The 121896-nt window shown below is 37.5% G+C and overlaps 4 protein-coding genes across 5 annotated transcripts; 1 reads left to right on the top strand and 3 right to left on the bottom strand.

Annotated features, from left to right (window-relative positions):
• Positions 1 to 2007: 2007 nt before the first annotated feature.
• Positions 2008 to 11335, bottom strand: SPMIP10 (sperm microtubule inner protein 10). Its single transcript, XM_025165038.2, has 3 exons — positions 10200 to 11335; positions 4047 to 4155; positions 2008 to 2214 (listed from the first exon to the last, which is right to left on the bottom strand). The coding sequence occupies exons 1-3, from the start codon at positions 10358 to 10360 to the stop codon at positions 2008 to 2010; spliced, it is 477 nt and encodes a 158-aa protein (XP_025020806.2). The 5' UTR covers positions 10361 to 11335.
• Positions 11336 to 11423: 88 nt separating this feature from the next.
• PHAX (phosphorylated adaptor for RNA export) lies at positions 11424 to 25842 on the bottom strand. Its single transcript, XM_007425631.3, has 5 exons — positions 25686 to 25842; positions 19794 to 20422; positions 19253 to 19373; positions 14545 to 14628; positions 11424 to 12910 (listed from the first exon to the last, which is right to left on the bottom strand). The coding sequence occupies exons 1-5, from the start codon at positions 25788 to 25790 to the stop codon at positions 12641 to 12643; spliced, it is 1209 nt and encodes a 402-aa protein (XP_007425693.1). The 5' UTR covers positions 25791 to 25842; the 3' UTR covers positions 11424 to 12640.
• Positions 25843 to 28301: 2459 nt separating this feature from the next.
• On the top strand, positions 28302 to 59040 carry ALDH7A1 (aldehyde dehydrogenase 7 family member A1). 2 transcript variants are annotated; one of them, XM_007425632.3, is made up of 18 exons: positions 28304 to 28542; positions 29786 to 29839; positions 30572 to 30637; positions 32640 to 32720; positions 33612 to 33735; positions 37701 to 37833; positions 39775 to 39819; positions 40857 to 40934; positions 43921 to 44018; positions 45454 to 45495; positions 47417 to 47511; positions 48114 to 48198; positions 49483 to 49589; positions 51393 to 51509; positions 54942 to 55039; positions 56092 to 56165; positions 56910 to 56985; positions 58602 to 59040. In XM_007425632.3, exons 1-18 carry the CDS (start codon positions 28339 to 28341, stop codon positions 58654 to 58656), a joined length of 1632 nt encoding a protein of 543 aa, XP_007425694.1. In that variant the 5' UTR covers positions 28304 to 28338; the 3' UTR covers positions 58657 to 59040. The 2 variants fall into 2 exon arrangements, with proteins under 2 accessions (XP_025020805.1, XP_007425694.1); XM_025165037.2 differs by lacking the exon at positions 51393 to 51509 and having other exon boundaries at positions 28302 to 28542.
• Positions 59041 to 79107: 20067 nt separating this feature from the next.
• Positions 79108 to 117225, bottom strand: GRAMD2B (GRAM domain containing 2B). Its single transcript, XM_007425633.4, has 14 exons — positions 116909 to 117225; positions 99979 to 100101; positions 97845 to 97932; positions 95544 to 95610; positions 94262 to 94365; positions 93021 to 93116; positions 92422 to 92493; positions 91813 to 91887; positions 89237 to 89348; positions 88912 to 89034; positions 87584 to 87671; positions 86717 to 86821; positions 83107 to 83200; positions 79108 to 81153 (listed from the first exon to the last, which is right to left on the bottom strand). The coding sequence occupies exons 1-14, from the start codon at positions 116995 to 116997 to the stop codon at positions 81112 to 81114; spliced, it is 1278 nt and encodes a 425-aa protein (XP_007425695.1). The 5' UTR covers positions 116998 to 117225; the 3' UTR covers positions 79108 to 81111.
• Positions 117226 to 121896: the final 4671 nt, after the last annotated feature.

Here is a 121896-nt window from a genome sequence, read left to right as displayed (position 1 = left end):
GCTCATGCATTTTTCATTTGGAATCCATTGAGAAATACTATTTTGCAATTTTATTAGGTTGGCCTTTAAAATCATTTAGATTGCATGCCTTATAAATATGCATAGGATTCAAATGAAACAAATGATACATGTAAGGATATGACAATCACATTACATAAAATTAATATTTTATTTTAATTAAGAAAGGATGGGTCTTAATGAGCCACAGAATAAGTGCCAACATTTTAAACCCTTCTCAGAAATGTATAGCCCTTAAAGTGCACTGATTAATAGTGAATTTAATTACAGCTTGTTTACACAGATAAGAAATCACATTAGTTTTAAATATGATTGCATGTCTACCTTTATTTCTTATAGATACAATGTAAAAGGGTGGGTTGTAAAACAAAAATATTCATGTTTGTTAATGGTATTTCAGATTTTTGTATTTTATTTTTAAAAAATATTTTCTCTTTCAGATATTGACAGAACGTAAGGATTTATGGACAGTACCTTCATGCCTTAGAAGGGGACATCTAGCTGTGTAAAACACAGTCTACAGGTATGGCCATGGATCAAAATATGCAAGATAGACCCTGCTTCTTTTGTATGTGCCTGTGATGCCAGCACACATACAAAAAAGGTAGGGCTTGGATGACACTACTGTGCCCACTAGCTTGTAGATTTTGATGTGGCTGCACATCCTGGCTGTATGAGATTAAATAACACTGCTTGAATTCAGTTGGTGAATATACAAGCACAGTATGGGTGTGTATGCTCAAGATGGCAGTCAGGGTAAAGCAATTGTTTTTGTTCATGTATTAACGTTGCAGGCACAAAAAAAGGGGCAAAGCTTCAATTAGGGGATATATTAGTTCTAAATGGGATTTAGCTCAGTTGTTGGAATTTTTGTAAATCCATCCCTTTCTTCTAAAAGAAACTTTGAGAATCATGCTTGGAAGGAATCATGTTCAGTTTTAGACAGCTGCCAAAGAGCCTAAAAATAGGTTTTTGTGCGATTAGAACGAGGTCCATTTGCAAGGAAAAAACCCTCCTTAATGGTTCAGTGGGAAAAATAGAAGGATCAGTGGGGCCCACCAGTGAAACTACATTCTGGTGCAACATGAGCTTCTTGCTGAATCAAATCATATTGTGACTGGGACTTGCAAATTAGACACATCATGATATTCCTCATAATAACAATTTAATTTCATGCCAACTCTAACTTGCTCCCCTTGCACTGTTATGAGGTAAATCCTTCCTCTGAAGTCAAAATTGGCCTTCAAAGGAAACCCTTCTCTAGTACCAAAAGGGAATTCCCTCTCCCCAGGCAATTGCTAATTTTAAAAAGGGAGTAGAAGATACAGTTACATTACTTCTTTCTGCCTGATAAAATCTAGGTAATTATTAATCCCATTCCAAGTTAATGTGATTTGCATTGTTTAAAAAATACATATGTTAAATCAAAGAGGCAATTAATACAACTAATTTGTTACTGAAACAAAATGTTGAGATTATTGGCTTGGCTCAATATATGGTGGGCATTCCACTTTTCAATGATATACCTCTGATAGAATTCTGGTATAACTGTCTATTTTTTTTTCTGTCACAAAACAAAAAGCCCTAAACTTTAGCAATCATGACCAACACTTCTAATTTTCTCAATAATTGAAGTTCTCAGAGTAGATTAAAGAATTTCTTAAAACTTTAAAAACAGAAAGACAAGAACAACTGAAAACAAGAAAATACACTAATAAGTAATATAGGAATTATGTAACACAATCCAGTCTAATGCAGATGCTTAACATTAAAACATTAAAAAGCAAAGTACTGTATATAAATACCTGAAAGAACATCTTAAATTATTTCTAGGTGATCAAACCTTTGCTTACTAGTTTAAGAAGATATTTCACTGACTGAACAAAAAATTATCTTAATTAGAAAAAGAACCAAGCAATCACATGGTTTTCCCCCCTTGTAGCATTGTTTTATGCACAGCTGATGAAATTCCAATGGAATGTAGGAAACTCAGATTTTGATTCTGAAGCCATAAGCTACCATGGACTTGTGGTATCTTGACAGGTGAGAATAAATTGGAATATCCACAACAGTTGCTTGATATGGAACTTTCTGCAGAAGTTTCTTCCGGTCTTCCCCATGGCAATGCCTCTCACTTTTGTCCAGAAACAGGGTATCTTCAAGGGCACCACTATACAGTTCGATCTGGTCAGCATGCTAATAAAGGGAAATCAAACAATTATTTTATATCTATGCAGAAAGGGCCTTCCAATAATGACATGATTAACATTAGTATTTATTTTGCAATAAAATATTTTGGACACAATTGAATGGATAAAAAAATTATGTATGTAAACTCTATTAATGTTACAATCATTTCAGTCAGATGAGTCTCTGGGTAGTGAAGAACAAAGCATGTAAAACAGAAACCAGACCATAAAATATACCACTATTACTATTACTAATCATAATTCAGTATTAGTATTAGAAATCCATGAGTAGAGAAAGATTATAATGGATTAATCTGAGTGGGCTGTATGTGCCCATGAGACCTAATTTGAGAGGGCTTAATTTCAAAAGCTTCCTTGAAGCATGTGATGCCCCCAATTAACCCCCCCCCTTGGTATAGTCAAACTTCAAAGTATCATTCATTGTTAAAAGATTCACTGACGTCCATGGCTGTGTGCTCTTTGAAAAGGAAAGGTGGTATATAAATAAAATGATCATCATAATTAGCTTTGGAAGTAGAGATGCATTCTCTGTGTGTTCTCTTTGGATGGAATCATAGACTTGGAAAGGTCATTGACGCCAACTCCTTGCTTGTATAGGAATTCAAATTAATGTATCCCACATCTCTCTGGATCATTGGTTTCATTATCAAACTGATTTTTCTGAAAGTTTTTTCCTCCTAACATTTAACTGGAATATGTCTTCCTATATCTTCAGTCCTTTATTCTATGTTCTATGGAATGAGAGAGAATGGTCCTGAACTTCTTCTGTACAACATCCTTTCAGGTATTTGAAGAGTGCTATCATAACCCTCTCAACTGCCTTTTCGCAGTCTAATTCTACCCAGCTGTTTAAATCCCTCTTTGTAGGGCCTCTTTTTGTTGTTGTTGTAGCTCAGTGTTGACTCCTGGCAACTGCCTGGTCAAGTTCCTGCAGTTTTCTTGGCAGGATTTTGGAAGTGGTTTGCCATTGCCTGCTTCTTAGGGCTGAGAGAGAGTGACTGGCCAAAGATCACCCAGCTAGCTGGCTTTGCACCTAAGGTGGAACTAGAACTCCTGGTCTCCCAGTTTCTAACCCAGTGCCTTAACCACTACACGAAACTGGCTTTCTTATTCCTCTTCCTCTTCTGTGTTCAGCTCAGCACCACTCTTGCAGGACAGCAGTTTCCAGCAGCACCAATGAGGAGTGGACCTTGCCACCATCCAAACTGGCTGTCTAGTCCTAGGTTAATCACTATTGCCCTTCCCTAAACCTCTTCCAGATTCTCTGAATTCTCCTTAAAATGTGATGCCCAGAACAGGGGACAGTACTCAAAGTAGTATCTCACCAAATCAGAGTATATGTGCATACATATCTGTTTCATGAAAGATGGGCAATCAGATATCAGAGAGACAGCTGGTCTAGTGGTGAAGGCACTAGCCTAGAAAGCAGGAGACTATGAGTTCTAGTCCTGCCTTAGGCATAAAAGCTGGCTGTGTGACTTTGGGCCAGTCACTCTCTCTCAGCCCAATTCACCTCATAGGGTGCTTGTTGTGGGGAAAATAGGAGGAGGAGGGAGTATTAGGTATGTTCACCGCCTTGAGTTATTTATAAAAATAAGAAAGGTGGGATAAAAAAATCTAGAAAAAAAATGGTAAAAAGCCAAATATGTTTGCCTTGGACATGAGGCTGAACATGATTCACTTCCCCTTTAATAGAAGAAAGAATGAGCTATTAAATTTGATAGGATTCAGTAGTTACTTTGTAAGTATTTATTGCATTTTTAAAATGAAGCCCCTGCTGCTCTGCATAAAGAAGTAATTGTTTCCCTGGCTTCCTACCTGCAAATGTAATGTTCGGTACTTCATATCTTGTTTCCAAGGCATCACGTACAGTTTTGGAATCATCCCATGTTTGCATGAAAATTTTGGTAAATGGCAGTGAATAAACCTGGGAATACAATGAGCAAGTAAGGAGGAAAATAAATAAATAAATGAATCAGCATCACTCATGTTTTAAAACTTCTTCAAACGCAGAGAGAAAAATACAACAATCCCCATTCTCTCTCATTCTCCACTACTACTAAGAGTGCAAATTGTGCCTATAAAGTGCCTATTAATTAATTAAGTAATATAAAAGGATTGATACATGGTTTAGTTTTAAAACCAGTATGATGAAGTTAGTAGCGTCAAGACTGGAAGCCATGGTGTCTGCAAGGGAGGTCCAAGCAGCAAATTAACAGTCGTGGCACTGTAATCAAAGCCCTGTCCTTTTACACTTGGGTGCAGTGTCAACACACATACAAAAGGCACAGAACTTGGATTGCAGTGGCACATCTGCCATCCTGTTTCTTTTCAGCTCCCCCCTCCACCCCCCCCCCCCCAGGACGCCCTAAATGAAAGCTCACTTTGGGCTAATCACTTTTTCAGTCAATCTGCCTACTGCAGTTCTTGGGAGGATAAAATTTAGATAGAAAAGGCTATCTGCAATACTGCTTTCAAATCCTTGGAGAAAAAGTGAAATATAACCTTTGTTGTACTCAAGCCAAGCATTTTTTCCTAGCATCCGAGGCCCCAATATCGGTTAGGTTGGAAAGCAAGTCATCATTTCAGTTCAAATAATATGCTACATTAATACTTTCAATCTCTCCAGGGCATTGTGGAAATAATAATGGTGGTGGTCTTAGCTGCTGTCAGAATAATGCCCTAATCAAACACTTTTGCCCCAATCAAACATTTTTGCTGTTGGATGTTTTTCCAATTTAAACCCCAGAAAATTTCATAGAAAATAGCCCAAGCAAAGCAAACAGCATTTTCTGTTTAGTGAAATGTGGTCATCAGAAGGTCATTGAAATGAATAGGACTATGAATCGTGGGTAGCTGATTCATACATTACAATAGGTCATGGTTTGTGTTCAAAATGCTTATACTTGTGGCTATATGCCCAGTGTTAGTACTCTGTCATGGATTTTTCAGGCATGGATTGGCTAAGAAAGGTATCATACAACTCTGAAGGAGAAATCTGCACTTGATTTGTAACAATGGACTGTTCATATGTATTGCCTGACAACATTTAAGTTAGGGATTTGTTTTGTTTTGTTTTTTAAGCAAAGGGACAAAGAACTTTCTAGGAATCTGGTCAAAGCTTTTGGAGTTTCATTAGTACTGTATTTTGCCAGGGACCCATTTTTCTTATTTTATTTTGTCTTCCTTTTTAATAATGATGATGAATTTGAAACTATATTATTTCATTAACCCTGTTGTATGCATACATATTTTCCCTTTAGTAATTGTGTGTTCATGTGTATATGTATGTGTGTCTGTGTGTGTCATGATTTGCCAAGTAGCCTTTGCTGACATAGCACACCAGGCTATTACCATGGGTCAGAAACCACATGACAGGGTTCACAAACATACTGTGCCAAAACCAAAGCAATCACATTATGACATCACATTTTATGTAAACCTATTAATTTCAATAGGACATTACCTTGAGTAATTAACTTCAAAAAACCAGAAGTCTTAACATATGTGTTGTAGATTTGAAACCAATGTGATATGAATGGTATATAATAAATATGTCTGTTGATCTATATACCAAAGTTTTAAGAAAGTACATTTATGTTCATATCTCTTTCAATACCTCCATTTCACCTTCTTTACAGCATAGCAGCCATACAGGGGATTTAATGGAAGATTGAATCATAAACAAAATGTTTTCCATCTACCATTATCAACTAACACATCTTTCCTTTTCTCACTACAGTTTGTTCTCTTCTTTAATGCGATCTGTTAGACTACTAATAAAATGCAGAAAATGAATCCTTTAATTATAAATCTCTTCAGTTTCATCTGGGTATTCAGATCTTATGAAATATGAAAATTATGTGTTGGTTGAACAAATGATGGATATGTGAATAATGAAACTTGGTATCTCAACAAGTCTCCATCCAATCAGTAAGTTTTTAAATCAGCTTCAAAATATCCATCTTTACCTATTGTACAGTTCTATATAGATTTGCTTAGAAGGCCCATTATTCAAAGCTAATCAAGGTATTTTAACATGTGAGGCTAAAGTCCTTAATAAGTCTGTAAGTCTTTGTCCACATCACCAAATGTTACAATTCAGTTACAGAGTTAGCATTCATTTCAGTTGTCCCTAACAGAGTGCCCCAGGGACTATAGGATTTTTCAGAATATCCTTCTTTGAGGTCATTGAGAAAACTGCCCCTCCAAGGTCAGGGAGAAAACTCTGAGCTTAGAGCTGTTTGGATTCTCTCTCCACCCCCACCCACCCCCCAACTCCAGTTTCTACAAAAATAGTTATAGTCTTTATTCTGATCTTGGAAAAGGCTAAATGGAGGAGGCTGCGTGGTACAGATTTATCTGCCCTTTAGTCACACTCCAATGGGTTATGTGAGCTTTTTATCTACCATAAATAGGCAACCCGATAGCCTTTAGATGCTTTGAACCTCAAGTTTCATTCACCCAATAATGAAAGAGAACACACAGACACACACAGACACCCCCCCCCCAACACTTCTCTGAATCTTAGCTTGGACATCTTTCCTCCTAGGATGCAAGAACATGCACGCTGCTTCATTTGGCAACTGAACAGCAAGCTCAACAAAAAAGTAATATAATTTTCTGTATTTACTCTGCAACCTAAAAGCTCACTATCAACAAGAATAGGCAGCATGCATAGTATAGCTCAATAAATAACAAATTTAATTTTTGCATTACAGCTTATAAACTGAATTATTAGTGATTCTCAAGTAGTGGACATAGTACACACACCTTGCACGGTCTGCTCAATGTCCATCCTCTGCAACAAAGTCCAAAATGGTTTCACTCCACCTGAATGTGTGGTCTTATAATTACTGCTTTTCTTCACCCTCCAACCCCTCCTATTCCCATGAGTCTGGCCAATAGCACAGAGATTAAAAATAGATGCTATTTTGTTTGCTAAAACTGGAAAATTAAAATGTCAAGCAGGATGAGAAATTTTTTTTATCATCCCTTTTTCCTGCAAATATGAGCCAGGCAAATCTTTGATATCAGAGACTTTAAAAGAGGCAGGTGGGATTTGCTGCTGCTTCATGACCCCCGAAATCTACCACCTCATTTAGCTCATGGTAAGATTAGCCCCAAGGAGCAATAACCATATGCTACCATATTGGATCTAAAGGACTACAGAAAGCATGAAGATACCAAGAGCATGAAAATCAGCTGGGATCAAATTATGTCAACCCCAGTGTCTTTTGCTCACTGCTACTGCTGATATTCCATGCTCTCCTTCCAGCTCCTGGGTCTTGGTAGATGTGTGATAGTGCCAGTCAAGCACAATCATCAAGCCTGTCTTTATTCATTAGTGTCTGCAACATGCTTTAATTGTTCCTACACTCATTTCAAGTTACCTCTTCAAATTCACAGATGTAATATGAAGAAATCATGTAGAAAAAATGGTAATTCTTAATGATAATCTCTTGGTTAGATTATTGCAATGTGCTCTACATGGGGCTGCCCTTGAAGAGTATCTGGAAGCTACAGCTGGTTCAGAATGCAGCTATGTGGACAATCTTGGGTGCCCCAAGGATGGCACATATAACACCTTTACTGTGGGAGCTGCATTGGGTGCCAGTTTGCTTCCGGGTCCAATTCAACTTATCACCTTTAAAGCCCTACATGGCATGGGTCCAAGTTACCTGAGGGACTATTTCACCCCCATCACATCAACCCATCCCACCCAGTCAGGCAGAGAGGGCATATTGTGGACCCCATCAGTGAGAGAATGTTGGCTGGTGGGTCCCAGGAGGAGAGCCTTCTCTGCCGTTGCCCTGCCCTTTGGAAGATTTTCCCCTAAAGGTGCGGTGGGCCCTACCCTCCCAGCTTTCCAAAAAGGCCTAAAAACCTGGCTGTGCCAGCCGGCATGGGGCAATAAGAGCTCTAATCAATCCTGGGGGTGGCTGATGCCCTGATGATGCTCCCTGAGCTACTCGCCAATTCCATCCATTCTTGGAATTTATTTATTATTTATTTAAGACTCTTTTTCTATTGTATTTTAATTGATTTTATCTTTTTGTAAACTGCCCAGAGTCGCTTTTTAATGAGATGGGTGGTGACAAATTTGTTATATATAAATATAAATAATTTAACATATTCATCTGGATTGGATGTATGCCTATCAAAGATAATTTAATGTCCTAATCTATCATTTCCCCTTTTGCTAAGTACATATACACATCTCTAGATGATTTCTTTGCATTATTGATCATTCACACCAAATTCAGTCCTTAGACAAATTAATCTTTTCCAAACTGAAACATGAGCAAACACCAATATGTATATAAGTGACTTGCCTTAACTCAGATCTGAATCTTTGAAACTCTGATAAAAATGTCGAATCAGCTTTACCTTAACTGAAGAACCCCACCATTTCTTAATTTTGATAGAAAAAGACTGATTGTTCACATTAAGGCAACCTAGGAGGAAGACCTAATGCTTTACAAGCTCCTGTAATAGATAGATATATATTTACACCTTAAGTAAAATATATTTTCCCTTTTCATCATTCACTGTTTCCCTCTCTGACAGTATGGGCTGTTTAAGCTATCTACCTTTTTATTTGTAAAAACTTTAAGAACTTTTTAGAAAAACAACATTTTTTTATTGAGTTTCATTCAGGTTAATAACAATCCCACTAGATGAGACAATGGAAAAGTCACAATCACATTACACACATTTTTAAACACTCAAAAGCAGACACAGCAAGCTCTAATTTATATTCTTTTGTTTTGTTTCAAACATTGGAAATTAAGTTCAAGGAAAATTTTTACCATATTAAAGAGAAAGACATTGAAAGAGTTTGTTACCTATTATTCTTCAAAGATAAAAATGTTCATGGTACATATGAGAACATTTTGGTGTTTTATCTCATTAGTCCTAATTTTCAGTAAAATAGAACAATAATTAAGATAAAAATTCCTCTTATGAATTCTAAAGGTTTAGGGAATAAACTACACCTTACAGTATTTCATAAAGAAAAATAATACTGTATTTTCTATGGTAAAGTGCTCTGGAAAGTGGGCAATTTATGCTGGAAATGTAATAGTGGAAATAAATGTTCTTTCCTAGCTTATAGGCTGCTTTTTACTCTAGAACAATGTTTATTTTGCAAAAATGGGACTGATATAGTCAAATACAGTCAAATAAGGAAATAAAAAAAGCATTGGCACAAGGTTGCTTTTCAATGGAGAAGAACGCATCACAGCTTTTAAATTCCATGCTGCTGTAACTTGATGTTAATGTAGTATACCCTAAAGGCCTCTGTACTGCATTCAGTTGATGATGTGCATGCACAAACAAGCATAGCTGATTCATGAGTTCAGCTAAAACTTCATAATGTTTAGCTGGGAATCAGGTGAAGGATTAACAAATAATTTGCATACATGCATGAAAATAATCTTTGAAAGTCAATGTAACTGTCTTGATGGGTACCAAGGTCCCTGAAGAAATGAATTATAATGATTAATACTGGACAGGATGTTGGGCACTGGGCAGATTGAAATTGAAATCTGTATGTTTATTAAATCATCTTATTAGAACATGAACATGTAATTAATGAGCATTCTCACATTGTTCAGAAAACAAGAAGACACTTTAAAGCATAACCATCAAAAGTGTTTGTTTTGCTTTCAGTATTTCTAAAGTACTTTCCTGTTTACATCCTCCAAGAGGATTAGTGAACAAAGAATTGGCTTTTTTGGCAGGCGCAGTGCATCTTTAATTATTTACTTCAACATCTTTCATTTCTAAATGGTTTGCTGTGCTTGTTTCTTTTATTTGCATAACGCTGCAATTGAAAAGCAAACATAATAACCCACTTGAGGAAAAAATGGACATTAAAGCCCGTCTACTCGATTGATAGCCACTGGAAAAGATACTTTTTTTTTTGTCCCCCCCAAATCTCTCTCCAGACTGAAGTTTCTCTCTTACCCTCTTAGGTCTGTATTGACTCCCTTGGAAATCACATTGGTTTTAGACCCCTCAGGGGGGTCAGTTTTGGGGCTGCTCATGCTACAGGAACTGCTGCACTCTGCTGTTGGTAACCTATCAAGAAAACTGGCAGCTGCATCAAGACAGGGATTATGATGCATCAACCATTGTCAGGTTGATGACACAAATTATAGTGAGAAATGCCCTCTCAATAGACACATGGCTAAAATGTAACAAAATCAAAATAAAGATTTGACTGTTTGAAGTGTTGATGAGGAAGCAGAAGTTTACATACTTTGATACAGGTGGATAATGCAAGCACTATGCTTGATTGCGAGAATATGGGGATGGGATCAAGATCACTGGAATTTTTCAAAACCTAGCTTATCAGAGGAAACAGGTCGAGATAGCAGGCAGTTGTTCTTAGTCTTGGGAGAGATCAAACTGACTCAACAGGACTTTTACTCTAAAGTTATCATACACAATCCTGCTTCCACTTTAGTTTAGGTCTATTGGTGACTTGTAAGGAGTTAATAAGCTTCATTACTAAAGAGGGACTTACTTGGGTCTCTAACATTATGTCTTACTGGTCTCTTTCTGCCACCCCCATTCTTATGAGAGCAACCTAAATTTACTGCAAACTTTTAGGAACATAGGGCTGTAATACATATAATTTTACTCATTATAGAAATTGACTATGCTACATGAGTATTGATGGTAGTGATTATGTATCTAAGGCCATCAGAAACTAGGAGTTTTGGGAGGGCAGGTCTGCTGTATTTTCTCTAGTAGTTGCTAAAATATATACCAACTTATAAGTTATTTCTTCCCCAAAGGCTTCATAAATCAGGAACAAATAGATACATGAAGGGGGAAAATGGATACGGTAATGAAGACTAGAAAAGTTGAGGAAAATATAACTGCTATAGCAGTTCAGTGGTCAAGTGCTATTGATATATAAAAGTGCAGAAACATTTTTGCTCAGGGGCATCTCCTATTTTCACAATAACATTACTGAAATTCACTGTGCAAGTTTGAACTGAGAATTTAACACACACAAATCTATATAACTGAAAGAAGCAGCTGTTCTTCAAGGATTTAACTACACAGTGTTGAAGTTTGACATATTGACAAAATAATCCAAACAACACAGAGTTTATTTTATTCTCCCATCTCTTTCGTTTTCTTAAAGACCAACTGGAAATCCCTAAAAATGTTGGGGAAATTGAATAAACACAACATTTTAAAAGCCAACAATTTTTATTTTTTTTACACATTACAAATGAAAAAATTAAACCAGTTTTGCAAATTCTACTCTAATCTCATGAAACCTTTTACAAATATGATACATAAGTCTACTACAACAATTCAGACAGATGTGTTGCTTGATTTCTTAACTTTTCTGTTCTTTTAAGATTATTGTAATTAATAGGGATGACAATGGAGATTAAATCTTATAGCTAGCTCCCATGTTCAGAATTGTTAACTTCAAAACAAAATGAAACTGAGACAAGTTTTGTACCCATTTATGCTGGCTGGATTCAGACTGAGGTGTTCTTCTGATATCTGATATCAATGAGTCTTAAGTCACAACTAACTTAAGGTTCACTGACTGAAGTGATTTACTCCTAGTACAACTAATTTTATGCAGGATTGTGTTAGCACAAAACTCAGGTATAAGTTGAAAACTGAAAGAACTGTAAAAGAGAAAGGTTTGTCTTAATTATTGCATGCTTATATGATTTTCTCAGAATTAATGGTCAACAAAAGCTGAAATTGAAGTTCTCTAAGCATGCAACATATAGTATTTATCACTTCATATTCATAGGACAAAACCTCAGGTTTAATCATTAAAACAGTAGACAAATTGGACAATTCCATGTCCCCTTTAGAAGCAATCTTTTCAACTGTGAAGAGCATCCTTAATGTTCCATCTAAAATATCTTGCAAGCACACTGAATACCCATCTGGCTTGTGGGTCAAAATGTGTTCCCAGATTTATCATGAAGACAATGATCATGCTAAAAGGCTTCCATACCAGAGTATATGTTAGAGTGATATTTGTTTCATATTACTATTACTTAAATGAAATAGTGTTTCCATGCAGTTATATTCAGTTTCATATATAAGTTTTACTCTGGAATGAGAGCACTCAGGGTTTTTTTAAAATATTAAACTAACCTTGAGATGCAAGAATGTGCATTAGGTGTTAAGGGTCTACTGAAGTTATGAAATAAAGGAAGATGTACAATATTCATGATCTGAAACAAACTGAAAACTCAAGTATCAGCAGTGAGAAATAAAATGGCCCTTTTCAGCATATGACCGATTGACATAATAGGCACTATTGCAACTAATGAAAAGATATAATCATAATATAAAACTGAACATTAATATATATATACATCACAAAGATTTTGATCCCTGAACTATCTAATACATCAAAAGATATCTATATCATGACTGTTATCTACTTCAATAGCATCTTCAGGATCCAGTTTTATTTCCCCATGTCCTTCTTGCAAGTCATCCAGAGAAGCCAGGGCTTCATTTGTGTCACTTGCAAAAGTCTCTCGAGAGGCATCATCATATTCTTGAAGATTAAGTCCTTTAATAGCTTGCTTCATCTTTTTCCCCAGCACTTGAAATCTCCTCTTCTTTGCAGCACATTTATTCTCATACTCCTTTTGATTTTCAATATAGAAGATTTCCTTTGAAGAGAATGTTAATATCCCATGAAGTGATAAAGAATAATAGACAAAGGCAGCTTTTGCAAAACACTAGCTGCCTCAGCCAACTTTTAGACATAAACTGTGACTGCATGACAAAAACCCCTAAAAGTCTTTTTTTTAAAAAGCCACTATTTTTCCAAATATTGTTGCAGAATTATTTGAAAATGTATTATTCTGCTCTCTAGAGTTAAAGGAATGCTTTGTTGTAAAATAATTGCCACCTCACCATTTATAATATTGAGAAAGTTTCTAAAAATTGAGAGGTATGTTTTGGATTGCCAATCTTTTGAAAAGTAGGAGGCAAAAAATCAGGAAAATGAGCCAGTTTATTGTAGATATGAAATATGCTACAAGGATAAATTCTGAATAAATATGCAGAAGCACAAAGATCCTGCTGGACTCAAAGAACTAGTTTTGAGAAAGTACAGGTAGTCCTCGACTTATGACCATTCATTTAATGACCATTCAAAGTTACGACAGCACTGAAAAAAATGATCGATCCTCACAGTTATGACCATTGCAGCATCCCCACAGTCATGTGATCACAATTCAGGTACTTGGCAACTGCCATGTATTTATGACATCTGCAGTATCCTGGGGTCATGCCATCACCATTTTCAACCTTCCCAGGGGGCTTCCAACAAGCAAAGTCAATAGGGGAAGCCGGATTCACTTAATGACCATGTAATTCACTTAACGACCCCACCAAAAAAGGTTATAAAATCAGACATGAATCCCTTAATGACTGCATTGCTTAGCAATGGAAGTTCCGGTCTGAATTGTGGTCGTAAGTCGAGGACTACCTGTAGAAAGCCATCTAGGTTGTTGGTATGCCCATGTTATATTTCCAAAACACATACCTGAATAGAGACTCTATATGAGAGTCCTCCCCTTTATCTTTAGTATTAGAAGAGACAGCCACTAAGCAATAAAGTGGATGAGTCCATATACTCAGCGCTCTCTTCTTTCCACTTTTGGAATTCTATGCATTCTGAAAGCTATATATGCTTTTCTTTGTTATACATTAAAAAATGCACCCTACAAAGCAGCCTTACAAAGGCTGTGAAATAAAGAAAAGCAGTAGGGAGAGTTACCACCATCAATTCTATACTTCTTTCAGATAGAGTTGGACAGGATCCAAATACAGAACACAACAGTGGGGTGGTAGTCCTTTAATTATTTAGCTGACTTACTACAACAGAGGCTCATGCCTTCAATAAGAGAATTATCATTGCTAGTTTGACAGCTTGGATTATTGCATCATTATATTATTGGGAATAATAACTTTATTTGTAGGCAGCTGTCTGCAGACTGAAGAATTTAATGATTAGGGAATGCTAATTTTGCATGTACAGTTTTTTTGTCAGTTCTTTTTTGCATGATTGCAGCTATATGAGAAAGAGTGGAACCTGAAATTTCTTAAGCATAACCACTGCAAAACTAAGAAAATTAATAATGAAAGCTTGGGCTATCAGGATAGAAAACAGCTTATTTCATAAAATGCATAAAGGAAAATAAGAAAGTAAAGCCAGAATATTATATTTAAAAAGCATTTTTTCAAAGTTATGTAAAACTATGCTGTGTATTGGAATGGATAAATTAACATCATATACCTTGATTTGTTCACTGGTTATGCAAGGTGTGCTTTTCAGCAAGTTTATATAAACTCCACCTGGTGTTCTTCTTCTAGAACCATCCTGAATGATGAAAAAATAAACCTTTTAAAAGCAGCAAGGGTAAAACATGTCAAATGTATTGTTACTTGGGATATTATCTGGATATTCATCTGAGATACAGAGAGAAAAGGAAATGAAAATATTAGTTACCTGTAAAAAATACTAACAGGGCTTTATATAATTGTTGAAAGCTTGCCTGTGTAATATAAAAAATATTGTTTGAAGAGTCAAGTGTTTCAAGGCATAAAGCAGCCAGTCAGCTGAGATTATGGTTTCTACCATATTTTGTTTCTTCTGAGGTTTTCTGGCAAGATAGTGATGTGTTACAATGCAATTGATTTTTCTAGCCTTCCACAATTTGTGAAAACAGTACTTGTGAATTATTTTTGAAAAGAGCTGGTGAGCAAAATACAAATTATATTGTTATTTGTTAGTCCTAGTATTTTGGAGAGATAAAAAATAACCTTGGAAATCTAAGAGGCAGTCTCTTTCCCCTTTGGCTTCTTCTCCCACTGTGAAGACTTCCTTCAGACAGCCCTCCCAACTCTGGTTTTTGTAGAAGCCATTATAGCTGGGAGTGAGATTTTGAGTGATAAATTATCCACACATCTCTTGTTAGGGTCTAGCTGAAACCCCAACCCAAAAGAGAAATACTCAAACAGCAATTCTCCTTCCTGAAATTCCATCAGATGTTTCTGTCTGAGATGTGACCAATTTTGAGATTCTGGTAACGTTACAAGCAATAAACTGCCACCTCTCAGAGTATGCTGACAAAGTAGAGCACATGGAGAAAAAAATCTAATGATATTAAGAAATAGTTAAAAGAACAAGAAACAAGGAATGAGGCAAATGAGAAATCAATTCTAACATTAGTCACTCAAGACAAAACAAGATATAAAGAGCTGCTGGCTTGCCAAGCAGCTCTGGAACAGATCCAAGGTCATGCATGTAGAGGAAAAAAATGCCTTATCAACTTTCCTTATTTGGAACATAAACACACTTTAGCAGATGTCGAAGTAAAATGCCTTTAGGAGCTGTTTCAATTAGACTGTGCTGATTGGATTGACACAGTCTCTTGGGTACCTTCAAGATATAAGAATTCACAATCCCCCAATCCTGTTGTTGAATCTTTGCAGGTCTGAATGGGATAGAAAATATTACAAGCAAATGTAATAATCTAAATGTTGGATTATGGGGGAAAGAACTCTCACATTATTTCCAGATTTGCCTCATGCATCATAAAAATTGTAAAGAGTTCCACCAAACACACCCTGCGGCCAGGTAAAAGAGGATAAAAAACTTCTTTTGATATCCTGCAATTTTGGGCTTATCCCTGGATGGAAAGGAAAGAAGGAAATTCAGTGACCTAGTTAATGATCTTAGGGCACTACCCAGAAATGATTTCTTGGTTTGAAGGTTATATTGGTAACATATATACTTAATGTAAAGAGTATGTACTCTTCAATTTTTTTGTTATTTTCTTCCTTCCTTTTTTATTTTTGCAGTTTAGGAGAGAGGAAAAGCAGGGTTTCTCTGTCCTTGGCATGTACCAAGCTAGAGTCCCTTTACTGTTTAATTTTAGTCAGTTTTTAAAAAATATTTCCTCGTTTATTATTTATAGTTCCATGTAGTTCTGTATATAGATTTGACCATGATAGTTACATTAATCAGAATGTTGTGTGCTTCCTTTGTTCTACTTCTAATATCCTTTTTAAAGCTTGCCTATTAAAAAAAGTGTTTTTTTAATTACATTATAGTGTTTAAAATGAAATTATAATTTACTGAATTTTTTGAAAATTTGTATATAGACCAGGGACCTAATTATTTTCCATAATTGTGTATTTTTTAAAATGACAATATTCATGATACGGAATGTTAAAGAGTTGAGAGGCATAGACAAGCAGAGGAAGATTTTTAATAAACTGAACATGATTAGGTCTGAAGGGGGTTTTTTGGTTACAAGAAACTCACGTCCTCTCTGAGGAATTATTTGTTAGAAACTAGATTGACCATGTCTTATGTGTGTGTGGAAACACAAAATTTGCTTGCGATAAGCTAATTGTGAAAATTAAAACATATGAACATTTTGATGGTCAGTTTATCCAGGGATGGTGCATTTTTCATGGTATTTTGGTTAAAAATTATCCACGGATGTGTTTATATGCGAGTATATATGGTATATCATTAAACTGAATCCCCAGATGTCTGCATGAAGTCATTACCACTCTTAAAAGTCACTTTTTTTCCTTGACATTTTATTCTGATTCATTAATGGATCCAAACTTAAATGAAGCCTCCAGCAACACTTTTCTTGATCACCTATAACTTAGGTATGTAAAGTACAAGGTTTATCTTTAGTTGGGCCATAAAACTTTATCCAGGTCCCAATTATTTTTAACCACCATAATTATAAATATCCTTCAGACCCTAAAATCTTTTGTTCAAGAGCAAAATTAGAAAATGATTTAATCAAAATTTTAGGATAGTGCAGCTCCTACAGTGCTAGAGATACATCAAGAATTTTTTGAAAAATAGGTCCATCACAAATGGGTTTCATGAAAGGGCATCAGGTCTCATATAATATTAGACTTTTGGTAGACAAGATAGCTGTTTATGTTGACATAAATGACACATTTGGTTTGGCAACATTAGATGCAAAGAAAGTTTTTACTATGGTACAAATCAAATTTTTGGTGCAAGTGATGAAGAATTTCTCACAGGTTTTATTTTGTGAATAAAAATGCATTATTCCAATTCTTTTGCTCGTGTAAATATGAATTAGCTTATTTTTCCTGGAATCAAAATGCATGTGGAAGGTGTCAAGGATGTCCTTTATCTCCCATTATACTTAATTTGGCGCTGGAACTCCTAATGTGTATAATAAATCAAAGTGGTGATATCCAGGAAATGTGTGGAACCTGAATTGGAATGCAAATTGTTACTATATGCAGATAGTATTTTGGTTTTTTTTTTTAATGATTATCAGTGATCTTTACTTAAATTTATTGAAATTGTACAGTTATACTGGAAATATTCTGGGAATACAGTAACTTGGAATGTCTAATATTACACCATAGGCAATGAAGTACTAAGGATGTAGATAAAGATTTAGAGTTTATTTTCCAGAATCTATCAAATACCAGGGAATTATAATTCCTAAAAAGGTATCCTGCTTTGTGGCTACAATTATTTTAAAATGTATTAACCAAATTAAAGAGATCAATGAAAATGTCCCTAAATTTGTGGGGTAGAATAAATGTGATGAAAATGAATATTGCTTCAAGATTGGTAACTATTTTGAGACAAATATCAGTATTGGTTTCTCTGAAATATTTCAAACATTGACAAATTAATAGTTACATTTTTATGGAAGGAATGAACACCTAGCATTTCTCTTTCAAAGCTACTGCTTTTACTTAATGAAGGTAGTTTAACTTTCCTGACTTTAATTATAATTAAGCATGTGTGTTAACTTCAATAATGTATTCGTATGGAATAGACACTGATTATTCACCACTGTAGGCTCAACTAGAGTGAGATACTTGGTATCTTTAACTCCTGGCAAAGTCTGGGTTCTGATAATAGCAAGAATTTGGTTATTTTTTTCTTCAATACTGAAGATAGTTAAACACATCTGGGTCCCACTGGGAAGAAAATTAAAATAGATTCCTGCTCTCATGAGAAATTGATGCTGTGGACTAATTCCTATTTTAAAACAGCTAGAAAGACTTTGGAGGGGAGGGAGAACTTGGGCTGAAAATGAGATTAATACTCTCAATCAGGTAATAATACCTTAAAAACTTTTGAAGCCTCTTGAAAAGAGTACAATCATCTAATACAGCTGAATACTACAAAGTCTAATCATTTTACCAGGTGTGTGTATTTGAGGAGCTAAAATATTTCATCAACTAATCTGTCAAATCATGGTCAAATATTGTAAATCATTAATCATCTACATTTTACACTTAACTTGTAACAATTATTATTTTAAAATTATAATGAATGATAGCTTAATTTTGTTAAGTAAGTGTTCTGTAAGTTTTAATGATTCATTGAACAGGTCTTCTGTTTGACTTTTCGTAAACTACAATTACATTTAAAAGAAAATAAAATCAAGAATAAAAGAAACTATTAGAAAACCAAAGGCATTTTTCCACTGAGAATTTAAGTATGCAATAAGCTAATTCATTAACCATCATCAGCATCTAGGCTTATTTGACCACAGTAAAAAAAACTGGTCACTAACAATGTTTGATTGACCCAAATGACTAATCTGTAACCCTAACAGGACCTGACAATGCAATGTAATTCAAACAAGATTGATATGAATATAATGTGCTTTTACAGCAAGGTAGAATTGCCAAGAGAAAATATCTGATAGAAATACAGCTAATCTGATAGGGATAATGCTTGTGGATATGAGAGGAGGAACTTGGTAGGTAAAGTGGCTGCTGAAGTGGACCTGCCTGGTTGGTAGCAACAAAGGCTGGTGATGGGTAATGGAATCAGACTGGACAAAAGTGAGAGTAACAATAATAAAAATGACAGCAAGCAGGAAAAATATAGGGAAGGAAATACCCTCTTGTCTCATTTAGTATCAGTTAGGGTGTAATTCTAACAAATTACATGACAAATTATTTCTTACCATGATTAAAAGACCTCCATTTTGCTCCACTTCAGCTGTTTCCATCAGTAGTTCAATAGATTTCTTTTTGCCAATAATTTTCACTATCCTTGCAATTAGTTCCTTCTTTGGTTCATAAAGCCTGAAAGAAAAGTTTATGAAAACTGGAAATTTTGTATTTCCTAACAAATTTGAGTGACAATATTTTCAAAAACAAATCTACTATTACAAGTTCTAGTAATATTTGGCATACTTGGTATCAAGCAGCTTTCCTTCTCCAGCTATAATTACAGTGACATGGATAGGTGTGTATATGCATGTTGTCTATGAAAGAGAAAGATCTGGAGCAGTCACCCATTTAACACTCTGGATAACATAACACGTGAATGGACTTTAAAGTTGTTTATCTAAATAATAGTTTTTCTTTAAGATCAAACAATGCTTTAGTAAGAAACTATTCAAAACCAGAATATGTTGATCTTCCACAAGCTTTGCTGTTATCTTGAAATATGGCTTTCGCTGAAAATCTAGCCATCTCTTAAATAAAAGATCAAAATCTTACCGGTAGGCAATTTCATCTGCCACTTTTTCTTCAGGATCATCTTCCGTAATTTCATACCTCCCTTTATAATTCATTTCTTGCCTTGGACCTAATCTGTCCTTTATGGGCCTTTTCCGTTTCCAGAGACCTTGTCTATTCACCTCTTCCTCCTCCTCTTTTGATAAAGTCTTTTTATCATCCTGCATATATTCATCCAACTCTTTGTCTAATGTCTTAACTACTTCTGATTCAGATTTTTTTATCAGCTGTTTTGCTAACAAGTAGTTGTAGGTCTCTGACGCTCGGCTTTTGTCAAGGCTGCCATCCATCCATAAAATCCCAAGTTCCTTTGCCATATCATCTTGATTCTGTTTCTGCAGAACTTCACCCCATATATTGTTGATCTTTTTAGCCCCCACTGGGATTTGTTTGTGAGGGTTTGGAGCAAACTGGTAAAGCTCTGGTTTGAGGGGAGGAAGGTTTGAACATTTCTGCCGCTTTCGCTTCCATAGACCACTATCTTCATCAGAATCTGAAAAGCTTTCATCAGTTGAATCCACACTTTTCACTGTCCGATAAGGAACACTTGTAGCAGAATGTGAAATGCTACTGGGGAAAGATCTTGCTGGATTACTGCTATCATGGAGCTTCTGAAATATAAATGTACATATTTATATATAAAAACACTTGTCCTATTTTTAACTTTGTCAGGCATCCTAGATAGCACCCTATAGAAAAATTGCTGTTTTAATAGGGATTAATTAGAAATCCATAGTTTGCAGAAATACATATTGGGGGAGAATATTAAGATAACCCCCCCCCCCAAACAATCAAGTAGATAACTTGGGCAGAATGAATAGAACATCAGGTACAAGGGAGAATTTAACAGAGTATCCTGGACCTGGTCATAGATAAACACATCAGTGTATGAGAATATTCCATATTGCATTATCACAATAATAATTTTTTGAAGGTCAAATGCTATTCATTATGTCAACCTTGCTGCTTAATTGGAGTTGTAGTCCAATATATTTGGAGGGTACCATGTTTGGGAGGCTGCTTGATGAGATGGAAGAGTATATAACTCAGTTGATGGGATCAACTGATGAATGTTGAGAGAAAAAGGATACTTGAGTGCCTTTAACTGGATTTAATATGCAATCTGTACATAAATCACAGCAGTCATCTATTATGGTACACTCGGATCTCTCTCTCTCTCACACACACACACACACACACATTTCCCTCATCCCTGAAGAACTCTGTTCTATAAAGACACAAACTCTGAACAATGTTTGCTAGATAGTTAAGATCTTGTTTTAAAAATCATAAAAAATTAGAGTTGCTTGCTTATTTGAATTTAATTTCAGATTTCTTTACAAATGATAATTTTAAAAAGCTATACTGCAATTGTCTCAACAATTATAAAGTTGTTTGTAATATTAAATATATTACTTTTTTATTGTAAAGTTCATTCATGTTTATCCACCACACTGAAAATATATAGACACTTATATGTCTTAGTTACCATAAAGTGATAAAGAATGAATGGTAGAATGGTATTCAGCTTTGTCATATGTGAGTCATCAAAACAGCTGCTTACATATGCCATTAGAAATATTATATTTAAAGATACTATATTTTCACCATACAGTACAGTAAGAGTTTAGGCCAGTATCTCCTAACCATGCATCTGTCACACTGTTCAATTATAATACCTTGCTGGCTGATAATTATAGAAATTGTCTATATTACTGTCCAACACATCTGGAGAGCAGCAAATTGAGAAGACAAGTTTATACAGCTAATTTTATACTAGCCTTTTCCTAGCACCAGAAGACTGTTTTCAGAACATCTTGGCCATATTATTAAATATTTAAGTGCTTTGCAGTTAAAGGATATTTGATAGTGTAAGATGTTCTAAGCACATTATAACAGTTCTTGAATCTGATTACAACTGTAGGTCTCAGCAGTTCCACTCATATTTTATACAAGATGCTGAAAGTCAAACCCTATTTTTTGCCATGCCAATTATCTTTTTCTGTTACTGCATTAAAAAGCAACTCCTAGCACAAGTATATGGAGATTCATACCAATCCTATGAACTTGTTCTCACTTACTTGTAAGAAAGCTCCATTAAACTAAATGGGATTTACCTCTAAGTAGATATTGGAAATCAACCCTGATTGCTCATTGGAAGGATTGATAATGAAGCTCAAGCTCAGATACTTTGGTTACCTAATGCAAAGAGAGGACTCCTTGGAAAAGACCCTGATGCTGGGAAAGATTGAAGGCAAAAGGAGAAGAGGACGGCAGAGAATGAGATGGTTAGATAGCATCACTGAAGCAATGAGCATGAAACTGAGCAAACTCTGGGAGGCAGTGAAGGACAGGAAGGCCTGGCGCGATATGGTTCATGGGGTCACGAAGAGTCAGACGTGACTTAACGACTGAACAACAAGAAGATGATGATATTGGATTGCACTATAAAAAGCTAGTGTAACGTATAAGACCAGCAATATGAACATGTACGATTCAGTCAATTATTTCTGTTTGGGGCATGAAATTTTTCCTAACAGGGCACAAGGAAAAAAAGACCACTAGCTCTTCTCAGTTTACCAAAAAATAAAAAAAAACAACAACTTTTGATCAGCTAATAGCAATTCATACTTGCCACAAGCAATTATCCATGCATTTTTCATATGGATATACAGTATACTGACATACAGGGCATAGTGACCTGACTTTCTATTTAAAACTAGTTCCACTGTAGCTATTATGGCTAATATTTACATTGTTACTAATAGTTCTTAAGTAGACATCAAGCACATTCTGCTTAGATTAGTTCTACCTTCAAAACTGGGGACATTTTATGAGGGGAGAAAATAAAATCACTGAAATTCACAGAAGATTCCAGTGTCTTTCTGGTGTGTTGGGCACAAGTTTCTTTGCTATTATATAAAAAGGTAAATTCTGCCATTGAGAATTGAAATTCTGTGATGCAATCTAGACCTCATACCTTCCACATAAAAAGTTAATTGGCCAAACAAACCTGAATGATCTGGAACAGCTTTCTCTCTGGGAATCATGGAAGTTGTAGTCCCAACTTATTTGGATGCAAATTTTCATGAAACCATGAAATAACAGGCCCAGTGAACCACGGCTTATGAAGGAAAGCTATAGGTCATTGTATGTCCCCTTCAATAGGGAAGTAGCTTCAGAACTTCGCAGAAATCTGAAGCCTAAATTTTGGTGCATGGCAGCGACATCTGTGGAGAGGGTCAAAAAGGCAAGATGACAGAAGTGATACTGGCATCACAATGTAAGCCCCACCCCTTTTATACATATACCAACATAAGACATAGATACAAAACGGGTGGGCTTTGCACTGCAATGCTGCTTCTGTCATCCTGCCTTTTTTGATCCCACCCCTCTACAGATGCTGCTGGTACATGGAGTACTGTAGGCAGATTTTTACTTCTCTTCTGAAGGCCAATTCACCTTTAGAAAATCTGGACAGGTTTATATTCCTACCACCAAATATGAGAAAATATAGGTACTCTTTTATTTCACTCTTCTAGAGTTAATTTATTCTTTTTTCCTTCAAAAAATTATTTGAACATTTTGAAAGGGAAAAAAGCAGAAGCAAGAAAGAAACCAAAAAAGAAAAAAGAAAGAAAAAAAGAAAAGAAATGCACAAGGTAAATAAACAAGATATTTGAAAGCTGTAAGCTTACTGTAAGATTAAGTAAGTTAGGTACAAATTATAACAAAAATACTACATATTTAAACATGTCATTTTAAAACAATGTATCATTAAAATCAAAATGAAGTATGAGTATCAATGATAGTAATCAGCACAACATGAAATAAAAGTTAAACTAAAAAATTATAGTCTTTTCTAGTTAGTAAGAAATATCCTTACTTAACAAATCATCTTCTACTTAAATGTTAAAACTTTATGTTTAGAGAAACTCAAATTTTAGATGCAATATAAGCCCGTAAGTAGAACTACAATCCAAAAAATGGTTGCCGTGTTAAATTGTGTCAGATTTATTTTTCAAATACAGGGCTATTTTAGATATCAAGGCATATTCCCACAAATTAATTTATCATTTATCTACTGAAGGAATTGTACATACTTTCCAGTGCAAAGCATAGAGTATCCTAGCAGCTGTTGGCATGTACAAAGCTAGTTTAGTATATTTCGTAGAACAATGAGGTTAGTAATATTTAATAGAAAGATGGGAGATTGGAAAAGGAATTCAACTTCTAGAATTTGCTTCATTCTATTATAAATAATTTCCCCAAATTGCTGGGCCCATTGCTACCAAATATGGAAGAATGATCCAACCTCACCAAGAGCTTTTAGAAAATGAATTATCTATTTGAATAATCAATAGTGGAGTTACAGATCATCAGTAAAACATTTTATAGTAGTAAATTTATTCTAGAGTTAATTTAGTTTATTTATTCAACAGTTGTTAAAGACTGTCTCAATATGAACAATTCTGGGCAATGTACATATTTTTGTATTTTTGTATAAGCAATTGAAACAATGAGTAAAACATCCTACTAAGGTTGCAAGTGTGCTAGAACTATTGCATGTAGCATGCCCTGTGTATATTTCTGCATTTATTTTATCTGAGCCAGCAGTGTTTTAATCAAGATCAAAAGTTCAAAAAAGAATTATGCTTGAGTGCTATTTCACTTTTATTTTATATAATCTCACTAATAGTCCATCTAAATAATGTCTTTATCCTTAGAAAACTAATTAAGAAGTCCACAAGGTTAGAAAATTAATTTTGCTGATTCTATATAGCTTACATCTGCTGATATAATGGGTCCAAGCTGGACACTTGTGGGAATACTTTTTAAGCGAATGAGTCTGAACTACATATCACATACAGCATGCTATCTATTCTTTTTTCCATATTTAATGGGCTGAAATTAGCAAGCCTTTAAACACAAAGTTCAAATTTGAAGTTACTGTCTCTTTAGAACCATATTTAAACATCTTGATGCACGTTGAGTCACTGTGCTGTTTAAAGTACTCCCCCCCCCCTTTTATACTGTCAGATAAACAGCATAATCGGTAGATAGTTGAATGCGGAATAAAAATAAATGAAATGAAGTCCTATCTCCATAATGAAACAGGCCACACAAAAACAAACGCTGCTCTCACAGACTGTTTTCAGAAAGATATCCAAATACAGTATGCCAGCAAAGATGCTAAGTCTGGAATCACAGCGAAAAAATTTAGAATCCCTTGTAGCAGAAATAAATTCATTTTCCTAGTATGAATATTTAGATGACCCAAACTACAGCAGTTATGTTCAGCTTGAAAGTATCAGCAACCTTGGGGAAAACTAGCTGTGCAGCAGCACAAAACACTTGTAGAAAAGGTGGGAATCGCATCTTCCTCCTCAGAATAGATCCTAAAACAGGGTCTGCTGGCTGCAATCCCTTTGAGAAATACTCTGTGCTATTACTGGCCCCATATATCCAGCCAATCATCCAAATAATTACATCTGAAATCTTATGACTCAGTGTTAGGCTCAGCTCAAATGATAAATTTTGTACGCTGGAGTCGCTTACAAGGCAGGACTTCGGGGCTGCAGCGACAGGAGAAGCCATTGCAGTAAGAAATAGAACATCTTATGCTTGGCGGGTCATCGGATCCTACCCAGGCTCAAGCGGGAAAAAAGCCTAATTCATTCCAATAGGATGGTACCGAAATAAGCACGGGCAGACTTGGATTGCAAGCTTCCTCCCAAGATGCTACCCTCACCATCCCGCGCGTTGGAAAGCTCACCGGTTTTCCTCTGTGGAGGAAAACACCGGCTGACCTCCTGGGCTTTCAGCTCAGCAAGAAGGCAGCCCATAGAAAGACCTGGTAAGGGTGGGCCAGACCTGTTGGGGACTCCTGGAAGCAGCTGAGACCGGCATTTCGCAGTCCGAGTCCGAAATCTCTCCATCTTCCACATCCTGCTCCATTCCTCGAACTTCCGACGCCATCTTTCCTCTCTCAATCAGGCCAGGAGCCGCGAAGGGGCGAGTCGTGGCCTTAGTCCACAAAAACTACTGAGGCCATAATGCCTTGCGCGGAGGAAAAAGGCGGGGCAGAGAGAATTTTTCTCTCCCCCCCTCCTTGAACCATCGTGGGAATTGTAGTCTTTCTTTTAATTTCTTTCCGACCGAGAATTTACATCCGGGTTCTGTATTCAGAGATTTCCCGGGTTGGTCTTTTCAGACCTGAATCTTATGCTGCAAAATATAAAACTCGAAAATCCGAACGCTGGGGATATTTTTTCATGACACAAGAAAGAAAGAGATGGTGATGGTGGAAAAACACCCACTGTATATTAAAGCTGTACTCCTGACAAATAAACCAGTCCATTTTCTTAGATGTCAGTGTACAAACTGGTGGGTGTTGTACTGGTGGACAAAGAGTCATTGATTTGGGGGTGGTAGGAATTTTCAGCTTTTGCCAAGGGGAAGAGTTCCATAGTTTAAATGTGGCCTAACAGTATAAAATACAGCCTTAATTAAATATAATTTAAATGAATGTTTCTGTTTTACTTAATAATTTCCCCTTTCTGCCATATTAAACTTTACAAATATACGTCAGCTTTGAATGGGTCTCTTGAGGCCCCATCCAGAATTGCCAGAAGAAAATTTAGTTTTAAAGGATGTTATGGACTGTGCACCCCCATATATATACACACACACACACACACACACACACATACATACACATACATACTTGCATACATTTGCCCGCCTTCTTTCTGTGTTTTAACAGTGATTATGAACTTCCAAGTTTGAGAATAAAATTAATCTGCTGAACAAATTATAGTCCTTTTTGTCTTGAGTTTCACTTGTTATATGATAGCAAGATCAGTGATTAGTTTTGAGATTTTGAAATACTATTATTTGTTCATGATAATATACTAGTAAATTCCTTTGTTTTTGGATTCTTAAAAGATCCATATGAAAGTTGAATTCTGTGAATTGTGTCCATGATTCTCTTTCATGTTAAACTTTCCCCACATTTATTTACAATAGGATAACCAATGTACGAGCGTTTAGCAAAACAAAATGTTATATGTGTCTCTTTTCCAGATGCATATAATCTTTATTGTCTTTGTGAGATTCACAAATCAGAACTTATGAAAAAGGTCTTTGTGATTTTTTTTGGGGGGGTAGGATCATGTGAGTTTCCAATCCTGATGCCTGGACTGCTTGCCTTTTGTGGGGGTTCATTGATTCAAAGAATATTGTGGCATTAAATGGCACCCTGTGCCATTTGTGGTCAGAAAAACCTCTGAACTGAAATCAAAGGCTGTTCAAGTTGATGCCATTACCTGATCCACATCTAGAGCAGAAGTGGCATCATGTCTGATATTGGAAGGAAGTGAACCTTCAAGAAATAAGACTGGGTCCAAGGGTCAGTGAAGCTAAGCAAGAGAATGGCTCAAGAGGCATGTGTAAATGTTTATTTCACTTAAATTGATTTAAAATCTTAAAATGTATTAAAATCCATGATGTCTGAAGTATATTTTTCCTTACAGGTTTTATGAAAACAATTTAAGATAGCCATCCCTTTCTAGTTAATGTCTGCTGGTAGTTACAACAAAGCAAGGTGTGGCTAATAATAACTAATTTAAATTGTGTAGGAGAATCAGACTGGCGCTGAGGTTATATAATAAAAGAGGGAATAAACTGTCATATTTAGAAATCAGGTTTGGTAGCTTTCTGTGTCTATTTCCAAGCACTGAAAATAGGTTTTAGTCTAGTGCATCCTCTGGTTTATGCTTCCATAATATGCTATACAGTACTAAGAAAAAATGTATGACTAATGATGAGCATTACCATTTTACTGTGAGGGTTTTTATCCAAAGTCTTATCTTTGCCATGTGGTCAGACTGGGCTGTCAGCAAAGAGCATTTTATGTATCTCTTTGCTGCCCTCTAAAGGTCATTTGGAGGCTTGCACTCCAAACTCCCTTCCAAAGCATACCAAGCTATTACAAATGATTTAGTATTTTGCTCTTCCTTTTTCTAATGTTCAATATTTTTGTTGTAAACTGAAAGGGTGTTTTATTATTTGTCGTGATGCAATTGCTGTTAGCTGCCTAGACCTCCTACAGACAAAGATGAGATATGCAAACTTCATAAAAGAATTTCCGACAGGGAAAATGCTGCAGTTCCCATTAAGCACTGACTGTAAACCGCACCTACAAAGCAGGGCCCAGTTTACAGGTGGCTCCTGACAGGTGCGAAAACGCGTTTGACTTCTGCAGGCATTGGGTGGGCGTTAGTTTCTCCGGATCTTTGCCTTTAAGGTGAGGAAGAGGCAGAAGCTCGGAAGGTCCAGATGTGCAGGGGGCGGATGCGCCGAGTCGCAGTCAGTCGACGCTAGGTGGAGGCGTGCCTTATTCCGTCCGCCAGGCAGCGTGGACTGAGTGTTGCCTTCGCCAATCCGGGCTCTGCGTTTGGGGGGTGGGCTGTTGATTGATGCCTCTTGGCGATTGGTGCCTTAAGTGCCACGGCCCCTTCTCGCTATGTTGCTGCAAGTCGGGCTCTCGGTGCTCGCCAGGCGTGCTCTGCTGAGGAAAAGCGTCTCCCTCATCGCTTCTCGCAACACACCGGCCGCCTTCATGTCGACCTTGCTGATCAACCAAGCCCAGTACGCGTGGCTGAAAGAATTGGGGCTTCGAGAAGAAAACGAGGGGGTTTACAATGGCTCCTGGGGAGGAAGAGGAGAGGTAGGCTTGCAGCGCGGGGTGGAGCGGTTTTGACGGACAGCCAAAAACCAGGGCAAAAAGTCCTGCGGGCACTCTTTGAAGTGATTTCTGCAGTTCTTTAAGACAAGCGTCGCGTCTTCGTTTTAGGTCTGCGGTTTTGAATTTCTGATGGTTTTTTTCTTTGCATTTTGAGAACGTAGTCCACGTCTCACAAGTAAGTTTGCAGGCCATATCAGAATTGGCAGAAGGAGACATGTCTCGGTTTAATCATTCATTTATCTCAGCTAAGAAAGAGAATATTTGTCTTTCAGTCCTGCAGCTTCTTTTGACCCTCCCCTCTTTTGTGACTTTCAGCAGCAGACTTAAAACATCGCAGATGGTATACTTTTCCTACTTACCGTCATTATAATATTTTTGGACCACTTGGCTTTATGATGATGATCAGGCTGAGTCACCAGTGCCATCTGTGATACTCTTCCATAGGCTGGTGGTCTACAGGTGTTGGGGCTGCAGCTTCTGGAACCCCTAACCAATGTAACCAAAGTTCTTGTGAAATTTAGCAGTTGTATTTCCAGCACATCTGAGGGATGCCTGCCAGTTTAGGAATGGCCACACAAAGTATTGCCAGTTTGCAGTCAAGCAACTGAGACGTGGCACATGGCTCACTAGTAAGTTCAGAAATGAAGATGACCAAGTAAGAATTGCTATTTACAATCACAGAATCAGTGGAAACCTAGAAGCAATCACATCTTTCTCAGCTACCTGCTCAGTGCAGGATCTGCAGTGTGAGATGTAACGACTGTATCCTGCCTGTTTAGACTTCCAGTGAAGGAGAGCATGCTGTCTCCTGCCATGATCTGTTTCCCTGTCCTAAAGCTCATGCTGTTTCATTTAATCTGCAGCTGAAACCACCTTTCTTGCAATTTCTTTTTTTGGGTCTGGGCTTTCCTGTGGAAGTACAGAGGCAATTCTGCACTTCAGGTCTTTGAAAACCACCAACTTGTCTCGCTTTTATCTCTTCTCTTCCAGTCTTAGCATTCAACTGTTTCTTGTACAGATTGATTTCTGGACTTTTGTGTATACCTGAACTCACTCTAATTTATCAATTCCTATAATGTGATTCAGCATAAAAACTGCCCTCTTGATTTGGACCCTGCTGGATGCCACAAATTGTGCCAGCTTTTGACTTTGCATTGTATTCTGACCATGAGGTTTATGGATATAGAGATGGTTACTAAAAGGGGCTGAAATGTTTTTTCTTTAGGTTGTGACAACATATTGTCCTGCAAATCATCAGCCCATAGCTAGAGTTCGCCAGGTAAGATTCTTTATATATATATGACTCTTTAGTAAAATGCAACATTAGGGGAAAAAATCATGAGCAGATTCCAAGGCTGGAATGTTAAGAAAGTTGGTGAGAGGAATAAGAAATACAGAATAGCTAAAAGCAATGCAAGTAGAAAATGTTATGGTTACTCTCTCCTTTCCCCCCCCCCCCAACTATATGGAGGTTTTGTGTAGAAATCCTAAGGTGCAGTGTGCCCCCGCTCTCATGGCCTTCAGGAAGAGCCTGAAATCCTGGCTATGCCAGATGGCCTGGGGGCTGGATGCAGGCTCGCATCGGTGGAAGTGGCTTGTGTGGTAACTGATTCTGCCCCCCGAATCATCTTGAATTTTTTTAGTTTTTTATGTATAGGGTTTGCTTTATAGCTTGACCTTTTAATTGATGAATCAATTTTAATTAATGTGTATTTATTTTTTTAATTGTTTGTGGGTTTTGTTTTAATTGTGGGCCTCCCAGAGTCACCCGTTGGGGGAGATGGGCGGCATACAAATTTAATAAATAAATAAATATATAAATAGGGCTAATCTGGTGTTTAAATAATGGTGAAGCCTCCAAGCTGAAGTTGGTTCCTGGTGACTTTATGAATACATCTGTGTAGTTTTCTTGGTAACATTGTGGAAATGGTTCTCCATTGACTGATCAGTAGCTCAGTCCTGTGTTATCATTTTGTCTACCATGGTGCTTTTTTTTACTGTTTCCTTTTAGGCAAATTTGGAAGACTATGAAGAAACAATAAAGAAAGCTAAAGAAGCTTGGCAAATATGGGCAGAGGTGAATTAAATCTCTCTATATTTTCTTGAACTATATCTGATTCTGGTGGAAAAATACTAATCAGTGGGTATGACCTTTAAGCCCGTTAGGAGAGATTTATCCTAGAAGGTGCCTTATACAGTTTTGAATTAACAAAATAAAAAGCAACAATTTGAGGTTTTGCCTGAAATTGTATTTAGGAATGCTCTAACTCAGTGTTTTTCAAACTTGGCAACTTTAAGATGTGTGGACTTCAACTCCCAGAATTCTCCAGCCAGCCAAAGTTGCCAAATTTGAAAAACACTGCTCTGACTTTACCCTTAATGGTAACGTACTCTAATTAAATTAAGTAGCAATATCTTGAACTCTATGGATAGTTTTGATAGCGACCCCAGAATCTGTATTTTTTTAGATTTTGTTTGAATTCTATTTGTTGAGATTTTCAACTCATACAAATGACATGAAATCTGTCAACCAACACTAATTTCCATAGGAAGAGAAATAGCTTGAATTTCTTTTGTCTAAGAGTATCGCTTAGTGTTTTTCCTGTATGCTTTTTTAATGCGAGAAAATCTGATCCTATTCATTCAGGTTCATTTGCGAATAAGTTAAATTATATTTCATAGAACTTCCTTTCACTTAAACAGTGCATGATATTTTAACCAAAATATATGTTGAAATACAACCTAATTTTCTTAGCTTCAGTTCTACTGGCTCAACTAACTTGATAGTTGAGTTTTCAAGGCATTTAAAAATAATAATTATTTCAAAAAGTGTAATGATAAAAATGGGGAAATGTGTAAGTAAGTTGGTCAGACAGGATTTTTGAAAGATAGAATGGACTGTGGGGCGAAAAAAAGGGGCAACCAACCCTGGGGGTGGCTAGCACCTTGAAGATGCTCCCATATGGTAACATCTTACTGAACATCAACATCTTGGAAGATATTATTATTTGTGTATGTGTCTGGTTTTATTCTATTCTTACTGTGTTTTATATTGTTTTTATTGTATTTTAATTAATATTTATTGTTGTTTTATTGCGAACCACCCAGAGTCACTTTTTCATGAGATGGGTGGTATCTAAATTTGAAATATAAATAAATATAAATAAATAGAAACAGACTTCAAACTTGATTGATATTCATGAAGAATTTATACAGTTTCAGATTTTCCCTTGAAACAAAGTATACTTGGTCTTGTAAGAATAGCCACTGGTGTAGATTGCTGAAGTCTTTGAATCTTGTAACAACTAGATACTGATTCTTTAGGGCTATATTACAGTCTTACCAGATTTTAGTATCAATATCTATAGTTTGTGACTGTCTGAGATTTCCAGTACTTCTTTTTGTCATGCAAAGATTTTCTGTACTCTGACCCTTTAGCAAGAAACTGTCTGTTTAACCTTGAGCTGTGATTGCCCCTACGATAGTTGAAATATTCTTGGATGATAAAGTCTTTAGTTTAAGATGAGCTTGCTTCTACCTTAGCTTACACTTGATTGGATTCACACAATATGCTAAATCTGTGTTAAATAAATATATAGCACATTTGCATAGCATGCTAAAATCACTGTTGAACATGCAGAATCACAAATTACCTACTCACCAACTACCCATCCCCAAGTTCTGTGCAGATGTTTCACCTAATTTATTTGAAACATGGACTCTTTAATCCCCTCACACAATGTATTATTTTATATCAAATTTCAAATTTGTAAGATAAACTACCTTGACTTTAAAATAATACAGGATGCTCTAACCTTCAAGTCTCTGTAATATATGTTGCTTTCTTGGTTTCTGTTTTAATTACGTGCCATTGAATATTTTAATTTTCATATGCAAGCAACTTCTATACTTTTGCTTGTATTATCATTCCAATGTAGGTCTTGTTGAGTATTCATACTGGTAAAATATCAAGTCATTTTGTTTATCTCCAGAATTATATTTTGTATGATTTTAGGCAAAGTATGCAGGATTCTGAAAGACTGGGCTTAAGCAAATAATGTTTTGCTTTCTTTTTATAGGTTCCAGCACCTAAACGAGGAGAAATAGTGAGACAGATTGGAGATGCCTTGAGAGACAAAATCAAAATTTTGGGAAATTTGGTAAGTTTTGCCATGGAATTGCTAATCACAATATTAGTAAAAAGAAATATTTACAGTGATTCCTGTTGTGTTGCTTCTGGAGTGCAGTGCTAATTTAATCAATTAGATTTCTAAACACTGACAAATGCCATTATATTGATATGACAGCAGACTTGATTTCTTTTAGCAAGCATTGATTAAAGTTGAAGACAGTAAGTACTAGAGACATGCAGAAAGAGGAGGCATGTTTTGAGTTCAGAACAAAACAGTTCCATTTGAAACTTTCCATTGAACTTCCTGAACTGGTTGTTATGACAGAATAAAAAGTGAAAAGTAAGCATTTAATATAATTTAAGCATTTCATTTCTTATGGGCTACAGGTTTTTTTTCCAAAAAAATTAAAAATCATTCCATAATTTTCTTTTGTTGGTTGAGTAGCAGCTAGCAATCAGCCTGCACTACCAACTCACCTATTAACCAATTCAAGCAACAGTTTTTTTTCCCCCAGCCTTCTTGTCTCATAGGGACAAGGTGATAAAAAAGCACTGGGTGCCTGGGTTTTGTTCAGCAAAAAAAGTGATGCTGTTTAATTCTTGCATGAATAATTCTTGCACTTTAGCTTATCCTCAAGTTCAGCATTGCAGGGCGTAAGAACTGGATGTGCATAGATTCTAGAACTCATCAGATGAAGCCAAGCAATCTTATTACATTAGCATTTCCATTTACAGCTTACAATCACAGTAGCATGAGCAGTTGGTTGGTTGCATATATAATATAATTATATAAATAGAATAGAATAGGCAGACATGTTTCTTCCTTTAGGATACTCTGGCAGTGTTCTGTAGAGAGCATCTAATGAAACTGTAAGCATTCTATGTCCCACATCATTAACTTTTTCCTTAATGCTTTTAGGTATCATTAGAGATGGGGAAGATCTTTGTTGAAGGTGTTGGTGAGGTCCAGGAATATGTAGATATCTGTGATTATGCTGTTGGTTTATCTCGAATGTTTGGTGGACCCATGCTGCCTTCAGAAAGTAAGCCTGCATTTTTGCCTGTGTAAGAATGTATTCTGGATATTATTAAAGTAACCTGGTGTAGTAAACCTCAGTAATAGAATATTGAATAATTTTGGACATAGGTAATATTTTAGGTTTATGTTCTTCAGGGCAAACCAAAATGCTTATTTGTCCCAAATGAACATTGTATCAGCCTTGCATAAACTTGGTAAAAATATATAATTTGTGGATTTTCTCCAGTCCTGTAGGACATACAACTGACACAGTAGTTTCTACCTCTGTATAAACATTCACCCCTTCCCCCCCACCCCCAAATCTGCACCAGAGAGAAAAGGAGAACAAGGAAGAAAAACTGCTGTTGTACTGGTGGAAATCTTGAGTGAGATTGTATATACAGTGGGGCAAAAAAGTATTTAGTCAGCCACCAATTGTGCAAGTTCTCCCACTTAAAAAGATGAGAGAGGCCTGTAATTTTCATCATAGGTATACCTGAACTATGAGAGACAACATGGGGAAAAAAATCCAGAAAATCACATTGTCTGATTTTTAAAGAATTTATTTGCAAATCATGGTGGAAAATAAGTATTTGGTCAATATCAAAAGTTCATCTCAATACTTTGTTATATATCCTTTGTTGGCAATGACAGAGGTCAAACGTTTTCTGTAAGTCTTCACAAGGTTTTACACACACTGTTGCTGGTATTTTGGCCCATTCCTCCATGCAGATCTCCTCTAGAGCAGTGATGTTTTGGGGCTGTCACTGGGCAACCTGGACTTTCAACTCCCTCCAAAGGTTTTCCGTGGGGTTGAGATCTGGAGACTAGCTAGGCCACTCCAGGACCTTGAAATGCTTCTTATGAAGCCACTCCTTCGTTGCCCGGGCAGTGTGTTTGGGATCATTGTCATGCTGAAAGACCCAGCCACGTTTCATCTTCAATGCCCTTGCTGATGGAAGGACATGTTCACTCAAAATCTCACGATACATGGCCCCATTCATTCTTTCCTTTACACGGATCAGTCGTCCTGGTCCCTTTGCAGAAAAACAGCCCCAAAGCATGATGTTTCCACCCCCATGCTTCACAGTAGTTATGGTGTTCTTTAGATGCAACTCAGCATTCTCTCTCCTCCAAACACAACAAGTTGAGTTTAGACCAAAACATTCTACTTTGGTTTCATCTGACCATATGACATTCTCCCAATCCTCTTCTGGATCATCCAAACACTCTCTAGCAAACTTCAGACGGGCCCAGACATGTACTGGCTTAAGCAGGGGGACACATCTGGCACTGCAGGATTTGAGTCCCTGGCAGCATAGTGTGTTACTGATGGTAGCCTTTGTTACTTTGGTCCCAGCTCTCTGCAGGTCATTCACTAGGTCCCCCCGTGTGGTTCTGGGATTTTTGCTCACCGTTCTTGTGATCATTTTGACCCCACGGGGTGAGATCTTGCATGGAGCCCCAGATCGAGGGAGATTATCAGTGGTCTTGTATGTCTTCCATTTTCTAATTATTGCTCCCACAGTTGATTTCTTCACACCAAGCTGCTTGCCTATTGCAGATTCAGTCTTCACAGCCTGGTGCAGGTCTACAATTTTGTTTCTGGTGTCCTTCAACAGCTCTTTGGTATTGGCCATAGTGGAGTTTGGAGTATGACTGTTTGAGGTTGCGGACAGGTGTCTTTTATACCAATAACAAGGTCAAACAGGTGCCATTACTACAGGTAACAAGTGGAGGACAGAGGAGCCTCTTAAAGAAGTAGTTACAGGTCTGTGAGAGCCGGACATCTTGCTTGTTTGTAGGTGACCAAATACTTATTTTCCACCATGATTTGCAAATAAATTCTTTAAAAATCAGACAATGTGATTTTCTGGATTTTTTTTCTCATTTTGTCTCTCATAGTTGAGGTATACCTATGATGAAAATTACAGGCCTCTCTCATCTTTTTAAGTGGGAGAACTTGCACAATTGGTAGCTGACTAAATACTTTTTTGCCCCACTGTACCCCTACATATGCTTATTTGGAAAGAAATTTTATTTAAGGTTGAGAATGGATCTGCCATAAAAAGGTGTAGTGACATGTTTGAAAACCATATTTTAAATACAGATGGGTTTGGACTGATTATTGAATTAAGCCCTTAATCGGTATGTTTGATCCTAGGACTACTGTTCTCTGATTATTAACTAAGATAAATGTGCTGCATGATCAAGGGCCAATTTCAGTAACTTACCCTAACAATAGAAGAGTTGTTGTAACAATAAGATTGGATACTTATTACAGGTGAAACTCGAAAAATTAGAATATTGTGCAAATGTTCATTTATGTCAGTAAGGCAACTCAAAAGGTGAAACCAATATATGAGATAGACGCATTACATGCAAAGCGAGATATGTCAAGCCTTACTTTGGTATAATTGGGATGATTATGGCGTACAGCTTATGAAAACCCCAAATTCACAATCTCAGAAAATTAGAATATTACATGACATCAATAACACAAGGATTGGAAATAGAACAATATCGGACCTCTGCAAAGTATAAGCATGCATATGTACTCAGTACTTGGTTTGGGCCCCTTTTGCAGCAATGACTGCCGCAATGCGGCAGGGCATGGATGCTATCAGCCTGTGGCACTGCTGAGGTGTTATGGAAGACCAGGATGCTTCAATAGCGGCCTTCAGCTCCGCTGCATTGTTCGGTCTCATGTCCCTCATCTTTCTCTTGGCAATGCCCCATAGATTCTCTACGGGGTTCAGGTCAGGCGAGTTTGCTGGCCAATCAAGCACAGTAATCCCATGGTCATTGAACCAGGTTTTGGTACTTTTGGCAGTGTGGGCAGGTGCCAAGTCCTGCTGGAAAATGAAGCCAGCATCCCCATAAAGCTCGTCTGCGGAAGGAAGCATGAAGTGCTCCAAAATCTCCTGGTAGACGGCTGCATTGACCCTGGACTTAATGAAGCACAGTGGACCAACACCAGCAGATGACATGGCTCCCCAAATCAACACAGACTGTGGAAACTTCACACTGGACTTCAAGCATAGTGCATTGTGTGCCTCTCCATTCTTCCTCCAGACTCTGGGTCCTTGGTTCCCAAATGAGATGCAAAAGTTGCTCTCATCTGAAAAGAGGACTTTGGACCACTGGGCAACAGACCAGTTCTTTTTTTCTGTAGCCCAGGTAAGACGCTTCTGATGTTGTTTGTTGTTCAGGAGCGGCTTGACAAGAGGAATACAACATTTGAAGCCCATGTCCAGGATCCGTCTGTGTGTGGTGGCTCTTGATGCACTGACTCCAGCCTCAGTCCACTCCTTGTGAAAGTCCCCAACACTTTTGAATGGCCTTTTCCTGACCATCCTCTCCAGGCTGCGGTCATCCCTGCTGCTTGTGCACCTTTTTCTACCACACTTTTCCCTTCCACACAACCTTCTATTGATGTGCTTTGATACAGCACTTTGGGAACATCCAACTTCCTTTGCAATTACCTTTTGGGGCTTTCCCTCCTTATGGAGGGTGTCAATGATGGTTTTCTGCACAACTGCCAGGTCAGCAGTCTTTCCCACGCTTGTGATTCCTACTGAACCAGCCAGAGAGACCATTTAAAGGCTCTGGAACCCTTTGCAGGTGCTATGGATTCATTAGCTGATTAGAGTGGGACACTTTGAGCCTAGAATATTGAACCTTTTCACACTATTCTAATTTTCTGAGATTGTGAATTTGGGGTTTTCATAAGCTGTACGCCATAATCATCCCAATGATACCAAAGTAAGGCTTGACATATCTCGCTGTGCATGTAATGCGTCTATCTCATATCTTGGTTTCACCTTTTGAGTTGCCTTACTGACATAAATGAACATTTGCACGATATTCTAATTTTTCGAGTTTCACCTGTATATACTCTGCCTGATCTCCTTGAACAATGGGATAGATAAGAGAAAAGAAAGAAAGAAAAGCCTGTGCTTGCTAAACAAAAATGCTTTTTGCTTTCAGGACCTGGACATGCCTTAATAGAACAATGGAACCCTTTGGGATTAGTTGGCATCATCACAGCCTTTAATTTTCCTGTTGCAGTTTATGGCTGGAACAATGCAATTGCACTGGTCTGTGGCAATGTCTGCCTCTGGTAAGGTATTTTTTCTGATTTCAGGATGAGTGTTTTCAGTGGCAGCCTCTACACTTTAAACTTTATAAAAATGTTTGTGCACATAGAACATAATAAAACAAATAAAAAGTCAAAATAGTATAAAGCCAGTTCGATAGGCTATCTCCACCTGATGAAGAGTAAGACTACTACATCATTTCTCTGGAATTTGGTTAGTTTTTCAGCACTAAAAGGCAGTTCCTATTGGGAAGAAAATTAAAATTTGATTCCTGTTCTCTTGAGAAATGGATGGAATAATCTCTATTTAAAAATGGCTGGAAAGATTCGTGGGGAGGGGGAGATAATTTGGACTCAAAATGGGATTAATATTCTCAAGCGGGTAATATTTAAGCATCACAAAAAAGTACAACTACCTAACACAGTAGAATGGCAATATACTGTATACAGATGCCACAATCACCTTCAAAGCCCAGTTTTACTTCAAGCATGCTTGCACTACTCTGGGCAAGGCGAGATCTTTAACCTAGGGACCACTGGACAAGTCAACATATTGTTGCCTGTAGCCCACAAACTCAGAGGTACGTAACTGTACTGACACATACTTAGGGTGCCAGTTGCTTCTTTGAAGCAAAGTGCTACATTGCCAAATTAATGCTTAATATACAGCCTGTGATTATGTAGCATTTGTAAATGGTACAGAAACATGGGATGTTGCAGCTGCTAGTCATACAAAGCAACTGTATGTTAACAAGTCCTCTTCAGGAAATTAGCTGGTACTTTAATCTCATTTACAACATTCATATACTAGTTAATATATTGGATACTAATATACATTAGGTAGTATTGCTTTAAAAGGGAGCAGAATCTAAGACAGTGATCACTCACCTACTCAGTGAATACTGCAGTAAATGTGTCCTGTTGTTTCTTTCTTCTATATAAGGAGGTAAGGAACCTGTATCCCTTCCTGTTGGCACAGTGTATCTTTAGTCATTTATGCTGCCAAGATAACTGGCATGCCACATATTACCCATCTTGGCTCTGGATAAATCTTGATCATTAGGCACTTCCCAAGATTTCTAGTTGCTCAGGTTTAAAAATAGCTTCCCATGTTTCCCATATATAAGGTATTGCAGTTTGGGTCATTGTTAATAGAGCAAACCAGCCATTTTCATGCTTTAGTCAGGTTGGTGAATGTACAAAGCCACCCCAATTTATGCTGCTACCAGGCTGTGAAATCTGATAGTTTTAAGTGCTGTTTGTGAACAGTGTCTGTGCCCAAGTAACTGAGTTAAAAAAGTAAATGCTGTAAGAGTGGGAACAAACAAACTGAGTAGCAGCTACACAGTGAATTCTTTTTATTATATGTCAGCCTGGCAGTTCCTGCAAGAGAATACCTAATCAATTTTAGAAACAAATGGCCATATACGCTATTAAAATCACTTCATTCACATGAGGACAGATCCAAAGATAAGAATGAATAACAGGTGGAGTCTTGGGGAACTTTGGTTGAATGTACAAGATAAAAAGAAATATTATTATTATTATTATTATTATTATTATTATTATTATTATTATTATTTGCTATGACTCTAATTAGACTATTATGATGTGTTAATTTTTCTGAAACTGCTTTTCTGCCAAACCCTTTAAGAAGGAATTCTCAGTTGAGTAGCCAGTTGAAGGCTTCTGAGTTGTGTTCTTAGAATGGGAATTGGCTATTTAAAACATGGATAAGGACATGACAGTGACCTGATACTTTAGAACTATAGGCTGTAGAAATCTCTTTATGACTTCAGTATGTGTTTTTTGGAAGAAAAACTTTTTATGGCTATCCTGTACTTCCATAGTTTTCAGTGTTTAATAAATGTAGCAATATGTCTTAAAATACCATATATTATTCATTTTAATATAGATTATTCCTATTTCTAAGAATCTTGACTTTTTTCCTCCTTCCTTCTAAAGGAAAGGTGCACCCACAACATCTCTCACCAGTGTGGCTGTTACGAAGTGAGTTTCTTTCCTTTGTTGATTACAATTTGCATGCAGTTTCAATTTTGTTTGGACTTCCACATTGCTTTAAGAAGCTTGTTGTTAGATCTTTCACTTCCTTGGCTTTTTCTGAGTTGGCTGCCTGGGCACCCAGTGGTATGTGTGCTATTTTTCTGTGAAGGCATTCCAGGCTTAAAACCTCTACAGTTAGGTGATGTAGGAAATAGTAGTGGTCTGCTGCTATGGAAACTGCCTCCATAATTTTTTTTCTCCCTGAGGTATATATAATGTGTAATACTATGTGAAGTGGGTAAATGGATGGGAATTCTGGTGACGGTGGTTCACGTATGATCTCTCTCTCTCATGTGATTTCTTCATTTTGCTTGTTAACAGACCTGTGTGAATTATGACCATAAATATGTGATCTCCCAATCTCCAGAGTGATATATGTATCAAAATGATAGCAAATTTTGTGACTAGTTATGCTCTTCACCAGCAAAAGCAAAGGATCAAGAGAGGATGTTGTGATCCATTCTTGGGAGTATGATGGATTCTTGTAGAAGGGAGATAGTGGCTAGTTTCAACACCATGATAAACCATAATGTGGTTTATTAGTTTTGCATGATGCACAAACTCAGCCACTAATTTGTAAACGGTGGTGTAAGGTTTACTATTATGTGTGAACCCAGTCTTCTGTTGTTTGTATAACAAACTGTGATTTAAGGTGATCTTTAAGCCCAGCCACTCACAGCATTCTTCAAAGGGATTATTTTGAGTTGAATTTATGCTGTGTATTGTCTGGTTTGCTGAGTTAATTAAATTATTTTTTTTCCAGAATTGAAAACCATTTTATACTTTGAATTCCAATCTTGCTCTTAAAGTGGAGTAAACGCACTTGTTTCTTTTGTGAAAAAGGGTTATATTCAAGAATATCTAGATATGCTTGCAAGATGAAATTGTCAAAAGAAAACTCTTATTAGATATCTATCCAAACTTATTTTATTTTCCCGAATGGAAAAATTGTATCACTAATGAATGTCTTATTTGGTTACCAGAATAATTTCACAAGTTCTGGAGAATAACAAGTTGCCTGGTGCTATTTGCTCTCTGGCTTGCGGTGGAACAGATATTGGGTAGGTGCAACTTTTTAAATATTATGTAGATTTTAGACAAGTTCTAGTACTATTGAAATCATATTATTTTTAGTTCATTTCTAAGGGTGTAATCCTGCAGTTCCTGATATAGTAATCCACGGTCCATTGGATTCCTAGTGTTTCTCCCGCCCCCCAAAAGAGGAAATAAATGTCAGATCTTCTCTCTTTCCTTCTTTTCAGCTTCTGCAGGTACATTCTTCAGAAGTTGGGATGTTGAAGAGGGACATGCCTACAGGCCTTCAGTTCTGTCCCCCAATCTTGAAATATGTTAGACCTGGTTTAGAACTGATCTAAACAAGTTCCTCTCATTGGGAAGGATTTTTTTACAGGACAAAAATGCAAACATTTTTCCAGTGTCATTTCTCCATTGTGGGTTTCATCCATTTATCAGAGCCTTCCAGAGTATTGCTCTTGTATTTCTGAAGCTTAAGAGTGCTGCCTACAGTATTGGTGGTGCCATAGCAGTGTTTTTAGAAAAGTTGTTTTCTTGTAGAGCCTGATGAAGAGGGAAGAGAGAGGTGGGGAATGGACAGAATATTAGAAGTCAGACAGTGATTGACTGGTGTCAAGTACCTGGGGCAAATCAAATTCCAGTACATAATTCTTTTTATTACAATTTTCTCCACATAAATCAATTGATTCCTCAGACTCTCAGGAGTAGTTTCTCCTCTTCAACAGCCAGTCCAGTAGCCTATGAGAATCACTGCCTGAATTCCCCCCTCCCCAGTTCACTAATTATCTCTACTCCACTTATTAGGTACTTTTTGTGCTTCTTTCTTCTATAGTCCCGGCTCACCTTTTGCCTTCTGTTTCTGACATAGTACAATTTGTTTGTTTTATTGCCCCGAGTAAATTATTTGTGCTTTTTCATGATTTTGTGCTTGTGTTTATACATGTGTTGGGTTTCTGGCAATCAGTTTTACCCTCTTTAGGAATGCCATCATCATTCTTTAAAAACATCCATTCTCCTTCTCCATACCCTCAGCTTGTGTGTCTGAAATAGTCACAAGTCCATTCACTGCAGAAAGGGTGATGGCTACAGATTCCTTCTGTAGAATAGCTTGTCCAGATCATTCCCTCCCTGTTGAGCAACTGCGGAGTGGTGAAGACGTGGCTCTTGAGGAGAGTGCTGGGGACCATGAAGATTAACCAACCCCACTGGGTGGCACAGTTAGTGGAGGCTACTGTTATATTGTGATGGCTGTTCTTTTTAAACTTGTTATTGATAGAAACTGCTCAGAGCCTTGGAAATTGGACAGCATAGTAGCCATACAAATTAATTCAGCTGAATTCTGTCCTCAAACAATAAAGTTACAGATTTTAAAGTGTAGCTCAACCTCCCTCCCCACCACCTCCAGTGGATTTTGTTCAAGTTCTAGCTTGCCTGGAAATTTTATTCAATTTTGCTGAAAATTAATTCAGCTTTGTTCTGGGTCTGGATAGATAAATGGGTTGGGAGTTTGGTCTGGCCTAAAAGGGGAAATATCTTATGTCTGAAATCTCTCTCTCTCTCTTTTCCATGCTGCTGGCTGAACTTAAGAAAGAGGAATTGTTGTATAGTGTGTCACTTAAATTAGGAGCACTTTTATAAAAGAAAATAGCAATCTCCATGGATATGGATTGGTAGTATAATCATGCAGTTCCAGGTATAGAATTGCAGTTTAAATCTGCTGCCATTGGTAAAATGATTAGCAAAAGTATACCAAAAAGAAGATGAATCTGAATTGACAAACTGTTTTTCCCATCAGTACAATTTTGTAATCGATAGTTACTCTGATTATCCAAGGAAAGAATTTGCTTTTTGCTTTTCAGCAACTTTGGTGGACCATTAATTTATGTGGTGCTGTCTTGAAGCTGAAACATTTTCAGAAATTTTGAGACAACGAGAAAGAAATTAAAACATGACTTTGCATTTGAGAGTTGTACCATATAGCCTGCCTTTTATGTATAGAAACTGATATAGTACATAGACTTACATAAAAGTCTTGCTGTTGCATTGATCTTAAAAATCATTTTGGGAAATAAAGCATGGCTAGTACAATGTGAATATTTTTAATAACAGGTTTTATGAAATTAAAAGTGGGAACCCAGAAAATGACATTCTCAGTTGCAGCCCCTTTCTATGGTGCATTTTACCCACTAAGGTTAGGATAGCCCCCATCCATTATCCTTTCAGAAGCAGTTAGAGAACTTTCTCTTTTATAAGACTTTTGGGGGAATGAATTTAGAAGACAGCAACAGATCTTTTTAAGAATTAACGTTTTAAAGATTTTGGATTTTATGAGTGTTTTTTATGTAGTATTGTAAGCTACCTAGAGTTGCTAGGTATCCAAATAAATGAAATAAGTAAATAAAAATAAGTTGACACATTGAAGCAGTCACATCTTTTCTTTGTTGGGGAAGGCAGCAGTGTGCAACGGAAATTGACACAGCTTTTGCAGCAAGGCACTGGCAGATGTTGCATTTATGGTCCAGGGCACTCTGAAAAACTTTTTGAAACTGAACCCAAGACATTGCACAGCCTTACTGAAAAGGGTTGTGGAGTGGGGAGAATGAATAAAAGAATTCTGTTTTTTTCCTTGCATAGTTGTCTCTCCATTCTGTCTACCAAACATGGGTCCTTCCTATGTGTAACATACATTTGGATCTCTATAGAGCAGAATGCTGAAGCATTTGCCATTCTATCAGTGCTGTGTGTGTGTGTGTGTGTGTGTGTGTGTGTATACATATACATATACACATACATACTTACATACATACACACACACACACATTTTAAAAGAATTTTCTCTTATGATTGAGGAGCAAAATGATACGAAGAGTATAATGGAGTTTGTGCCAGATATTTTGTTGCTAACACAATAAATCTTAATGGTAATTAACAAGAGCTCTTCCCCAGCTGCTTTCTAGCTTTGCTTGTTCTACAACTGACTCTCTTAGAATATTCCTGTATTGTGTTGTATAGCACAGCAATGGCAAGAGATGAGCGAATTGATCTACTCTCCTTCACTGGTAGCACCAAGGTGGGCAAGCAGGTAGCTCTGACAGTACAGGAGAGATTTGGTAAGTGTAATATTACAACAGTTTTCTCCTTTCCCTTTAATGACTCTGGATTTGGTAAGTGTAATATTACAACAGTTTTCTCCTTTCCCTTTAATGACTCTGGATGCATGGAAGAGAAGTGCCCAGGTTAAAGTCAGTTTGCAGATGTATAGTGATTAACAAAGTGTGTCATTGGCTTATTGTTCAAACTCATTGCTTCTATTACCATTGTGTTCCACATTCTTTGCAGAGACGTGGGCTTCCTTATCAAGAAAAGATAGACAATATGTCCACAAATACCTAGTGGGAAGGGAAAGAAAACCTCTTCACTTTTTCCTCTCCCCGAAACTCTCTCATCCCTATTTCCTGCCATATGTTGACCATTTGTGAAATGTGGCAGCCATGTTTCCCGCTGCATCCTATCTAGAAACTCCTGCTCCTTTTTTCCCTGGAGGATGAGGACTAAAGGAGTTAGATTTTTAGAATTCAAGTCACTCTTTCTAGAAGATCAGAAGAAGAAAGATAAGGTAGCTTCCCACAAGCACTGCTTGCCAAGGTACACTTGCACATACTGTAGTGAGAAAGTGTGGATTTACTGAATCTTACACAACTGTGTGTTTATATATGGAAGAATTTACATGTCCAAATGCACATAGCATGTACCATTCTTTTGGTAACTCTGGTGTGCAACATGTTACCACTGAGGCTCAACTAACAAAAGATTGCAAATATATTGCACTTGCTAATGTAGCAAACTGAACAATAAAAAGAAAAGAGTTTTCATAACTCTGGATTAATATAATGAGCCTGAAGGAATATTGGAAGAGTGCAAGCTAGAGTTCTTCCCTGCACAGGCATTAATCTAATTATTCTGAATATTAGTTTCTAAGTGCCTATGCTACAAATAGAATTGCAAAAGAACATTTCTCAGTGGAATTTGGATGTAAAATATACGAAAAAGAAATTATGGGAAAAAATTCACTGTTGTTTTGTCTGTTTTGGCCAGGATAGCCATGTACCTACCTGTCTACCTACCTGCCTACCTGTCTTTAGTTATGAAGGATGAAACCTTTCATACTTGCCATATCTGCCATTATTCTCCCAGTTTTTGGACCAAAGACACTGTCAAGAACCATGTTTAAAACCATCTTCTAAACCATTTAAATTGTAATTTTTACCATTGGTGAGAATTAGAGCAGGATGTAAAACCCTCAACCTAAATGAGATGTTAATATGCACCATTTGTTCATAAATAGCTAGCAAAAATGAGTATTTTTTGGCCATACAAACAAAACAATGGTGGTAGATTTTTGTTAAGTATTTTCATTTCTTGTGATTCACATTTTTTTTTCACTAAAATTGTGATGACATATGATGGAAAGTGAGATGGCATAAATACTAGTTAATGGAAACTACGGCTAGATTCATATGACATACTGTTTGTTTATTTTAATAGGACGATGCCTGTTGGAGCTTGGTGGAAACAATGCTATCATTGGTAATTAATGCTTCCATTAAATGTTGAACCTGGCAGTTGCATTGGCTAATCCTTGGCTCTTTGAATGTGTACAGAAACTAATGCTGTACATTGTCCACATGTAGGCTTTTTGCCTATAATGGTATCCGCTTGATTAGTTGACTGAAATGCAGAAAATGCTTTGGTGATGGACTATTAATGCTTGAGTCTGAGTGCTCAAAGTGCTTTTTGAATTATATCCATACTATTTTTTTCTGACAATTCTCACTGTCTCTACTTTATTTTTATTTTTTTTCGCTTCATCTGTTGGTTGCTTTCTTCCAGTCCACAATTCAATAATCTGCTAATCTCACTACATAAAATGGATAGATAATAATTTGGAAAGTGCCCTTTATTTCTGGTCATCAACTGGTCTTCACTTTGGTTTATACAACAGAAGACAGTTAATGCCTCTAATAACTGCCCCAAACTTGCTAATTTTCCTTAGAAATCAGAGAATTGCTGGCCTGCAAGCCTATTCTGACTCATCAAGTTGATTCCTGCAGGTTCTGGAGTTTTGAGTAAAGCCCAGCCTCCTCATCCTCCCCAGGATTGCTTCCTGCCCCAAGTGTACTTTGTGTTTCTTGTCCTTCCCTCCCTTGCAAGGGTAAAGTGGGATGAAGCTAAAACTGGGACCAGATGATCTTGCTGGCATTCCGTGTCACATTTTTTCTGTGTCATAGGAGAAAGACAGGGCATAAGTGAAGCTGGCTGTATCAGTGGGGATCACGGTATGGCTTTTCTGACTGCCATAATTCATGTCTTCCCCAATGGACCATGCACTGCCTTCTGGAACAGAAGAATGGGTTAAATGGGAGTATGACTTAATGTAAAGTGTTGTGGCTGATATAATTTTTTAAAGCCTCACTCCTGATTGTACTGGCCCTCTGGGTGAGGAAGAAGCCTGAATTTAGCCCCTAGACTGAATAAGTTATGGGAACTAATGGGTAGGATTTTCAGGTATTGGTCTTACTATGAATGGAAGTAAAATTACTGTCCTGAAAACCTTAATGTTCTGAAGGCTATAGGAATTATATGTGGATTTTAAAAATCCCATTCTGCTGCTGGAACTTGAAGTTAATCTTAAGCTCTTTCTGCTTTGTAAACTTCGGTGTATTTTTTCCTTTCATCTAAAGTGTGATGTTCTTTCTAAATTCGGTATGGACCTAGAAGATTTCCTTGATTCAAAACAAAGTTTGGTTGTTTGATAAACTCTACAATCACTGACCTTTGCAGTCTTGTTTTGATATACCGTATTTTTCCGACAATAAGACGCCCCCATGTACAAGACGACCCCCACTTTTCCAACCCAAAATTAAAAAATCAATATTTTAAAGATAGTGCAGAACACATTTTTATTTAGTAATTAGTTAACATTTACCTGATACACTCGGTGGGAGGAGGTCGAAACCGTCTCTCTGCAGCTCTATTTCCAGGCTCTTTTGCATAACTGATTACATTCAAGCACGAGTGAAACTGCAGATAGCTTGTCTCTGCAAACAGCCTTCCTCTAATTGGTTTGTTCAGCATCAGCTGACGTCAGTTACATCAGGCTCGTGATTGGAGGAAGTCTGTTTGGGAGACAAGCTATTTCACTCGTGATTGGAGGCTAGCAATAGAAAGAAGCCTCTCTGCAGAAACAAAGTATGGGCAGTTTTGCAACCGCGCGATTCTTGGCTGACTTCCTTGAATAAGACGCCCTTCAGTTTTTAGGGTAAGCTTTTTAGAAAAAAGTATCGTCTTATAGTCGGAAAAATACGGTAAATGTCTCTGATATATTTAGAATCAAAAATTGTTGATAGTTACTATTTTACCAGTAGTTGTTGCTTAATTCCTTAAACTTCTAATTGGTACTCATTTTGCATTGGTCCATCATTTTCTGCTTCTGTTCAATTTCTTGCAGTATTTGAAGATGCAGATCTCAGCCTGGTCATCCCATCTGCCCTCTTTGCAGCTGTGGGGACAGCAGGCCAGAGGTGCACAACTGCCAGGAGACTGGTAAATAATTCTTGATGTCTTTGTGTATTCTGATATCTAGATAGATAGATAGATAGATAGATAGATAGATAGATAGATAGATAGATAGATTGACCGATCGATCTTTCACTCATGACCTTCATATCTTCTGCATGCTATTGATAGTAAGCATGAGTTTGGGGTTTATGCATACCTCTTGCTTCTTGCCCCTGGCAAATATACTGTAATATTTGCCCATAGAGATACCATGTTCTATTTGTTATTTACTTCCTGTCCTATTTTCTGTGCAGTTTATAACAGAATAAGACATTGTTTGTGTGAACCTAAAACCTAGTTTATAAAGATATAAGGAGTAACTTTGATCTCGTACCTTTTACTGCTTCTTCTCAAAAGTCCTTCTAGTTCTATCCTATGTTGGAAGAAGCCTTTGCCAAATATCAGATTGGGAATAAGATGCTTAAGTATACTTAAGCACATAAAAGTGGAGAAAAGCTACTTGTCATAACTTTACAGAAATTAGGTACTGGAAGAATCTGGATGATCTTCAGAAAATGGCAGAGTTCTCCATAGGATGTTGAAGTTGTGCTGTTACTGCCAATAACATTCATGACTTTTCTGCTTAGTTTTTGCATGAAAGCATCCATGATGAAGTGGTGGAAAAACTCATGAAGGTATATGCTCAAGTCCGAATTGGAGATCCATGGGATGGTAAGAGCCTCTCTTTGTTGATGGAAATGGACCATGTAGTACTTGGCTGTAATCTAACTACTTTTGGCCAATATGCACAGAACTTCTGTGGCATTGGCAGGAGAACCACGTCTGCATAATTTTTCCTGTTCTTTATTTGCAGCACAGTGAATGAGAAAGAGCTGAGGGTTGTGTGTGTGTGTGTGTGTGTGTGTATGTATTTTAAATTTTGAAAAGGAATCTATTATCAGAAGGTATCCTAGTACTTTTGGAGAGCATTGTGGAAGGCTGACAAAGAAACATTGTTCATTTTAGTAGACTGCCTAAATGAAGAACCAAGCTATGGACCTAAAATCTGAGTTTGCCAAGACCCACAATTAGGTTAGCTAAATGAGAAAAAGTTGTTCAATTAACCATAAAAGTAGAAAAAGTGTACCCAATGAAGTAATCAGATTTGCTTGTGGCAGTTTAGTGAACATTGTGGAAGATTTCTGGGGAGAAGGGAGAAGATCTAAGCTGAACAAGTATGCAAAGCATTGGAAGAAAAATCATCCAAACTGTTTCAGATATGGCTATGAGAAGGAAGTTGTTTGCTGTGACTTTAAGAAAAAACTCTGAAGGAAAAGGACAAAGAGTGATCTCTATAAAAACAAAGTCAATGATATGCTGAAGTTATTGAATTACCAGGAACAGATTGAATAATATATGAGAATGACTGTTAGTCCTAGCCAAATTATTAGACATTTGAGAGGAACCATAGATCAGTGACTGGAGTAGCTACCTTTAAGTGCAGACAGTCCTGGGCTTGGCACTTTTAGATTTAAGATGCTAAGTAATGGAGCTGGGAGAGAAGCCTGAGAACTTGGAAGAGAGATGCCTGCTATAATATTAGATAGTACTTAATTATCATGGAATGACTATTTCTAGTCATCATCATCACCCCGTTTTTTAACTTAAAAGGGATAACTATGTCATTAGCAAAACAAGTTGGATGGAATTGGTCACTGTCTGCTCAGACAAATATTTACTGTGGATGTACTTTGATGGTATCTGAAAGTCACAGTAGCTTTTACTGTTGTGTTCAGGGCTCATCAGAGAGCTCCTTCTTTGTTTATAACCGTATACTGATGTACCATGTACTAATGAACCATTTACATGAATAACCATGTACTGATATAAGTTGTTTCAAGCAGTTGCAGCTGTAGTTATGAGTAAGCCATAGCTTTTTAAATAAATATAATGGATTTCTCAGTATATTCTTATACATTTTATTTGGAATTCAACTCACATTTTTTTTAATTGCAGCAAACACCTTATATGGTCCTCTTCATACAAAGCAAGCAGTTAAGATGTTTCTTGAGGCAGTAGAATTGGCCAAACAGCAAGGTGGCTCTGTTGTCTATGGTGGGAAGGTGATTATTCTCATTACATCTATAAAATAAAACTTAAAAGCTGTGGTGTTGAAGAATGTGTTGCTCCAACCAATATTACCTATCTCTCATTAAACTATTAGTGCTTTCATCCTTCACATTATAAATACTCTTCAGCTTCAAAATTTGTTTCACATGGTATAAGCACACATATTTCCTCTTCATATAAAGTTTATATAGCCTGTAGTAATGTATATTTTACTATGCTTGACGACTTCCCATGCAAGTGGTAGCACCTAGTTGAATTAGCCAAACTGAGCACAGTCATCCTCTTTAGTACTTGAATTGGTGAATACCTGGAATTTCCAGAGGTAGACTAAGAAATGAAAAAAAATTGTGGAGGGGTACCTTTTACCACCACAAAATCTTGAAGACAAAGTAACATAGATGTGTCCGTGAAGTTTTCAGGAGTTAAACTTGACTTGAAGGAGACTTTATACTTGTAGATATAGATTTCTCCAAATTGAAGCAGAGCAATGATCACCTATGACTGTAGGAAGTCCAGCTACAGGAGATTGAGAAGGAGCAGATAATAGACCTTTCCTGAGTAACTTTCCAATCTGATAACACAGGGTTTCCTATTGATAACTAGTAATCTAGCTTATATTTTCCTTGATCTGGCATGAGCACTGCCCCAGACAGACCCAGCATGTAATCTGGGGGTCCTCCTCGACTCACGGCTCCTGCTCAAAGAGCAGGTGGCAGCCATGGCAAGGAGGGTTTTTGCACAACTTCGAGTTGTGCATCAGTTACACCCTTTCCTGGATCGGGATGCCCTTCGAACAGTCACTCATGCCCTTGTTATCTCCCTTATAGACTACTGCTCTACGAGGGGCTATGCTTGAAGAGTATCTGGAAGCTACAGCTGGTCCAGAATGCAGCCACACGGGATATTTTGGGAGCCCCAAGAAGGGCCAATGTAATGCCATTGTTCCGTGAGCTGCATTGGGTACCAGTTTGCTTCCAGGTCCAATTCAAAGTGTTGGTTATCACCTTTAAAGCCCTACATGGCATGGGGCCAGGTTACCTAAGGGACCGCCTCTTCCCCATGACTTCAACCCATCCCACCCGATCACACAGAGAGGGCATGCTTCGGACCCCCTCAGTAAAAGAACTCCAATTAGCAGGGTCCAGAAGGCGGGCCTTCTCTGCTGTAGCCCCCACTCTTTGGAATATTCTGCCTCTGGAGGTGAGATTGGCCCCCTCACTCCTGGCCTTCCGGAGAGCTTTGAAGACCTGGTTCTGCCACTTGGCCTGGGGTGGGGAGGGAATACATCAAGTGTGGAGATGGCTGGCCCCATAGAGGCCTGCTGTCTCCCAGATCCATCATCTTCTTGGACTCCGTTCTTCTTTTTTAGTAATGTTTTATTTAAATTTTTATGTTTTATGTATTTATATGTATTTATGGTTTTAATGTCCTGTGTGAGCCGCCCAGAGTCCCCCATTGGGGGGAGATGGGTGGGGAGAAATTTAATAAATAAAAAAATAAATATTGCTGGTGTCACTTTAAGAAGCTATTTCCAAAGAAAAGCAAATCAGCTCTCTTGATATGAGTGGTTAAATGAAGATGACTCTCCTGGAGACTCAAGTTGCACAAATGTATTTCTGACACTTTTGACAAGCTCTAAGATTTAGAATTGCAGTTTTTCAGTTGCTTTTAGGCATGGTTTGTGTGTTGTGAACACAGCAGTTGAAGGAAATTTTAGGCAGTAGATATTTTCATACACAGAGATTGACTTGGTTGAAACTAGTGGTTTCCCCCCCCCCCCTTCCTTTAAATTTAAGGTTATAGAGCGCCCTGGAAACTATGTTGAACCAACCATTGTGACTGGCCTTCCCCATAATGCTCCAATTGTGCATACAGAGACATTTGCTCCTATTCTCTATGTGCTAAAATTCAAGGTAAGTAAAACAGCTCTTAAGTTAGACGCTGGCAAGGTTATATAATTTTTGAAATCCACGGGACTACAATAATAGTGTTCGATTCCAGGTTGGAAGCTAATGCGGCTACATGACTTTTCCTCCTGTTTTGGATGTAAATATCTCAAATGCTGAGGAATTGTTGCTGGCAGCCTCTGGGATTATCCAAGGCCATTGTACAGGGCATACTGTAATAACCAAATGTGGAATGTTATGACTGGTGCAATGTTTTTGTAATTGCTGATGTGAAGGTTATCTCTCTCTCTTTATTTTTGACCTAAAATTATTGGCACACTTCATTCAACACAGTTAAAAAAGAAACATATATTTATGAGGGAAGCCTTATTGGCACCAGGAAATAGAACACTAGGGCATTGTAGTGTTGAATATGTTGGATTTGGACTGAAAGAACCAGGATCAGATTCTCATTCAGCCATGAGTTCGTGGGGTGACTTTGAACAAATCATTAACTCCAGTTCAGTCTATTTCACAGATCCATTGTAAAAATAAGATTCAAGGAAAATGTACTACATTTGAGTTCCTGGAGAAATTGTGGGATATAAATGCAAAAAGTATACAGTACATGTAGAAGGGAAAATGGGATATTCACTCCGTTCACATTTGCAAAAATGTAAATAATCTCTCAAAGTTCCATGAAAACTGTAATTAAATTCAGCCAAAAGATGTTGCAGCCTTTATTTAGATCTTCCCCCTGAATGAAAGGTCAGAGCACATATCCTGTCTTTGTCTGCATACCTGTTTCTTTGCCCTGATCTTAACAGACAAGGCAAGGAAATGTTTATGAAAACTAAGTTATTGCTAGCATGGAGGTACAGTTTTAGATAAGGTGTCATCTTGGAATGCCTGCAGCTTCTGAAAATGTACTAATATTTTCCACTAAATGTGGAAATATTATAAACAGCCCAGAATCCTAGATGGGGGTAGTAGATTATGTGGGTTTTATCTTTTTTATTGTTTTAATAATATTTGTAAGATGCCCAGGGTTATGATAGATAAGATAGGAAGCAATATCAATAATAAATTATATTAATAAAAGAGAGAGAGAGAGAGAGAGAGAGAAAGAAAGAAAGAAAGAAAGAAAGAAAGAAAGAAAGAAAGAAAGAAAGAAAGAAAATATTATTCTTTCCATTCTTGTATCCAGTTTCCTAACGTCTGAAGGTTTTATGTTCCAAAACCAGTAGAAATAATTCTTCCTGCAATTAAGAAAACATTTGCTCTTTGTCTATTACATAGGGAATGCTTTTGGGTCCAGAAATCAAAGTTTTGTACTTCTCCAACCAAAATACCGCATTCCAGCAGTGTAGTTTCTTCCATTTTAAGTCAGGCAACACAAGAAGCTGTAGTGCAATTCCTAAAACAGACTTAACACTTTTTGTAAAAAGACATCTGCCCCCCACCTCCAAGCGCACAAAAGCCCTGGTCCTGCCTATTTGTGTGATGTGCCTGTGCCAAGTTGTGTCCCGTCTGCTGCACTTTTAGCACCATCCATTTCAATTGTGCCATGGCTCCAAAGATTGTTCCTTGTAGTCCAATTCATCAGAGTTTAAAGGGCAACTATTTCTGGAATTTTCTCATGCCTATTAGCCGTAGCATAGGCTATCTCATGAATTCCTTCCTGATGTCTCTTTAATTTCTTACCTGGAAGAAACTAGAGATGGGCTTCAGTTCTTTTTTTCCCCTTGATAGTAAGAATATGGTAACTTGTTCCAGGTCAAGACTGCATTTTGCAATCTCTTTCTTGGGTATGAAAGAAATTGCCTTATGAGTGTTCTAAGCAGAATCTCCATGACTAGCACTGGAGTTTTTAATTTAAATAAATTAAATTAAAAACTCCTTATTTTGGGAGGAAGTAGAATTGTCCTAAAGAAAGCCTCCCTCAGCCTGCTTGTAGTTGTTCTGATCTGAACTAGGCTACAGTGTACTTAATGAATGAAGCGTTAACAAAAGGGCAGCAGTGTGATATACTTTTTTACATTTGGTAGTTTAGCTCTTACCTCAATTAAGAATTGGATAGTTATTTCTGTCCAGTGTCATAGGCAGCTGTCTTCACGCAGTCTTTGAATGTCTGCATCTTGAATTAGTTGCCTGGATGCCCAGCTGTCTCATCTACATAATGATTGTCTAAGAGTCTTTCCCCACTTGCTCCTAATCCAATATTAATGCATCCTGGCACCATTTTTTCTGCCATGTCCCCATAATGTTGCCTTCATCTCATCCCCAGGGCATGAGTGAGATAGTTGTAAGTCATACTTAGCTGTGCCAGTTGAAAGTAGCATTTTCCCACTCATTCTGACATTATCCAAAACCTGTTAGGCAAGAGAGGCGGAATAGGGACCGGCAGGATGGGAACAGCAAATTTCATGCCAGTCCTGTTTTCTGCCAACTCAAGGATGATTGGATACCATCAAAGCTCAGGTGGGAAAGACCCCATGTTTGTTTCTTGGTAAAGTAATTGATCTGCATGATTGGTTGGTTGGTTTTTTAAGAAGCAGTCTGGTTGTCTTTTTTTTTTTAAATGTGTTGGGAATGAATTACAGGAGGCTTTTTTTATCGGTAGGGTTACATGTCTACAGTTAAAAATATACACCAGACTTTGATATCCATAATAAATGGTTTTACATATCTGTGATTCTCAGGGTGCTTTCACGTATTTTATGCATGTTCAAAATGGTGTACAGGCTTTTGTACATGTGTGAAGTATATATTTTCACACTGTTATTATTCCAGATTGTTTGACAGGAGTGGAACACTTGTGAATAAAGAAGGTTACCTTTTTAAAATAGTTTTTATATAGACTTAAGCTGATACTATTATTTAATGTAAAAAGTTTAGATAGTGTTGGGCCAATAAACCCTCATCCTACCTCCCCTCTAGGGCAGTGGTCTTCAAATTTGAGATACCAAAGGAAGCCTTCTCAATGTGAAAAATCAATGCAAAACCCATTAATAAATATGTTTCCTGTGATACATTTTATTTGAACGAAATGTTTCAATTAATGTTGCAATAATACATTTCATCCAGTATAAACAGAAACTCATGTGGAACCCCTGGATGATTCTCACAGAACCCTGGGGTTCCAGGGAATGCAGTATGAATCCCACAGCTCTAGAATAAGGGTAAGTGCCTATATGGCCACTACCCCATATATTAGCTGAGAGGTCAGTGCCATGATAGGGCTTCCCTGTTCTGGGCCTAGTATGGTGGGTGCAGTGAACACCATAAAAGTGGGTATACGATCATAACATCCTGTTTGTCTTATATTTTGAGCCACGCTTCAATCTTTTTGTGATGTTACTAGGTCTTGCACATACTGAAAAGTTTTATAAATTCTGGTTTATCTTCCTATTTTTCAGTGCTAGGTTCATGTAGTCTTTCATTTATTTTGCCTTCCAGACAGAGGAGGAAGCTTTTGCTTGGAACAATGAAGTGAAACAAGGCTTGTCCAGCAGTATCTTCACGAAGGATTTGGGCAGAATATTCCGATGGCTTGGGTACGACTCTTCCTTTTCTTGAAGAGGGAAAATAGGAATCTGCTTAAAATATATCATATAACTTAGATGTTGAATTTTTATTCCCCCTCTTTTTAGGCTATCCATATACCGTACATGGTGTATCTAAAGTCAGGCTCCATAGACAGGCTCCATAGAACATAGACATAATGTAATTATATAAATTACCTTAAATGTTCGAATTGGTTGCCATTCTCTTCTAAATGCTTCCTTACTCTTTTAACTCATGACCTTTGAACATTCCTAAATATAGTAACATTTTCTCTGAAAACAAATACTAATTAATCAAACATATTGTGATTGTCCTATAGGGCCTGACTTCTGGTACACTCTGTATATTTCTAATTTTTTTTTAATTTTAAAAAGCAAAAAGACAAACTAACAGAGCATAAAAATGAATACAAACTTTTAAAAATGATAAACACAACTGAAAAAAATAAAACTTGGAAGGTTACATAAATATGCAATTGTGTGGTATGTGTTTATTCACACATACACTTACTGTACATACACCCATGTGATTTTAAAAAAAGTACAGAGACTAAGATGATCTATTGTGGAAAACACTTAATGTAATCCACAAATCGTGTTCTGATTTGATGGAATTTGTCTTTCACTATAGGGTTTTGCAAAGTTAGATTGTATATAGATTGTAAACCAATCTAAGAATTTATTATAAAAGACTGTTCAGTGATTTCTTTGACTTCTTGAAAGGGTTTCCACCAAAAAGACCAGTTGGCTGCTGTTATCAAAGATGATGTGCCAACTTGTTTGCTATCCTGCTATCACAGTCCAGAAAGATCAGAAGGAATATGGTGAAACTTTAGCACAATGTAATGCCACCCATGGCTTATTTTATTGGTACAGTAATTCCTAATGCTTTGCTGAAATAGATTTATGTGGCTTTCCGTACCCCAAAAGTGCAAATGAGATATTCTAAATTCATATCCCAAATAATTCTTCTGAAGTTTAAGAATTTCAGGGGAATTCATATTAATTTACAGTTTAGTAAACATCTTTTTCTTTCTCTCTAGGCCCAAGGGGTCAGATTGTGGAATTGTTAATGTCAATATCCCTACCAGTGGGGCTGAAATTGGAGGTGCATTCGGTACGTTGTATAGATATACCTATATCTCCACAACTTTGTTATTCTATACAGGGAACAAGTGCTTGTAAACATTTCAGGATGATTCTGTTCTCCAGTTGTATAGAAGTCAGAAGTGTATTTGCTTCATATGCAAAATGATCTCTGGTTGTGTTAAGCTATGTTAAGCTATGGGTGAACAGACTAACATTTGTTGGTGTCTTAATAGGGATCTGCACCTGGATTTCTTTGTAGGCAATTCACACTTCTGTACTCACCTCCTCTTTCTTGATGGTAGGACTGGAAACAGTTACTTTTTCAGGAATTGGATACTATTTCATGCAAGTGTCTCCCAATTCCCTCTCTGCAAGATCTGATACAAGAATGCTGGTTTCTCATGAGATTTAGGGAATTACTGGGAATTTGAGCATTTAAAAAATATATTTAACCTGTTATTTAATTTGGATAGATGTGAGGTATATCTGAGGACACACTCTGGAATGTTTTAGGGAATTTATTGTTTCTTCTGATAAAGTAGTTCTGAAAGTGATCTGTGCTGAAGAATTTGCAGACTATCACGCCCTGAGAAAGGGATGCCTATCACTATGAAAACCAATCTCTCTCTCTCTTCTCCTGATTTCAAAGGGATTAAATCTCTGTCAGAAAAAAAGAACACAATGAAAATGTTTCATTTTTGTGTGACTTAGAAATTCATAGTAGCACGGATTGGTCTTAGAAATATAATTTCAATTTTCTTTCCTCTTCTAGGAGGTAATAAACACACGGGTGGTGGAAGGGAATCTGGTAGTGATTCATGGAAGCAGTATATGAGACGATCCACTTGGTAAGATCTGAAGGGTTATGTACATGTAAACTATCTTTCCATAATCTGGTGTCCTCCAGGTACTTTGGACCTCAGCTTTTGTAATTTCCCAGTGAAGCTTGATGTAAATGTTCTCCAATTCATGCTAGAGAAACTCATAAAATCTCAGTAGAGCAGGAATGTAGAACCCCTCCAGAAGATGTTAACATTTTTTAATGTGAGAGAAGGGAGAAATTATTAAGTGCACAAGGAGTTATCTGAATGCATGTATTTACTTAATTTAAATGACATTACATTTAATTGTAAAACTGAATTAAATCAAAATTGGTTCTCATTTGGACCCTGCCTATTTTTTGGCCTACTAAGCATGTCCCTCAAAGTTTGAGGGTCACCTTTAGTTGTATCTCTCTGCTCTAGAGGCATATTTAAGATGATACAACATTTCTAAATGTAGGATTTGCAGCAAACTATGCTTATTCAGCTAATTTTCTTGCAGGTGGGACTAGCATACTCTGCCAAGCGTTTTAACAGTTTTCCCTTAAAAGAAACATGATTTGTTCAGTACCAGTATATATGAACTCAGAATAAATATCAAAATATATATATACAAAAACGGAAGAGGGAATAAATGAGTAAAAATGCAAAAGACCCAACTGCATTTTAGAGAATTTTATGTTTTGTATCTGATGACATGCAAGATTTGGGAAGGAAACTGCAAACAGATTTAGGGGGAATCAGAGGCATGACACTGTATGTGATGTGGCTGAAGTGCTTCTAGATCATCTTAAAAAGACCATGGAAAACACCTATTGAGGTGGTAATAGGATTGCTGCTGTGATGACAAAATTTTGCTTGTTCATGGAGAAGGCAGCTTTAGCTGGTATTTAGAATATGAGAAATGGAAGTAACTGGTATTTTAAAATACAGTAGACAGCAACATACATATGTGGTTTCTATTAGGGATGTGCAGAATGTTCTATCCTGGAATATTCCTATTTTGGAACAGCGATGCATATTTTCCCTAATCTGATACAGAAGTTCATGAGCTGTTTTTCTTTAATTAAACAACACATCTGGAAGCTGTAGGACACAGAATGGTTAACTAACTGAAATCTGATGGTTCTATGTAACTTGTCCTATGGTAGAATACAGAATTATTAGAGATAATTGTTCATGTATGTTCATTCTAATCCTTTTCATCCTGCCATTTTGAAACGTTCACTTGCATTGTTAAATCTATGTAGCAGTTTTGAATTAAAAAGAAAATATATATATGTGGTCATGAATATAGAAACTTCCTTAGCAAACCTGCATGTTAATGGCTCTTTCCAGTATTATGACACTGCCTTGATGTACTTCCATTTGAATCCATGTTCTCAACTCTCAGAATAACTTTTGACCTGGCTAATTACTCTAGAACAGTGTTTCTCGACCTTAGCAAGTTTAAGATATGTGGACTTTAGCTCCCAGAATTTCTCAGCCAGAATTCTGTGAGTTGAAGTCCACATATCTTAGACTTGCTAAGGGTGAGAAGCACTGCTCTAGAAGCACAGTGCTGAGTTAGATAGGCATTTAGAATGGTCTAGATGGGCTCTTTCTAAGGTCTACATATTTAATTTTTCTGTTTTATCTTTCAGCACAATTAATTACAGCAAAGATTTGCCTCTTGCTCAAGGAATCAAATTTACTTAAGAGGCAGGTAGAAGCACTACCTTTGGTGAACCTGGCATTAAAGAATCAAGCATCTGTTGATTTCAAACCTGCAGACATAGCTACCTGAAATCTCAAACATTGAGGATGTTCATAATGCTGCACTAGTCTCATCCAGAAAATTCAAATTATGTTATACACAGCAATCATTTTAACAATGTGCCCAAACTCTGAATCTGTGCAGGGGAGGTCAGATGAAGAGTTTGGTAGAATTATGAGCTACAAAATTTGGATTATGAGCTACACAAATCCTAAAATGTCTCTTACATTGGCCACAGTGGCAGCGCAATGGTGGCCAGTGTGTTTGGAAATAATTTGTATGAAATCGGTTTCAGTGCAGAAATAAATTTTATAAAGCTCTTGTTATTATGGAGTACCTGATTGTTTGTTTATTTTTTCAAAATGTTCATTTTTGGAAAACCACATTGCCTTCCTTCTAATAAAATCTTCCCTGGGACTAGATTCTTAGAGCAGAATTCTCCACCTAGTGTTGCAACTCCTGTCATCTGCAAGCAGCGTGGCTGGTTTGATAAAAATCACAGTCCTGTACATCTGGAGGGCACCAGGTTAGGAAAGGCTGGTGCAGAGACGGGTGATTTGTGGAATGAAGCCACCTTCCTTCACCTTGAAACAGAACTGGCAGATGGAGCAGCGCTGCGTAAACAACAGTCTTAAACAAACACTGACAAATTCTCCTTTAGGGCTAAGTTGAAACAATCAGTGCAGCAATAGCTTTGTTCTTGTTATACAAAAATTCCTTGAGCTTTTTTGAAGCATTTGACAGCCCCTCAAAATGTTTCTATTATTCATTCAGGTGCTAGAATCAAAGCATTACTTTCAGGGAGCTGTATTGCATTATCGAAAGCTTCAAAGGGTGGTTTTTAAGGCTCATGGGAGCGGCAGAGCCAGGCTCTGAGAAATACAGCCTTCTCATTCAACCAAGCAAAAGCTTATCTCCCCAACCCGATTTTTTTTTAAAGTATTGAAATTACTTTTAAAAATATGAATGAAGTAGGGCTATACACAATCATAATCTCTGGGGGGTTTTTTATGTATGTGAATGAGAAGATTGCTAGAATATATCATCTAGAAATCTCTTCCTAACAATGATGAAAGATCCATTGTTGATCTTGATTTTAAGCAATGAATAATTTTTTAAAATTTTATTTTATTTAGCAGATTTATATAGCCACCCATCTCATGAAACATGACTCAGAGCAGTGTACAAAACATAAAACCATAAAACGCTCAAACATAAATGAAAGAAGAAACATGAAAACCCAAAATTGAGGGAGAACAACCATCACTTGACATCACACAGACACCTTGCAGGCTCACAATGGGATCCTCAAGGTTGATGGAAAAACCGTGTTTTCAGGGCTTTCCAGAAGGCAGGCAGGGATCAGGCCAACTTCACCTTAGGAGAAATGATGTTCCAGAGGGTGGGGACCGTGGCAGAAAAGCCACGCTATCTGGGTCCTGCCAGATGGAACTCCTCAGTAGATGGGACTCATAGCATAGCCTTTCTGCTTAACCTGATGGGATGGGTGGATACAATTGGTAAGAGGCGGTCCCTCAGGTAATCTGGTCCCATGCCGTGTAGGGCTTTAAAGGTCAAAACCAAGACCTTGAACTGCACTGGAAATCAAACTGGCAGCCAATGCTGCTCATGGAACAGAGGTGTAACATGCGCCATCCTAGGGGTGCACATAACTGCGCAGCTGCATTCTGCACCAGTTGTAGCTTCTGAATACTTTTCAAGGACAGCTCCATGTACAGCATGTTACAGTAATCAATTCTGGAGATGACCAGGGCATGAGTAACTGAGTAGAGTAAAAAATAATCAGCATTTTAAGAGGAGGTGGGCCTGTCTTGATTAGAAATCTCTCAATTTTAAGACCTACATCATAGAATCAAATGTGCTTACAGTGCACCAGTTTGGGAAATAGGGAAATATAAAATGAAATGAAGGAAGCATGACACAGTTCTTATTCATGAATCTCTTGTTTAAATGTGGAATATAAGAATGGGATGGAAACCAACTCTTTTCCGACTATGTGTCATTGGCTTTTTGCTTCTAATTGAAGCAGCTTTAGGTAAACTTAAATATGCAACAAGAAGACAGAATCTCTCTATTGCCTCCATTTCATTCTATTTCATTCATACAATTATTAGGTTGCCTGACTCCCAATGATTCTGGGTGGGTTACAATGAAAAAGTAAAGAAGATTACACAAGACAAAAAGAAATCATGAGTGCCCCCCAAAACAACATATAACCAAAAAAAAAGCACCCATCTAGCAGGAGCTCAACCTTCATACTACTCCAAAGCCTGAGAGGATAGGCAGGTCTTTTATAGCTTCCTGAATGTCATCAGGATGGGAGCTATCTGGTTTTCTGGAACAATTTCATTCCAGGGAGTAAGTGCTATGACAGAGAAGGAATTCCCGTAAGGTGATGCTGTGATCACTGGCACCTGGAGCACACCCACCCTGCTTAATCATATTGGGTGGGCAGAGACAACAGGAGATAAGCAGTCCCTCAGATACCCAGGCCCTGTGCTATGAAGGGCTTTAATAAGTATCTTGAATTACCCCCAGAAACCAACTGGTAACCAGTACAATTTATGGAGCAGTGGGGTCACATGGGCATAACAAGGCATGACCATCAATGCCTACACCTCTGAATACTGGACCAGTTGTAGCTTCTGAACGGTTTCTGTAGTGCTCAGAGGCAATTCCACGTAGACAGTAAGTTAATGAAAACATATCTGATCTTTCAGATTGATAGATCAGTGCTTATTCGTTTACAATTATTAGCACTGACTAGAAATTTGGTCTCAAGCTGTTTACATCTCATTAGATGTGTGGTTGTGTGTGTGTATATGTATGTGTGCAAAGGTGAGTACATATTTTTTATTTAATCCAGTTTTCCCCATCCTATTTATAGTGGTAGGCCTGAGTCCATAGGATGAAAAGTTGGAGTAATAAATCTGTTATCCCAGAAGCCCTCTGGGTCCACACACCCTAGCTCTGCCCCTTGTCATGATACAGCTGCTTGGAAGTTACTATTGGCACCGCTTGTATTTCAGGGAAATGCCTCGCCTGGCATCCTTTGCTAACTGCATTGTATGTGACAGATAGGACCTCATAATCTGTGTGTTATACTGAAAGTAACATGAATAGAGATGATGAAAATCAAATAAATTCTATAGTGCCACCTTCTGGTATTATGCTGAAGTGTGTGATTAGGGAACATAGCTCTGCTTTCTTTGGGAAACATCAATCGCACAAGGTATAGATAGAATCAAGCTTTATTTTAAAAAGAAAGGATAAAAATGTTTTTAAACTTTAAATAATCATATGCAAGATATTCAGTGTGAAAGAAATACAATCATGGCATTGTAAAAGAACCTCCCGTAGAAAAATACACAGTAAATGATATAATTCTGACGGAACACAGGATAATGCTACTTTGTATACAGTTTACAGACAATTCAGTAAAACAGCTAAAGGGATTCCAAGTTGTATACAAAACCACAGTGGCTGAATTTGTATAAAGACAATAGACACCAGAGACAAAAAAAAGCAAACAAACATTTACTAGCAGACACAGAAATTAAACTTAATATAATTCTTAGCTAGCTTTTTTCTGTTCCTCCATAGAATCTCCATAGACTCTTGGAACAAATGTTACTTCATTGTCAGTTTATTCCTTGAAAAATACTTCTTCCTGAAAATCCCATCTTAAATCTAAGGTTGGAAAACCATCTTAGTTTTCCCTCTATCCCCCAACTCCCCCTTCCAATGGGACACACACCACATTCTTCCTTTTCTCCCGAGTTCTGAATGCAGTTTCCAAACAACGAAAACTTGTCTGCCTGGCAAGGGAGGAGTTGGGAGAAAATCTCTTTATGCTACATTTTAAAGTAAGCATCTCTCCCTCAAGAAAATGTTAATTTGAATGTCTGAGCTGACAGCTTACTGTCTGGCATGGAAGCCTGGCAGGCAGACCACAAGAGTGGGTTGTTATAGCCTGCCAATGCACTACACTGGTGTTCTCCAGATGTGTCAAATTATAGTCCCATTGCTCTTAATGACAGGAACTACAGTCTTTAACGCCTGATGTGTACCAGGTTGAGGAAGCCTGATTCGGCTACTGATTTTACAGAATTGTCAGGTCCAGCTACTGACTCAGGGCCACAAAGCAAGCTTTTTCAGCCACTCCAGTGGGAATAGCACATGTGACCTTTAGCAAACATTCTTGGCAAGGATTCCACATTACAGATAAGCTTTTAAGAATAGCAGTATTTATGGAGAGCTAATAAAACAAAGACAAGTTTAAAGATACTGTAAACAAGTTGATGTTCCTTAATTTCTAGCTTAATTATCAAAGGCTATTTGAGTAGATTATAAACTGCGGTAGCAGCTAGTTGATTATTGTTCCCTGAGGAACACTGTTTGAGTAGTTGTAAAATATGTCCTAGACCCGCCACTGCATTATGTGTGGCAAAAAGCTGCTTAGAGTTTAATACAGCTGCTGCTTGCAGCTTCTGTCTTTGCATATACTTAATTACCATTGAATTTGTAACATCAGTGACTCCTGAGTGCTAAATTACACGGGCGATCAATAATTCATTTGCTCTCCTTGTATTGTTTTACTACAGAATGACCTTGTGAGAAAAGAGCAGCTGAAAATTAATGTTCCCTTCTCATAGTTGTAGCATCTTTAGGGATTGGTTAGTGGAAAAAGGCATTCTAAAATATTGTCATGCTTGAAGGTGTGAGTTTGTTTGCCAAAACAGGGGGAAGAGAAGGAGAAGGAGAAGGAGAAGGAGAAGGAGAAGGAGAAGGAGAAGAACCCTCTTGATAAGTGATGGTCAAGTTTATTTGCTCTGTTGCTGGATAAATTCATGTGCATTCTAATGCCATCATTGATAGGACCTAATTAAATATGAGCCAAGAGCATCAGATGGGTGGGGTCAAAAATGTCAAGAGGGTAGCTGTGACCATGCAATTGTAGCCTGCCCCTTTTTTACATACATTGTGCGTACGATCCATGTAAAAAAAAGGGGGGGGATGATAGTGCCCCTGTTGTGAGTCTAAAAAAACCTAGTTCACTTAAAAAGCTCCTTTTTCCATTTTCAATCTCTGTTTGGACATATAAAAACCATCAACATGACCTTTATTATTGGTGGATGTTGCTGTTGATAGGAAAGCAACATCTATTGCAAAATTCGCAATCTGTGACTGGATTTGGACCCCTAAATTCCTCCAAGTGTTGCCACCAAATTGTAATTTTTAACCTGAACAGATTGGGGAAATTTTACCTATTTAATTGGTTGATATAACCGCCCTACTCAGTGCACGACTCAGCACTATCATTGCATGCATTGGACGTAATTATATTAACAGTGTTGAAATTAATTTTAATTATGTATAAATTAAATCAAGTATTGAAGTTCCCTGCGCCCACTTTATGCTGACCATGTCCATTTTTCAGAGTGTAATTCCTGGTACAACCTTCAAAGTCCAAGGGCAGCCCTTATACAGGAGTCATATATTTTGGCTGCATCATATCACCAGTGATCACTGTGTGATTCTGATAGAGATGGGCAGACCAATCTTGAACTGTCTTCTACAAAGATAAAACAAATTATTTGTTTTATGATTAATCATATGGTTATATTGACTAACAAAAATTATTTTCTGCATTAAGTGTTGCCCAGTGTTAGGCTACACGTCCCTCAGAAACTTTGTAGGTTTATTCCTTCACACTGAAATATTTCAAACAGTGGGGTGGAAAAGGGTAACTGAGCCTGCCAGCTATTCTTGTTCTCACATTTCAGAATGCCCGCAAAGGGAAAGTTGTGTGTATGTGTGTGTGTATTTATCTATCTTGTGGACATCTCTCCATAGGTGAACCATAGTATGTGGAGCCGCAACATTTAGATGATAGGAGGTCAAGGACTCTTGCTTATTAATGCAATCACTGTTGTATGGAAGGAGATGTTTATAGAGGGTTACACTTATTTTAAAATCCTTAGGTTTTTTTTTTAATACTTTGCTGAGAATTTCCAGAGCCTGAAGCCCTAAATTAATTTTTACAGAACTGCAGTCATAGCTTGATTAGCACATTTGAGCTTAGGATTTTGTGTTGTCTCTCATGATACAGAACTGGAGTTCATTCTAACAATCCTTTTTCTATGCATCAGCCATATGTTTATTGTCTGAAATGCATCACCCCTGCTAACACAACCTCTTTAGTACATTACAGCTATGTTTTGAAATCAACCCAGATTTGTTTTAGTATGGTAACTGCCACAAAACTTCTTAAATAGACTGCATTGCCAAGCTTTAATTCAAATTAATTTAGACTATTACCATGGCATAGGTATTTTTATACTATGTGTCTTGATTTAGTACCTTATTGCTAGAAAAACTGAATTATTTCCAGTACACACTGCTAAGCTTATGCAGAGGTAATTGTTATAATACTGTCAGGCAGTCTTTATGATTACAAAGACCAAAATAACAGCATATTTGCATTAAAATAAAGAGTGAAAATAAGTTACACATCATTTAATACTACTTGAAGAAGAGCAAGGCAGTGCCTAAGTAAAACCAAGGGCAAGAACAGATGGCAAAGATGTTGAGTAAAATCTTATACAAGCAGTTCAGAAGCTACCTGTGATGGAATGTATCTACGAGGAGGAGGGTGATGTGGGAGATCAAGGCTATCAGGAAGGAGGGGGTGCATTCCAGGAAGGGAACAAGAGACAATACAGTCTGCAGGGTGAGCATGGGAAACAAAAGAGGTTCAGGTTAGCCACTCCCTAGAATCTCCCAGGGTATATCCACTAGTTGCTGTAGTATTGATTTAGCTTGGCAAGATTCTGTCTGTAAGATGTAAGCAAATAAAGGAACTTTGCTCAACTGAACTGTTTCACTATTGTTCTTGGTCTGGGCCTGACACTACCCTGGAGTATAAGGAAGTTAAGATGTCTGGTAATTGCTTGAAAGGCAGCTGTAGGGAATTTGCCTACATTTGTGCTTATTCTTGAATTTTGATCAGATAAAAGATATTGAAACTAGAATTTATTAGGCCCACCTGGGAGAACTTGAATGAGGGTCACTATTAAATGATCTCAGGTACCTCTATTAAAAAAAAGTAAGGGAACATGGACCAAAGCATCCACTACTTCAGTTGTGCATATGCCATTTCATATATCTGCCTTCTCGGACAACTGTGACTAATATTGTCTGGGTCTGACCTCTCCTGCTGTCTTGTGTATTTCATGGTCTTTTGGAAACTCTTACCTGTTTGTCTCATCAGAGGACTTTCAGTTTGATCAAACCTCATCCCATATGTACTTACCCATATTTTAAGGCCACCCTCATGTACTTCTTCATTCTTGACTTTGAAGATGACATCTAGAGAAAAAGCATTGTTTAAAGATGTTTTCCAAAGTGTGGATTGCTCTCCCCAAAGAAACTTGCCTAATCCTTTAAGACCTTTCCATGTTAAGATCTGCTATTCAGTTCTGTGCTTTTGATTTACTCAATCCCTCTCTCCCATTGCTGGCTGCTTCTATCTGCTTTGCCTGCACCACCTCTTGTCCATTTGAGTGGGGAAGGTGAATGGTAAACAAAGCTGTCAAAAGCCAATCTTGCTGGAACATCCATCACCAGCTTCCCAGTGGGGGAAAACCTATATCAAATGGGGTGTTCCTAGAATTGCCTTGTGGATTTTCCAGCTGGGGTGTGTGTGAAATGCTCCTACTACTTAACATGGTGTGCATTCTTCCCAATGGAGAATTAGTGCATTGGATAAACTTTCCTTCCTTTATTCTGTATTCAGTTCAGCAGTTTTCTCCACCTACATGAGAAGTGATGGCTTCTCATTTCTTACTGTACAGAGAAACTGATGATGTCAATTGGCCAGGGAATCCCATCCCTGGTCATCATCCAACTCACTGAATGAGCTAAACCCAGCACTGAACTGTAGCCAACCCCTGTTTTAATTCTTGTTGTATCAATAGTTTATGCTGTAGTAGTAGAAATATAGTAGTCTTCATCTTTTGTGGGATGGATATTATTGTTTTGTGGATGGTCTTTTACTGTGTCTTGTTTTAAGCAGGACTGCACAATGCTTGCAGAATTTTATTTCATGAGATGTTAAGCTAGTACAGCCCCCCCCCCCCAATCCCTAAGTATGTAAGGGTGAAGAGGATACAAGCAATATGCTATAAATATGCTACCTATTTTAATAATAACAATTTATTAAACTTGTATGCTGCCCAACTCTCAACAGCTCTGGCCAACTCAAAATCTTCCTGCTATAGAATTCTGTTAGATTCTGAAATGCCATGAGAACCTTTGACATTCTTTGCAACAGACTAACACAGTTTTAGTTTGGGAATGGCAGACAGGAACTATTAAGATTTCCATTGTATAAATCAAACTCATCCCAATTGGTATCCTCTAGTTATAAACAACACCCTGAGGGATCATTGTGTCATTTTACTGAAAACTGAGAAAGGAACAAAGGGATCTATGTACCAAGTTAAGCATGGAGGAGACACCAGTTCTTTCCCCCTATTTGTATTTTGTTGCCTTTAGGTGTCACTGTTGGTCAGGGAGAGAGCGGGAGTGTGCCTGGAAACTTCCTAACAAAGAGTGTGCTGTTCCCAGTTCCCTCTTCTTCTCATGAGGTTAGAGTAGATCAGCTTTTTGCATTCATTAAGGCAGATGTGTGAAATGCAAGCTTCCACTTTTATGAGCTCTTTTACGTTTTGGCACAGCTGGGGTCCCTGCTTCATTCATATATATATGAATGAAGTAGATGTAAATATAAATAAGAAATATAAGTCTCAGTTGATTAATATTATTCCACACAGGCAACCAGCTCCAACAAGTCACTTGGAAATAGTGTTTTAGTTTAACTGCAGTCTATCAACTATATTCTACTGTGATCTCTGTGCCCTGTTATTTATTTGGTCTATACATTGTCTTCCTCTTTGCTCACTTATGCAAACTGCATGCGTGATAATAATATTGCTGTTTGATTGCCATATGTCTCTGTTGATTTAAGTTGCTGTAAAAAGCATTTCCCCCTTTCTGCCAAAACTTGTCAGACCTGTAACAGAATTAATGCACTTTTTAAAAAAATGGCTTGAATATGATCAAATATACATTTGAGAACTTAGATATTCATAGAAAACAGCAATGGTAGAAAAGGACAAGGGCTTAGATTCTAAAATAGAAAACTGGAAAGAAACTGACAGGAGGATGGGCTGAATATATCTGTTAACTTTGGTTTTGGTGGCTTCTTCTTCTGCCAATCCTAAATTTGTTTGAGATTATTTTTACATGAGTTTTTGAATTCAGAAGGGGGGGACCCCCCCCCAAAACCTACTTTTATTATTTTAAAATGATTTTTTATTATTTCCCCTAATCATACATTTCTCCTAATGTTTGTCATGTTTGTTTCCTAAATATGCATGCTTTTTGCAAGCATTTTTTCTAAAAGATGTAATTGTGTAGAAATACATATTTTTATCTGTGGAACGATGACAGTATTCGGAAAAGTATGTATAAGTGGGTTCTAATGCACATGAGTTTTCAGATCTACTCATATAGACCTTTAGGCTGGAAAGTGCTTCTTTTCTTCATAGATTCCTTCTCCCCAGCCCCTTTGTAATTGTCTGCATCCCTCCTGGAAAGACGAAGGATTAGATTAGGAAGCTGTTCTGTTTCGGAAAGGGAATACTTTCTTAAATCAGCAGGCCTCGTTAAAAAAATGACTGTATAAAACCCTAATCTGTGTGTGTGTGTGTCTGTTCCTAATATAGGAAATATATTGATTTGGATCCTGAAATATCATGGACCAGCACTAATGCAATGTCAGTTTCCTATGTTTTTCTAATCCTGATAAAGACTAGAGCTGTCTTTATCAGGGCACATCTAGACAGCCAGTTTAATGTGGTTTGTTCCAGTCCAGGAGCCACAGAAAGTATGTCTGCTTGAATTTACTCTGTCTGTCTGTCTGTCTAGTTGGCTTCTACTCTACCTTGGTAATGAGGCCAGTGATTAGTAAGGTCCTTACACATACCCCTGGGGAAGTTCAAGTGCAGCAGCTGGTGATTTTCCAGCCAATCACTTCCTGCTAACATAGGCAGGGACTAAGAGAAGAGGCAAAGTGGATAGAATGATGGATTTAACTAATTCTCAGAAGCTGTTCAGTTTTCTTTAGAGAGGTTCTGGTGTACCACTTTATCTAGCTATCTTGGTGCTTGTTAGAAGCAGCAGACTAGGACTTCTATGTGCTTACAGATGTCCTGGTCTACCAATTTCTCAAGTGGTATAGATTGGGCCTTATCTAGTAATCTTGGCATCAAGGGAGAAAGCAGTAGACCAGGACTTTTCTATACTGGATAACAAAGCAGTAGCTCTAGTAATAGCAGCACCATGGTTGCTAGAAAAAATGCTTAGAGAGGTTCTGTCTATGGTTTCTTAGCAATGTTGATGCTGCTGCTGTCCAGTAGCATAAACCAAAACAGCTGACCAGAGAGGCAGGGCAGCAGCTGAAAGCAGCCAGTAGGGACTGGGTAGATCTCAGCCACTGCTGCACCATTAACATAACTATGGGCTACACCTCATGCAAATAATAAGGCCTGTGTCAGGAAAAGATGGAAAATAGTGCTTTAGGATCACATCTGATAAATCTGAACTTAAGTAGCCTTGGCTATGGTCTGTGGATCAGAAGAGGCCTACATCATGTGGAAGAGATCTTCAAGGATGGTTAGGCAGATTTTCAAAGTTATGAGGACATGTAGATATGTCTAACTTCTGAATCAGTTCCAATATTCTAATTTGAATTAAAAAACACATACCCTGTTTTCTTAATAATCCATAACAAGTATAAATGATTTAGCTATATGGTTATTTATAATATCAAGTTCATAGCAAAAGAAATCTATATGGTTGGAAGTCTCTTTTTTGCTTATCCTACTACCATGTAGGTGGTGGTTGTATGTCAGGTACATTGGACCAGTGCTCCTGCTCAGTAGTCATAAGGATTGTCCCAATTCATGCAACCCCAAGTTCCATATCAAACCCAGCTACGTCACTGTACATGGCATATGCTTCAAAAAACATGAGACACTATTTCCTTAGCTACAAAGTTCAAAACAGTCAATATTTCCACTGACTGTGTTAATGCTATAGTTCAGGATTCCTCAACCTTGGGAACTTTAAGACGGGTGGACTTCAGCTTCCAGAATTCCCCCTCCCAGCATGAATTCTGGGAGTTGAAGTCCACCCGTCTTAAAGTTCCCAAGGTTGAGGAACCCTGCTGTAGTTGTTGTAAACCAATTTTTGGGAAGGTGGTAGCTGGAAAAAAAAAAAAGGTGTTACAAGGTCATGTTTGTCTGCTTTTACCCTGGTCTAAGAGTTCCTTTAAGTAACTGTTGGAAATAAAATTCTCTTCTAGATTTAACAAGTATAAAATACCTATCTTTGAATATTACAAAATAAGAGGCCAGCATTCATTAGTAATTGCTATTTACAGGCAAGGGGAAGATGCTTATTTCCTTATAATATTTTTAAAAAAGGTTTTACTGCTGTTGGAATCAGCAATATTTTGGCACTAAAGTGTTCTGAAATTCTGAATAAAGCTTCCTTTATTTCTGAATAACTGTAAAGCTTCATCACTTCAACTCTCTCTCCTCTGCTCCCCTCCCCCCTTCTTCTCTTTGTGTTCCTTGAACTTTGCTGGATTTCAACTATGACAATAAATCTATGGATCGATCAAATTATTCATTCTAATATTGGAACAAAGTGTTTAGTGATCATCAAATGTAAATTTACATGAGATAATATATATCATCTTATATAGATAAATTGATACGCTTTGGTATCAAAACCCTCAAAACGCAAAAAAACCCTTTTGTACCTGCATGTATCAACCTTATACACGTGTACAAAGGGGTGGGGCTTTATGCTGCCACAATTACCATCTTGACTTTTTTGACGCCCTTGTGGATGCCACTTTCCATGTCTTTTGCCTGAACAAAAGAATAATATTACAAAAAAGTAGTATGTGAAATCATTTGTATTATATGTGGTTAGGCTTTTAGTCATGGTGTCCCTTGGACTTACAGTTCCCAGGATTCCAAGGCGCAAAGGTGATGACAAGGCTGGCTGGTTTGATGGAGTTGTAGCCCCATCAAACTCAACTGAAGTCTGGTTTAAGATCTGCCTGCAATGCTAATGTAATATCCAAGACTTATATCTCTGATTCAGTATCCTGATTTAAAATCACAATAATGTTTAACACCCTTTCTCAGTCCTTTCATTTTCATAAGAACTGCTTTCTGTATATTTGAGACTTGCCCAACTAAACTAAAGGTTTGCTTTATTTGTTCATTTGGCAACTGTTTGAAAATTATTGCCTTCCAGTTTCCTGCAATGCATTGGCAAAATGCCTTCGCAATAGAAAGTTAGCCTATTACATTTTATTGTTTAAGAGAATGAAAGCTGGTAGTTGCTTTCATGTTTTGATCTTGACCTCTGTCTGGGCTACATGGGTAGTCAGAGTTCAAGAGACCTGCTTATGAAGAGCTGATTGCGTTCAGTACTGAAACAAATATTTTTTAAATAGTGCTTTGCCGTTTAGGTTTTTTAAAAAAGGTGACAGCGAACAGTGTAAATAAGGGAGAGCAATTCAGCAAGCCAAGTAAACAACAACAAAAAAGTGTTTTTAAAGAATTGTTCAAATATTTTAGAAGAGGAACAGTCTTAATACAGTTTTAAAAAGCAGAGCCCTAAAAATGCCTATGGATAAAATAAGGAAGACTGGATCAGGGCAACATCCTTTGGGAAGAGGTTACTAGAACTTGTGTAATGTTACATGATTTAAGCCATGATTAGCTGGTGGGGAGTGCAACTGGCTAGTAACCAACAATATTGCGCAACACTAATGACAAATGACGTCATTAGAATTTTTTAATATAACTTTATTCAAAATGTTTACATAGATAAAAGATAAACATGAAAAAATATGTAAAGAGTAAGAAGGAGAAGATGAAAGAAAAAAGTGCAGAAAACAATAAAGATAGAAAAAGAAAAAAGAAAAAATATTTAAAGAATCGACTTCTGATCTTTACAGCAGTTACTAACAAACTTATTATCTCTCCTCCCTCTTTAAGATTATATATACAATTCCTTTCTTCCCATAGTCAACCCTTTTTAATCAGCAAATCCAGAAATCACGGAGTCCTTTTTATCCAATTTCAACAAAAAGTCCATAAAGGGTTTCCAGTGTTTTATTTATTTATATTTATTTATTATTAAATTTATATGCTGCCCATCTCCCCCAGAAGGTGACTCTGGGTGACTTACAATTAAAAACCAAGACAATAAAAACAATAACAATATAAATATCACAAGTAACAATTCTGTAAAAGCCAGTATTCAATTCAAGATGATGGGGGGAGCAGCACCAATCATCCCACCAGCCAGTTCCAGCAATGCAAGCCCCCCTCAGGCTCCCAGGCCATCTAGCATGGCCATGTTTTTACACCTTTTTGGAAGGCCAGGAGAGTGGGAGCAGCCCGCACCTCAGGTGGCAAGCTGTTTCACAGGGTGGGGGCCATGGCAGAAAAGACCCTCTTCCTAGACTCCGCCAGCTGAAATTCCTTGACCGGTGGGGTCTGCAACATGCCCTTTCTGCCGGACCGAGTGGGGTGGGCAGATGTAACAGGGGCAAGAAAGCTCCTCAGATAACCTGGTCCTCTGCCATGAAGGGCTTTAAAGATGATAACCAATACCTTGAATTGGATCTGGAAGCAAACCAGCAACGAATGCAGCTCATGTAACAGAGGTGTTATATGTGCCACCCTAGAAGTGTTCAAGATTGTCCATGCTGCTGCATTTTGTGCCAGCTGTAGCTTCTGAATACTCTTCAAGAGTAGCCCCATGTAGAGCGCATTGCAGTAATCCAAATGGGAGGTGACCAGGGCATAACTGACTGTGTGGAGGGCTTCCTGAGCTAGGAAGGGGCATAACTGACGCACAACATGAAGTTGTGTGAAGGCCCTCCTAGCCATAACTGCTACCTGCTCTTCGAACAGGAGTCATGAATCTAGGAGGACCCCCAGATTATGCACTGGGTCTGTCTGGGGTAGTGCAACCCCACCTAGAACCAAAGATGATAAGCTCCTAGATCTTGAGGCTCCCTGTATCCACAGCCACTCTGTCTTACCAGGGTTCAGTTGAAGCCTGTTGTCTCCCATCCAGGCCCCTACAGCCCCCAGCACCACAAAAAGGTAGCCACAGCATCACTTAGGTCACCTAGGATGGAGATATATAGTTGAGTATCTTCAGCATACTGATGATACCTCATCCCATGGTGCTGGATGATATCACCCAGCAGTTTCATGTAGATGTTAAATAGGGGTGGTGAGAGCACTGAACCTTGAGGCACCCCACAAAGTAGGGGCCGCAGGCTGGATCTCTCACTCCTTATCAGCACTGATTGGTGTTGGCCTTGGAGGAAAGAGCTGAACCAGCACAAAACTGTGCCTCCCAGCCCCATCTCCCGCAGCCAACCCAAAAGGATACCATGGTCGATGGTATCAAAAACCACCGAGAGGTCAAGAAGTATGAGGATGGACACACTACCCCCATCCCACTCTCGCCAGAGATCATCTAAAAGTGTGACCAATGCTGTTTCTGTCCCAGAACTGGCCCTGAAACCTGATTGAAAGGGGTCCTGATAATCCGTTTCTTCCAGGGTCCTCTGAAGCTGTTGTGTGACCATCTTTTCCACAACCTTACCCAAAAAAGGAGGTGGGAAACTGGATGAAAATTGTCCAGAAGGGTGGGATCCCGCAATGCTTTCTTGAGGAGGGGGCAGACCAGGGCCTCTTTAAAAGGCGTCGGGAACACCCCCTCCTGCAAGGATGAATTGACCACCGCTAGTACCCAACCCAGAGTCACCTCCCTGATGGCTCTAACCAACCAGGAGGGAGAAGGATCTAATGCACAGGTGGCTGCACTAGCAGCCCTGAGGACCCTGTCCACTTCCTCAGGTCCAACAGGATCAAACCGTTCCCAGATAACTGAGTAAGTCCACTCCCTGGGCATCTCCACTGGACCTGCATCACACTTAGCCTCCAACTGGGAATAGATCCAAGTGATTTTATTCATCAGGTGTTCAGCAAATTCCTCTGCACAGCCCTGTAGGTGGTCTTCTGAACCCTCCTTAGCCAGGAGGGACTGGGTGATCCAGAACAGGACAACCAGGCGACACTCTGAAGATGCAATAATAGTGGAGTTTCGCCACCCTTACCACCACGAGGTAAGTCTTATTAGCAGCTCTAACCCATATTTGGTCAGACTTGTCCTTAGTCCTTAATATTTCTTGTTTTATCCCTGGTCATCCCTTCAGAGTAGTATATTTTTCTGTTTAAATCTAATGGTTATGTCATTAGATTTTTTAAAAAATGTTAACAAACATATAGGGAAATATTTTTATTTAGATTTATACCACATGGGGAGGGGAAATTTAACCCAGTTGTGATCCTGATGAAAATCACTTTCTCTCTAATGCTTTTACTTTTAATGAGAAAATCAAACTTTTGTCAGTGGGAACTTCCTCTCTGGGCTAAATAGTGGCAAATGGATAAAGGGTATTTTCAGCAAGATTATAGCAGGGAAAGGGACAGGTAAATCGTGTCCCCATGAAAATTAGGGGTACCCATAATTCAAAGAAAGCTATCTGTTTAATACCAGTTATGTAGATTTAATGCAAAAATGGAGTACCTATAGCTAAACTATTTTTTCCAGAAAATATGGATGCTGGAAGTTATAGTTTAGTAACAACCGGAGAGCCACAAGTTCCCCACCCTTGCTTTATACTTCCTTAAAGAGGAAAGAGTGTGTGTCACTACCTTGCTTGCATTCAAGTTGCTGGGATATAGGCAACACTGTGTTGGCATGTGTGGTAGTCTATAGATTAGAGCAGTGTTTCTCAACCTTATCAACTTTAAGCTGGGTGAACTTCAAGTCCCAGAATTCTCCAGCCAGCATGCGGGCTGGGGAACTCTGGGAGTTGAAGTCCACCCAGCTTAAAGTTGATGAAGTTAAGAAATACTGGATTAGAGGATCCTTGCTTGTGTAGCATAGTGTAAGCATGCTTGGAGTAAAACTGGGTATTGGTTGTGCTTGTGGTATCCTAGCCAAAATGTGCCAGATCTGACTAATACTGTCCTGTTAGCAGGTAATGCTGCATGGAGCAAGGTATGAATAAAGCTGGTGGTCTTCTTTCTAGAACTAAAGAGTGTTACATGAACTAAAGAACAAAATACAATATGTGAAGCAGTATATGACTGTAGTAGAGATGTTTTGCAAGGATAGAAAGGTATCGAAAGATAAAACAACTGGTGCTGATGTAAATGAGATATAGATATGTTGCTTTTTCTTACTTTTAAACCTCATGCTATTAATTTTGTCATCTTATTTCTTATTCCCTTTATGTACTTTGCATAATGTTGCTTACCCCAAAAGAAATGTTTGCTTTAAGCAGCAAAGAATTGCTCCCTGGCCACCTTGCTCCATCATCAAAGCTTTCTGTAAAGCAAGTGAATAATTCTAAACTTCCTTTCATGGAAAGATTAGAGGGGGGGAACCTCCCTGAAAGTTACACTGAGCCTTCATTGTTTGGTAACAATCACCTTCTGTGGTTATAATCTTCTAGGTGAATGTATTGAACAATAATTGGGGGACTGAATATTGTGTAATGTAGTGTTGTGGGCCAGGACATTATATTTGAAATCCATAAAACAGTGTTTCTCAGCCTTGGGAACTTTAAGATGTGTGGACTTCAACTCCCAGAATTCCCTAGCCAGCATGGCTGGCTAAGGAATTCTGGGAGTTCAAGTCCACACATCTTAAAATTCCCAAGATTGAGAAACACTGCCATAAAAACTCAGTGGTATTTTTCTCCTTCTGGGATACAGGGAAGCTCATGTATATAATCCTGGTCAACCCTCATATTGACCACTGTCAATGATTCCATAGTTATTCAAAAAATAGTCACAAGTACTTTGGTCCTCAGTAATCATCAAAATCTTTGCTATCACAAACTAGCATGGCTGTTTGGAGACTATATTTCTTTTCTCCAGGGAAAGGCTAGAGTAAATATATCTGTATCTAATTTTCCTGATAAGACTCTGAAATAGTTTATGTAAAGAGATAATAATTTGACATGCAGAGGATGACGGAGTCTAGACACTATAAAGTAACTATGGGGTCAGCATTCCTTTTAAGGAGCATATATTTGCATTTATATGAATTCCACATAAATGTTCCACAGAATAATTTCACATTATGAGATTCAGTGATATTTTTTGCATTAACAATCTACCACTTGCCTTAGTGCAACTTGGACTCAAAATGTTGTAACCAATAAAGTTGTTTGTAACCAATAAAGTAAATTTGGCTGCTTCCCTGAATGTATAAGAGGCAGAAAGGTAGGTTATAAATTAAAATAATAAAGATCAGTATGAAGCTGAGCAACTGTAAGTGCTTGAACTAAAAATATATTTGAGGTCAATTACTGAAATAGTTTCCATGGGTGTAACAAAACATTCCTGTATATTAACCTAAGCAGACAAACCTAGTATTGGAATCTCGGTTTCAGGTTCACATGAAAAGTCTGTGGTAGTTAAGGTGCATCTAACTGGTTATGAACAGTGAGAATACTGAATAGAACATGAGGCAGTGTTTGGTAGGTAATGAAGAGTCAATATGGTGGTTGCAAGGATGTGTGGTAAAGCTGTATCTTCACCAGGGAGTATTTCATGAAGAATAATCAATAGCTAATGCTGACTGGGAACCTCAAGACTTATGGTATAAATCACCTGCCAGCTCTTAGGATGAAGAAGGCTTATTGGAGGGTGTGTCTGCATCTGCTAAAGCCCTGCAATTCTTCAACATGCAACACCTGTAAGTTAAATGGATAATGATAGTGACAGTGTACAAGTCTTACCTAATCTGTTTGCTTCCATTTAGCCTTACTGGAATCCTGCCATGTAGGACAAAGGGAATGATCTACTCCCAGACCTTTTGTTTGCTTATGAATGGCTAATGGGTATACTGGAAATCTGCAAAGAATGGAAGGGCTGGCTGGTCAACTTGTATCAGCCTGATAAAGCCCAGTCAAGTGAAAGGCATATTGTGTTGCTAAGATGGAAAAAGCTCTTCATCATTCTCTACTCTACTTATATCATGCTTCCATGATTCAACATTTATAAAAATCTCAATATGCCAAGAAAAGTTCAACTCTGGCACAAATACACAGATTAAGCAAAACTTGGCTCTGTTTGGCCCATCTTTATTCTGCTTTGGCTGGATATAGGGAACAAAATGAAGAACATTTCAAGCTATTGGAAATTGTTTAGCAGGTATGGTTCAAGCTTCTGAGATTTTACCAAGCATGGCTAGGTAAAATCAAAGCTAGTCTGACAGTTAAACTTTTTTTTTTTTTTTAATAATGCAAGTCTTAATGTTCTAATCATTTTTTTTTTTTTACAAGGGATAGTCATGGCACCCATTGCAATTGTCCCTGGTTCCACACATGGAAGAGGTCCCATTCAAAGTCTCATGTATTTTATGATGTTATTAAATGGATATTTTTCATTCTAGGTTGCGCATAGACTCCTAGCTATTGGGCCACTGACTTTGAAGATGACAACACTGGCATAGGTTGCAGTGCAAAGAAATACAGGTAGTCCTCATTTAGTGACTGTAGTTGGTTCTAGTGAAATAGTCACTAAGCAAACCATGTGACTGAGAGAGATATTGTAAATGCAAGCATTGGTTGCAAAGTTACTTTTCCATCACCATCATACCTGTGAACGGTCGCTATCTGAGCCAGTTGCTAAATGAGGACTACCTGTTGAGGGGTGGTCAATGAACAGTCTATCCCTAGTCTCTCAAAATATCCACCTTTTGCTTCCAGTCCAAATTTCACAAATCTGTGGCTGCAACAATATGGACACACACTTGGATAGGAATGGAATATGCTGTAGCTGCAACATGGTTTCTCAACACAAGCCAAGAGGCATAAAACTCAGGTTAAAGAAATATTTTACCAATTAGATTTGACTTACATGGAAATCTTGAAAGTAGAATCCCATAACTGTGTGTTCATGCTCAAGATATTCTATTCAATTCCTAATTTCTCCCCTCCACCCCCACCAGTTGAACAGCTTTCCACAGACAGAGCATGCTTGACATATTCACCCAGAGATTTCTTTTGGCTTGCTGATGGTCCCCTCATGGGTGTTGACTGCTTCTCTTTGGTCACAAAGACCCAATTTCTTAGTATTGAAAATAAGAGTCCTGATAGCTTCTTGCCTAAATATCTTACCTTGGCACAATATTAGGGTTGTACGAACGGCCTACAGTTAAGTTTAGGTAACTGAGTGTAATAAGTTCACATGAGTTTCAGCCAGCATGGCCAATGGCAAGGAATCTGGAGGGAGAGGCTATAGTACAGAATAGGAGTTGTCTAGCCCCACTACACATTTTTTCTCTTTTTTTTCCATTAAAAAAACTTTATTTAACAATGATGTTGTATATACAGAGAGATATATTCATTTCCTTCTTTTAAAAAAGTACATCAGTAGTACCTTTAATAATCCTTTTATCTTATTTAAAACAAAGGTATAATTAAAAAAAAAATACTATCTATGAATAAACAGATAATTACTGAAGTTGTGCAATTATTACCCAATATGACATTAGTAAGGGTTCCAAGCAGAGTATACTGTTATTTTTATATCAAAAAGTATAAATTTTTGAGTTTAATGCCAAAATCTTCACTATATTATTGTTTATAAATGTTAAAAAAAAAAAAACCACCCCCGAAAATAATATAGGTAAATATTTAATTTCTGACTTCTCCTTTCTTTGTGCAAAGTTTATCCTCATAGTCATGAACATGTATCTTAATAAATTATGGTATATATTTTTGATGGGTTCTGGAATTATACCTAATAAAAGAAATAGTGGTTTCATTTCAAATTTGATCCCCAAAATTTTATAGATAGTACTATGTATATCTTTCCAATATGTTTGAAGTTTTTTTGCACACCCACCAGACATGGTAAAATGTTCCTTTTGTTTTATGGCATTTCCCACATTTATTGCTGTATGATTTGTCTATTTTGGCAATTATTGATGGAGTTGTATACCATCTGTAAAACATTTTATATCAGTTCTGTCTCCAACCATAGCTTGGAGTAAATTTTATAAACTTGTTCCACAGTTCTTCCCTTTGCTGTATTGAAACTGGTCCTTTGAACCTCACTATACAAAACTGTCCTCTGATCAAGGTACACTTAAAAAAAAATATGCATACACTGTACATTCAGAAATAGTTTATTTTAAATATATAAATTACATTTCATAGAAATGATACAATTAACATCTCTGCTGTATAAACAGAATGTTGTTGTTTTTTTACAGATATAGTATATTTTAAATAACATTAATATGATCTAACTCATCTGAGAGGTAAAAAGAATCAAATCACCAGTAAGACACTTCTCTTATATAGCAGAAGACAAGTTATGGATATTCTAATGGAAAAATCATGGCTTTATATTAAAATGTTATGGACTAGTATTGCACATTATATCATCACTTGTTTTGAGATGCTGAACTCATGAATTAGCCATCTTTGCAAAATAATGAATGAAATGAAAATTCTAATGGAAATATGACAGCTTGTAATACCTAAATTCAGTAAGATATATACCTAAAATAAAGGGAAAAATAAAGTCTTCGATAAAATAAAAAGCCAAATAACCTGGGATTATAATTAACTTAAAGTATGTCAAATTTTGAGCATAAAACTGAGCAAACTCAGGGAGGCAGTGAAGGACAGGAAGGCCTGGCGCAATATGGTTCATGGGGTCATGAAGAGTCGGACACGACTTAACGACTGAACAACAATGTCAAATTTACAAGTTTATCAATTGGTCTGGTTGGAAGCAATCCACAGATTCCTAAAATGGAATCTACATTAAGATCTGACCTTCCACTTTAGTTTTGCAGATGACTATGCTGTTTTATCTAAAAACATAATATATCAACTGCATAATGGGAATAGGAATGCATAGATTTCAGGCCACCTAAATACCTGTATTAAATAGCCTATCTGAGGCCATTTATTGGGCTAAATATTGCTGTTACATTTAAGCTCCAGGAGAAATTAGGGCTATAACTTATCCAAACTGACTATATTACTGACCCACTGAGACCAATATAACTCTACAATAATGTCTAACTAAAATCTAAAGACAGCCAGTTCAGTATAGTGGTTAAGGAATTGGGCCAGAAGCCGGGAGACCATGAGTTCCAGTCCTACCATATATGGGTACAAAGCCAGCTGGGTGACCTTGGGCCAGTCCCTCTCTCTCAGCCCTAGGAAGCAGGCAATGGCAAACCACTTCTGAAATCTTGCCAAGAAAACTGCAGGGACTAGTCCAGGCAGTTGCCAGGAGTCAACACTGACTCAAAGGCACGCGCGCACACCCACGCACAAAAGGTCTGATGTATTTCACATGACTCAGTGTGTTATTAACATGATCTGGGCCAACTCTATGGAATTAGGATTGTCAAACCTTCATTGTAAAAGCCTTCTGATCTGCTTTAATTGTAACTGGACATGACAGAAAGCTTTAGCAACTGAGGGTTTTCTGGGTGTAAGTGTACGTGCATGTGTGCATACACGATCCTGTGCCAAACAGGAAAAGCTTCAATTTCCTAATATATGTAACTGCAGTTTAGCATGCAGAACAGATTTCGTTTGGCAACTCTGTAGGAATATGATGGCTCCAACCAGAAAGAACTTGATCAAAGCAAAACGCTAACTAATTCACAAAATTAAGCTTATAGAGTCCAGCTAATGCCATGCTGGATATATGAAGACTTTCCTACCTGTCTGGGAAGGAAAAAAGAAAAAACCTGAAGAAACTAGAGTGTACTATACTTTCAGATACAAGCATATACAAGCTGTAAAGCTTTCCAGGCATGGTTCACAGCAAATTGTATATTACTCATACCAACTTAAGTCTAAAAGGAACAAAATAGAACAGAATGGAATTACAGTAGATTTAAGCAATATAATAATAATGTATGAGATCGATCCTCTCAGTTATCCATCATATACCAGTGTAGACAGCAAAGACAGATTGTCCTCTGAGAAAACACATGCTATTGCACAAGTACAAGAGCTGTGAAGCAATTTTGGATTGAGCTTAAGTACACATAACCTGGTTGGCTAAGCCCAATGTTATCTTTAGAATTGCTTATCTTGAGAAAAAAGGAGGTGCGAATGAAGTAATCCAAAGGCAACAGGCAGTTCACTTACTGTCTTCAAGTAGCTTTTGTAAATTGCTTTGTATCTTGGAAAGAAAAAGAAATACAGAAACATTATACAGATAAAACTAGCTGCTACAGGGACAAGAGATGAACTGTTCAATGGGCATCATACCTAGACTGGAGAACTTTCTTTCACTGTGACTCAGTCCAGGTAAATTCATAAGACTGATTACATTTTTTAAATTATTGATATGTCTAGCCTATTAATTCTACAAAAGCGATTTAAACCAATAGTCCTTACCTGTCTCTAGGAAATGCATTAACCTGGTTCACGCATCATAAAGTGACTTGTTTGTTTTCCTTCATCATGACACATTGACTTAGTTTGTAAACCAGGAGTTATCACTTAGTGTTATGTGTGAACCTTGCCATGTTCAACAAGCCACGATGAAAATAAACTAGGACTTAGTACAATGTGTGTTTTCAGCCTATGAAGAAGGTGTCTTATTGCAACATTTGGAAAAAAAGTGACTTCATCATTACAAAGAATGCTATGAATCGTATCATTGGCTTGTCAGGTTGACAGTAGATGCTCATATGAGTCTGCAGCAGCTGAAGGGACATTATGCAAGTAAGACTATGTATGAGCTGACCTGAACAGTAGATTAACTGAAGAGGCCTAAAATGCTTTAACTGGATATTTTCAAAAGCCTGTGAAGAAGAGTTACTGTTTCTGGGATCAGAATTTTATTGGTATATGGGGACAGACATAATCTAAAAGAATTAAATTTTTTTGTGGGGAGATTTCCCTAATTGGGACAGTTGGGGAGGAGGAGAATCTTCTAGAAAATGTTCTTAAATTTTGGTATTCAGTTCTAAATACACTATTGCTTTTTTCTTTTAATAACACTGGTAGTCAGGTAAAAAGTGTCAAAACAACCTACTCTTTAATTATAAAACTTGGGACGAGCTTTCTATTGTGTCTAGTAAAAACACATTACAGGTTCATTGCTCTTTTAAGTGTTTGATTTTAAAAAAAGCTATCAAATCACGGTTTCCATGGGAACTGGGCTATCATTTAACTTCCACAATTTCTTGAATACAGGAAAAGAAGCAAACTATCTGCAGAATAAAACTATCTTTGCCGAGGAAAATCTAACCATTTGAATGAATGAATGAATGAATGAATGAACGAACGAACGAAGTAAATAATCACACTGGAGGGATTACTAGCATTATTCCATACATATCTACTCAAAAGTAAATTTCACTGAATTCAGTAATACTTGTATCCTGGAAATTGGGTACAGGGTTGTGGTTTAATTTATCCAAATAATCAGGACCTTCCTGATTTTAAACATCATTCAATTGTCCACTAACTTTAGCAGCTACAAAATGTACCAGAACAGATACTATCTGCATAAAACAGACAACTAGACAAACTGTGTTCAACAGCAAAGAGTCCTGAGCAAGGCTTGTCCAATGGAATGGCAAGATTGCTTGGAAACAAAAGTAAAGAAGGGCAGAAAATAGGCACCTAGTTTGCTCTGTAGAAATGAATTGATTGTTTATACAGAATTCCCTCACTTTAAGCTAAGGTTACATTCCGAAAACATCACATAAAGCAAATTTACATAAAGCAGGCCACTGAACCACTGGAAAAAAAGGGGGTTGTGGGGGGGTATGATGTTAAATTCTGTAACCCAAATGCATGACAAATGTTCTCCTACATTTTTACAGGTAGATTTCCAGCATGGATAGTTATCATGGCAGACGAAGAGGTAGAATGCATCAGGGCAGTACAAATTTTAGTAGCATTCTTCATTGTGTGGCTTTTCATGCAAGCCACCCCTATCAAAATATCTTTTACATAACTATGAAAGATGTCAGTGCTCTGCCCTCTTTTGTACTTATCCATTTGAAAGATACCTAACCCCAATAAATCTGAGCTCCATCTCTATGTTCATGCATATTCCCCACAATTTTTCCAGGGCTTTATAATTACTTTCTGTAGTCTAGCAATTCTCTCCAGTTACCTTTTCTAGTTTGATAAGATTAGCTGCTAGCTCTGCATACAGACCGTCAACATTAAATTTTAGATTATATCCCAAGCCACCTTGTATTGGATGTCTGAAACAGAGAATATGGGTAGAGAAAATGAGACAGCAGATAATTACAAATGGAATAAATTAAAAATCTAAATAATGAGAATAAACAGGTACACAACTGAAAAGGCAAATTTATTCCTTTACCCTGATTTACACTGAGAATAGCAACTTCATGATATAAGACCTCTACCAGCAATGTCATAATATTTGTTTTGATCTTGACGTATTCTTGAAGGCAACCATGATATAGGCTCACTTGCAGAAGAGAAAAGGTTAGGGCCAATTCATACAAACTAAGTAGATCTGTCTCAGGAATAGTTCACTAGGAAAGGAATTAAACAAGGATGTATCCTTGTTCCACTTCTATTTACCCTTTGTAAGTTAAAATAACCACTGTTGGAAGACCTGAAAGAACAGATTAGAGAAAGATCGTCATGGAGAAAATCTATCTATGAGGTTGCTAAGAATCAATGTTGACTTGACAGCACATAATCAAGTCCAAATTTTTGAGAAAATTGTTTCAGGTACCCAGCTGGATCTTCAGCGTGGTCCTTCATACAGAAGTTGCTTTACTCAAGCAAAGATCAGACCATAGATTAATAGCTTAGATTGCTGCCTAAAGATGACTTTTACAGGGTCTCAGTCCCTTGATACTCACTGTCACTTTTATATCCCCTTGGAAAGGTAAGATTGTTGAAAGAACTGGCTATAAGTAAGCAAAGACTGTACCAAACCAAAGAATGACAGATGTTAACAATTGGACAGAATTTGGTATCTGCCTCACAAATATTGTGGATGGCAACCTTGACTCTAGTTCTAAATCAGCAAAGTACTTTGAGCAGCAAACTCTCTCTAAATATCACAGAATGTTTACACTCACCCAATTTAATATTCTTTCTTCACAAGTAGTAAAAGGCAGATTCAAGAACATCCTCTATAACAACAGAACCTGCCTTTCTGTCTGAGATGCCACTGAAACTCTAGCATATACTGTGCTTTACTGTATCTTTTAGAAAGATAATTTTAAGAAGCCAATATTCCTGGATATTCTGTAAATTCTATGCTAGTTATCTTTTGGATAACCAAGACCTAAACATCACAGTCCATTGCTAAGTTTTGCTCTCTACTTATTACTCTAGGCACCAATTTAAAGACTGATTAGAGTATGCTGGTACTTATGGTGGACATTAAGGTCTCCTACTAATAGTGGTTTTTATTGTAAATTATGGGTTCTATACAGTTGTTCCATTGTATTTTAGTCTGTCACTGTAATAAAGGTTTAAACTTATATTTTTAGGAATATGCCAGGGCTGTTAAGCATATAGCCTGAAAATGATTGCCTGAAGGTGCCATTTATAAGAATGTGAATATTCATTTATAAGCACACTGAAGCTGTTGCATGAAAATGGCAGCCTGAAGAAAATGGCAATTTAACATACATTTACTTTGGTTATTGTGATCTGGGTTTTTTTTTTTTTTTGCATAGGGTTTGTTAGCATTACACTAAAACCATATAAGGGTCTGCACAATCAGGGTACAACTAGATTCTTCACAGAATTTAGTATTTCTAAGACATTTTAACGGTCCTATAATTCCAGTAGCAGACTTTTTTGCAGAAATTCAGCAAAGAGCATTTCCATCACTTTGTCTCCATGCTAAAAAAAGTATCCACCTGCTAAATTTTTGTGGGAAAATCTCTTATTAAAGGCATAGGAGCAACAGCAAATAAAAATCTAGCAACACCATTAAAGAGCTTTAATAACAGCTTGGACAAAGAACAGCTGTTGTTTCCTATTCTGTGAACTGATTCCTTGACCTCTATAGTAATAAATGTTTGTAGAAAGAATCTGAGCAAGAATCTATATTAGGGATTACAGTGTGGTGATAAGGGTGGTGAAATGCTGTTATTTCTCTGCTCTTATTGTGTCTGCTGGTAGCTGTTTAAGGCAACCTTGTCCCTTCTGGGGAGGGACAGGCTGTAGAACCATCTGCAGGGCTGCTGTGAAACATATTCTTGCTGTCTGGCAGATAAAGTCACTTATATCTGCTCAGAGTTGGGTTCTGACAGGACAGGCCCAGTTGAACTCCTTGAAGCAAAGTCTTATAGGGTTATATGGAACAAGTTGATTCTTTGACTCCTGAGGAAGTGGAGACGGTTCCTCAGTCTGTAAGCTCAACCACCTGCTTGTGAGATCCAGGTTCCTCCTGGATGGTTAAAGCTGCATGGGAGGTGACCTGTGGTTTGGTCCATGCAGTGATGCCACTTCTTGAAGTGAGGGGATGGTCCCGTCAGCCTTGAAGGCTGTGGTATGCCCTCTCTTCAGGAAGTCATCTCTGGCCCCAATGGTCCTGGACAATTACTGTCCAGTCTCCCACCTTCCTTTTTTAGACCCTAGAGGAAGCAGATTATATGGATCAATTTAAGGTTTCAGGCCAGGCTTAATATGGAGACAGCATTAGTAAAGCTTGCTGATGACATATGGTGGACCCAGGATGGGGGTTGTGTATCCATCCAAGTGATCTCTCTGTGGCTTTCAATACTGTGGATCACAGTATCCTTTTGGAATGGCTTCAGGGATTGGTGGTGGGAGTGACCATTTTACAGTGGTTCTCCTCCATTCTCTGTGTCCAGTTTCAATTGGTGTTGACAAGTGGGGAGAGATTACACCCATGGCCCCTTACTTGTGGGGTGCTGCAGGATTTGACTTTCTCTCCCCTTCTGTTTAACAACTACATGAAACTGCTGGGTGAGGTCATCTGCCAATTTGGGGTCAAGTATCATCAGTATGATATAATCATCAATATGATACAATCTAAGAGAGCCAGTTTGGTGCAGTGGTTAAGGCATCAGGCTAGAAACCATTTTGAACCAGCTGTAGCTTCTGGGTACTCTTCAAAGGTAGCCCCATGTAAGCGCATTGCAATAATCTATACGGGAGATGACTAGGGCATGAGTGACTGACTATTATGTATTTTATTTGTTTTATCTATTTCATTGTAGGCTGCCCAGAGTCACATATGTGAGATGGGTAGCTAAATAAGTCAAAAAAATAAATAAAATAAAATAAAATAAAATAAGCATCGAGCATCTGAAAGAGCAAGCCTTGTTAAAGAATAAGCACCAGAAAAGGTCAGAATGACATAAGAAAGTCAATATGGTTGATCAGTTAGATATTACATGCTTGGACTTTCAGACTTTTGATAAAGTCTCTCTCCAAAGATTTCTTAGAAAACTTATTAGTCATGATGACTGACCTGTAGAATCACAAGCAGTGTATTTCTCAAGTTCTCATGCCGTGCTTATATTTGGCCACTGTGAGAAGAGGATGTTGGACTAGTCTGATTCTGAGTTAGTCCACATTATCCTTCTTGTTTTTAAGTTTATTTGAAAAAAAAAAGGAGGGGGGGGGAAAGAGTTTCTATAATATGAAATAACATAGAGAGAGTGCTGATAAAAGTACCTCCAGGAAGGATAGTGAAGAATACTCAGTAGAAAAGAATACAAAGAACACAACATTCCAACAAAATGCAATCTTACTCATTCATATGTGGATCCACAATAGAAGCCACGGATACAAGTTGCTCTTCCAAAATATGAACTTTATATCGCATATAGAATGTAGAACAAATGAGGATAAAAACACTGCAAGAGAGATGTGGAAGAGAAAGAAACACAAACATAAACAAGTGACTGCCTACATAAGAAGAACTCATCAAGAAACCTATTTCAACATCAAAGCTCCTGTTACACTAAATTAGCCAGATAATGTTAGTAGGGCTTTGTCAAATCCTGCGCTGATGTGCTTTAACTTTAGACTGCTCAGCTCAGCTGCGTAAACAGACATTCAGAAGGAGGTTGGAGATATCGCTCCTTAAGAGGGAAAGAGAAAGGCTCTCGGTGACCAACAAGGAAAGCAAATTTTGGTGGGCTGAGCTCCTGACTGCTCCAGCAGTGAGTGGATTGACACATATTCTTGCCCTATTCAACAGGGTTTCCTCAGTAAATTGGCCTGCTTCACCAATCCCCTTATCTGCTGCTTGGTTTGTAATGTTGCTGGCTGCTCTGCTCTGCCCATAAACCTTGAAAATATCTATCAATCTTCTTTTCAGTTACCTCCAGGAGTCTGGCAAAATGCTTTTGGAAACTACATAAGCCTGTTATCCATATAACACAACTCAGAGGAATTTAGACAGATCACATTTTTCTCCCTCCATTTTCCCCATTGGAAACTTTTATTGTTGAACATATTCAGATCTTTATTTGTGTGCAGCAAGTAAGAAAAAGAAATTCGTAAACCATTTATTTAGCCGCTGCATATCCAACTTTCGAAATATATCCCAGGAAAGATGCCCTCGGCCTTATACTTAGCTTTGTAATTTAAGGAAATGGGTTCTACATACTTACAGAACTGCATAGACAATGAGTACATGAGTCACCGACAAAAACACCTGAAAATTCATTCTGTAGAAAGATCCAAGGATTCCTGGGGAAACTGAGATAAAAAGAAAAATTAACCTAGCCTTTGAAAAGACGATGGCTAAACACATAGTAGGAGACTAGAAATACAAAATAACAAGAAGATTCAAATTGACTGTTCTTTTTCTCCTTATCTATGAAATACGTTAAATAAGTATGTTAATGCAGGTTATGGTTTAATGCTGCTTAATGAAGGTTAACTAGCTTTGTCTACTCTGTGGCATGAACACAGTATTTATAAATCAACTGAGCCCATTGCTTACAGTAATGTTATTGGCACTGGACACTTTTATACCTCAGAAAGCCTTGATTAAAATTTACAGCTTAAATATGTGATTAATATATCAGCCAGATCATGTTCTCTCACCATATGGGAGATGCATTCTAAAATGTAAACTGATCCGAATGGAAATATGTTCAGAATAATGAGGCAAAGAAAGGAATTCCAGAAATACTCAAGGCTACAATCATGCTCTGTGGTTAAGAAATTGATCTGCAGGCATATGCAGACTCCCTGCTATAAAGCAAAGGAAATTGGGAGACTACATGGGAAGACACAGTCCCTTTTATGTTATTCTCACAGCTATAAATTAGGCATCCTTTCCCCAATGTCTCGTTCTTGCCTTTCTTCTACATTTTCCATATAGATCCACATACGTTATCATTTCTCTTCGACCTAGAGAACTGTACTTCAGAAACAAATTAAATAACCAGACACATCAAAATACTTTTAAAAACCAGTACTACAACTACTACTACTACTACTACTGCTGCTGCTAATAATAATAATAAAAGGCAAAGTATTACATGGCCAGTACACAAAAAAAACTAACAGGCAAAGCAGATAACAACAAGACCTGGCAATGGCTAAGGGCAGGAAAGCTGAAGAAAGAGACAGAAGGGTTGATTCTGGGTGGAATGGAATGAAAATCACTGTGTGATGCATGAGCAGCAAAACTTGCCAGTCTTGTTGCTGAGGCGCAGTAAGAGTAGTATATGGGGACAAGCACTTTTTGTACTGATATACTGTCTTTCCATCTCAAGGATGGGAGGAAAGCACACTGGCACTGCTGTGTGGATGGGCCCTATGTACATAAGTTCTTATTCAAGTGGAAATGCATACATTTTTATTCAAAGTTCACCCACTGTGTTCTAGCCCAAAATGTCCAAAAACTCTTCTGTGAGCTGACACTTCCTGCTTGTGGAAGGAGTTCAACCCTAACAACTAACCACAAATGTGAATTTGATTTACTTACTGTTTCCTGAAACATTCCTGATTTGATCATCACATGTACATTTAGACTGTACATCTTTATGGACTGCTTTCATCTCTGTCTTGGAACTTTTGAAATGAGACTGGTTCTCAGACTCATGGTAATCTGTTGGAGAAGAAGAAGATTATATTAAAAGCAAAAGTAAGCCATTTGAATAGTTTTGAGACCAATAAAAGCCAGTAAAGTATTTTGTTACATCTAAACAATGTTTGCATTCCCCGTTCTTTGCTGAAGTGTTCCAAATGTCTAGACGAAAAGGATGTGTTTGGATAGTTGAGAAGTATCCAAACACATTTTAAATGCAAACCTTGAAAGTGTTCCAATTCTGGGGTTTGAGAACCAGTGCTGCTGGATTCTTCCATCTCCTGTCTGCGTCTCTGTATGATGCCACCCAATTCAGAGAAAGCATTACTGAATTCCTGGAAAGGGTCAATGTATCAGAAATGCCAATTAAATATTAAGCATCAATTCGTTATTTTCCTCTGTGGCCTCAACATTGAAAACCATGACAATAAGAATGTTCTCAGTACAGATCTACCTATGTCTACTCAGATATGAGCTCCATAAAACAGTGAAGCTTGCTTTTAGCTACATATGTACATCAGGGATACAACAACTTCAGGCTTCAGGACTCCATCCCCAAAACCTCCTCTAAAAGTAGTTATCAAATTGTATTTTTAATATGTTAGAAATAAAAGAAAATGAATTAATTACATTTGCTTAGTTTTTTTCCTGACTCCATCTACTTCTAGTTGTGTGTCCTCCAGCACACAAAGGCCAGGGTAGCCTTCAGCCTGAAAAATGTTGTGCAGCCCTGTTTCTGCAATTGCAGCCAGACTGTATCTTAGGCCAATGGGTAGAACATTAAGACTGTATATAGAAGACTAAGCTTCCAGTTCCATAAATGTCAACAATTGATTGTCATCAAGCCATATTATTTCAAATAATCTAGTTAGCAGATAATATAATTTCTCTTTCAACTTTGGAATTGATGGGAAGGAATATTAGAGCCTGAACAGCTGTGCAGGTGTTATTTAATCTTATTTTTTCCCAACTATGTGTTTGTGTGTATGAATGTGTTTACACATACAGATAACTGAGGGTAAGTAGACTTTAGTTCATGTTAGCTTGTGTAATAATAAATTCATTAGTTTTGAAGTACTACAAGATGCTCATTGTTTTATATTAACAGATTCACATAGCTACCATCAGAAAGTACAATGAATACAATGAACAAAAAACATTGCTTAACTGAAGTTGTAGGGAGATTCGTCTATGCAGTTGCTAAAGATTATCCCACCATGTGAGGTAAACTGCAGCTTTTTTGTGTTTAATGTATGAGGTTGCAAAGCCTTAGAAGGAACAAAACTTCAGGCTTGAAGATATGAAGGAACTCAGATATGAAGGAACTTATATTTAAAGAGCTTGAATAATTTGCAGAAGTAGCTTAACTACACAAGACAACATCCACAGTACCAAAATATATAAAGCCTTATTAGTTCAGTTAATGAAAGCATACAGCAAGGGATCATCTATGTTCCATTTAACACAGAAAAAAAAATATTCGGTATGTTACATATGAATTCACATACAGTCTTCTATGCACAGCAAGGCTAACATACTTCCTTCCCCCATTCTACAAGCTCTCAAGATTCACACTAAAATTGTTGGCATGGTTTTCCCACCTTTGAAAAAAATAAAAAAGTAAAAAAGTACATCTAATTTTATTTTAAAGTCCCCAAATCTACATTAAAACTAACAGCAGTCTCTGCAGGTTATGACAAGCTATTATTGGTCTAAAGTTGTAATAAGAGCCTCTGAAGTTTCTTCTAAATTTTACTTGCTGTAGGTGGCTTGAGACTCTTTCTACCTTATCCTCATCATCCCTGATTTTCTTATATAACATTATTCAGCATACAGTATAATTATGATAGCAGAAGAAATTATTCTAGTATATTCTATGAAAAGTCATTCATTGGCATGGGGTGAGGTATTATCAGTAAGTGTGGGATACGTGGCTATACATCTCCACTTTGGGGATGTGGTAGAAGCTCTAACCTGGTGCCTGGAGGTTATTAGAGTCTGGATGAGGAAAAACAGCCTCAATCTGAGGCTAAAAGATGGTCTGGCTGTAGATCTGAAAGAGAACTGAATATGGGGATAGCTCAATTTTAACTGGTCAGAATCACAGACTTCAAAATGGAACTGGCTTGTAACTTGGTGTTCTCTTAGACTCAAAGCTCCTGCTTGATCAGCAGGTGGAGGTGGTGGCCAGGAGGGTCTTTGCAGAATTACATCATGTACATCAGTTGTACCCTTTTCTATATCAGGAGCTGTTATACATAATAATTCATGCCTTTGTCATCTAACGGCTGAATATTGCAACATGTTCTTCATGGCTTAGTGCTTGGATATCCTTGAAACCACCTTCTCAGGTTGAATCTGCCCATCCAGTAATAGCTGGGGAGAAAGTTTGTTAAGAGTCCCTCCATTAAAGTAATGCCATCTATAGGGATCCAGTAACTGAGATGTCTCACTGATGGTCCCTTTCTGTGAAACAACTTGCCCCTGGATATCCACACCACCCCTTCTCTGCTGTGCTTCCAAAGAGCTGTGAAGCTATTCAGGAAAGTGTTTGGGGACAATGAGAATTAACCTACCCACACTGAATAGGACATCCAGTAGATGTCTGCTGATATATTTTGATAGTTATTGAGTTGTTATTGCTGGATGTAAGCCACTCAGAGCCTTCAAAAACTGAGTGGCATAGAAGTTCTAGTACATAAATAAAATTAATAAAGCATTTTTCTTTTCTTTTTTTAAAAAGCTATTTCTATTGTAGTTCTCCACCAAAAATGTTTTTCTGTTCAAAAATAAACTTACCAGAGGTAATGTTGTAGGCCGTTCAGCTCTGAAACTACTTTCTAGGGAAGAAGGATTAGGACTGTTGTTCACATCCTGAAATGTCCAATTTTAAAAATTACACAGTTGCAGTAGGATTAACTAAGTAATACTAGGAATACTCACAGACATACAGGTAGACCTCGCTTAATGACTGCCCTGTTTAGGGGCCATTCAAAGTTACAACACAGTGCTGAAAAAGTAACTTTATGACCAGTCCTCACACTTATAACTGTTGCAACATCCCTGCAGTCATGTGATCGAGATTCAGGCACTTCACAACCAGCAGGCATTTATGACCATCACAGCATCTTGCAATCATGTGATTGCCATTTGCATGCTTCACAACCAGCTTCTGACAAGCACAGTCAATGGAGAAGCTGGCAGTAAAATTGGAAGTAGCGGTCATGTGATGTCTCACTTAACAACCGCGAGTGATTCGTTTAGCAACCACAGTAGAAGTGAGGTTGTAAGCCTGTCATGGTCACATGATGTCTCGCTTAGCAACTGGGTAACTTAATGACAGAGTTGCCAGTCCCAATTGTGGTCACTAAGCGAGGACTATCTGTATCTGAAGAAAGGTTTACTTACCTCTAGATGAGCACAAACAGATTTTAATAGTTTGTAAACAGTGTCTCTGGACAGAAAAGAGATGAACATGTACTGTAAAGAAAACCACCAACAAATATTATTTAAAACCAGGGAAGACTGCTTGAGCTTGCCTTTCCTATTATTTTTACTAAAGTATATCTCCTTAACAACTACTTAAGGATCTGACGTCTCTACACACCACATGCATCTCACACACTCAGTTGCTTTTTAATCATCTGCCTTTCATAATTCAAGTTTATAAAAGGCTCTCTGGACTGTTACTTGGTGCCAAAACCTTCATCAATTTAGCACATTTCTACCTGAGCAAGATCTGCTTCGACAAGATATATTAAGAATGTTTTTTCTTATTTATTATTTAATCACACTCAGTACCATTTCCCATATTTGGGAACGATATTCTGAAGAAGTGCAGAACAGAAGAGAATAACTATAAAACAGGAATATATAATTTGTGGTTCATATAGTCCTCAGCCAGTCTGTGGTCTCCACAACAGTTTCCCCTCCCAATTATACTCCCAGAACATGGGATATAGAAATACAAACAACAAAATAATATAGTAAATAAAATATGAACTTACCCTATCCGAGACTGTAGCTATAATGAGAGCATTTGGCACTAAAAGGGCAGTTTTAGTCTTCTTTATTAGTGTTACGGATAACACAGGTATGCTAATCTAAAATGAAAGCATAGTGATTATTACAACATGAAGATGTCAACTTAACCAACAATATTGATGGTTATGCAGCAAGCCTACTTCAAAGAAGCGAATAATACTACTTATAAAGTAATTTCTGCTGTGCTTATACCTAGATACTTTCAGATAAAGCCAGACAGCTATCTTTTTAGAGTTAAGCTAATTTGAGTGCCAATTTGTTGCCTACATTATGTTGTGACAAAAATAATAAAACATGTAAAATAGATGGCAGTGATTTTCAGGAGGCTCAACATTATTACGTTTCCATCTGTAATGAATGCAATAGGCCTGCAAACAATTTTTGATACGCATTGCCTGTTTTGGTATCTATCATTTAAAACTTGACAAAAACATTAATGTTTTTAACACATGCAGTCCCACTACTTTGTGTTGTGACATCCATTTCACTCAAAAATACAGTTACAACAATGCTAACCATTAGGAAATAGAGGCAGATTGATTTAAAATGTCATAAAAAGGAGTTGTTGGCAATTTTTTTTTATAATAAACAGTATTCTAACACTGCAAAATATTCAGCTAAGTCACATTTTAGTTATATACAGATGGGAAGCACTGCATGTATTTGTTATCCTCCTGACAATGTTATAACCAAATAAATAGTTCAAAAACTTCTTGCCATGAAGGAAAGGACTTTTAAAAATGCAATTAGCTGAGCACTTCTCTGAGAGTAAATCTCACTGGAGAAAGTGAGATTTGCTTAGAAGCAAATATAAATTGTATCCTCACATAATGCTAAGCCAGGATTTAACCACAGTTTGTTACAAAGTAAGTAACACACATTAACTAGGCCACATCCTGAGTTTTATCGTGTTCCATTGCTAGTGCAACTTCAATTTATAAATGAAGTAAAGCTTGCGGCTTTCTTAGCATTTTGCCTCTACACAGTGGGTATTTTGAACTGAAAATATTGGTTGAACAGCCAATAACAACAGTTTTACTGTAATCCTTTTAATAGCTCACATGCTACAAAGTTTTCTGATTTTCTACTTACACAGTACATATGCCACGTTGCATTAGCATTTGCACTATCATCCCTCTACCTATTAAATAAAAATTAGGCATGCCTCATGGAATTTAATGCACCATAAGCTATGATTACTTACCTTGGTGTCTTTGCCAAAGACTTTGGAATGGAAGCAAATCCAGTTCTCTGATATGAACAGCTTCCCTTGGTACACAATTTCTTTCTGTAAGGCGCAGGTGAAATCTACAAAGGTTGCATGCATAATGTTATCTAACTGGGGAATATGTACAGCTGGGCAGGCAATGTATCTAACACACACTACATATGTAAGATAAATTTCTTAAAGCAAATATAGCAAATACAAAGGGTATTACTGTTGGGGGAAAACCATTTGCAAAGATTAAAAAGTCTGGAACAATATCCTAGTTTTCTCAGAACCTACATTTCGATATATAAATATTGAGTATTGAGTAGAAAAAGCTACTCAGTACTAAATACAAGTAGTCCTTGTTTAGCAACCACAATTGGGACCAGCAACCCAGTTGTTAAGTGAAGTGGTCACTGAGTGAAACTGTGACTGTGCTTATGCTCTTATTTCAGCTTTCCTTTGCTTTATAGACCTGCGAAGGTCATAAATGCAAGGATTGGTTGCAAAGTTACTTTTTTATCACCATTGTAACTGTAAACAGTTGCTAAATGAGTCAGTCACTGAATGAGGACTACCCATATTGGGATTTTACATGGAAAGCAAACTGACAATTAGAATGTGCTATGAAGCAGAACAGTATTGTGTGCATGTGTATGCCAAAAAGGAAGCCACTATAACTGGCAATAAAGAAAAACCTCCATAATCCTAATAGCACAAGTTCTGGAAAAAATAGTACAGGTATTCTTCATGTAGTCAGTGTAGTTGGTTCTGGCAAAAGGGTCGCTAGGCAAAATGGTTGTTAAGTGAGCCATCTGACAGAGAGAGAGAGATGCTGTGAAGATCACTGGTTGCTGCCTTCTCATTCAGATAAAGTTCTCTCATACAGTGTTCTGTGCCTGACTTGTTTTTTCCCCCCTTTTTTGCCACCTGGCAGGGTGAAGAGATTGCTTAAACAAGCTGTCTCTTCCTGAGCTGCTTTTCTCCTCAGCTCAGCAGGTCCCTAAAAAGTGGGAACCACAAGTTAACAAGCTCAGCTCTGTGATCTTAATCTGCAAGTTGGCAGCTGCTGCCTGAAACTGACCAGACCTTAATCAGTTTCACACTGAAGGCTTTTGTTGTCCTAAATGCCAGCACTGGTGGGAAAATGGATTTTTTATTACTGTTTATTACCATCCTATTTGTATGGTTGCTATCCAAGGCAGTTGCTAAGTGAGGACTACCTGTAGAAAACATAACTTACAAAAGTACAACATAAAAATGGCATTCCACTTACTTTGTCTCAAAGGCTCATCAATTGGGACATCCAGAAACAGCTTGTGAAAATGAGCGTTAGCCTTAAACTAAAGCAAAGAATCAGAGAATTTGGTTATTGCTATATTACTGTAATTGTCCTCAGCCTTATTTGCCTAGGTTATTATTAAATCCTGTGAACACTTTTTCAGCAGCAGATGGAAAGAATTGGAACTATGCCGTACTGAGTGCACATACTTCTCAAAAACAGAATGAACAAATCAGTAGGCAAGTGAGACACACACAAAAAGGGCAGGGCTTTGATGGTGTGGCTGCAGCTGCCATCTTGACTTTTTTGACCTCCTCCTCCACCAGTCAAGATCAGAATCTGATATTCTAGAATGGTAAGTTTGTTCCAGCCAATGGGACCCATGCTGGAAACAGAGATTACCCATCTAAAAGAAACTCACCTTCTGTGTGTACTGGTAGAATTATTTTGATCAGTTATTTTCCAGGGTTGGCACAGTGTTTATACATAAAACACACACATACAACAAACTGTACTTAAGCGCATAAGAGTCTTTCTTCTACACTAAGAGAACAGCAAGGCATATTGCTGTAGTTCCTCAAGTGGTTCATTATGCTGGGACAAGAGGATGGGAATCAATAAGCTTATTAAGTCCTTTAATTATTTGATGGTCCTGGACTTAGTTATATCTGGATGGAGTCAGCATCACAGGGATTTATTTTGTTTTTGCTTAGCATATTGTGTAAACCAGTCATTGTGTTTTATTAGCGATGGTAAACGGCTTACCATATTGAGTAAACTTAGCCAACTGAGGCTTATTCAGTGAAGAATAATCCAGGGATATTAAAATTAGGCATCATCTCGTTCTGATGATAATTCATGAACACAGCCTTTATTGTATGCACACTGGCGTATTAGTACTAGTATAGGCTTGTTTGGTATGTGTATGCAGACATGCATTGCTCCAACAGCTCTTGGTTACACCAACCTCAGGCCCCAGAGTTTCATGCCATAAGCAGCTCTTTACATAACATGCACTACCTTTGCACTGGGGAAGGGCAAATGCTGAATGCATCTGCGCTCCTGATTGGCCCCCTTTCTTGAATTCCCATCACCACCCTGACTGTCGCAAGCCATAGTTTGCCTAACAAACCACCCTTGCCTAGGATCACATAATATCTAAACAAATGATGTAGTATGAACTGTAATGATTGGTTGACTTCATGCAACATGCTAATTCAAAAACACATATCTTAACGTAAGGCATGAACCAGTGGGACACTAGCATATCTCTTGGCCTGTTCGTGGTTGTAAGCACATACAGCCTGCCTATTGTAGTCTCTTAAAGAAATCAACAGTGTTGACTGAGTCTATCCATATGCATTATAAGCCACTGTCTGTTATTGCACTCAATGCCCGTGCCACAGGTAATCCAGGTGATACGCTAATTATGCAAAAGCCATGCAGCACTAATGGCTACCAAGGCACAAAAGTCAACACTAGCGCAGCTGTTAATGAAAAAGAAAGCCCCATTTTACCCTAACTTTAATAAAGAGCAAGAGTACAAAAACATCCTGCATCCTTCATGACCTTTCCTCCGATAGCACCAACAAATGGAGCCAAATATCTTGGGATATATAAATGTCATCAAGTGACACTGGAAAATGCTGGACAAGATCTATATCGGTCTCTGTTAAAACTGCAGAGTCCTTGAAAGAGCCGTTGTGGAACGCACAGGAGCAGATCGAGGGGCCCAGTTGTCCCTCTCCTCCCTTACATAGCACAATCTTTTCCCATATCCAGCCTGCCTGCTCAGTGACGCTCCATCAGAAGCCAAGTGAAGACCAGCTGCCTCTGTCTTTCTTTCACCATGGGGACAGCTGGGGTGATTTAGCATCACACCATGCACTATTGCTTGGAACCAAGAAAAGCTGGAGAACGTGGGACACAAAGGGGGAATGAGAGAAAAGGAGGAAGCATGGAATGTTTTGCATTTAAAAACTGGTCCATGTGAACCAGACCAAGTGGGCTACATAGCACCCCTGTATCAAACTCTTGGTTTAATTGTTAAACAGATCATGGTTTAGCTTAATGTGTGAACCAGTTCAGAGGGTAAAGTGGGTCTTAGGATCAGCTCTTACGGATTCCAAACGCCCAGCCTCCTTACTCAACAAAGCAGAATTGTGGGGTAGATGGGAAAAATTGGTATTTCAGCACTGACTTACTATTCCAGCCTGATCTTTTGCAATACTTTTGTTGCCCTACCACAATCAGAGTCTTCAACATTTCAAATATCAAACAACCATTTCTCAGTACCTGGTTTGAAGTATGCTTCTTCCTTTCAGCCTTTGAGTCATTCTTGCCATCGAACGTCAAGAAACTATTATCCACAATTGTCTTTGACCTAAAGGAAATACCATGTTACATAATTCTCATTTCCTAAAGGATAGTTTTTTTCACTTTAAAAAGCTCAGCAAGGTTGGATGGAGATCTGAGTAAAGCATGCTCTCAAAGATACTTATGAAACAATGTGGATTTCTTGCTTCTGAGTGAGAAGAGAATGACCTTCATGGTTTTGCTACTTCAGCGCTCTGCAGCTTTCTCTGGTTGTATAGGAGCAGAAGCCTCTTTCAGCTCTTGAAAGTAATGGAGAAAGGTCCGTGGAGGAGGTAAGAGACAACAAGTAGGCTGCAAGGCAATGCAGTGTGCTTCACTGAGGAAAAATGTGTTGCCTTTTTACCCTAATAAAGAAACCTGCAATAGCTCTGCTAGTTAAGCCTTTCATCAAAGCTTCTATTCTAGACAAATACCTTAAACTGGATGCTTAGTATCACAGATATAGATCTGTCTACTCAGTCATGTATCTCACACATTGTACAGGATCTACATGGCAGTATAATGAAGCCTATATCAGCATTCCCCTACCTGGACTTTCTTGAGTTCCTTGAGCTCCCCAGCCAACATGGCCATTGCTGAGAATTCTGGGAACTAAAAATCACATTTCTGGAGGTTAAGAAAATGTGAGGGTTCTGTCCAAATTTGCCTCAACAAAGTGCTATGCCTTACACATCAACACAATTTACCTTGTTAATGTGCAGTTAATGTGTAGTAATGACAGAATTTTCCTCCTTTTTTTTTTTTGAGTTTTGCATCATCTTACCACCTTCACTGTATTTTGCATTCACAGAAGCCTCCTCTGGCTACTGGAGGTGTCACAAAAACTGGTCAAAGAGGCCTTGGAACACCAGAAGTGAAGGAACTTCATCTCTTTGCTTTCACAAGTGAGGGAACCCCACTACTTTGAAGGGGTGCTTTGCGTGAACCTTCAACAGAGCAAAGCACCTCTTTGAAGCTTTGCACAGACCTCACATACAGCTCCCTGAGCAGACTGAACATTGTGACACAGCCCAGAATATGACTGAGGAGTCCACCCTTCTCACTGGCAACATTCTTCTCATGTCATTTGACTAAATCTTTTCCTAACCTCTAATTAGTTGAGAAAAGTCCCATCTTTTCAAATATGCTAGTAAAGAATGGCAAAAACTTCAGTTCTGCCCCAAAGCAGAGTTGGGTACATATGTCAAGTAGGGGGAAAAAAAATACATCACTCTCCAAGTGGTAACTATAGGGAACAGGGATATATAGAAAGATAGGGAAAAAGGAAGGAAATATAAATTGCACTGTGACATATGGGCAAACAAAACATTGCATCATCTTTATTTCCAAAAATGCTCCTGAACCCCATGTAGACTCAGAGGCATTCTTAGAAAATAAAAAGGAGGCTGCTAGAGCTCTTTGAGAGCCCATGTCACACTCTCAAAATGTGCTAGTTAGCCTCCAAAGCCTGGGAACTGCCCTCTTAATGTAATTTTGCTGCAATTTTGGAAACTGGCAAAATCCCAGCACTTGTCTCTAGTTTCAAATGGCACTATTTCATTTTCCAACCATCACTTTGGTTTTGCTGTTCTAAGAAAGAGAAGAGGAATCAGTGCATTTATATATAGGACTATTCACAATTCCAAATGTATGTCATCAAAAGACTTAAAATCAGGTATTTGAGAAATAAGAAGGGCAAGAGCCTGTACACAATTAGGGGAAATGTGTAAGTGCATACAGGTTAACTTACTTACAGCCCCTCTGCACTTGCACATTCCGTGCTTGGCATCTGCAAATTAGTCAGGCACACACAGGGATGTGGCGGCTGGACTTGCACAGATGCCGTTTGGGCTGGGGACCCGGCCACTGCAAGAGACTAATATAAAATGGAAAGCCAGGTTTTACATAAGAGAGAGACTGGTTCAAAGTTTATTCTGATCAGAGATACTGTATATACTTATATGGATGAATTCAAAGGTCTCTAACTTTCACAAAATAGGTTGTCATTTTTCTTTAACAGAGATTTAACCATTTATCTAATCTAAAAGTTTCGTCTAGCTGGATTCTTTATTACCGTGCAGTTGCAACTTTTTTCTGGTCTTCAAAATAGTCAGCCTCATTAGGTGATATCTGTGAGACTCCAGAGCCTGTTTTTCCAGATTTCTTCTTTTCTTCTGTTCCATTTTCATTTTCTGAACTGCAAGAAAGTAACATCATTTCTTAGGGCTTAAAAATATAAAACAACAGTCTCAGAGCTTAAATTCCAGTTGCCAATTCCAATCACCTACCTGTATAGCTTATATTTTGAATGATGGCATTTGAAGAGCTAAACATATATTTTTTTCAGATTAGAGATACTTCAGTTAATTATGTTACAGGTGGAGAACCAGAAGATGTGATTTTCCTTACATGTATCTGAACCATCCAAAATGGAGGTAGTTTTTTTCCCCCTGGGGAATGCACAAACTCTTGAGATAAGACTATATTAACCATACCATGGAGTGAGGTGGAAGCTAAAAGCAAAAGCAGACAATGTCACTATAAAGCAACATGTGCTTCCATGCTGACTATATTACTTATTACATCAAGCTAATCTTTTTCCAGTTTCATTTGTCCCATTAATATATTTTTTCTTTCATTACTCAAGGAGAGGGGGAACCAACTGCATAGTTCTCATGGTCAAGTCATGGCTTCAACATCCTGGATTATTAGTGAAGTGGACCTAACACACTTCCCTTGCATGCTGAACCCCCTAACTCTTTGACTTTTTGTAATCATTATTTGAGCTATATTAGTAACATGCCCAAGAAATATAAAAGGTAATCTCAGTAATTACACTGCTCATTCAGTTGGCTTGTATTGTGAGTGTGGCTCCCAGTTTTATAAAGGACATGGTGAAAGTAGGTTTCCTAAGATGAGTAGAAGGGTTGGTGGTCTCCCAATTGCAAAAATCATGATACAAACACATCCATTTCTGCCAGGTGGTGCATAGGAGGACAAATGTGTGCAAAATGAAACAGAAATGAAATGGTTTCTTTCAATAAATGCTGAAATGTGGTAAAATGAACTTCTTTTACTACTAAGTCAAGGCTACCTCAAATCAGGCTTGACATCTGCGATAACATGTGGACATGTATAATGGGGGAGGGGGAAATTAAAAAAACAACCTACTCTCAAATTACTCTCTATATCTATGGGTGCTGGAATAAGACCTCACTCAAACAGCTCACTGGGTGACTTTGGGCCAGGCTCAGGTCAACCTAGCTCTCAGGGTTATTGTTTTTAAGGAAACAAAATTAGGAAATATCACCTTGGATGCCATCTTGAAGACAGCCAGTTTGGTCTAATGCTTAAGGTGCTGGACTAGCTGCAGGGAAACCCATGTTCTAGGCCAATTAGGTGGTTTTGGGCCAGTTGCGCGCTCTCAGACCTGGAAAGAAGGCAATGGCAAGCCACTTTGAAAAATATTGCCAAGAAAATTGCATGGACTTGTTTGGGAATCAAAGACAGACTCAAAGGCACCCCAAAGTAAGGGGGGGGGGAGAAAGAAGCCATCTTGAGTTCTCAGAGCACAGGCAGAATATAAATGCAATGTATAGACAAACAAACAAAGCAAGAACAATGAGAGAGACACAGAGAGAGAGAGAGAGAAAGAGAGAGAGATTGATTTGAACTCAAAACTCTTTTGCTGTGCTCATGCCATAAAAATAGTGCATTTGTTCTCAGCAACATAAGTTACTGGTTGTAATTCCCATCCCCAATCTGAGATGAGATGGTTGCCTTAATGAGTCTGCAACCTATATAATCATTTGACTATTTCTGGGGAAAGCGAGTAGAGATCAAGGATGATAGTGAGTCAAGACTGTCAGTACTTTAAATGAGCATCCAAATGTGAAAGACACTGCCCACACTTCATCCCATTCACATGGAAGCTAACCACACTGATTTGAAACAAGCATGTTTAGAATTGCTCCTTTCAGTGCCGTTTTAAGATGAAACTTGTTTAAGTCATTGGTTAAAACAAGCTCTTGCTTGCTTATACAGGTAGTCCGCAGGTTATGAACGAGTTCTGTTCCCAACGTCTGTCTTTAAGTCGAATTTGTATGTAAGCCGGAAGAGTATTAATGTATAATACTGTGTAAGTAACATTGTGTAATGAACTTGAACCACTGGGTATTTAACTCAAATTTTGCTACAATAGGCTGTGTTCTTAACTATGGGTCATCCTTAAACCATGCATTCTTAACCCAGAGATTACTTGTACTTTCCTGCTGTTCCCAGGGCTTTCACTAGTTAATTGGAATAAATTTCCATTTAAGAGAAATTGCTGGAACCTGAGAATTCTTTCTTCTTATATTCCACGCTATAAATATGACAGAATAATGCAACGTCACTCAGATTTTTGTCAGTATTTCTTATTCTGTCTGGATACAAAGCCCAATGGTTTGGAATAAGATGTCTCTTTGAAAGCTTCTCCTTCCATGTTTTTTTTCTTTCTGATCCCCGAGATAGTAAGCCTTTAATACTTACACAGATAAACAGTTTTTTAGCCAAGAGATTCATAATCCAAGTTATGCATGGCAGGGGGCAAGGGAGAAAAAACAGTCAGTTATGAAATCTTCCTATTATTACTTCTACCTGAGAATATTACGGTCACGGTATCTGTTAAAAGAGTTTCTAGGTGGAAAGATAGCAGTCATTTCTGAATGATTTGGCTTGTTTGGAAGAACTGCCCATATAAATAAAGGGATGGGAAAACCCATAAGCATGGACATCTGCAAGGGGGCAAGTGATGTGTCCTGATACTACAGAAGAAAATTACATAATCTCTGTCATTTGCATGATGATATCATGGTATGCATGACATCATTGTGGATCCTACCGGATGCCTATATCCACGGGTTTTGGGGTACAATCCCCTTTTATTCATCTCTCTCGGAGCTGCTGTTTGCCCTGGCAATATTTGGCAGAATGATTTTTCCAGTTTACAATAAGGATAGGCAGAATTCAAAATCCCAAACCAGGGCTAAATGCGAAAGACATTTAAGTTAGAAATTAAAGACAGGTTGCTTTTGGGAACATATTGAGCTGATCTGTTGATTTTCAGTATAGAATTGACTAACATACAAGAAACTGACTGCAGGTTACTCCAAACTTTCTGTATTTTAGCAGTTTAAGTTCCATAATTGTCACTGTTAGATTGTTGGGAGATAAGTCCTTCCATACCTACCAAAAAATCCTTCTATGTGACCTTCTACATCTTTCAAAATGCAAAATCTGTTAAAATATAAATTACAACCTTTCTAGATAGTGCTGGCTAGGATGAAAACAGATTTAGTGTGTAAGTGTGTGTGTGTATTATGATTATATTTAACAGCAATGTCCAGTTAATCAGTGTTTTTAGGCAATACCTGGTTAGTCAGTGTTTTTAGTCAAAATAAATTTTTAAAAAGCTGAATAAACATTCATAATAAATTCTGAACCTATTATATTGTCTAATGCATATAAAATGATCCAGCAAAGGAAGTGATTTAGTTCTTATTGTGAGGTGCAAGGTTTGTCCTTAAAAAAACTAAGACACATAATTCACTGAATCTGGTAGCATTTAAAAGTTTTAGAAACTGCTTTAGCTGAAAAAAATATCAAAACACTTTGAACAACTTTATAGCAAAGGATAGATTCAGTCAAATCTGATGACCTTTGTCAGTTATTTTATTAACGTTTTTTCTAATACCTGACCCTTATCTACATGTATGATCAAATGGAAGTGGATGTTTAAGAATCTCAAGACAGGTAGGTAGGGAGGCAGAAAGGTGGATAGATACAATTCTGCTTCGCAAGGCACCTTAAATAGGTAAATTAAAAATAAAAAGGAAAATGTCATCCTTGGAATACTTAACCTGGAAATATTGGGAAATGTTTTTAAACTATAAATGGGAACATTTTAAAATTATCCTTAGGGTTTTCAGATATGCTGATCAAAGATGCTTACTGTAACCTAGAGAGATTATATATGAAAATGAATTTCTTTAAAAAAAGTGATTGAAAGATTAGGATTCCACTATTATATGTTTTTACCTTTATACTGTCACTTTAGTAATGCAGCTGCAGAACTTTCCAAATAAGGTTACCCGTTTCATTTCTAAATAAAATTCTTATTTAAATTAACGTATTGTTCAGGATGACTTGATATTAACCTCTGTGATATATCTGTCTGAGAGCCACGTGTGTGAAACTGCAGATATGATCACACCAATTGCTACGTGCTTTAATTAGCTCATCCAAGAAATGAGAAATTACCGTAATGTTACAGCAACATTGAATTTATTTTTACTCAACTTTCGGAAAGTGATACTACATAAACCATCAAAGACTCAAATAATGCTTAGTTATCATACAAAACTTTCTGAACAGGAAATGAAATTAATGCTAAAAAAAGAAGTACATATTTTGCAAGATGAAAAGGATTCATCACATGTTTAAGCCATTACCAGGATGTGCTTGTCAACTCCTTGCAAAATCTGCTTACTATTCTTGACATTTCTTAACAAAACCTCCTATTGCTATATTTTGGTAGAAGCATTTCATAGTTCTTATAGAAATCTATTATCTGTCTGTCTATCAATCTATCTAGCATTCTCTCTATATAGAGAGTATTATTCTATATATAATTTTAAGAGTAACTAGACAACATTATAATAATCTGAAAACTGAATATATGGAACATATTTACAAAGGACAAAACAGAGTGTTGATGAGTTATTTTTGAAAAATATGTGTATATTTCTTGTGCATAGTTCATACCTGCTCCAAGTACACTTCTGGGCACAAGTGTTTTTCAGATTTGTTGCTGTTTATCAGAAAAAAATAGTATAAAATCTAAGGGTAATAGTTTATTTGCTGTCCAAATATTCTGAAATAGGGACAGAGGTCATATCTTGCTAGGTTTATATTGGGCAGGGGGAAAATCTTTTCTGCTATTCTACTACATGCAGATAGGGTAGTAGTAATCTTTCTAGATTAAATATTAGGGCCATATTTTGCAAACTACATTATGAAAAGTAACTTTTGAATACAACTGACTTCTACATTGTGGCCCTGCTGTAACCCCAATCTTTTAGGAGAGTCCACAAATTTATCTCCCTAATAATCCCCCAATGGTACATACTCATTACTGGATTACAGACAGAGAAGCACAGAAATAAAATTTACTTTAAAAGAACCTAGAATGCATCCTAATTAAAAATCTTAATCCATCCAAACTAGTTATAGTAAAATAATCAAATGTAACATTTGCAGGTGGATGAAAATATTTTTGAAGCTAGTATTTTAATCAATTGAGGAATTGCATACTCTAAAATGAGATCTGTTTAGAGTCATTTGAAACAAACAAGCAGAACTGGGTCATCATGAATTGTTTCTGACACTGAAATTATCTTCTATAATAGGCTTATTTTTATAACTAATAATCATCTGGGCTGTTATTTACTATGAGTCCATGTTTTTTTTTCTTGAAGGCTGATGTTTCCTCATATCACAGAAGATTAGCATCAAGACCTGCCAAGCTTTAATTCATTAGTTCCTGATTAAGAGACGGATTTGAGAATAATTCTTAACAAACAGTTAATCACCAAAGCCAAGAAAAACACTTCATTTTAATGATGACGAATTTGATGTCTCAATGTGTTTCTTGTTTAAGCTGAAATATGTGGCACTGGGAAACCCCAACACATCTAGAAGCACCAGGCTGGAAAAGGTTGAGCACAATTTTACTTAAGCATTCTCAAAGCAGAATGACTTGAAATATTCATACTTCTAAAGCAGAAAGATGCAATGTTGAGTGAAGCAACATTTGAGGAAATGACTTCAACAGAAAATTTACAGTTGTTTGGTTGACTAAATTTTGATTAGCTTATTGCTTAACAGGAGAAAAACTTACTGCTCAATTTGACACACATTTATTCAGAGGTAAGCCCCCTTAAGTATATACAGACTAGATGCAATCATACAGTTACCTGGGAAAAATTCCTATCAGTGAGATTTACTCTTGAATAAACATGTTTAGGTTTGTATTACCTGTTGCACTTTTGTATTAATCCTAAGGCATGTTATTTATTATAATTGTCTTTGGATTCAACGTTCCTCTAGTAAACACCCCTGCATATACACATTCAAATGTTTAATGACTATGCCTCCACTCCCAATTTGTACACCTTACTACCAGGAAGATTTTCTGTTATTTCTCCCCTGTACTCATACAGTGCAAATACACTATGTTTATTTTGGCCAGCAGAAATAATGGTTTAATCCTATGCTTCTTCTATAGCTCTTAGAACTATACTACCCAATACTGTTTTAAGATAAAAAGTACATAACTACATGGGCCTCAAAATACATATTTAGAAGAAATTCTGTTTGCCCACAAACATCCCATTGCAGTAGAAAAGCTGACAGAAATGCAAGCTAGTCCCCTAAGTATGGAAATATATTGTAAAATAAGCTGAAACCTGGACAATTTTCTTATAAATACATGAATACAGAGGTCAGCCGAATAGAACACTTTTCCCTGCTTCTTAAAAACTCATAGCTTCTTCTATTTGGACAAAAATAGCATTTTGTCAAGCCATCCTTATTAGTTTTGTAGACTGAAATTTTACCTGATACAAAATATGGAAGCCTTGGTATTGAGGCAGCCATTAATCTTGTTATCAGATCTTGACTTAGCTGAATTATAATGAAGCTTGCTGTTGTGGCTGCTTCTTGTCTCAATCTTGTTTTAGTAAAATCTGGAAAACTTCAAGTAACCTCAATATACTATCTCACTTGAACTATAAAATTACAGATACCAGGCTTAGAACAAACTAGGACTTTAACTTCTTAAACACCCATCTATTTTATGCTATCAAGGACAACTGAGATAAGAAGGTTGAGTGCAAATCTGACAATTGTGAGCAAATCTCTGTTTTGTACATCTGCCCTGAACAGTCCTTACTGGACCCTTTTGGAATATTAACACATTGCATCTTTAGTGAACTGGGATTTTAATTTTAGACCAGTTATTAAATAATGATTAGTTTTTATCATTTTCTCTGTTAAAGGACAAATATCATCTGTCTTTGCTGTCCACTGGTAATATTTACAACCACTTACATTTACCAAGAACTCAATTTGGACCAGAGACACTTTCAGTTTCAAAGACACTTAAATTGTTAGAAGTGATTATCAAATCTTACAAGACTAAAAATCTCACAATTTGTCTTTATAAATGCGTGTAGTCCATAAATCAACTCAATATGCAGACTTTAAAGACTGAATGGAATAAGGAATTGCAGATATCTATTTTGTCTAAAAATGGGATATTGTTTTAATGCCTCTAGATCTTTTTTTTTTTTTTTAAATCAGACTTATGGACTACATTGCATTTGTTCAGAAAAAGAATGAGTAAATCATCATGGTGTTGGAGATGCAATGAGAATAATACCTCATTCAAAGATATGTTTTTGTGACGACCTTTATGTAAAATTCTATGCCTATATATATATATATATATAGGCATGAGATGCTTGTATATATGCCATGATAGACAGATATTCCTTTTGTTTTTTTCTGTTTAATTAAATAAAGGCTAACAACAACAATACACACACACGTATATATGAATATATATGTTGAATATATGGCTACCAGATCAGGGGTGCAAAACTCCAGATGACCGCTAAATGGCAATAAAGAGATAGTTTTCTGTGTCTCTTTGCTGCTGCTTTGTCTCTATTTTTGCATCTGGTAGCCTTAGCTAATGTAAGAAACCAAATTTATAAATATGAAGCTTGGTCTGACTTTGAAATCATTAGTTAGTCATATTGCATTAGGTGGTATAATATTAATTGTTAAATTATCCAATCATGCTAAATCATGCCACATGCAGAATATAACCTCTGTTCATTAAGGAGAAAATCTATCTATAGCCTTAGAAAGAGAGGATAAAATTTAAATGCATTTATAACTGCTGTAAAGAAGATCGGGAGTTCTTTATATCTTTTTTCTTTTTCTTTCCTTGTCTTTTTTTTCATTTCTTTCTTATTTACTTATAACTTTTACTTTTATCTTCCTTTTCTAAAAAAATGTTTTTACTTTGTAAAGAACTTCTTTAATAAAAATTAAGAAAAAAAGGAGAAAATCAATGTAGTTGCTAGGAATTGAAAACAATTTGATGGCACTCAATCAATCAATCAATGAATCATTAAGGGGCACATATGCTGAACTGAAATTCCACTTATGCCCACAAATCTCCTAGAAGATTCCCACCTTCCTTTTGCTATCCATGAATATATCTGTGGCAATATTGGGTAAATGAAAGTACTATGCACTATTTATTAACCTGCCTGTAATTATTATTCAAAAGAGGAACTTTGGCCCTTCCTTATTCAGCAGTGGAACAGCTTCACAGATACTGAGATAATGATAATACTTTTGATGGACGAGAATCTATTTTGTTACAGAGCAAATGGAAAAGTCTACTATAGCAAAGGGAAAACCGCATGCAAGCTTTTGCATCAGGATTGCTGTTGACTGCAAAGATGAGTGTGATACTACTTCATATTTTGAAATCTAGCTATATTGGCTTTAGATTAATAAAATAGAGATGTTTATATGTTTGTATACTTGTACTGCAAGGGCCTTTCCCTAACACCAAATAAATTTTTCATCTATTTAGATTTGATTTATGGGACTTTGAGGACTAGAAACCACAACATAAAATGGAAGTTTTCTACTTAAGACACTGCATTCAGTTTAAAAGTGTTATGCCACAACTGTGCCAATTAGGATATAGGTAGAAACAGCAATGCACGGAGACCCACTTTTGAAGTTGGTATCAAAGACTAACATTCTTTTTGTGAGTTACCAGAACTACCTCTAAATTAAATTAAGAGCTTCATAGCAGCTACTTCATTATTCATGTTACCTCTGAAGCCTGACCATTGATCTGTTGCAATAAATTGCTATTCCGGCAAGAATAGCAAACAGAAGTGAGAGGAAGCAAGGTTTTTACATAACAAAAGGCTGAAGTCTTCCTTCAGTTGAGTTTCATTCCTGATAACTACATGGACAAGTCCATGTAACTTTCCTGACAATAATGTAACATTGCTTTCTTTCGTGACTCCTCCCCCACCCCCCTTCCTAGTTTTAGCCAATTGTCCTAGGACTTCCTGGGGTCTTCTATCCAAGTACTAGATGGGGCTGGTCATGGGTAACTTTTCTGAGATCAATCAAGATTTGCTAGGTGCTGCCACATTACAATTTATGCATTGCAGCACTTTAAAAGGATAACTATCTGTATTAATGGAATATTTTCAGTTAAGCATTCTATAAAGTTAAATACAAGTAATTTAACAGAATTACAGCTACATCATTTTAATTTTTTAAATATATAATTTATATATATATATATATATATATATATATAAATTATATATTTAAAAATATATAATGTTTTAAAAACATATATGTTTTAAATATATATATATATTTAAATATATATGTATTTTTATATATATATATGTATATATATATAAATTATATATTTAAAAAATATATAATGTTTTAAAAATATATATAATGTTTTAAAGAATTTTGATTATAAAAGTAAAATCTAATACAAACTAAGCTTAAAGAAAGGAAAGAAAATGGAGAGAAGGAGTAAAAAGTGCAAGGAAAATGAAAGAAAAAAGAAGAGAAGAAAAAAGAATAAAGAGAAAAGAAATATATAAAGTGACTTTCAACCTTCATCACAACAAGTATAAATAAATTTAGCAACTCTTCAGCCTCTCTAAAGTTACAAACATTTATCTCATCCCATATACCATCTCTTATCTATAAACAAATCCACAAAAATCTTATTTTCAGTCCTGGTGTCAGTAGAAAGTCCAAAAAGGGTAGCCAGAAGTATCTTATTCATTTTTATAAAAAAATAAAAATATAAAAATATATATTTTATAAAAATATATATTTATAAAATAATATCTTATTTTAACCTTGATCAAATAAACCAACTTTATATTCCTTCCTTTTACTTCTAACATTCTTAATCTTTAGTTCATTCAAATATTATTGTAGGATTTGATTTTCTTCTTCTTTGTCCTACCAAACAGAGTTCTTCAAGGCTGTAACAAGCCTCTTTTATAAATCCAGTAGGAAAAAATTACTCAGGCCACTCTCTTGGTTTGTCATTTGTATTTCCTTTTCAAATTCTAAAACCTCAGCCAGTTTCTCTTGTAGATCCAGTAAAACATCCTTTTCTAAATCATTCTCTTGGCCTGCCAGTTGTAAATCTACTTTCAATACCATCTCTACCTTGTCAGATAAAATTTGTTCTATGTCTGTCATTTCTTCAATGACATTTCTTCAATAACATAGTCTATCCATAGAAGCAGACATCATTACTGACATTGTAAGTAGTCATTATAACTACTATTCTCTGATTCCATTCTTCAAAAGTCTCCTTCAGTATTTTTATTGTCATAACCATCTTGCAGGCCTATATATCTTTCCTCTACCTAAAATTTTTAGTCCCCTCTAAGTGTCCATTTTTTGAAATCATGAAATTATTTATCTATATTGTGTCTTGTAAAAACCAAATCAGGATCTATTTCTCACCAGAAGCTATTCGGACCACACATGGGTGATCTCCTGCCTTTCCTTATCTGGAGAGGTTCCAAGGAACTGGTCTACTCACTGGTTCCTTGGTCTTTGCTGTAGTTGTCATCTTCAGTTCATCATACCTCTTCTGGAATCCAAGAGCTACATCATTTGTACACTCTGGGCAGTGTACATTAAACAAACTGGAAACTTCTTTAGCTAATGCTCAATTGAAGCAGGCTATCTTCTTGTCACTGGGAGCAAAAGTATCATTGGCCACTGCCCTTTGGAACAATCTCCCACCCAACATATGGCTGGCTTCGACTCTGCAGGCCTTTAGAAAGGCAGTTAAGACCTGGTTCTTTCTTCAGCCGCTTGGGTCAGAAGCGATCACCTAACTCAAACTTTCCCTGGAAGGGAAAGGTGGAAGGGGAATCACTTAACATAAAGTTTCTCAACCTTGACAACTTTAAGATGCGTGGACTTCAACTGCCAGAATTCCCTAGCCAGGTGGTTGGCTGAGGAATTCTGGGCGTTGAAGTCCACACATCTTAAAGTTGCCAAGGTTGAAAAACACTGATCTAAAGGGCAGAGCAACCTGCAGTCCAGATTGAATAGCATGCAAGTTGTTTCCAAGTGACTCAATGTGAACAGAAATTTTCAAAGCTGGCTTTGAGTCACGTTGACATGAGTAGAGACAGGAGCCGCTTAAATGTTTAGTGTGAATATGCCTTTAAAAACTATTGCGAAGCATTTATGGGGAATAATAAAATGTCCTTGCATTTTTAGAAATCACTTTGACTCATTTAGCAGTAGTGAAAGGAAGAGGTTGCTCTGCCCCCATGCCTTTTAGCCCTCCGCAAGGCCTTGAACAATGTCAACTTAGTTCTGCCTTTTTAAAGGCAAGTGGACATATTTTAAAAGACAGTGCTGACTACATTGCACCCACCAATTTTAATTTGAACTTAATTTCAATTTAAATTGTAAAAATGCCTATGCAGGACACTGCAGTTTTCTTGTTTAACCAAAATAATAATTAAAAATAGGCCATGAGCCTCACATAGGACAGAGATACCATGCTGCTTATCTCTTATTGTAACTGATCAATCAAATCTTTATTACGGTCAAAGACCAGCATATATTGTAACTGAGAATTGCAATAAGAGATAAGCTTCATATTGCATACATATTTTTCGGATTGCAACATTGAACTGGCAGGTACAAGGTCCTACAAGAAAACAGGTAAGTCCTACTGAATTCAGTATAATTTATTCTCAAGTAAGTGTAGCATGCAGCCCCAGTATAGAGGATTAGTCATTTATTTATTTGACCCATGCCCCACCACAATCTAATTACTCTTGGTTGCTATTATTAGAAACCACTGGCCTGCTCACTTTTCCTCTAAACAATATATATAGTTTCATCCTGAGTTACGTATCAAATGTGTTTCAATTCTTTGAAACAACAGGTCTGAACTGAATTTTACTAGAAACCTATTGATCAAAATATATACCACTCTAGAAGAGAGTTTCAAAGTGTGCAAGTGTATGCATTTTTTCCAAGACGACATGAAGGCTTAACTGTCTGTTTAGTTCTTCATGCAACCTGTCAGGAGAAATATAAGAGGAAAAGCGAAAGTGAGAAAGCACCTGCCACTTCAGATGACATCTGAAATTAAACTGGTAATCTCTGGAACAAAAGGGTATGATTTGCTGTAGAGTACAAAATGTTGCTTTGCCTACCTGAGATAGTAACTTCATCTGAACTAGGTGCAAACCTTGCAATCAAACATGATTGATTAAAATTTTCACAGCAGTGGGGCAAACAATTTAATTTAAAACAACAGGGCAAATAAATGCACAAGAAGTGATTCAGTTCTCCACGTTCACGTAGATAATTTGACCTTCATGTTACAGGATTTTACACAATAAATTAATGCTAGCTAACTCCATTACAGACTCATTCTCTTTCTCAAACAAATGGTGGCTTTCTGCATAATGGATTTCATCTTAACAAGGCTAAAACGGCAAGAACAAATTGGAGCAGCATGCTATGAATATCCTGACTTAAAAAACACAGCAATATCACCACTGTTACCTGTGCAGGTTATTAAAAAGGGTAAAGTAAGAGAGAAAATGATGAAATCCAGGATAGAAATTGGCATATCTGATCCTTTTCCCCTTTAAAATTCTTAAGTCAAAGTACACTTAAAAAATGTAGAAGCCACTGACTTAAAAAGGATATTCAAATGGGCAGATCAGCCTTTCTATGATAGATAAGCATTTCATCCTTTTGTACTTGCATGGAACATTGCAAGTATGTAAGGGGATAAGTTTGTTGCAACATTATTTTACAGGTTTCGTCACTGGCCCCTCCAGCAGATGACTATACCACCTATCTTTTCTGATGGTCCTCTTCACTTTTAGAAAATAATTGACTTGCCCCTACCTCTTTTTGGCCAATGTATCTGTCCGGAAAGACGTTTACTAGACAGTAACAGATAGTATTTTTTAAATTATTTAAACAATTGATAAGGCCACATATTTCCAAAAAGAGACTCTGGATAGTCTACAAGAGTTAAAAACAACAAGGTAACAGTAAAGTCCTTTTTACTGCTCTGCCTTTATTTATTTGCCAGTTATTCATTGAAATGCACCAGTTCAGTTACTGAAGTACAAAGGAGGTATAGCATTACTTTTGAAACCCCTCTTTTGCTATTCATTGGGATTCAACCAGTGTTGGATGGGGCATATGTCCCCCCCCCCCAAAAGGGAAGTTCATGGCTTGAATTTTGAACTTTGGCTTCAGTGCTGATGGTGGCTATAAGAACCAACACCTTTAAAGCCCTACATGGCATGGGCCAGATTACCCGAGGGACCGCCTCTCCCCCACGATTTCAACCTGTCCCACCCGATCACACAGAGAGGGCATGCTCTGGACCCCCTCGGCAAAAGAACTCCGACTAGCGGGGTCCAGAAGGTGGGCCTTCTCTGCTATAGCCCCCGCCCTTTAGAACATCTTGCTCCCGGAGGTGAGACAGGCCCCCTCACTCCTGGCCTTTCGGAGGGACTTGAAGATCTGGCTCTGCCATCTGGCCTGGGGTGGGGAGGGAGGTCATCAGATGGGGAATTGGCCCCTAGAGGCCTGGTGTTGCTACCATCGGCCTCCTGGATTTTTTCCTTTTATTTTGTAAATGTGTCCTGTTTTAAATTTTAATTGTATATTTATTTATTGTTTTAATATGTTGTGAGCCGCCCAGAGTCCCCCATTGGGGGAAGATGGGCGGGGACAAGTTTAATAAATAAATAAATATGAGAGAGATGGTATTTCTGCTCCAGACTTATCTAGGTAAAATGGACCAAGCTCCACTTACCTTTAGGCTACACTAATGTAGTATGCTCTGTATGGGTCAGCAATGGAAGACAAGTATTATTTTAGCCTTATTATAGCTTTGTTGACACTATAGGACAGATGATTCATATTACATCAGTACTGAGTAGATACACTGGTCACTATTTCACCACTAAGATCCATAATGCTGGCAGATGCTAGAGGTGAAGAGTTTTCTGTCACAACTTGTACCCTATAAAATTACTAAGGGATATATAGCTGTTGAGTTTTGACTGAAAGGTTGTTAATTTTTTTAAAAAAAATCATTTATCACTGAATATGCTGCTTTGGTTATTAAAATTTTTCGTGTGATTTTGACACTTAATTTTTTAATGTTCATTTTCTAACTTGTAGGCACTTTTTATTCTGATACTAAATGACATGTTTTATATTGTAAGCTGTCTTGAAAGGCTGAAGTCTTGAAAGGGGGGTATAAATGCATATTTAAATGCATTAAATATAGAAATGAGTGCCTAGAAGGTTATGAAGATCATGATTTGATCAAAACTCAGAGAAGTCAGGGGCCACTCTTATGGAACGAATAACTGTCCAACATTGTTTCTGCACTAACAGACCTATTAAACAGTTTAATCAAGATGGTACCTATGATAGTAGTTTTCCAAGTCAAATTTTCAATTCTTGCCACCTGCCTCTATGTTTTAAAAATACACATATCAGCCCAGAAATGGATGCCCATTCTATTTACTCCTACCCTTATCTGGGGCTCTTAGCATGTTTTTTTCAGGTAAGAATTGTTTGCTTTCAGGACCTATATACTTTAGCCCTAAGGCTGTACCCTAATTGTTCCAGGACTTTTAAGGATGGTTTTTCTCAGAATCAACGTAGTCTCAGGTAAAACCATTCTGATTTACATCTGTAGATCCCTAACCATGCCAACCACAAAGATCTCCACTCAAAGGAAAATGGGAGAAATGAAAGAAAAATGGGTTCTGAATATATCTTTATTAAATTCTTAATAAACTGGCTTATTAAATATATTCATGTGCAATCTTGAGCTCTGCACTTATCGTTTCACTCTTTTTTATTTAAAAGTCATTGTGATTTGATAGTAACTACTATTGATGTGAATTACCTAATTAAAAAAGAGGAACAGAGAGAAGATTTTCAGGAATTCTATACACTAGCATGGACATATTCAATGTCTATGCAAGACCAATGTGAAGAAATAACAGCAGAACATAATACTGTATACCAGTTCCCAAAGTGAAAACGTGAGTTTCACCAAAAAAACACATCCTTCTTCTAGCCCCCTTCACAAGCACCACAACAAAATCCAAAAGTTTTTCTCAAAGCAGACCTTTTACCATTGCCTTCCACACTTCCTAAATGCTTCCTTATGTATTTCTAAAGCTTGCAGAGCTGTGTGTCAACTATGAGCCTATGATGATATTATTGCAATTTCTGGCACATGGAGTGGAAGTGTGCAGGCCCACTGTGTTTTCCTTCACAAGAAAAATAGCAGGTATGGGTTTCTGCGAATAGGCATAAAACTAGCCTACTTAAAACCAGAGCCCAGAACTAGGTACTGTTTTCAGTGCGGGTGCCATGCCAAGAAGGGTGAAGTTATTAGATGCCTCCGTGCTCTGAATGCTTTTCTTTTCATCACTGAAAAGAGCTCAGAGGAGCTGATATAAGAGGAAGCTAGCAAGTTGAAGGCATATTTTCCAGATGGATCCCTAATTCCTGCCAGCCATCAAGTTAAGCCCTCCCCCCGTCTTGCATAATTAGATAGAAATGCAATTTCCTATGAAATCCTATGGATTGTACAATTGGCATGTTAATTCTTGTGAATTTGGAAATTGCAATAATATCATCTGGCAGATTCATACAGGACTTTCTTTTCCTATCAGATGATATGAAATCACAGCAGCGTGTGGAAGAAGTATTGATAATCATTGAGGTAGCCTGATTCATCAATCCAATTGATAATATGATCCAGAGTAAATTCATCAAAATGACCCAGTTTTGTGTAGTGGTTAAGGCGCCAGGCTAGAAACCGGGAGACTGTGAGTTCTAGTCCTGCCTTAAGCACAAGGCCAGCTGGGTGATCTTGGGCCAGTCACTCTCTCTCAGCCCTAGGAAGCAGGCAATGGCAAACCACTTCTGAAATCTTGTCAAAATAACTGCAGGGACTTGCCCAGGCAGTTGCCAGATGTCAACACTGATTTGAAGGCACCAAAAACAAAACAAAACCTATCAGAAGATCCAGGCAGTCTTGCCAACTGTAGCTTTATCACGCACTGTCAGAGAGTCTGAGAAAAACGTCTATAATGAGATGAATACTGAAGCTGCCTTGTGGGCAGCAAAGCTGTCCATGCATTGGCTCATCATCATTGCAGGTTAAGACTTGCACACAGAAAAGAGACATCCCAAATCAAGTACTTCTCATATTGCCTCAGATGCAATACTTTGGATGCAGTCAGTGCACGCAATCTAGAAGCATCAAGTGACACGTTTCTGATTTACGCCCACACAGAGCCCAATTCACACGGAACCCCAATCAAAGCTTAATTCATCTTCCCAAGACAAAATCGGGAAAACCTGCAGCCTTTTATTACGCTTAATCCAAACCATCAAGCTATGTGACCTTCTCCCATACTGTAACCTGTTTCATTGTGCGACGGATTAACAAACGCCCCGCCCCTCGCCTGTAGCCACTTGAAGCACCCCAAGGCCGGGGCAAGGCTTCATGCGCCAAGAACTGACCACTTATCCAAGAACCTTAACCTACTCCAGATCCAACAACCTCTCCAAGGCCGCGCTTGAGCTGCGGGGCTTTCTTTTTAACGTTTAGGCAAAGAAGGAGCCTAAGGTCGGAGGCAGGCAACTAGCAGAGGGACCGGAAAACTTCTCAGCGTCTTCGGGAATAAAGCGGCGACTTTTTATTCGTTGCTGGGCGCGACCACAGGAGCCCTTAGAGCTATTCCTTGCAATACACGGCTAGGCAGCATACTTACTGGATTAAAGCAGTTTTTTCCTTTTTACTGGCCACTCGGACTGGCTTTTGTTGGTCCCCGTCAAGCTGAAGGTCAGTCATGAGCACCATCGGAAGGAAAAAGTCCGCCTCTGCTCTGTCGACTCCGCCGGCTCTACTTCCCTTTTCCCTGCTGATAATACTCAAACGGGACTCCCTCCGAGAGTTTCTAGCTTTTCTTCCTTCCTATCACATTACCCTACTTCGCAACCTCGGAGCACAAAATGAGAAGCGGGTTTTTTTTTCCCAGTCCCGAACTAATCTGAGCGAGTTTGAACTGGTATGGTTGCCCGCCCAGCCTTATACGGTAGGCTGATGCACAGAGGGAGGAGGGAGGGAAAAGTCCGGGAAAGACCCAGCCCTCTTCTCGACCCACAAACTCTGTAGAAGGAAACTGAGAGAGAGAGAAAAACCAGTCCCACGAGCTCATCGGAGATTCAACCGATTGCTCAAGCACGAGAATCACAGTTCCTTTTAGAGCTCAGCAGTTTTTTAAAAAGCCGGATGAGTTTTTTTTTTTTTAAAGAATCGAGAAGATGGAGAGCATGGTAGGATTGAGTGGACTGAAGCTCTGAAAATCTGCTGGACAGGAAATGCGGGACTGGAGGGAGAAGGTTGGAAGGTCATTTGGCCTGATTCTAGCTCTTTACAGGACAGCATTCAGGCACCTTAGGTGACTCTGAGGCTCTTACAGAGCTTAAATGGTTCACAGCTGGGTGTTTCCTGCTCAGCTATTGTCACATGAAAACAAAAGGTCTACTGAATGTTTCATGTGGGAATGGCAAAGGGGAGAAGAGAAAAGGCCTTTTGTCCCTACTGCCTGATCTTACCTGGGAGGAAGTCAGGTGACGGCTGTGGCCTGAAACAGTGGCAAGAGAGCAGGGTTGGGACTGGCAATGGGGACAGGAAATTTCAGACTGGGCAAGTTTTCTGCTGATTCAAGAACAGGTGGAAAATGCTTCAGCTCAGCAGTGGGGAAGGGCTGGAAAAAGGCTGAGGCAGGTAACCTGCAGGTGCCAAGCAAGGAGACCTCACTGCCCCGGTGCTGGTGGGCTAGGAATCCAACCTTGCCTGGCAGGTTCAATGGTATTGCTTTCAGGTGGCTTTCTCTGATCTGGAACCTTCTAGCAGTTGGGTTCCTGGTGTCCCCTGAACTTGGGGTACTCAGAGAACACCAAGAACCCAAAAGTTCAACCCTAAACTATATATATTCTCTAGTAACACTGAAGTTTTTAGACCACAGCTTCCAGATGATTAGCCAAGTAAATTGGGCATTCTGGGAGTTTTAGTCCAAACAGTCTGGGGGAGGAGCACCAGGGTAAAAAATAAAAAATGCTGGTTTTGAGCTACTGTTAGAATAAGAGTACTCTACTCTTACTACTGTTAGAGTAGTAAGGCAACACACAACTTGTTAGTAGTCTGTGTCAGTGTTTCTCAACCTTACAATACAATACAAATACAAAATACCTTAAAGATCAAGTATAAATTATATACAAGGAATTTGTCTTCGGTGATGAACAGCAAGATCAACAGTGCATTTGGATAGCAACAGAAAAATAATAAACAATAACACTACACAGTAAAATAACTTTTTCAAAGGGAGAAGCCACTGTCCAGCACATATCGAGTCATGTAGTGTTTAACAGAGCAATGGCACAAGGGAAAAAACTATTCCGATATCTAGATGTTTTAACATATGGTGCTCTGTAGCGCAGTCCTGAAGGAAGAAGTTGGAACAATTTATATCCAGGATGGGAAGAGTCTGCAGATATCCTCTCTGCCCTCCTTTTGACCCTCACAGTATATAGTTCTTCTATAGAAGGCAGGCGGGTTGCAATTATCCTTTCTGCAGACTTAACTATCTGTTGGAGTCTGAGTCTGTCCTGTTTGGTTGCAGAATCAAACCAGACAGTTATAGAGGAACAGATAACAGACTCAATGATTCCCCTGTAAAACTGTACCAAGAGCTCCTGGGATAATTTAAACTTCCTAAGTTGCCGCAGGAAGAACATCCTTTGTTGTGCCTTTTTAATGATGGCTGTAATGTTAAGTGTCCATTTCAGGTCTTGGGAAAGTATAGAACCCAGGAACTTGAAGGACTCTACCACTGATACTAGGCTGTTGAGTATGGTAAGGGGAGGGTATTAGAAGGGTTCTTCCTAAAATCCACAATCATCTCCACAGTTTTAAGTGTATTCAGTTCCAAGTTGTTATGACCGCACAACAATACCAGTTGTTGAACCTCCCGTCTATATGCTGACTCATTTCCATTTCGAATTACCAACGTTAAGATGTGTGGGTTCAACTCCCAAAATTCCCTAGCCAGCATGTTGGCTGGGGAATTCTGGAAATTGAAGTCCACACATCTTAAAGTTGTCAAGGTTGAAAAACACTGGTCTATGTCATCTTTTTCCAGCTGCCTTGAAGGCATTAAAAAAAAAAAAAAAGGCAGGAAAGGATTTTCTTTGTATTTTTATCAGGGGTGGGGCAGGGCATCATTTGTCCAGTTCTATTCTGTGTACCAGGAATCTGTTAAAAATGACAAGTCATCCCAGCAACAAAAACGTTCTGAGGAATCCACACAATTGCCCTTCGTGTTTTTCTTTTAGTGGATTTACATATCTAGCCATGCTCTTTCCCCAGGATCACTTAACCTGCAACAGTTTTCAAAACATTCAGATGGATTTCCTAATATGATGACCCTGTTGATGTTGTTGATCTGGGCCTCACTTCTTTCTGTGCAACTGTTAAGTGAGCCATAGAGGTTTCAAATCTTTTGTATACTTCCTGCTAGGAATGTGTCTTTTAGAGTAGCTGTCCCATTTTCTTACTTCTCTGCTGCTTTTGTGAAGGTTTAGCTCTAAAAAATGGTTTAAAAAGTTGTTAAATGCTGCTGGAATTCAAGCTAGCGTTCTGACATGATCTGAATCTTCTGGCGTGGAATGTAGTTAGCCACAGACTTTTGCAGATTGCGCTCACAATTCTGACTCAGCACACTAAGAAATCCGTGGAATTTTGAGATTCTGAGGGCAGTATATGCCCTGGGTTCCTCTCCCTTCTTGTGCTAGCATATCTGATCAAGCTACGACATGGGTTTTAATTTGAAATAGATGAGGAATCCAATCATGTTAAATTCAAATATAGACTGACCTGATCTGTGCTTCCCAGACTAAGGTACAGCTTGGAAATCTTGCAGTTCTGTCAGTTCTGATTGGCCTGACATTTCTAGGCTTAAAATGTATCAAAATGCATTTAGAAATGGGTGAAAATACACTTGACATATATTTACACATTTAAATATAAATTTTCACACAAATTAAAAAGATAGGTAGTTTAATGCAGAAAGAGGGTAGAAGGAATGATTATGCACATTTGTGAAACTGTGTTTCCTAAATATACCAATTCACCAATTTCTAGGGTGAATTATAATTCCCTATGGAAGTATGCAAAAAAAGAGCACAATATTAAAATTGTGATACAAATTGGATATAATTATTCAAACCATATAAAGCTTGTTCTAGCAGATACATAGGACCAGATCACTGGTGCTATCTGCATTATATTGTTATCAAATTAATTTACTAAAAACATATTCATACTCACTTAGCATTAACTGGATTAGGTTAAATAGTATTTTTAAAACAAATTATTTTCATTCAAAAGCAAGAGTAAGCAATATTTATTTATTTAAAATAAAGATATAATTTCAAAAGATATAATATCGATAAGTAGACAAAGAGAATTACTGAGGTTATACAATTAGTGCTCAGCATAAGATTAATAAAGATTGCCCATATCAGACAAAGTACATTGAGTTATTTTTATGATATGAAAAAGAATATAAATCTTCAAGCTTAGTGCCACAGTCTCCACTATACTGTTATTTGCAAATGTTAAAAAAAGAAAAAAAAATAAGTAGGGGAAAAATAGTATATGTAAGTATTTGGTGTCTGTCTTCTCCCTTTTTTCTACTCCAACTGATTTACAGTATTTATAAACTTTAGAAACCATAATCTATATTTGTATATATTATATAGTATAAGGAAGCTATCCTTGCTGAAATGTAGCTAAACTTCTGTTATCTATATTTACTGTTAATTTTGCCATTGCTGCATATTCTCCAAGTTTAAGTTCCCAAGGCAATGTTTGTTTTTCAGTCAGTGGGCACATTGCCAATTTTGAGGAGAGCCAGTGTGGTGCAATAGTTATGGTCTTGGACCAGGAGTGGGGAAACCCAAATTCTAGTCTAACTTTGGGCCAGGCATTTTCTGTTAGTCCAGCCTAACAAGGTAGTGGTTGCGGGGGAGGGAGTGAGAGGAAGGAGTGCGATGCACCCTGCTTTGGCCAGAGTATAAGGCAGGAAATAAACCTATTTTAGGAGTCTCACAAAATGGCTGCCATGGGAATGGATGGGCCTATTCATGAATGGCTCCCTAGTTTGTGTAGATAGTCAGAACATCAGTTTACTAAAGGACAAACTACTGAGGATTCTAAATACCACTGCATCTTAAATTTATCTTTTTATCTCAACGGGAGGACACATATTCAGATCAAGCATTAGGCTGCAGCCACTCACCTTTTTTGTTTTCTAGGATACTTACATGATCTGTGTCAGGCCCAGAGGTATTCTTGGAAATAAAGATGATGCTAAAAAACCAATGCATTGTGTGTGACATGCCAATTTCCCATTTAATTTATTTTAATTAAAAGAATTTTTTAAAAAGGCAGAGGGAGCAGGGAGCCTAGCAGGAGCAGATTGCCAGCTTGTCACATTATTTATTTATGGCAAAAATGTGCTATCCTGCTGACTAGTACAAATAATTTTCATGCAAGTTTCAGCAAATTAATAGAAAAATTATAATCAACAAATGTAAACAATGAATACTTTATGAAACCATTAAAGGAGCTAATTTAAAAAATCAGATTGCCAGATATAATATACAGTTGATTATGAAAGACAACTTGGGTTAT

This window comes from Python bivittatus, unplaced genomic scaffold (assembly GCF_059951505.1).
Source record: "Python bivittatus isolate LINGU-HERP-01145 unplaced genomic scaffold, Pbiv_v1 ctg000850_np1212, whole genome shotgun sequence".
In the NCBI taxonomy this organism is placed as follows: domain Eukaryota; kingdom Metazoa; phylum Chordata; class Lepidosauria; order Squamata; family Pythonidae; genus Python; species Python bivittatus.
The sequence above is the reverse complement of the archived record's forward strand: the minus strand, read 5'-3'. Positions and strand labels throughout refer to the sequence as shown.

Coding starts and splice junctions, on each gene's coding strand:
- SPMIP10 (XM_025165038.2), bottom strand. CDS start 10,360: ATGCATCATAATCCCTGTCTTGATGCAGCTGCCAGTTTTCTTGATAGG. Junction 4,156..10,199: donor GTCAATACAGACCTAAGAGG/GTAAGAGAGAAA, acceptor TTGTATTCCCAG/GTTTATTCACTGCCATTTAC. Junction 2,215..4,046: donor ACCGAACATTACATTTGCAG/GTAGGAAGCCAG, acceptor TCCCTTTATTAG/CATGCTGACCAGATCGAACT.
- PHAX (XM_007425631.3), bottom strand. CDS start 25,790: ATGGCGTCGGAAGTTCGAGGAATGGAGCAGGATGTGGAAGATGGAGAG. Junction 14,629..19,252: donor ATGGAGGTCTTTTAATCATG/GTAAGAAATAAT, acceptor TTCATCATTCAG/GATGGTTCTAGAAGAAGAAC. Junction 12,911..14,544: donor TAACCAGTGAACAAATCAAG/GTATATGATGTT, acceptor TTCTCTTCAAAG/GAAATCTTCTATATTGAAAA.
- ALDH7A1 (XM_007425632.3), top strand. CDS start 28,339: ATGTTGCTGCAAGTCGGGCTCTCGGTGCTCGCCAGGCGTGCTCTGCTG. Junction 48,199..49,482: donor AATTGGAGATCCATGGGATG/GTAAGAGCCTCT, acceptor TTTTAATTGCAG/CAAACACCTTATATGGTCCT. Junction 56,986..58,601: donor TATATGAGACGATCCACTTG/GTAAGATCTGAA, acceptor TTTATCTTTCAG/CACAATTAATTACAGCAAAG.
- GRAMD2B (XM_007425633.4), bottom strand. CDS start 116,997: ATGGTGCTCATGACTGACCTTCAGCTTGACGGGGACCAACAAAAGCCA. Junction 95,611..97,844: donor AGAAGCATACTTCAAACCAG/GTACTGAGAAAT, acceptor TCTTTGCTTTAG/TTTAAGGCTAACGCTCATTT. Junction 89,349..91,812: donor GGCCTACAACATTACCTCTG/GTAAGTTTATTT, acceptor GACCCTTTCCAG/GAATTCAGTAATGCTTTCTC.